We start from the raw sequence: 112,457 nt of genomic DNA, 5'->3' as shown, positions 1-112,457 counted from the left end.
CAAAAATTCTGAAAAAGATCACCTACAGAATGAGGAAGAGTTATACAGTCTTATTGCCACAGGTAGAAAGGATTTCCTGTGGCGTTCTCACCTTTTCTGCAGTATTTCTTCCCAACTGCCTTTTAGCTTTCCTAATACGCTTCCTAAAGGATAAGCTTGATATATTTCAAGTCACTTATTTCAGCACAGTCATGGTATATAATAATTTCCCACATAAAACTGCATTCTTAAATCTTAAGTGAAGCATTTTTTAATAATGTTTAAAATATCTTGCCCAATCTTGCAGCTTACAAGGGGCTGAAGGAGTATACGGGTCCAAACACGAAGAAAAAGGCTTAAAATTACCAAATACACCTATTTTTCAAGGCAAATATTAATCCACATCTTGGCATTGCAAAACAATGTTAAATGTAGCATATTAAAAAAAGTGAACTATTTATGAGATCCAACCATTTAAGTGGCCAGTCTGTACCACATCTCACCCCCCAGCTTGTATTGTATGTGCCATATTATACTATGAGGAGCTCCAACAGGATGAAGAGGGAAGAGAGCTGGAAGATATGCAACAGACAAGGGGAGACTGGTGGTGCACGGGTGGAGAATCTGAAGCAGTGGCCACTGAGGAAGGAAGAGGGATGTAGAGGATGAGGCTGCTTTGTTATTCAAGGCTGTGGTACGCGTTACTGCTGAAGACACATTTTCAGCTATGGCGTTCAGACTTTTTTTTTTTTTCTTTTCAAAAGTAAACTGGAAGAACCTCACAAAACCTGATGGACCAAATGGGCAGCTTTTATTTGAGTAAGTCGACTTAATCGCGTTATTTTTTGCAGTGTTAATGCTTACTTCTCACTGAATGTGCCAGAGATCAGAATGAGCGCATGGGTGTATTGCATGTTGTAGAATGCACCTCTTCTGTTAGCACTGCGGGGCGGGCCACACCAAGAACAACGCACAGCCATGCGCCAATGCACTAGCCCATTCACACTAATCTGGAATCGCCATTTCATATTAACTTTTACGGCTCTTGGGGGGAGTCTGGAAGGATGTGCCAATTCCACGTGGACAATAACCAGGCATACGATTCAACCTCATGACGCTCGATCTGCGAAGCAACAGCAGTAGTGATTGTTCAACCATGAGATCCTACATAAGACTTTATCTACATACAGTAGCATTTAGTTTGGTACTAGTCAACCTTTCCATAGTTAATGTTCTACAGCTCTACAGTTCAGTTACAGCTGCCGTGACTCGCCTTCATTATGTTCAGAACTGCTGTTGGGTGATCAGCTACATGTTTTCTTTTCCTGTTTGACTGCAAGTAGTCGTCCACTGAGCCTTCACATCCAGCCAAAGTGCTACAAGCTGTAACTTTAAAGTGTGGAGTTTACCACAAGGAAGTCAATGGAAACCGTGAACGCTTTGCTTTTTAACTTTTGTTTGCATCCTGGTTATGCACTTTTGTACCATTTTCTGCTTAAAGAAATTCTGTTGCGCTTCAGACACGTTTGGTTTTGTGCTGATCAACTTCCTTATCGTGTAAACTCCAGCCATGACTGTGAGTGGGCAAGAAAATATCAAATGTATTCTTGCCACAAAAAAAAAAGTGATAAAAATGATTTATTTTTATTCTCCTTTTGTTATCATAAGAATGTCTCAAACGTGGAAGGCATATTTCCTTGAATCATAAACTTTCCTGCTTCAATGTGAATCAATTTGGTAAGTTTTTGTTAAATCAGCTCTGAACCCTGCTACCCTTCCTCCCTATTGTAAACTACTAGCACAGACAAGGTGTTTGTCAAATTTATAAAAAGTACAACTCCATGCAGCAATTAATATGTACAATGATTGTGACGAAATAACTGACTTGAAAAATACTACACTTAGTCTCCGTGTTGTTTGCAAGTTTTCCACAACTGGCCTTTCTAATTCATCGCCTTGCTTCTATATCGCAATGTGGCTTGAGGATCACATCCATTAGCTTGTTCTCCAGCCACTTTCATGCATTTCTTGGATCACAATCAGGACAGATAACTTGCTCAGGTCACATGATGAATCACTGGTGGGGACAGAACTGACAGCCTTGGGTTCTTCAAGTCCAGTGCCAAGCAATGACACCACACTGCCTGTTCCAAGACGCTTGAAGCCTGCTCTCTCTGGTTTGCCTTGTGCTCCACTTGAAATGGTCCTTATTAAGTGTGTGTGCGCCCTCACCCTCCAGTATTGAACTTCTCCTTTAAGGATCACTCTCATATGTTCAATAAACATTTGTGCCATGCATTAATCCTTCTGCTCTCCTTAACCTTACCTGGACTGCTGTGTTGCACAGACAGCACTTCTAAGACCACCCTGTCATTCCCTCTCCTCAGGTTAGCACTTACCTCGTTACATTTGAATTGCAGAACTGGACGCTTGTGCTCATCTATGGCATTTGGGTTCTGATGCTCCAGCATATTCAGAATCCAGTAATTGTGGGGATCTCAAGTATTGGGTGCACAGTGCTCTTCATAATTTTAAGAAAGCAGTGTTTGGACACATTAAACAAATGAGTGGTTACCTAGCAGCTTCAGCCCCTTCTGCTGGAAATCTCAGCAAACAACTTTCTCAGCGTTTCTCCTTGGCAGCGGCCTCGTCGTACTTTCTTGCAGACGTATTGAAAAGCAAAAAACAAGACTATCATATACAATATATATTATATACAATGTGTATGTATGTATGTATGTATGTGTACATATATATATATATATATATATATATATATATATATACTGTATGTATATATATAAAATCATCTGAAAAGGAAAGCAACCAAAGTAACATTATGATAATAGAAATACAGACGGTATATTAAATATTTCATATGAAGGTGTTCTGAAGATGCAGACCACAGCAATGTATTGACTATTGAGTAAAGTTCACATTGGCTCACATGTGGAGTTGCTTTTGAGTTTTGGATCCTTGTCTTACAGCATGACCCAACCAAAAACTTGAGCTCACAGCTGGATGAATGGATATTCTCCTTACAGATGTTCTCATCCAGAGCAGAATTCTGGGTTGCCTCAATTAAGTTGTGCAGGTTGTATGGCAAAACGGCATCCCCACACCAACCCAACCCCACCCCACCCCACCATGTTTGGCCCTTGTGGTGCTGGTTTTGCTTTATGCTGGAAATAATGGGATCATGTTTTCCAAAAGTCCAACTTTAGTGTCATTTGTCCATAGAACATTCTCCCATAAGCAGTGGGGATGAGCCAGGTTTAGTACTAGCACAAGAAAGGTAAGCATCTACAGTGGATTCATAAAAATTAAGACTCCCTTACTTTCTGCACACTTTATTTTATTGTAAATAGATACATTTGCCATTTTCCCCATTACTCTACATTCACTATCCTGTAATGATAATATGAAAACATGTTTTCAGAATTATTCAAAAATCATATCCTGAACTCACTAATTCATACAAGTATTCGGGTCCCTTAATTCAGTACTTTGTAGAAGCCCCTTTGACAGCAACTACAGCTTTTGAGTCTTCCTGGCCAAGTCTCTACATTCAAGCTTGGATTTGGCCAGCTTACTCCATCCTTCCTGGCAGATCCTGTCACGCTCCATTAGACTGGGTGGGACGCACCTGTAAACTGCCAATTTCAGGTCTCTCTACAGATGTTCTACAAGGTTTTAATTCTGGGCTTTGGCTTGGCCACTCAAGGACAGTGACAGGCTTGTTTCAAAGCCACTTCAGTGTGGTTTTTGCTGTATGCATTGGGTCATTGTCCTATTGAAATGTGAACCATCACGCCAGTCTGAGGTGGCGCACACTCTCAAGCACATTTTCTTCAAGGGCCTCTCTGGATTTGGCTGCATTCGTCATTCCCTAAACTCTGACTAGTCTCCCCATCTCTGTTACAGAGAAGCACCCCCCATATCATGATGCTTGCCACCATTGTGCTTCACTACAGGGATGGTCTTGGCCAGACGTAATTGTAGTTCTGTGAAACAAGTTCAGTTTTTGTCTCCTCAAACCAGAGAATCATTTGGCAAACTCCATGTGAGAGTTAGTAACTCTACCATAAAAAGCGGATTGGTGGAGCCGCAATCTTTGCTGTCGTTCCAATGTTCTCCCATCTCAGCAGAAGACTTTTGCAGCTTTATTAAGAGTAACTTTTGGGTTCTTGGTCACCTCCTTGACTAAACCTCTTCTTGTCCAGTTACTCAGTTTGGTTAGACAGCCAACTCTAGGAAAAGTACTGGTGGTCCCAAATGTCTTCAATTTCACAATTATTGAGATCAATATGCTGCTAGGAACAGTCATTAGAAATTTGTTTTCTAAACAGATCTCTCTCTTCAGAGTTTTTCTTGAACTTCATGGCTTGGTTTTTGTTCTGACCAGCAATGTGAATTGTAGGATCTTAAATACACAGGTGTGCGCCTTTCTAAAGAACGTCCAGTCAATTCAATTTGTCAAGGTGGCCTACAATCAAGCTCTAAGCATATCAAGTATAATTAAACAAACAGGATGCACCAGACTACAATTTGGCCTGCCACAGCAAAGGGTTCTCTGAAGCCTTGTATGAATGAGAGATTTCGGGTTTTAACTTTTAATAAATTTGCAAACGTTTCTGAAAACATGTTTTCATGTTGTCACTATGGATTACTAAGTGTAGACTGAATGGCAAGAAAAACAAGTTTTTCCATTTAAAATCAAATCTACAATACGATAAAATGTGCAGAACGTGAAGGGGTCTGAATAGTTTCTGAATCCCCTGTGCGTTCTTCTCAGTTAGCAGTGGTTTTCACTGTGCAACTCTCCAATGAAGTCTATTTTTGCCCAGTGTCTTACCGACTTTGGAGGCATGAACACTGACCTTTGCCGAGGCAAGTGAATCCGGCAGTTATTTGGATGTTCTATGAGGATCGTAACCTCCTAGATCATTTTTTGTTGTGTCTTTGGGAGTAATTTAGGCTGCAGGCTCCTGGGAATACTCATTACTGTTTTGAAGTGTTTTATATTTGGAGATAATGGCGGTCACCGTGGTTCAGAGGAATCCCAAACTCTTAGAAGTGGCTTTGTAACTGTTTACACACAGATGTCAACAAAAACTCTGATCGCTTCCCACGTTTTTTTTCCTGCCATTAGCATCAGAATTCAGTTGGTTCTAAACTCTGATGGTAAGGGTCAAAGTAAACAACATTTATATTGAGTTTGTGTTGAATCAATACATGACAAAGGAAAACTAAAGTGCCATTTGTTCATTCAGGTGCCCTTTATCTAACATTAGATGAACACCACAAAACATTAAAAGTCAAAAACAAATTTTTCATGACATTCTACAATTGCTGGTGGGATTATATCTCCCAGCTGGCCTGGGAATGCCTCGGGGTCCTCCCAGAGGAGGTGGCCGGGGAGAGGGAGGTCTGGGCTTCCCTGCTTAGGCTGCTGCCACCACAACCGGACCTCGGATAAGCGGTGGATAATGGATGGATGGACTGTACATCTACCTTAATGTAAGGACATGTGTCTGTCAGTGTGTCCATCTGGTTGCTATGTCTCTGTCATTCCAACAGATGGCACATCATAAACAATAGTAGCAATAAAATTCACTGCATGTGTCATTTCAACAGATAGCACATTACAAACATTATCAGTGCTTGTATAAATCCATAATAAATGGCATATAACAGAGACATAGGCATTGCATGGTGCACTGATGCTGAGGACTGTGCATCAGACTATGTTAATTACTTACAGTGCATCCGGAAAGTATTCACAGCGCATCACTTTTTCAACATTTTGTTATGTTACAGCCATATTCCAAAATGGATTAAATTCATTTTTTTTTCCTCAGAATTCTACACACAACACCCCATAATTACAACATGAAAAAAGTTTACCTGAGGTTTTTGCAAATTTATTAAAAATAAACAAACTGAGAAATCACATGTACATAAGTATTCACAGCCTTTGCTCAATACTTTGTCGATGCACCTTTGGCAGCAATTACAGCCTCAAGTCTTTTTGAATATGATGCCACAAGCTTGGCACACCTATCCTTGGCCAGTTTCGCCCATTCCTCGTTGCAGCACCTCTCAAGCTCCATCAGGTTGGATGGGAAGCGTCGGTGCACAGCCATTTTAAGATCTCTCCAGAGATGTTCAATCTGATTCATGTCTGGGCTCTGGCTGGGCCACTCAAGGACATCCACAGAGTTGTCCTGAAGCCACTCCTTTGATATCTTGGCTGTGTGCTTAGGGTCGTTGTCCTGCTGAAAGATGAACCGTCGCCCCAGTCTGAGGTCAAGAGCGCTCTAGAGCAGGTTTTCATCCAGGATGTCTCTGTACATTGCTGCAGTCATCTTTCCCTTTATCCTGACTACTCTCCCAGTCCCTGCTGCTGAAAAACATCCCCACAGCATGATGCTGCCACCATCATGCTTCACTGTAGGGATGGTGCCTGGTTTCCTCCAAACGTGACGCCTGGCATTCACACCAAAGAGTTCAATGTTTGTCTCATCAGACCAGAGAATTTTCTTTCTCATGGTCTGAGAGTCCTTCAGGTGCCTTTTGGCAAACTCCAGGCGGGCTGCCATGTGCCTTTTACTAAGGAGTGGCTTCCGTCTGGCCACTCTACCATACATGCCTGATTGGTGGATTGCTGCAGAGATGGTTGTCCTTCTGGAAGGTTCTCCTCTCTCCACGGAGGACCTCTGATAGAGTGACCATCGGGTTCTTGGTCACCTCCCTGACTAAGGCCTTTCTCCCCCAGTCGCTCAGTTTAGATGGCCGGCCAGCTCTAGGAAGAGTCCTGGTGGTTCTGAAATTCTTCCACTTACGAATGATGGAGGCCACTGTGCTCATTGGGACCTTCAAAACAGCAGAAATTTTTCTTTAACCTTCCAAAGATTTCTGCTTCGAGACAATCCTGTCTCGGAGGTCTACAGACAATTCCTTTGACGTCATGCTTGGTTTGTGCTCTGACATGAACCGTCAACTGTGGGATCTTATATGGAGAGGTGTGTGCCTTTCCAAATCATGTCCAATCAACTGAATTTACCACAGGTGGACTCCAATGAAGCTACAGAAACATCTCAAGGATGATCAGGGGAAACAGGATGCACCTGAGCTCAATTTTGAGCTTCATGGCAAAGGCTGTGAATACTTATGTACATGTGCTTTCTCAATTTTTTTATTTTAATAAATTTGCAAAAACCTCAGGTAAACTTTTTTCATGTTGTAATTATGGGGTGTTGTGTGTAGAATTCTGAGGAAAAAAAAATGAATTTAATCCATTTTGGAATAAGGCTGTAACATAACAAAATGTGGAAAAAGTGATGTGCTGTGAATACTTTCCGGATGCACTGTAGATTTCACACTAGAAAACAGCAGAATACAGCAGTAGATTAAATCAACTCTCATTTAAAAATGGATATGTGGCTCCATAAGAAATTTTATTTCATTTCCTGACATTTCATTTCACTAATGCTTGGCTTCAATAAATACCTCAAACAAACCCACCTTTCTAATAATACGTTTACAGTATGGAGGGGTTTCCAGTTAAAGTGGCTCTCACTTCTGCTTCAAGGTTGCAGGCTGCCCCACAGAATTCCTAGTGAATCATAAAGAGAGGAAAACCAATCTGGTGCAAGGAAAGGGTTTATTATTTTGAACACCAATCACCGTTTATTCCTTCACAGAGACAGTAATACAAAAGAATATGCACAGCAAGGTTCAGCGGCATTTTATATGGGGACACAATACTGGAAGAAGAAGAAGTGACCTGTGGAACTGGTATGTTGTTACACTTGGGCAAGTTGCACAGATACGCGATGAACTGATGAAGATGCCCGACTTCAAACAAGCTCTGCCAGGGTTCGAGGCCACCTTACAGTGAGCAAAAATACTAGACACAATTGAAATTGCCATGCCATCTGCGGCCAGCTCCTGGCTTAGTGTTGACCTTCAGTAAATACTGACTGTACTGGGTAGTAGAAAGGGCCGTCAATGCCCAAAGGAAGGAATTCTTTGGTTTATCGTTGTGACATTGTCACTAAGAGTTTCCCAACACTTTTATAGGTTTTTTTTCCCTCACAACTGCAAATAATAGCCTTTTTGGACAGACAAAAAAAAAAAAACAAAAAATAACAGCAAAACAGAAAAAAAAAGCAAGCAGATGGATGCCAACACAGTGCTTCTTTGGTTGTGAACACTAAAAACCCTCCATAAGCTTCATTCGTTATGTGTTTTTGCCCCCACTCCCCTACGTACAAAAAAGCCAAATTGAAGACCACCTAATGGGCAGACAAAAGCATTCCAGTAAAAAAATGACAGACTATGATACTGCAAGCCCACATGCTCTGCCTCTAGTGGTACCAGTGGGTTAGCACACTTCAGCTTTACAGTTGAGCTACGTGTCACCCAAGTGACTTGAAAATACAAAATCAAGCACCTTCAAGAAAAAAAACGATTACTGACATCACACAGAATAAAAAAAAAGCAAACATATTTCAGAAGATAATATTATAATGAATACCGCTTGGAACAAATCTTTATGAAACAGCATCGCTTAACCGTGTGCATTGTGACTAAAAAAAAAAACCCTTAAGGCAGTATATATAGCAAAGGCAGGAAACATTTTCATCTTCCCTTTTTGTCTTCCTTTCTTTAAGCTACTGGGGTAATTTGTTTCCGAATACTGACACACAGCAAAGACAGAACAATTAGCATAACATTAGCAAGACACAAAAAAGGGCAGTAGAAACAAAGAAAAAGGATCAATGGGCCAAGAGTTGAAGTGTAAGGTTTATGTCAGCCGATTTCTTCAAGAACGGCTTCTGGGAGTCCTCGGCTTCCTACAGAAGAAAGAAAGAGAAAAGAAAAATGTCACCTTGTGAAGCACAATGATATCTGAAGTGCCAGGAGAGAAAAGGCTGATGAGGTTCACACAGACACACACCACACTCACTACTAGGCAGCACAAATCTGCACATGACAGACAGAATGGGATGATTCATTTTGCTTTCTCATTTCTCTTGTGACATACAGTACATGTAGGATGGTTAGTGCTTGAAATCACACAGAATGACCATTTGCTCTGTTATTTAGAGAGACAGGACTCCGGCCGCGAGGTTCAACTAGTACAGGGGCTGCTCACATACATTCTCTTTAGCCAGAGGCCATTCCTGTTTTTTTTTTTTTTTTGTTTTTTTTTTTTTTTAAAAGGATAAGTTTGGTATTTTCCAAGTCCAAGTTTTTTCTTGAAATAATGGCATACAATATTTACCACTTAAAAATGTGTTCTAAAAAGGGAGCACTTCTTACAAATTTAAAAAATACTTTTGTCTGTTCTTACAGCTTAAAATGGATCCGTAGAATCTCAATCCACACGTGACAAAGCCTTTTAAAACTTACCAATTAATAAATGTTATAAAAAAAAAAAACAAACAATTTTGAAGCCAAAAATGTTAGAAGAGTTATTGACTCCATATAATAGAAAATGTTTGATCCCTTTTAAATGAACTGCTACATCTATACAGCAAGGACAAGTACTGCAGAGAGACCGTCCTACACCTCTTATTTCATACCCTAGTTTAATGCTGGATGGATTTCAACTAGGACTGAGTGGAAAAACCAGACAGGGACTGGATATTTATGGAAAAGGGGCAATGGTGAAAAAAAGAGCACATTACAATTAAAGTTAAATGTGTGATCCAGATACTGAATTCATCCACATTACTTGCCAGGGAGAGAGATCGATCATCTGGCTGTCTAAGCAACAGATTATAACTCACTCTGTATCAATACCTGAATGATGAGTCGTTCTGAATGTGGGCGACTTCAACAGAACAAAGGTCTATCAGCATGTTGCAGTCGTGGGCACTACAAGCAGGACCTGCTCTATCCAAATATGAATGATTTGAAATATAAGCCTGTGGTACAATCTGAGCACGTCTGGACATCATCGTACTGCTATCTACAAGCTTGTTACTGTCAGCAGCAGCTCGTCATTTATCCAGGGTTAGATGTTGTAAGGTTGTGTTTGGGTGTATGGGGGGGTTGGGGTTGTTTTAATTATTTATATATCATTTTTTAAGCACTTTTTAAACATTTTTTTAAGGAGACTGGCCATGAGGCTGACGTCTTGCCAGCTTCCCTGTTTGTCTCTTTTCATGGCTACCCTTGCTCTCTTCTCTGCTCTGTGGACCAGCTAGACAATAATAATGCGGTGATGGATGAACCACACTTATGTTTGTGATTCTTTCACTATAAGGAAGATACTGTCTGCTCTGGCTGGACTGATAATGCACTCTTTGGTCACTGAACCATACATGAGCAAGTAATGAAGTGACAAGAACAGAGCAGACATGTGGACTTAGGTCAAGTGCTTGAACAGGAAATGTCAGCATGGTGTGTCAGTGTGTATTTCTCCATTTCAAGCCCTGCGTACACCCACACATCCATCTTCTTAACCTGCATATCCAGGGCAAGTTGTAGTCCACCTGAACTATCCCAGCAGGCATCGGACACAAGGCAGGAACAGTCCACAGCAGAGCTCTCTCACACACACACTAACACACACTATGGGGCCAATTTAGCAACACCAATTCAAAGAGTTTAATCACACTTAAGTTTAGTTGAGTACTGATATTTTAACTTATGTAGAATGGGCTCTCTTTCTTGCCTCACAGTGCCAGGGGCTTGCCTCTTAAAAAAAAAAAAAACTTTTGCTAAAAAATAAAATACATAACAATAAATCTAACCTGAACAGATTAAGTGTGTGCAAAGTACAATGAAAACTCCTGTGTGCTGCTTCTCTGCATTCCATTCGGTGTGCACCTCGCTTCATAACTACAAAACTAGAATGGAGGGGCGCTACGTGGCACTGCATTTTAATAACTCTACGGCCACAGCAGGCACACAAATGAGCAAGAAGCACATCCTTACTCAAGGAAATGGAATTAAGAATCTGTGAAAAAACAATCAATTCTAGTTTCCTTCATGTCTCACAACAATGCCTCATGAACACAAGAGCATGTTTTCTTACATCGAAATCTTTGGGCTTCAAAGTATGATGTAGTTGGTAAGTTTTAAGGGTTTTTTTTTTTTATCATGTGGGGTTCCACAGAGCCCTACTGTAAAATTTACAAAAAAAAAAACAAAAAAAAACTTCACTTTAGAATACAATTTTACAGCAAATTAATACAGATCATGACTATGAAGACAAAACTTTGACTTGGAAAAATACTAAACTCATTCTTTAACTGAAAGTCTCCATGTTGTCTGCATGTTTTCCACAACTGCCCTTTTTAATTCAATGCCTTGATTTTGTATAGCAGTACAGCAGTTTCCTTAAACTTGTTCTCCAGACACTTTCATGCATTTTGTTGGATCACAATCAGGACAAATAACTTGCTCAGATCACACTGTTAGTCAGTTTAAAAATAACCAAGGACCTAAAATGTTAAGGGAGGAAATGTAAATGCAGAATGGTGGCAAGATTTCTTTGTAATAGCCAGAAGTAAATGAACAAAAGCAGCTTATAAAGCAGTGGTATATCAGAGTAACAAACACCTTTAGCTCCATCAGCTAATTAAGCCTACATTCACACTTCTACATCTCTTCATCATTTCTCATTCTGTTAGTGTAGGCAAATCTGCAGCACACTAGTAAAATCAATTCTATTCTTTCGTCCTATTCACATCATCAACACACCCGCTTTTCATGGTAATATATTATTTCCACATGGAAAAGTCACACAACACCATGACTATGTTTAACTTGTTCCAACCCCCTGCCACACCCCGCCAAGTCATCTTTCCCTGTTTCCTGAAAATAAACCTGAGTATCGTCAATTCTCCAAGCTCCCATGAAGGAACAAACCCAACATTTTTCTGTCTTTAGGATTGCAGTCCACCAGTATTGTGACCATAACTGGCAAAGTGGGCATCATACTACCAGAACACCAAAGGGCACCTGCTCATCATAATGTTTGTAACATCACAAAAAATGGCTCCAGATTTGTATTCATCAACTTGGTAAAATGGGTAGGTAGACACATGCAGAACTAGCACATGAAAATGCAATGGACATGCATCAATGTACAAACAAAAATGGAAAATGCATGTGCAGTAATGCACACCTTTTCATAAGTGAATGTGACTCAGGCTTTCATTTGTTATGCAATCATCCACACGCCATCCCAGGTTGCAGATTTCACTGTGGTAACTTTCAGTGATCAGCCGTGAACCCACAATGTCTAGATTACAAAGGCCCTCAGGAGCAGTTTCTCTGAAGCAAGAGCAACAGAACCACCTCCATTCTGGGCCAAGCTGACTACCTTTAAGGAACTGCAAGTGAAGCACTTCCTGGGAGCACCTTAGCCGAGCTTTGGTCTCACATTTAGTCCCTATCTTTCAGCATAGTACTGCCACTACAGAACTAAAAGCCTAAAATTAGAAGTTCAATCCTCATTCACTTTATGTTGTCCTAAGCAAAAAATTTTAATTTCACAATTGTAGAAATGTAAAAACAACTATACAATACCTGAATAGCACCTTGAGCTATGTCAAACACTGACCATACTGCACTGCACAAGTTTACCTGGTTGGTCCCCACCATTGACTGAGCAAGTCATATACAGAAAACAAATTAGTCTTGTGATCTCTAAGTCACTTGGCATAAAAAGTGTCAACTGACTTAACAGCACACAAAAAAGGTGTCAGGTGGGTCAATCCCTGCATTTACCTCACTGTGTAGCAAGACAGCAATTTCAGAATCTCGGAATCGGAACTATAAAAGCTTACATTTCTGATAAGTTCACTTTAACATGTTTCACATCATTGCTCCAGACCAATATCCCCCTCTGCCTTCCTATTGTTCAACTTTTATTATTTACAGAATATAGACAACAATTATGGAAATAACAAAGGGGTCATTTTGCGCTTGGATGAGTTTTAGAAATTTAGGACAGTAATTTTCTTTGGAATATGTGGATATTCACATAATCCTATATTGATGCCTACAGGCACCAAAAAAACCAGGATACTCCCGTTCTCATCTGGCCTGTAGCTCCCAGAACCACCTATGGGCTGGGGACAAAGGTGGGTCTGGTCTGTCAAACTTTTCCTAATATGAAACAAATGTGTGGGGGATGTAGTACTGACTGTATCCCTGATTAGTTTGAGTCTCATTCATAATAAAAGTAACTTATCAAATTAAAAATCAAATAATACCAGAAGATGTGGCCAAGAGTGAGGTGAAACATTTCTACATGTCTTGTCCAAGGAAATCACACATTTTGGCGGGGCACTGTGTGACTTTTGGACTTGGATTTAAGAGCAGCAACAAGCAATTTTGCAGACAAAAGCAGGCATTTTGATCAGGGCATTAGGTGAAAATAAAAGTGCTGGTGTACAGATTCCAAGAGTGTTGGGAAAACCCTGTGGCTACTTCAACTGAAAACAAGGAATTGGCCTCGGATTTATAAATATCACCTCCTTGGCAGCAAGCCATCTTGTGGACTGGCTACTCTTTCCCAAGTCATCTAAAGAAGAGAGAAGTATTCAGCAGCCTTTAAAATTAAACACAAAAGTCACTCATCTTTTTGAGATTATTCTGCCATAAATGACCAAAGACAGTCCGGTCTCTTTAAACGTTTGTACAAAACATATGCATCAAAACTTACTTTAAGCATCCTACCGTGAGGTTTGCCATAAAGCAAAGAGAAAAAGGATTTTGAGCTCAGAAAATTTCACAGAAATATTGTTTTATGGTAGTAATCATTTGTTCTACTTACAGATCATCAAACAAGGATGAGAAGTTTTAGCAGTTCATCAATAAATCATAACAATGAGTAAAAGGCCCACTGATGTCAAAGTGGTGCCTCTTACTGTAAAAGCCCCTTGCACACCTGCCAGGATGTCAACGCTCACTATCTTCAGAAGTATATTTATTTGCCCATCAACCCCCATTTGATTTAGATTTTCCTTGTTTATGACTATCTGTGAACTCGCTCAACTTAAAAGTGTATCATTCATCCACTGAACTTCAGTCTAACCATTCGCTTGCAATGCCACTTTTGGTCATTTAAATATAAATATGACAAACCTGGCAAATGTATTTTGAACATCTTTACTTCCAGTACAGCTGGGTCCTGTTAGAAACATGGAGTGGCTTTGGGTTTAAACATTGTGACACAGGCATATGTTTTAAAAAGGACTGGAAGCACGCATTGGCTTTCATGACCTGTGGCCTCCCCACCCAGGTTTCCATAAATGTGAACACCATGAATGAGTTACTGCACTTTGAAACAGATTCTGCCCATAATTCAACACATGATACGGCACTTAAAATATTAATTACCATAGACCACATAAATACTAAAAGTCAACACCTGTGCTTTTCTTTTTCTCATCCATTATTCAAAAGTCTTTTCAAAATTACAAACATTTTACATAGTTTCTTAATGTTTCTTATTTCGGTTCATGAGATACTTTTGAAATCAATGGATTAATAATTATTTTCCAACTACAGTGCAACAAAAAATATACTCCCATAGAAATTGATGAATTAGAGGATGCAGTTCACACAAAAGAAAAACAACGCAAAGATTATACACAATTTTAGGAAGCAGACTATTCTATGGTACTCACCATTAATGCAAAAGAATACTGATTTAATTTGCTTCCAGATCTATCACACTTACTGCTGTAACAGGTAGGGCAGCTGCCAAATGCCATCAGAAACATCAGAGAAACTGATTAAGTCCCAAGACCCCATATATACGCATAGATCCAAAACCTCCTTCCACTTAACCTTTCACATTCTATTCAAGTGAAATGTGCTTAATAAACAGCACAGCAATTACTAAACCCAGCAGCCTGGTCATTTACTAATCTGCAGCGACTGGCCTGCTGTTCTGTTTTTGTACAGCAGTGGACTTGCTTAAGATTAAATTCCTGAGAAGGATATTAACACTGCTGCGGAACTAAGTCACTTTTAAATCATTAATACATCAAAATCATTATGAATCCTTCAACTGTCAACTCACACAGACCAGTTTTTTTAGTCTTTAAGATAAGATACTAGTTGTCTGAACATAAAACTTTCTCCCAATTCTGATTCATAGAATGGTTAGTTTTCCACGTAAACAGCCAAGTACCAACATGCTGTGACCAGTTCCAACGGTATCTGCTACAGTATATAAAGACGCAGCAATAGAATATCTTCAACCAGACATCAGGCATAAGCTTACCTAACAAAAAATGAGCTTATGCCTCATTACCCACCTTTCACTGAAGAATGACAGACTTTTGTCTTCCGTTTTTTCTTTGCAGAATCCAAATCCGCAAACGTCTGCAGATATGAAAGGTCCAGCACACCAATGCATTCAAAAGCAGAGTGGTACACTGCAGTTTCTCACAATGAGTATGGCAAAGTGTGTGTAAAAACGTTTATTCCAGATCACATCAGGAAGGAAGAGTATGACGCACTGTATGGGTATTGCAGACTTGGGGCCTCATTTATAAAGCATTGCATGAATTCTAGCAAGAAAATATGCACACACCGAAGTATAGAAAAATGTGAACGTTCAATAATAAATAATTTTAAAAAAAAAACGCAATTTACCTTTACAAATACAATCCTCTTGTAAACATGCTTATGTGAATGCACCTCAAACTGCACTAGGTAGCCACCTTGGAACAACCACAACATGGACTGTGCTAATGAACCTCATAATTATGTAATCATCATGCTGTAGGTGTTTTTGTTTACTTGCTTGTACAGCAGCCTCCTCACTGGACGCATCCAGCCATCACTGATTGCATTTCATGAACTCAACACTCTCCACACTGCATTGAAACACCTCTCCTCTGTGCAGAAGGGGTTTGAGAAAGGTGTAAGGTACCAGCTTCTGAGAAGAAAGCCACTATCACCTGACACATGTAATTAAAATATTGTTGTTACAAAAAATCCCATATGAAACACTGAGGGTTTAGCCAGTTACCTTACAAACAAGCCAGTTATCATTTACTGGACCTTCTGTAAGTCATTTGATTAATGCTACTTTCCTTCAAAATAAATGATTCATGGATTGACCCAGGCCACCGAATCATGACGTTTGTTCTCTTATCCTGGAATCACACATGACTTGTCCATCGATGGAATGCCACTGCTTATGGTTAATAAAACCAGCATCATTCTTGCTAGGTGCACTTGTTCCAGTATGAGTGTTGTCCATTGTCAAGATTACATTAGGAAAACTGAACAGTGCTACATACTGAATTTTCCTTTTTATGTTGACATGTACAAGCAAACCATGCGGAAACTGAATGTAGTGCTTCCCAAATCATTTATGACTTCTAGAATTATGCTTAGATGAGATATTCCTGACCTGTTGGCCCTCTGGTAGGTGTCTTTTGCCAAGAAAGTCAACCATCATTAAAGCCTGCATATGAACAGGTATAACCCAATTTCAGAGTCTTTCTAATGTTGGGGCCAACTTAACAGACAGCTCCAAAAGAATGGCTCTTGAAAGTTTAAATTAGCCTACAAGTCAGTCATCATCACGGCAAAAAAATCCAACCGGTCCCCAAAAGCTTTTTCTGTTTGTATATGACCGCTGCATTTCACACACATTTTGAGCCATTTTTTGTGTGTACTTAAGTTTTATAAATCTAGTTCCTGGTATGAATATTTCCAAAATTCTGAACAAACTACTTTTAACATTCTTCTAAAAATTGATAGCAGATTACAGTCACAGTGTAGTGCTCATTTCAAGTCAAAGTCACCTTGTGTTGCGTTTAACTCCCATTTTCTGAACACTATTCCAATTGTGATTGTGCAGTATTGTAAGGTGTACACATCAGCAAAGTCTGCAAGCTCAAAACAGTCTAACAATATGAATTCCACTAAGAATGCAAGTCTTGAGACCACAGGCTGGGGAAGATTTCACTTTTGAAAAAGGAAGCAATATTTCACAATATTAACACTCAACAATGCTTATGAAAAAACACTGAACTGGTTGCCTGCTTGTTTCTATCTGAAATGTCAAAAAAAGTTACATGACTAACTTATTAACTACTGTCTATGTCTATGTATAGGGAATTACAACACACTGAAATTTCCAAATCTCATGCTTGTCTCATCCAATCCACCAAGCTAGATCACTCTGGCCAGGACTACAGATGGATCTTTACTGCATCCTGTATGTACAACTCTGGGTACAATTTTGCAAATCTATGTCACAATGACCATTCCAAATTTAATATTTTACATAGCAAAGCAGTCTACAGATATAGTAAATGATTACAAAAAATGTAACATGTACTGTGTTATTAATTAGGAAACACTACTAACTGAATATGTACATTGCCTTAATTTCTATTTAATTCTTCACGCTTCATTTGTGGTTATTATAGTTTGAGAAAGATTATCCAAGTACACTAGAGATGGGCATTTCTACTTAATGTCTATTATATGCCCAAAATATTTTAAAAAAATATTGCATCTCAAAACAAACACAGAAACATTCGGAGTGCTTTTAAATGTACTGTTGAGATGCAGACACCCATTTCTTTGATCTACAGCAAAGGAAGAATGTTTTGTTTTTGCAAAGTGAATCAATCAAGTAAGGTTTTGTGAGAGCCCAATGTCAAAGTAATGTTACTGCATACAAATCTTTTCCACCAGCAGTAGAAAAGGTGAACTACACCATGTCGATGTTTGTGGAAGCATTCTCTTCCGTTGTTCTGCTTATCTAAATGTGCACGCTGTCTCGTATAAAAGAAAAAGTGGTGAAACGGCTAAAAAAAAAAAAAAAAAAAAGGTCATTGTTGGAGCTTATTTCATTGTGGTACAGCATTGGTTTCTCATCTGGAGAAGCCAGTTTAATTTGCACTCAACATTGTGCAGTCAGAGGCTATGACGACTTGAATCAGACTTTTTATCAGCAGCTCTCTAAATTCCATGGTGGCAGTAGAATGACTAAGACTTAGAACTTGGTAAATGAAAGTCTGATATTTTCATATTGTGTGGTTTTTAAAAAGTCTCAAACATTTCAGCAGAAAAAAAATCAGAAGTAAATTAATTTGTATACTTCAAAGATTTCATGTATTCATTCCTATGTGTGATCTATCGAACCACTTATATGTGGGAGTGAATTAAAAAAAAAAAAAAAAAAAAAAAAGAAAAGGAAAACCTACACCTAAAAAGTGAAGAAGGCCCATCTGTTTTATCCATAACCACCACCATACTGACTCAGGACAAGAACTCTAACCACTGAGCATTCTCTGCTTCCACTCCAACTTTATAATGGGCCCAGAATTTTAATCAGGAACCTTGCAAAGTGTAGGTTAAATATCTCAAAGAACAAGAGAACAAGAAAGAGTCAAAATGGAACATTAGTCTGAGGAGACGGGGTGCTACGTTAACAGGACTGCAATTTCATGAATTTCCCAACAACGGGTAACCAGCTGAAATCCCAGCTTTGTGCAGGTTCTCATTAATTATACCGTATCATATACATACACATATTTCTGAATACATACTTGCATACTCGAAAACAGTGGTCACCTTTGACGCTGTATGATTCACCTGGAGAGGCTAATTAGTACAGCTCTCCACCGGCCCCTGTGGTCCTTGCTAAAAATGGTGTTACAGTCCTCATCCTTAAGGAGGATAGAGGCTGCATGAAATGGTTATCAAATAAACAATTAGAAAAATTAAGAGATAACTGCAAAGTACCAGAAGAAATTTTCAGTTTCTGAATTTCCAGCTTTAAACATGCAGATGAAAAGCTTTTTCATGACTATAAAAAGCCTTGCTGTTGTGAGCAAAGGGCTCGGCAGGCTGTGGGAGACATAGTTCTGCTGTGCTGCAGGTTTTATATATGCCTTCCTGAACACTGACATTAACCATACATTCCTTACTCCTCCCTTGTATGTTTAAGAGTGCATGTATTATAACTGAAGCACTTTAGGCACCACAGAGAACTCAATTGTTGCAATATATGTATTTGCTGCTTATTTTGAACACACAGAAAAACATTAAAACAAATTCAATATTTTCTTTCAAAACAACCTCAAAAACTACCATTACTAGAAAGGATTTCACTGGGTAAAAGGACTACTCTGTATATAAAGTATCTATTACTCTAATATTAAGTATTATATCAACAAGGTTTGTTTGAAAAATTAATTTGTTTTATTTACTTGGTAGGACCCAGAAGCACTTGCTCATGAAAGCAAAAAGTGAACCACAGAACACAGAAAAGTTAACATGCTATACTTTATTCAGAAGGGAGATCAAGTATTATAGGCAGAAACATAGAAATCCAGTATGAACCCAACAACTAGGGTAAAAACAGCGAAGTTCTGAAATGTAGTCAATTTATATGTTAAAAGTAAGAATTCTGAACATGAAAAATGCAGAATGTGTTACACCCCTGAATGTATAACATGCAGATAATGCACAAAGCATATTTTAATAGACTTTTATATTTTATATATATATATTATTTCAGAATGTTTTTTTTCTCCCTCTATACAGATTAAATCAAAGGAAGAAAACTTTCCATTTAAATAGATGTGGAAATCTTAATTATAACAACAGCATTCATATCTGCATATTGAAGCCACAAAAGACGATTATCCCAAATAAGGTAATAAGAAATTCATATAAAGGAAAGGAGTCTAAAATTGGAATCTGATATGAAACACTAGTATTCATATGCATAAAAAATGCATTCTGCTGATGTATCAAAACTTAAAAGAGCCTACGCAGACATCAAATAACCTTTAACAGTACTGGTAGATTATTTCAAATACTACCACTGCTTTTAATTATTAACATATAATTAAGGAAGCAATGCATTAATGTTTTAATACAAATAAATTACAAATTACACTGTAGAAACAGAATAGTGCATTATACTACATATATATTGTATTTACACATACTTTATAATATAAAGGGCAACTAAAAACAAGTTAAAATAGAAAACACATACATGATATACCACAATTTAAAGCACTAAAAAAAAAAAAAAAAAAAAAAAGACTATCAACATGATAGCAAAAGACCAAAAAAAAAATACTGAAGATCAACAAGTGACAACATACGAAGTATGACTTGAAATGGATGTTTTTTTGCCAAGACAATGCTGTGCCAACGGGAAAGCAGCTGTGGAAAGTGCCGTGGAATTTCAGCATGCAGGATGAGCAGCAGAGCCATTTAGTACACAGGGACATTAAAATACTCATGGCGTGGCTACAGAAAAGAAATACACAAGTGCTTATTGACAATGTGAGCATAAAGCAAAACTTAAACCTATTAGACAGTTCTGAAAAGCAAACCATGATATATATGTGATATGAGAACGACATTTAATACAGCACAATCTAACGCAAACAGAGATTGATGAGGATTTATAATTTTGATAATGTATTTCATTTCTTCCACATTTCAGCCAGTAATCTTCACTGCAATACTACTTCCACATCAATTATTTCTGAATGCAAGTCAACTGTGGAGGAAGTGTGCTTTTAGCACCACTGCTTATAAAATTTCATAAAACAAGGGGTGGGGGGGGGGGGGGGGGGGGGGGGGGGGGGGGGGGGGGGGGGGGGGGGGGGGGGGGGGGGGGGGTACAGTTTTCCAGTACATTACAAATATATTAGCTTCTCATATGGCTACTGAAGTGTCTGAAAAAATCCCTAAAGAATACAATAAATCTGTACATTTAAAAACAGGTTATGCTAATGACAAAAACATTATCCTGCAAAACAACTACTTTGCATCTACAAAACCGTAATTCAAGTGGAAGCCCATTAGGTATTTTTTCTTTTGAGATTTAGGATTTTCTAATGCCTCCTAAGCCACCTGTTGCTTAGTGCTGTTCACCCTGTATTCCAATTGTGCCTCTGACGGTTGTCCATGTGGAGTTTGTGTATGTTTGAGAACATTTGAGAGTGGGCCCTTTTAAAGAGTAATGTCTTGTTTAGGGTCAATATAAAGAGATTCCATTTACCTCAGTCTTTAAATCAAGGGTGAAGACTCAATATTTCAATAGAATGTCCTATTGTTTGAGCTACTAGCATGGATGTTCAAACTACTTTTTAAAAATATTAGCCATTTTTTTTTATTTAATTGTTATTAGGCCTTTTAATTAAGTTGTATTTATTCTTAATAAGAACACTATAATGAGTTCAGCAAGGACACTTACGAATTACAAGTATAGATAAAAAAAAAATAAATACATATATACTGTAAATAGGCAGAATGTAACATAAAACAAGAAACATTTTGTAATACATACAAAATGTTTCTATTTATTGTGTGTGTGTATTTATTCTAAAAAAAAATCAAATGATGACAAACGAAAACTTTTGGGAAAACGAAGACTCATGCACTCTCCAAGGCAGATTAAGTGCAACCACAGACGATTTACTGAACATAGTAAGACACATCATTACAAAAGGAGTGCATCCTACTAAACCAAGGCCCTGAAAAGAATATTTTCATTAGTTTCCATTAAAATGCTCATTTTCTTTTTATATAAATGTATAATAATAACTATACTGAAGGTGAAAAAGTGTTTACATTTTAATATCCACTATACACAGACTAAATTTAGTCCAAGTATTGTGTACACATCTATATACACACTGTATTATGTTTTGGTTTAAAAATGAAGGCTTCCGTTGAAGTCATACTAGAAAACTGCATATCCAAATTAAAACATATGAAAGCTAATAAAAAAAAAACAAGACTACCACCTGTTAGAACAGTAGTTGACATTACTTTCTAACAAGGAAAAAAAAAAGATACACAAACATGCAGTTATAACTCAGGGGGGCACCCACATATTGTGAACTCAGAGATCTGTACTTCATTGCTGCAACAGAAGGGCAAAGTAATTCAATAATGGCCGAGGTAATAAGATTTTTGTTTAAAATGGAAATGTTGAGCAGGTTTTTTTTATTCACCTTTATACATTTGGCCAACTATTTTTTCCAACACAATTCCACTCAAAATGCACTGCTTACAAAATCATGATAAAAGGGTAAGTGTCTGTGTCTCTCTGTGTGTCCATCCAAGTGCTATGCCTCTGTCAATCCAAAGATGCCACAACAATAACACTTCTTTTACGAATCCCATACAAATGGCATAAAACTGAGATATACAGTGGTGTGAAAAACTATTGGCCCCCTTCCTGATTTCTTATTCTTTTGCATGTTTGTCACACAAAATGTTTCTGATCATCAAACACATTTAACCATTAGTCAAATATAACACAAGTAAACACAAAATGCAGTTTTTAAATGATGGTGTTTATTATTTAGGGAGAAAAAAAAATCCAAACCTACATGGCCCTGTGTGAAAAAGTAATTGCCCCCTTGGTTAAAAAATAACCTAACTGTGGTGTATCACACCTGAGTTTCAATTTCCGTAGCCACCCCCAGCCTGATTACTGCCACACCTGTTTCAATCAAGAAATCACTTAAATAGGAGCTGCCTGACACAGAGAAGTTGACCAAAAGCACCTCAAAAGCTAGACATCATGCCAAGATCCAAAGAAATTCAGGAACAAATGAGACCAGAAGTAATTGAGATCTATCAGTCTGGTAAAGGTTATAAAGCATTTCTAAAGCTTTGGGACTCCAGCGAACCACAGTGAGAAGCCATTATCCACAAATGGCAAAAACATGGAACAGTGGTGAACCTTCCCAGGAGTGGCCGGCCGACCAAAATTACCCCAAGAGCGCAGAGACGACTCATCCGAGAGGTCACAAAAGACCCCAGGACAACATCTAAAGAACTGCAGGCCTCACTTGCCTCAATTAAGGTCAGTGTTCACGACTCCACCATAAGAAAGAGACTGGGCAAAAACAGCCTGCATGGCAGATTTCCAAGACGCAAACCACTGTTAAGCAAAAAGAACATTAGGGCTCGTCTCAATTTTGCTAAGAAACATCTCAATGATTGCCAAGACTTTTGGGAAAATACCTTGTGGACTGATGAGTCAAAAGTTGAACTTTTTGGAAGGCAAATGTCCCGTTACATCTGGCGTAAAAGGAACACAGCATTTCAGAAAAGAACATCATACCAACAGTAAAATATGGTGGGTGGTAGTGTGATGGTCTGGGGTTGTTTTTGCTGCTTCAGGACCTGGAAGGCTTGCTGTGATAGATGGAACCATGAATTCTACTGTCTACCCAAAAAACCTGAAGGAGAATGTCCGGCCATCTGTTCGTCAACTCAAGCTGAAGCGATCTTGGGTGCTGCAACAGGACAATGACCCAAAACACACACCAGCAAATCCACCTCTGAATGGCTGAAGAAAAACAAAAATGAAGACTTTGGAGTGGCCTAGTCAAAGTCCTGACCTGAATCCAATTGAGATGCTATGGCATGACCTTAAAAAGGCGGTTCATGCTAGAAAAACCCTCAAATAAAGCTGAATTACAACAATTTTTCAAAGATGAGTGGGCCAAAATTCCTCCAGAGCGCTGTAAAAGACTCATTGCAAGTTATCGCAAACGCTTGATTGCAGTTATTGCTGCTAAGGGTGGCCCAACCAGTTATTAGGTTCAGGGGGCAATTACTTTTTCACACAGGGCCATGTAGGTTTGGATTTTTTTTTCTCCCTAAATAATAAAAACCACCATTTACAAACTGCATTTTGTGTTTACTTGTGTTATATTTGACTAATGGTTAAATGTGTTTGATGATCAGAAACATTTTGTGTGACAAACATGCAAAGAATAAGAAATCAGGAAGGGGGGCAAATAGTTTTTTCACACCACTGTATGTATTACATGGAGCACTGGAAACATCAATGCTGAGGTCTACTTTGATTACTTAGATTTAAATCAGTCTTGGATGGTTAACACAGCTAGTTCACTCATAAATTTATCTTTAACAAATATCTAGTGATAGGCCAGACTCATTTTGACTGTAACCATTCCACAAAAATACCGTAGTCTTATCCCTACTGTCCAACAAATCAAGTACTGCAGAGTAGAGGCTGTAACACAGAGAATGTGAAACAATTTATGAAGACGATTTATTCTTTTATTGCTCAAAAAGAACAATATTTTTAACTAAAACACATTTTTTTTTAAAGTAGGCTCATGAATATATATTTTCCAGACAATGCTGCTGAATTTAAAATCAAGTTTCCTCAATTTGAAAAGTCTATGTAGATATCAATTTTTATATAAGCTGTTTATACAGAGTGATGCATTTTAATAAGTTAATATGTTTAAAGTAAATGTTGTTCCTATCACTCCTGCACTGCCCGGGGTTTGTTTCCTGCCTTGCGCCCTGTGTTGGCTGGGATTGACTCCAGCAGACCCCTGTGACCCTGTAGTTAGGATATTGTGCGTTGGATAATGGATGGATGGATGTTCCTATCAGGAACCATTACATTTCAAATCCCATCTAACATTACATACAAACACTTCACGCTCTTTCCTGTGCATACTATAATCCTTTTGAATTGAATATCCACAATTTTTAATGAAAGAAAACTTTGTTCCTACAGTGCAATTTTGAGTTTTATACTTTTGGAAGATATTTTCTATTCACATCTTCCAAAAGAACCATAAAGGGTTTAAAGGGAAGTATTATGTTAACTTTACCTAAGTTAAATACTTTCGATTGTCAGTTTCAGATCATGTGTTATTTTAAATCTGGATGTCAAAGAGAGTGACATTCTCCTTTAATTGTACTGTATTAAAGGATAATGAAATAAGCATATTTCAACTTTAAGTGAAATTCACGTATTTCGTCAGATTGCCAAAATCATTTATTAGCTGTTATCTTTTATTCAAACATAACCTAATTTACAGAGGAACATTTATTCTCTAAATTTCATATATGGATTCCTAAACCAGGTATACCTTTAAAGATATTATAAGACAAGGTGAGCAGAAACTGTAGTTAGCACTGTTTTCTAACTACTCCATTAAATCAGAATTTGAAACCCAGTCCTGTTATTGTGAAACGTCCCCAGTTTTTGGGTTCTCAGGTTTTCAGTTTTATAGCCACAGCTTAATTTAACGTTACCATTAACATTCAAGACATTTACAATTATGTCATAAGGTGCTGCATCTTTCAACATTACAGAACCTTACATTTCCAGAAAAGTCTCAAATAGGACACCATAGTGGGACAGTGGTTAGTACTTCTGTCTCATAGTTATAGAGTCCCGAGTCCAGATCTGGCCTGGGATGTGTCAGTGCAGGTTCTGCGACTTCTTCCTAGGATTTTTAAATCTGGGTGCTCCAATTTTCCTTTTGCATCTCAAATACATATAGGTTAAGTCAATCTACAATCCTAAACTTGCCCAGCATAAGTAACAGTGGACAGGTGTGTAAACACACCTTGCGACAAAAAACATCCTTCTCAAAGTTGCTTCTTGCCTGGTAACCAATCTTGCCAGGATGGCCATTGCTAAACTTAAAAAAAAAAGTGGTTTCAGAAAAAGGGCAAATGGATGAATACTATGAGGATCACCTGACATAAATGCAATTCCCTGTATCACAGTAAAAACTGACATGTATAAAATGTTGGGAAATATGTTGTACACCTTACATTTATGGCAGGATTAATACTGATCAGCAGCATAAAAAAAAGAGATCCGAGTTGCAGTTGTGTTTTACTGTAATGGACTGGTGCCCTGGACAAAGGATGTTTCAACCTTGCTCCTGAAGATGCATAGATAGCCACCAATATCCTCATGAACCAGAAATGGATTAAATGATGTTAAAAAAAGTTAGGTTGCTTTTGAAACGTACAGTAGTGATTTTCAAACACTCTTGATTACGGCTTATTAAAACACTCTTATCTATGATATACTTTTCATGTAGCTGGAACAGTTAATTGTGAAGATAGAAAATTACAGGCAGATAGCTAACTGAATTGATAAAACAGTAATTAGTATACTGTAGTTAGGAAGAAGTGAATGAGGACCTAAAGCTTGGACCTTATGTAATATATTACAAACACTTACATATGCTGACAAACTTTAAAAGGAAAAATGAAATCAATCCTCTTTGATTCTTTTGGGGGTCAGTCACAAACTGGTATGGCTGAGTTTCTAGGGATGTCAAACTATTTGAATTAGAGGTAATGGGAGTGAACTAAGATTTTATAAATAACAAAGTCCATGTTCAGTTAGGTCCATAAATATTTGGACAGAGACAAACTTTTTTCTAATTTTGGTTCTGTACATTACTACAATGAATTTTAAATGAAACAACTCAGATGCAGTTGAAGTGCAGACTTTCAGCTTTAATTCAGTGGGGTGAACAAGACGATTGCATAAAAATGTGAGGCAACTAAAGCATTTTTTTTTTTTAAACACAATCCCTTCATTTCAGGGGCTCAAAAGTAATTGGACAATTGACCCAAAGGCTATTTCACGGGCAGGTGTGGGCAAGTCCGTCGTTATGTCATTATCAATTAAGCAGATAAAAGGCCTGGAGTTGATCTGAGGTGTGGTGCTTGCATGTGGAAGATTTTGCTGTGAACAGACAACATGCGGTCAAAGGAGCTTTCCATGCAGGTGAAAGAAGCCATCCTTAAGCTGCAAAACAGAAAAAACCCATCCGAGAAATTGCTACAATATTACGAGTGGCAAAAATCTACAGTTTGGTACATCCTGAGAAAGAAAGCAAGCACTGGTGGAACTCAGCAACGCAAAAAGACCTGGACGTCCACGGAAGACAACAGTGGGTGGATGATCGCAGAATCATTTCCATGGTGAAGAGAAACCCCTTCACAACAGCCAACCAAATGAACAACACTCTCCCAGGGGGTAGGCGTATTGATATCCATGTCTACCATAAAGAGAAGACTGCATGAAAGTAAATACAGAGGGTGCACTGCAAGGTGCAAGCTACTCATAAGCCTCAAGAATAGAAAGGCTACATTGGACTTTGCTACAGAACATCTAAAAAAGCCAGCACAGTTCTGGAAAAACATTCTTTGGACAGATGAAACCAAGATCACCTCTACCAGAATGATGGCAAGAAAAAAGTATGGAGAAGGAGTGGAATAGCTCATTATCCAGAGCATACCACATCATCTGTAAAACACAGTGGAGGCAGTGTGATGGCTTGGTCGTGCATGGCTGCCAGTGGCACTGGGACACTAGGGTTTATTGATGATGTGACACAGGACAGAACCAGCCGAATTAATTCTGAGGTGTTCAGAGACATACTGTCTGCTCAAATTCAGCTAAATGCAGTCAAATTGATTGGGCGGTGTTTCATGATACAGATGAACAATGACCCAAAACATACAGCCAAAGCAACCCAGGAGTTTATTAATGCAAAGAAGTGGAAAATTCTTGAATGGCCAAGTCAGTCACCTGATCTTAACCCAATTGAGCATGCATTTCACTTGTTGAAGACTAAACTTCAGACAGAAAGGCCCACAAACAAACAGCAACTGAAAGCTGCTGCAGTAAAGGCCTGTCAGAGCATTAAAAAGGAGGAAACCCAGCATCTGGTGATGTCCATGAGTCAAGACTTCAGGCTGTCATTGCCAGCAAAGGGTTTTCTACCAAGTATTAGAAATGAACATTTTATTTCCAGTTATTTAATTTGTCCAATTACTTTTGAGCCCCTGAAATGAAGGGATTGTGTTCAAAAAATGCTTTAGTTGCCTCACATTATTATGCAATCGTTTTGTTCACCCCACTGAATTAAAGCTGAAAGTCTGCACTTCCACTGCATCTGAGTTGTTTCATTTAAAATTCATTGTGGTAATGTACAGAACCAAAATTAGAAAAAAGTTTCTCTGTCCAAATATTTATGGACCTAAACTGTATATAAATAAAGTCCATGACTGAAAATTGTTGGAAATGCCATGCAGTGTAACAGGAATTTAAGGTCATACACACTGTCAAGAAGACTATACTTTTTGTGGTTGACTTTCTTCCCTAACTGCTAACTACTGGGCTACTAACGTTGCTACACAAACTCTAAAAAAGCTGAGGGCCAATGTCCAGAAAAAGTCAAGTTGATAAAGAGTGACATAAATCTGTACACTGATCAAACAGCCTTTCTGTAATATGTCACTACACAGATTGGAACAATACCGATATTTGTCATTGCTGATTTATTGCCAATGGTACTTATTAGACACAGGCCCAATCAGGTCCAGGAACTAAGAGAACAATATGATCCAGCTTATATGGAGTAATCAATCAGGTAAAAACTAAAAATGTGCACATTTGGAGACTGTTGCTTACAGCAACTAAGAAATCTCACTGCACCAGCTGAGGTTTTGTCACCAATGCAACAGAAAATACTGAGCAAATTTGAACACATTAGGTTTGGCAATTCAGTCATTCCATGACATAGACAAAAAGTTTCTCAAACAGAATTTAGGGGTCTTATGAATATAAAGCAGAACTGTAATCTAATAATAATGCAAATGATTTTATTTCCACCCAAAATTTCTCTTTGGTTAGAAGTGCAAGAAACAATGCATAACTTGACAATGAATTATATTTTGCTAACAACCTCAATTATTTCTACTGCAGCTATCATACCAATTATTTTCTTTTGCTAAAGACAATATTTATAAACACAGTAAAAAGATATTCCATCTGCCGTATAAAACTGAAACAACTGTTGATGTTGTCAGATTACAGTGTAAGTGAATAAAGCATGGCAAAGCCAAAGGCCAGACATAATCTGTTGCAAAACATCACAAGCACATTCTGAACAGTTAGTGAATATTTCTATGACCTACTACTATAATGATTAATTGTAGAAAACAGAGCAGTCTCTCACAAATACTCTGAACAAGTACAAATTGACCAAAAGCATTGGTCCAGCTCTTCTACCTTTGATACCAATGAAAGCTTTTTAGAAACAAAAAAGCACCTTCTTTTAGAGATTTCATCCTTTTAAATCCAAAATTGTACACTTATTGAGCAGGAACAGATGTTGAGAATGCCCTCTTAGTTGTGTTACAAAATATCTATGAACACTGACAGTAAACTCAAAATCTGCTTAATGTTTTACTCCTAGATTTTAGAAGCACATTCAATAACTATTCAGCTGCAACTTCTGATTGAGATATTTATAGAAATTAGGGTTAACATTCAATACTCGATAAAAGCAAGAACCATGGTGTTTGAAGTTGATCATACATCCGAGATATTATGGAATTTTTAGTTATTTATTACAGTATTTACTGTATATGCATGTGAGGTCTGCTACATCCCAGAAAAACCACTAGCTTGATTTTTCCACGGTTGGAATGAGATAAACGAGTAACGAACAACACTCTAGAAAGCAAGGATAGAGTAATGGGAAAGCCCAACACCCCTCTTATGAAACAGTGCTAAGATCAATAAGAGTCCGTAGATCACTCCTATTTATGAAGCAACATTCAGGTAAATGGGAGAATTGAGAGGAATCAAATAATACTGGTGGCACTAGCTAATTGGATGAAATAATAATGCTCTGCATATTAAGAGTTAGATGACGTGATGTATCAGATAAAGTAATGGCAGTAGAAAAACATAAAAGCAAATGAATTGTATTATTGATTGCTCACTTCATGGGCGAGACATTTTTGCATATCTTTGTGCAAATATAGAAAAGTTCTGCATTCTTAGCTGGACTCCATGACTGCCTTCTTTGAAAATACAGGAAAGTTTTTTCCACAACATAATTTGTCAAGCCAGCTAGGAGAAAGAAGAGGCTTGAGTCTCCAGAGAACAGGGCAAGACCCTGGGAAATGACACAAATGAAACAAACACCCTTTAAAGGTAAGCATTTTTGCTATTAAATTATTTGTCAGTTTCATAGGGATTTCACCCTGCCAAAGGAGATGCAGCAAGAAGCTTCTCTTTCAGAACTAAAAAGGGCAGAAAGAACAGTTAAGAGTACAGAACTGAGGGATTATTGTAAATAAGTCTAAAAAAAAGTAAAACTAGAGAAGGACTGAATTGAGGCAAAATTCCTGTTTAATACCGTTCCAGTGGGTTACTTGAGTTGTATGTTCATAGTTGTAAGGTAATATTGAGCTAATCACTGTGGGACAGATTTGCACCTGGCCGAGGTGGAAGGCTGGTTCGTGCAAATAACACCCACAAAGCTTTCAATTAGGAGGGCATAATGAACAGGTCACTCAAAGGAGAAGTGCAGATTTAGTTTAAAAAAAAAAAAAAAAGGCCAGATCTCTGTTACTGATGGACAATAAACACATTAGAGAGTGCAGGTTTACAGGAGATAAGATCGTACTGTATGCCCTCTTTGTGCTTCTACAGTTTTTCTAAGTAAAAAATAGGGCTTAGATTAAAAAGGTTAATATTTTTATCATTGGCATAGATTGTAAGATTTATGTTTTCTTTTAACCTTATGTTTTTCTTATGATTTGTGTTCTCTCTGTGGCAGACCAGGCACTGTGGTTCTGCACTTTGTTGGTACTTGAAGCAGCAATTGGAGGTTACATCATCAGAAGCAATTAGGGTTTTTGTTTTTACTAATCAACAAAGTGAGTGAGGGCGGTATATAAAGGTAATGGCAGCTAACTCGTTCTTCTCTAGAGTCTGTTTTTTCTTTCCATTTCTTTTTAAGTGGGTAGTGTTTGTATGCTCTTTTTAACATTTTACACAGATTGGGAAAATGAAGAGAACTTTAATTCTAACAGTACCTGGGAAATCGGTATGCTGCTTTAGTTGTTATATAAGAAAACATGTTGAGGAAAAATGTTGCAAGTGATTAAAATGTGTATATATAAAATCCAGTATCTGTCTGTCTGCTTTTCATGAGAGAACTACTTAACGGATTTAGATCAGGTTTTTTTTCTATAATTTGCTTAAACATTCCGGTTGATTTTGCGATTTCTCTCATCGTGTCAAGTATCATACAGTTTTGCTTGCGGCAGAGATTAATAAGCACAAATTGAAGACAGAGGCTGCGGGCCAAGGGGAGGTGGTACCTCAAGAGTAGGGAGCCGGGTGGGGCCATTCACACTCACGCACCAGCCTTCTTTCGAGTCGGTTGTGTACGTCTGTCCGCTTTTCACAACAGAACTACTTAACGGATTTAGATTGGGTTTTTTTCTATAATTTGCCTGATCATTCCGGTTGATTTTGCAACTTCTCTCATTGCACTAATTATCACAGTTCTGGTATGCGTTTATGCTGCTTTTTGGAAAGTGCAGAATATGTATTGAGCATAGACAATACTAGTGTGTGTGTGTGTGTCAGCTGACTTATTAAATAGGTTCTAAATGTTAAGGTTCATATATATGTTATGGATATTTTTTTAAATGCTTTACATGAGTCAGTAGGTAACTTAAGGGTTGTAAGGTGACACAGTGGTTAGCACTGCAGCCTGGCAACAGGAAATAATGGTGCAGACTTGTTTGTTCTCTGTGTGAAATGAAATAAATGTAAACATGAGAGGCAAGAGTGTGTGTAAGTTCTTTAAATATGTATAACCTAAATAATAATAATAAAACTTAAACTTTCTTTAACACTTAAACTTAACTGTTATTGAATATGTTTTGCAGCATATGAAAGATCTCTGTGACTGAAGTGCATTAATGTCAATGTCAATTTGTTTATATAGCACATTTAAAACAATATAGGAATGCTGTGGCCAAAGTGCTTTACAATAATAGAATAAAAGAAAAACAAACAAATAACAAATAGAAATAAAAATATATGAGCATGAATAAAAATAAAAAATAATAAATAGAAGTGATGTTATATAATCACAATGAGGAAACCATCAGTATTACTGAAGGTCACGGAATGCAAGTGAATAGAAATTAGTCATTAATCTAGCTTTAAACAGTTCAATTGTTGACGACTTCTTTATATGATGAGGTAAAGAGTTCCACAGGCGAGGAGCAGCAGCTGCAAAAGCCCTGTCCCCCTTGGTTTTACACTTGGTATGAGGGACAACAAGAGACAACTGACCAGAAGATCTAAGCACTCTGGATGGCTGGTGTAAAACACACAATTCGGATAAATAGGCAGGAGCAAGCCCACGTAAAGATTTTAAAACTAGCAACAAGATTTTAAAATCAATTCGAAAACTGACAGGCAGCCAGTGTAAAGAAGCTAAAATAGGAGAAACAGAGTCATACTTTCTTGCCCCAACCAGAAAGCGAGCGGCAGCATTCTGGACCAACTGTAACCTGTGTATCAGGGATTTGCTTGCTAATCCCAGAATACAGCGAGTTGCAGTAATCAAGGTGAGAAAAAATAAAAGCATGAGTAGCTTTCTCAAGATCTCTAGAATATAAAAAAAGGCTTGATCTTACCTAATAGACAAAGCTGGAAAAAGCAACTCTTGACTACAGAATTTACTTGTTTCTCAAAAGAGAGGTTACTGTCAAAGATTACACCAAGATTGCAGACTTGAGGTTTCCAAAAGACAGAGAAAGAGCCGAGAAGTCCAAGACCAATTTGGGCTTTAGCTGATGGACCCACTATAAGCACCTCCATTTTATTTTGATTCAGATCAAGAAAATTATTAGCCATCCAGGATCTTAGTTCAGAAAGACAGTTGTGCAGTTGATTTATTGCAGAGTTGTAGACAGGAATATAAACCTGTGTATCATCCGCATAGCAGCGAAAAGGAATGTTAAATTTCCTAAAAATAGCTCCAATAGGATGAAGGTATATAGAGAATAAAATAGGACCCAAAATGGATCCCTGAGGAACACCATATTTAAGAGGAGCAGTAGACGAAAAAGAGGAATTTAAAGTCACTGAAAAGTGTCTACCAGTTAAATATGACCTGAACCAGTTAAGAGCAGCCCCTTTAAGCCCAACAAGATGTTCAAACCGCATCAGCAATATCTCATGTCTTTGAGTACGTAATAATAGAGATGCCATTGAATACTTTCAGGAGGGCTGTTTCAACACCATGAAAACACCTAAAGCCAGATTGGTAGATCTCAAATTATTGGCGTTAAGGTGATCGACCAATTGATTATAAATAATTCTAGAATTTCAGCCAGAAATGGCAGTTGGGAAATTGGGTGAAAATTGGCTAGTAAAGATGGGCCCAAAACATCAAAGGCTTCCACTAAGAGGTGTGGTGGTACTATATCGAGAGGGATGGGAGCTGGTTTAAAGGTGTCAATAGTTCTTTTTAACTGTGAAAGTGAGACTAGAGCAAAGGATTCTAAGACAATGCCTTGTTTAACAGTAGGAAGTTCATAGCCAGTTTGAACAATGCCACAGCGGATAGTATCAATTTTGCTGACAAAGAATGATAGAAACTGCTCACATGAATGAACAGTTCTATTTAATCCCATCACAGAATGAGGGTGAATGGCCGCATTAATTGAATTAAATAAGATCCTAGGATTCTTAGAATGACGGGATACTAAATCAGCAAAGAAATCATGTTTTGAGTTCTTAACGGCTGCCTGGAAGTTGAATAGAGAAGTCCTAAAAATCTGTTTAGAAACAATCAGTCCATCTTTTTTCCAACACCGTTCAGCAGCTTGACAGGCGTGGCGCAGCAATCACGTAGTTTCATTTAGCCAGGGAGCAGGTCTTCCCTTATTACTGCATATCTTGGGCGGAGCAATTGAGTCTAAAACCATTTTACAAGAAGAATTAAATTTTAAGACAGAATCATCGATACCATTATTTTGGACATGCACATCAAGACTAGAGAATATGGTTTTAAAATCTGATATAATAGAAGAATTTAAAAAGCGCGAGCAGCGTGGGGGACAGCTAGTAGTCAGGACATCAACAGTAATATTCATATCCATCATTACAAAAAAGTGATCAGTGAAAGAAACATTGCATAAAACAATATATTTTTTTTAATTTTATTGCAATCATTCATACAAATCGATCAATTTTTACAAAAAATAGGATTGAAAAACAAGTTGACCCCCACCCCTGAGAGAGAGAGAGCATGGCCAACGTGGTAAAACTTATACTGATGAGTTTAATAGGCCAGTAGAGATGAATGGAGAGGAAAAAGAAATGCGGAGATAATTACTTCCTCTGTGCTTTAAGAGCTTATTCTAAAATTTTATTGATTATATCCTGCCAGGTTTTAAAAAAAATTCTGTACAGATCCTCTAACTGAATATTTGATTTTTTCCAATTTCAAATAGTATAAAACATCGGTTACCCACTGTCTTAAAAGAGGAGCGTTAGGATTCTTCCAGTTTAGCAAAATAAGTCTGCATGCCAAAAGAGTAGTAGAATGCAATCACCGTTTGTTTGTCCTTCTCCAATTTAAACCCATCTGGAAGAACACCAAACACAGCTGTTAATGTGTTAGGAGGGATTGTGACACCAAGGCTATCTGAGAGGCACTTAAAAATTTTGGTCCAAAATGATGTTAATTTGGTGCAGGCCCAAAACATGTGACCCAGTGAGGCTGGGATTTGATTGCAGCGTTCACAGGTTGGATCCTGCCCTGGAAACATTTTGGACAGTTTTAGGCGAGACAGATGTGCTCGATATATAATTTTGAGTTGAATAATTGCATGCTTTGCGCATATGGAGCTCGAGCTTTGGTTTACTAAAGATGTATTTCAATTATTACCTAACTTATTTATCTGGCAACAGATTTATACTAAGAATCAAGTAAAAGCATCAGACATACTGACTGCAAAAACTATTTTAAATATAAAATCAATATATTTAAACATTTTTACTTTTTGAAATATTTTACATGTGCATTCAAATTTCTTTGTAATTAGTGGTACATTGAGTGTCTTGATGCAGTATTTGTGATTGTTTCATCATTAGTATTTTTAAGACTATATAACAAACAATTCTGTTTGTTAGTTTTATTTATTTAACTAAAGTAGTTCACCATCATTATAAACTGACCCTTTCCAACTCTATACCACTTCACAATATTCTACAGTTTCTTACAAATAAAATAATAATAATTTTGTGTTTAAAACATATGTTTAGGTTTGTTATTTAAGGAGAACCTACCTATTTAAAATAAATCAAAGGCAGGAAAAATAGCTTTGCATTAGAAAGACTGATTGACGAAAAAACATTTACTCAGACTTTCAATTTAGAAAAATTTAAGTACGGAAGTTGCTTCTTTTTTCATGCTACAGTACCTATTCCACTAATTCATCATGTACCCCTAATTTCTATTAAAAAAAAAAACAAATTATAATCATTACCAATGCCTTTCATTACTGTAAACTAAAATAAAAAATAGCTTTATTATAATATTATGAATTGAAAACCTTAATACTTCAATGTAAAGCATATTGTTATTAGACTAGAACATCACACCTTTAAATCACACCAGACAGACAGAAAACAAAAAAACATGCATTGATTATTATATATAATTTGAATATGGTTATGAGACCAATATATCAAAAAATAATTTTTTACCCATGTAAAATGTAAATAAGTCAGAAATGAGCCACAAACAAATAGATGTTATTAGTGTTAAAACATGTATTAAAAAGAAAAATAAAGCCACCCAGGCAATTTCCAAATATCAACATGCAATGGGTTAAACCCAGACACTTCAATTAAAGCTTTTTTTGTTCAAGTCCAAACATCTGTCCAAGCAACATTTCAATCAGAGCTACGTGCAATTAGCATATCACCCCTTTCCTCATGCTATCTGACGAGATCAGTATTTACCCACAGTTGGGAGGGCATCTGAGAGGACAAAGTCTCAGACTCATTTTCAATTATAAGATATCATCAGAAGATAAACCTCCCCAGTCTTCATTTTGGCTCTACAAATACAAAACCAAGCAAATAAAGATTTTGGTTTTTTTTGTTGTTACATACTGTAGACCTGCAATGTATTCAGTCATGTAAAGCATATAATCAACACACAGGAACTGTTTAGTGGAAAACTACCTAATGTGAAATCATACCATCTAACATTGTACTCGTATGGTATTAAAATTGTTTTGAAACCTGCATTATTCATTGCATTCTGGTGCAATTTTATTGCCTTATTTTTGTAATTTTGTAATATTTAAATTCTTAAATAATTTTTATGTTTCATATTTGAATTCTGAACAGCAACCAACATGAACACTTATTGGTAGTTTTATAAATATTATTTCCCCTAGAACTACCACATATTTAATAACTTTTGTGTTATTGAGGAAAAAAAAAATATGAAGCCAGGTGACATTCAGTAACACAAACAAAGGGTGTATGTCATGGACAGCTGCTCCCCGGAATTCGTCTTATAAAAGTCACAAAACAATAAGCTGATGCAGTAGATTAAACGGAATGAAGAGAGTCTTCTGGAGTATTTATTTGCTACACTGTTTCAAACAGAGAAAGAGTTAACAGTACAATAAAATATTTTCTGCCATGGTGTACTTTCAAACAACTGAAGTCTCTCCAACATTTAGTTAAGCCAACTAGCCGGAAGTATTTGAGACTATGTCATTTTCCACTTCTAAGTATAGTGGAGCAAAGAAGAACATGATACAAATTACATTTAAGATTTGGAGTGAAAACTTAGCCAATAGTTACAGCTGTTGTTTCATAGCTTAATGAGGTAGGATTTAAATTTTTAGCCTGCAGTTTACAGATTCCCTCTGTGTAATTTCTTTTTCTGAGTACTCACATACAAGTGTATTAAGTGTATTAAGGTACTAGACACTCAGAATTAGTGTGGTACAAGTTACTGTGGTGTGTTCACTAGCATACAAAATTTTTATTTGCTCTTTCGTTATCTAAAATAATTTACATTCCCCTTTCCTTTACAAAGTTACCTCTGGATACCCATCACAGCAACAGTCTTTGTATTCAAATTTAAACGGTACACCTACAGGTCCGATAATGCCTTGAAATAAGTAAAAAAGGTAAATGCCAAACACCAGATACAGCACAAACATACTCATAAAATCTATTACTTTGCCAATTTACTGTGGTAAAACAAAAAATGATGATGGATGTTTTGGAACCTGACAAATATTTCAATTCATATATTTCCAACATTTATATTATTTCTATATTGATATTATAACTATAATTTTCAGTTAAGAAAGAGAATGAACAAATAACATATTCTTTGTATTTATTAGATAACATTTTGCAATATCTAGTGCTACAAAAATGTTAAAAGGTTATTTTATTGCGTCTTGGACTAGTCTCTCCAAATGCTTATGTCTACCAGAAACTGAAGAATTAAAAGCACAAAAATGTATTAGCACTGAAGAAGGGCACTACATCTAGGAAATCGTTCATTAAACAACTTTAGAATTTGAAAATTCTTAAAATGACAAAAACACAGTCACATTTTAATAAACAGATTTACCTGTGCAAATTTCTTTAGGAGACACTGTCAGATAAGATCACTCCACAAACTACTGGTGAGTGCAGAATTTAAAAATCAGCAATAATTTGTTATTTTTGTTTGTTTATTAAAGGTGAAAATGTCTGAGAATCTTGTGGTTTGATTCAATGTCAACTTTTGTAGTTAAGATTGAATTAAAAAATGAATTCATTTAAGTGCATTGATTGGGGCATGCTTTTAGTGCTAAAGTACATTGTGTTTCTAGTTCAGGACAATGTGAAACATTACTGCCACTTAGGTTAACTAGTTTTGATGAAGATCAGGGACCATCTAACTAAGCACTAGCAACAAAGTAGGCAATAGTATGTTTTCTGCATTAGTATTACATATTATTGCCAATTTCCTATAATAAGGGAATAATACAGCCCTTAGATGAATGGTAATATTTCTTAATGCAAAAAAAAAAAAAAAAAAAAAAAAAAAAAAAAAGAAAGAAAGAAAGAAAGAAAGAACGGGCACACAAATAAAAGAGGTAGCAGCTCTTGGTTACCATACCTCTATAATGTCCAAAATAAATTAATCAAACTTCTCTCCATAGAGAGAAATCAATAGAAGCTTTTCATAATTTTCACTTGGGGGGGGGTTGGGGGACATACCAATATCATACATTTAGATTGGAGGTATCAAACTTAATTTTTATTCAGAGCTAAAAATAATCCTTTAAATGGCCAACAAGCAACACATTTCATTTACAAGTAAGACACACATGTGCTTCTGTGTTCATCACAATCATATTGTAATGGTGCTGACAAGATGCATCAGCCTGAAAATGGCATCAGCAACTAATCACCAACAATAATGAGCTGGCACTGCACCATTTACATGAGCAGTTTCAGAGCCAGGTGCCTGGCAACAGTCACACAAATTCCAACCAGTGTGGCAACAGCAAGCAGTTCCTCTAAGGATAGCGACCAATCTAAATTTGGAATGAATTGATCAAAATCATACTGGGTAGGCACCGGAGAACATCTCACAGCACTAATATATTTTTCTTCCTCTTGAACCTGTCTTCTTTCTTTATCAACTTTTCAATTCTGGGACATTGCAGCAGAAAGCAACCAGCAGCCACAGGACCAAAATCAACTGCTGAGTGCACTAGCACATAATGTCAAGTAAAAGCAGGAGTCTGGACACATGTAAGAATCTGTGGCTATAGTAAAGTGCAACCAATTACATTTGAATTAACCTGCATCACGAAAAAAAAAAAAATCACTGGTATAAACATGCATCACAAAGGCCACATTCAAAGTTTGAAATGCAAATGCATTTTCTATCCACATACAACAACCAACTTGTGGCAGATGTCAAGTAAGCTGTGGAAAGGTTGCCAGCCCTGACTCCTGTGCATTGTTATAAAATGAGAAAAAAAGTGCAGAGGCAAATGTGAAGTCAAGGAACCATTTTCTTCATGAGATTGTCACATCTTTGACATCATGCTAAAAACATGAGTTCTCTATGGAAATTCAACATTTCACCTTTTTATATTTTTTGTTGTTGGGTAGTTATGAGCAGCCAGTTTCTATCATAAGTACAGGACATAGCTGCGATGTACTGTGCTGCACAGAAAAACTCGATTGGAACACTGGAGATGCATGTGCCTTTAGAGGAAGGGGCTGGATGAAATTAAATTTTATATGCCATCATAGTTAGCAGTGGCAGAGTTTACAGTTATTTTAGCCATGTCAATACAGTGCACTCAATCAAGTGTAAACAAGCTCGCAAGATACCATCTTTTCCAAAACTCTGTGCGCATGCACATGGCGGCTTAATCCTAACATAGTGGAAACTTCATGAAAAAACAAATGCTACAAAGTGAAAAGAAAAAAAACCCACTAAATTTTTAAAAAGTTTTAATCATAAAATGAGGTAACGTTTTGTTTGTTTGAGAAAATCGGTTTGTCTGGCAATTTCTTCTTGAAGCTTCTTGACTTTTGGTTTTTACCCAGTCTGGACAGAACTGTAAGCTTGGTATATCCTTCAGTTTTTGATTGCTGAATTCTAATGTATTGATACTAGCCTTGTCCGAATAACTCTTCCAAAAACAAATTCCTCCACCTAACACTTGTAACAATTAAGACCTATTAGGCTTGCTTTATTAATTTAAAGAATGATACATAAAACCCCTATTATCAACATTAAACACAACACTTATCATTGCTTAGTGATACTCCAATTGATATCTAAATCAGCCAATTTTTACTACAAAAGACTTAACACTAGAATCCATGAAGCCTACGAATAAACTCCCTGGCCACCATAAATTCCTTCGTACCTCTCCATTAGTGTTGTGGTGTAGCGGGTCCACAGCTCACGTCAAAAAGACCACTTTTTAAATAAATAATCGCCACACTCACGGCTTAGTGAGGGGGCATGGTGTGTGTGTGGCCGAGCGGTTCCCGGGGGAATTTGTGATGCAGGTGGTCCGTACTTAAGTGCACAGGTGAGGAGTCGTCCACATCCGTAATTGTTTCCGGGAGCTGCTAATTGCCACAGCTGATCCACGTCCCCGTGATAAATAGAAGCGCGAGGCTAGGGGAAAGAAAATGGAAGAAGAAGAAAGGAACGGAGGTTGCAGAAAAGGGAGGCAGGAAGAAGGAAGAGGAAAGCCGGTGCAATGCAAGGCAGCAAGCAAGCGCATGCTCGCAGGCATCTGGACAGTGATGCCTAGCGGAGTGTTTGGCCAACACCTAGGGCAGTCGATTGTGGTCGCTCCCGCTGAGCATTCAGTGAGGAGCGGGAGTGGCCGGAAGAAGGATGGCTCACCACAGAAGACAGTGGGACTCAGGAGGCTTGGGAAGTGGATTCTCCAGCACGAGTGTCCTGGCCGTTGTGGGAAGCCAAGCCTCGGTCTGGAGAGACCTGAACCAAAGCAAGGGATCGGGAAGCCTCCAGATCAGAAGGTAGAGAGAAGGTGAGAATGCAGGTAGGGTTGCTCCCCTGGTGCATAGCCTGGAAAGGAGAAGCAAGGGAGTCACTAGTAAAAGAAAGGCACCGAGCTTTGTTTTAAAGGACAGCTTCCAGCCATGTTTTAACCTCGTTTTTAAAGGATTTATTTATTGGTTTTTAACCTCCACCTTTCACTCGTTTTAATGGATTATTTATTTAAAGATTTGTGAAGCACTGCAATATTTGAACACCGTTTTGTTTGCGGTTTTTAATAAATGCACTTTACATTTTTGCACCATCCTTTTGCTTTGTTGTGCCTCAGTTGCCTAGCTCATCAGTGACATTACTAACGGTGTCGGGTTCAAGAGCTTAGAGAAGCTGTATGGGAGCGTGGAGCAAACCCGCATCGTCACAAGCTTCTTTTGTTTTGTAAAGGTGTTAATCAGCACAAGCAGCAAGCAGCCTGGAATCTCATCCCCCCACCGCCGCAGCTCAACAAAAAGTTCTCCCAGCTCAAGTCTTATTTATCTAGGTGTGAGGGGCCTGGAGTTGTATAAGGTACATAATATATTGTTACTTGGAACACATGCATTCCATGTGTGTTCCGTGTCTACAATGATCTGTGTAAGCGTAGGATGGCAGGAAATGCATGAATTGTTGAATGCATACCTAAAACAACTTTTTTCATGTTTTACTACTAACAACAAAATTTTGACATTAAGTGTAATATGTGAAGCCTGAAGTCCAAATATGAAATAAACACTTTCACAAAAGGTACACGTATAACAAAACAAATTCGCTTTTATTCAAGAATATATATAACTGAAGAACAAAGTTCACGTTGTTAATAAAACTAAACAGGTTAACACCTGCAGTCTACAGTTTAATTGTGAAAATAAAGTTAACACTTTTATATATTACATAAGGCTTCTACACATGTGGTTATGCAGGAGCTTAGTATAAAAAGTTTTTTAAAAGAGATAAAGAAAAAAAAAATCTAAAAATCAGTAGCAGAATCAACTAATTCAATTACATGAAATTAGTGATCAGTATTGGCCCTAAAACAAACCTGATCAGAGCATCCCTAATTAGAATCCTAAATGATATAGTCTCTTTATAGTCTCTGAAATTATTTCACTACATTAATGAAACCGTGTTGATTTCTCTTAAATATGACATGATGTTTGTTTACTGCCAAACATTACATTTGACAAACTTAAGGGGGCATACACATTTTTTAAATAAAGATGTTTGGTGGCACACCAGACATTTCTATATTATTCTGAAAACATTTAGAATAAATTATAAAGGGCACAGCCAATTGTAATTTTAGCATGAATATGACTAATTTCATACATACTGTAAAACAATGCATACATACTTTTCGATTGGAATGTTCTGGCTTAAATACACACACTGCTGCAAACTTTTCTGCTTTACAGGCCACTTGGAAACTAAGTGCTCATATTTATCTTTACCTAACCAGGCACCTTTCCTTAGATCTTTCCAATAGTAAACAACTGTAATAGTAAAACAACAGTTCATTGCATTACAGAACATGAGAAAATGATGGAATGCTTTCTGGGTGTATCCATGTGAGTATGCACTTTGAGGAAGTGGGCAGTGGAACACTGCAGCAGTTTTAGCATTGACTTCCCTCAAAAGATGAAAAAGCAGCTGAAAGTTTAGTAAAATGCAAACCAGGAAATAATGATTATTTAAACTTTTTAAAATAAAAGGTATTTACCCTTAACTGTACAAATCTATACTTCTATTCAGAGGTGGGTAGTAACAAGTTATATTTACTCCGTTACATTTACTTGAGTAACTTTTAAAAAATTGTACTTCTAAGAGTAGTTTTACTGCACCATACTTTTTACTTTTACTTGAGTACATTTGTGAAGGAGAAACGCTACTCTTACTCCGCTACATTGGGCAACACTCGAATCGTTACTTTTTTTCCATTATATACACTATATTTTTGCCAGAGAGAAGTCACCAGTGGATCTACTGCATGACTGTTTCACTAATCAGAAGTAGGAACAATAATCACATGATTCTGTTTCACGAATCAGACATAGCCATGTAGTCACATGACCACATACAAACTTCCTGCATCTGCAGCCTGTGAAAGACTTTTAGTCATGCGGGGCTCCTGTTCATTGCTAAACGGTCACAGCTTCACTATAAGAACCTTGACAGGCAAATCCTGCTGAAGCTTAACCATCACTTCACTGAGTGAAGAACAAGCAGGTTTTAACCAAACATGCACAGACACAGGCAGTCATGGTAAAGTGAGACTTCTTGTACGTACACAAGCTGCCATGTTCTAATGTTATTTTCTATCAGCTGTGCTATTTGGAGGGCAAGTGCGTGACGATACCTGTCCCCTACAGACACTTTTCTTTTCTCCTTTTCTTTGCTTCCCCCTTCTTTTTTTTTTGTGCCGACCTGTGTATATAAACTCCCATCTCCGTGGGCCTTAATCACACGCCGCAGAAAGCCAATGAAGCAACTGAGAACGTTCGCACCCGTAAGTGCAGGTGTGACTCGCTCCAACTACCTCATTAACTCCCTGTGGTCGTGCAATTGCGCCTACGGAGAGTGACACGGCTTTATGGATTTGAAACTGGCCTTTTTTTTTTTTTTTTTTTTTAAGTTGTGGACCCGGTACACCACAAAGTTAATATACAATATTATACTGTCAGTGTACAATATATCTTGTCACTATAAGTAGTTTTCACTGTTCAAACATACATGTTACCTGCTGTAGGTATTGGCTTCAAAAGCGTTGTTGTGAAAAACAGATTTGGAACTTTGTGTTATTTGTGCATCTTTATTTTGTAAAGATGTTATTTATTTGTACTCATTTTTCATTTTATTATTTGGAAATAGCAGAATTTGCACATTATTTTATATTTTTGTCTGTCTTATTACAACATTTCTAAAAAATAAATCATTTATTGTATTCAAACAGTTACTCAGTACTTGAGTAGTCTTTTCACCAAATACTTTTTTTACTCTTACTTGAGTAGTTTTGTGGATGACTACTTTTTACTTCTACTTGAGTAGTATTATTTTGGAGTAACGCTACTCTTACTTGAGTACAATTTTTGGCTACTCTACCCACCTTAGCTTCTTGTCCATGTTGGCCAATATTAAAATCAATTCTTTATTGTTAGACAATCTTAGAATCTTTTCCTCATTAATGATGACATAAACAAGAAAACAGGCTACAGTGACAGGAGACAAGAAGATGAAATGTTATATCTACAACTATTAATAATAATGCAATATGCACATAAAGCTCACTTTGATTGTGGACTGGGTGGGGTAGAAGGACAGGACAGAAAAATCAGCTACAAATACTAGGACATCAAATAAATTTGGAAATTAAAATTGTAATATATTACATCACAGTCATTTCAGTCATTGTTTTAAATAATTTACTACATTTTTTTTAAATGTCCATTTGACACCAGGTGACCCTTAAGGCACTAGAATATTGTCATTGTAATAAACTTTAACACAAGCAAAAACATTCTAATGATTTTAAGAATTAGCACAACTGTAAACAAAATGTATTTGGCAGAATTGAGAACAAAATGTTAGGTAGAAATATAGTTTTGAGCTCTTTATACAGTTCTACTGATTTTTCTATTCAGATATGCTGAAAAGCTAAAATGTTCTTAATCAACTGCTACAATAAATCAGAAAAAAAAAAAACTTTTTCGTAAGCGGATGAAAGGCTGTGAATCATCTTTCACATAGAAATATTAAGCAAGCAAAATATTTATTTAAAGAAACTATAACCTAGATTTCTCATGCAATTTATATTTCTGTATATATTCTATGTAGACTAAATCTGAAAAATTATTGTGGATGAGATAGCTTCAAGATTGACTGAAATTTTAAGTACATGTAATAAGTGCTACATTTTTAAATAATTTAAAAAATAAAAATAAGTTTACACTAATTATATAAATACATTCTTGCATTGTCCCATCAACTGTCAAACATTCCAGATATGGAAATGGTGTATGCTAAATAAATTATGAGAAAAAGAAGAAAAAATATGCATAAACATCTGACTCTTTATTGGGTATATTACCTTAATATTCAAGCATACCAAGCAAACTGGGATTTTTAAGAGCTTTTAAGTCAAGCTGTTGACTTCAAATAAAGGCACAACAATTTTAATTCTGCATAGTTACCAAAAAGTGAATGATTAGAGAAAAAAAAAAAAAAACCTAGCCTCTGTATGCCTCACAAGACTATCCTGTTTAAATCTCTGTGGTTCTTCCAATGTCAACAACCAAGACAAAGAATAATGGAAGCTGCCTATGTGGAGACCAACTAGCTTACAACACTGGCAAATTGTCGATCGGAGGGTTTTCTTCTTTCAGAAACAACAAGCCCTTTCCTCTCCAAGCTCTCCATGCTGCTGGGTTCTAACAACTCTGCTTTGCTTGTACTATTTACTATATTTGCGTACATTGGCCATGCATTGCTTGATTACTGCTTAAGTATATACAAGCACTTACACAGCATATGCATTCCTTTCAGTGTTCTTTTTCCTCCAGAGTTACTACATTTCAGACAGTAGGAAGCACACTAGGACTGAAAGTGGGAAAATGAAAGCTCACTCTGGTGACAAATTTGACCGTAATTAATGTAACATACTTAAATTCTAAAATGCATTATTATTATTGTGTGTGGATGACATCACTCTATTCAGTTAGGGTAATACCATAGTGTCTTCTCTAGTCATCTTTACTGAGTACATTTTTTGTTAAGAAGTAATTAAATGTTAATAAAAAGGACAAATTTGCCTGACATATTTTTAAACCATCTTGAAATGCCCCTACCTTAACAGTAGTTAATCATGCAAACATGTTATGAACATATGGGAAATTGTACTATTCCTTATTGGACATTTGTTCCTCCGTTAACAATCAAGAAATACATGGATGAACGTATACTCAAAAGAGGAAAAAAAACTGGGTAAAAAGCTATTTGTATACTGTAAGACCAATTTGTTGCTCTGGTGTTTACAAAGTAGTTTCCCCAATGTATAAAGATCCTACTCTGGATTGCTGCTTTAATTAAAAACCATTTTAGGTTTAAACATCAATCGATGAACACAACAATATTTTCATCTTCATGAAATGACGCTTATATGGGGCCGTCACTAGAAAGAGCTCATCCATACCATCTTTATAGTGTTTTATTTGTTTTGACTTGCCAGTAATAAAGTATAAATCTGTCAACGACATCTGAAATTTATTACAAAAATAAATCATCTGTTAAGCTGTCTATTGCATTGCTTGAGAACTAATTTATTTTCCTCTTAGGCAATTTGCAATTAAGTTTCCTGTGGGCACATGTACTTGCTGTACTAATTTCAAATACTTTAACAAAAAGGGGCTTTTTCTTGTTATTGTCATAATGACTCCTTGGTTACTGAAAAAAGCACCGTGTGCTCTTATGTAGATATCTCAGAAGACTGCCAGCAATACATCTGGCACTTCTCATTGGTAATCCCATCTGTTCACATTTATAAAATTTACACTAAATATCTGTCATTGATCACAATTTAATGTTTGTAAGTGCTCTTCCAGCTTTTTTGTAATGAAAATCAGCATAACTGAAGAAAGTTATGAGCAAGCAAAACCTGTAAGCTGAAGACTGTCATTTCATGTCAATACGGTTTTTTGGACATTATCCTTTTTCTATTATATATATATATATATGTATACACACACGATCGATAGATAGTCTGTGATACAGTTTGCATATTTGTAGCTAGAAATTCACCAAGCGAGAAGATAAGTCATGTATCTTAAAATAGTTTTTTTATTCCTAAGCTTTCAACCCCTACCTGGAGTCATCATCAGAAGAAAATGATTAGACATACAATAATCAAAGGCAATATACAACAAATGAGGAAGGGTGGGGGGGGGGGGGGGGGGGGGTAGGTGGATGTAAGTGGGGAGTGTGGAATAATAAGGTGGGGTTTGGAGGGTATATACAGTGCATCCAGAAAATTCACAGCGCATCACTTTTTCCACATTTTGTTATGTTACAGCCTTATTCCAAAATGGATTAAATAAATTTTTTTCCTCATAATTCTACACACAACACCCCATAATGACAATGTGAAAAAAGTTTACTTGAGGTTTTTGCAAATTTATTAAAAATAAAAAAACTGAGAAATCACATGTACATAAGTATTCACAGCCTTTGCTCAATACTTTGCCGATGCACCTTTGGCAGCAATTTCAGCCTCAAGTCCTTTTGAATATGATGCCACAAGCTTGGCACACCTATCCTTGGCCAGTTTAGCCCATTCCTGTTTGCAGCACCTCTCAAGCTCCATCAGGTTGGATGGGAAGCGTCGGTGCACAGCCATTTTAAGATCTCTCCAGAGATGTTCAATCGGATTCAAATCTGGGCTCTGTCCCAGGACACTCAAGGACATTCACAGAGTTGTCCTGAAGCCACTCCTTTGATATCTTGGCTGTGTGCTTAGGGTCGTTTTCCTGCTGAAAGATGAACCGTCGCCCCAGTCTGAGGTCAAGAGCGCTCTGAAGCAGGTTTTCATCCAGGATGTCTCTGTACATTGCTGCAGTCATCTTTCCCTTCATCCTGACTAGTCTCCCAGTCCCTGCCGCTGAAAAACATCCTGACAGCATGATGCTGCCACCACCATGCTTCACTGTACGGATGGTATTGGCCTGGTGATGAGCGGTGCCTGGTTTCCTCCAAACATGATACTTGGCATTCACACCAAAGAGTTCAATCTTTGTCTCATTGGACCAGAGAATTTTCTTTGTCATGGTCTGAGAGTCCTTCAGGTGCCTTTTGGCAAACTCCAGGCAGGATGCCATGTGCCTTTTACTAAGGAGTGGCTTCCGTCTGGCCATTCTACCATACAGGCCTGATTGGTGAATTGCTGCAGAGATGGTTGTCCTTCTGGAAGGTTCTCCTCTCTCCACAGAGGACATCTGGAGCTCTGACAGATTGACCATTAGGTTCTTGGTCACCTCCCTGACTAAGGCCCTTCTCCCCCGATCGCTCAGTTTAGATGGCCAGCCAGCTCTAGGAAGAGTCCTGGTGGTTTCGAACTTCTTCCACTTACGGATGATGGAGGCCACTGTGCTCATTGGGACCTTCAAAGCAGCAGAAATTTTTCTGTAACCTTCCCCAGATTTGTGCCTCGAGACAACCCTATCGGAGGTCTACAGACAATTCCTTTGACTTCATGCTTGGCTTGTGCTCTGACATGAACTGTCAACTGTGGGACCTTATATAGACAGGTGTGTGCCTTTCCAAATCATGTCCAATCAACTGAATTTACCACAGGTGGACTCCAATTAAGCTGCAGAAACATTAAGGATGATCAGGGGAAACAGGATGCACCTGAGCTCAATTTTGAGCTTCATGGCAAAGGCTGTGAATACTTATGTACATGTGCTTTCTCAATTTTTTTTTTAATGAATTTGCAAAAATCTCAAGTAAACTTTTTTCACGTTGTCATTATGGGGTGTTGTGTGAAGAATTCTGAGGAAAAAAATTAATTTAATCCATTTTGGAATAAGGCTGTAATACAACAAAATATGGAAAAAGTGATGTGCTGTGAATACTTCCCGGATGCACTGTACATCTTACATATACATACAAACACACACATACAGTTAGGTCCATAAATATTTGGACAGAGACAACATTTTTCTAATTTTGGTTCTGTACATTACCACAATGGATTTTAAAAGAAAAAACTCCGATGCAGTTGAAGTGCAGACTTTCAGCTTTAATTCAGTGGGGTGAACAAAACGATTGCATAGAAAGGTGAGGCAACTAAAGCATTTTTTTAACACAATCCCTTCATTTCAGGGGCTCAAAATTAATTGGACAATTGACTCAAAGGCTATTTCATGGGCAGGTGTGGGAAAGTCCGTCGTCGTGGAAGATTTTGCTGTGAACAGACAACATGCGGTCAAAGGAGCTCTCCATGCAGGTGAAAGAAGCCATCCTTAAGCGCGAAAACAGAAAAAACCCAATCCAAGAAATTGCTACAATATTACGAGTGGAAAACTCTACAGTTTGGTACATCCTGAGAAAGAAAGCAAGCACTGGTGAACTGAGCAATGCAAAAAGACCTGGACGTCCACGGAAGACAACAGTGGTGGATGATCGCAGAATCATTTCCATGGTGAAGAGAAACCCCTTCACAACAGCCAACCAAGTGAACAACACTCTCCAGGGGGTAGGCGTATCGATATCCAAGTCTACCATAAGGAGAAGACTGCATGAAAGTAAATACAGAGGGTGCACTGCAAGGTGCAAGCCACTCATAAGCCTCAAAAATAGAAAGGCTACATTGGACTTTGCTAAAGAACATCTAAAAAAGCCAGCACAGTTCTAGAAAAACATTCTTTGGACAGATGAAACCAAGATCAACCTCTACCAGAATGATGGCAAGAAAAAGAGAAGGCGTGGAAAAGCCCATTATCCAAAGCATACCACATCATCTGTAAAACACGGTGGAGGCAGTGTGATGGCTTGGGCGAGCATGGCTGCCAGTGGCACTGGGACACTAGTGTTTATTGATAATGTGATACAGGACAGAAGCAGCCGAATGATTTCTGAGGTGTTCAGAGACATACTGTCTGCTTAAATCCAGCTAAATGCAGTCAAATTGATTGGGTGGTGTTTCATGATACAGACGGACAATGACCCAAAACATACAGCCAAAGCAACCCAGGAGTTTATTAAAGCAAAGAAGTGGAAAATTCTTGAATGGCCAAGTTAGTCACCTGATCTTAACCCAATTGAGCATGCATTTCACTTGTTGAAGACTACATTTTGGACAGAAAGGCCCACAAACAAACAGCAACTGAAAGCCGCTGCAGTAAAGGCCTGGCAGAGCATTAAAAAGGAGGAAACCCAGCATCTGGTGATGATCATGAGTTTAAGACTTCAGGCTGTCATTGCCAGCAAACGGTTTTCAACCAAGTATTAGAAATGAACATTTTATTTCCAGTTATTTTATTTGTCCAATTACTTTTGAGCCCCTGAAATGAAGGGATTGTGTTAAAAAATGCTTTAGTTGCCTCACATTTTTATGCAATCGCTTTGTTCACCCCACTAAATTAAAGCTGAAAGTCTGCACTTCAATTGCATCTGAGTTGTTTAATTTAAAATTCATTGTGGTAATGTACAGAACCAAAATTAGAAAAAAGTAGTCTCTGTCCAAATATTTATGGACCTAACTGAAAATAATTTTTAGGAATTTGCACAAGTGCTAAAATTACCATATGGGCATTCTGTTCATGTTGCAATGGCTACAAAAAAGAAAAGTCAAATATGAAAGAACTCTGAAACAGAAAGAAACAGCATTGGAAGATTTCCCATGCTGGACTTTATTGCCACAGTTCAACATCATCAGTTAGCATTGGCACACAGGTTGTGCTGCCACTAAAAAAAATACCAAACAATTAAATCAATTCAGACCATCTTACTTGTTTCACAACAATTTGGTTAAGTTCATGTTTAAGTTCTAGTGTATAGCTGTTAAAAATCTTACATGAACATATTTTGATGCCTGATCTCGATAAGATACGTGCTGTACCTTCTGATACCCGGTGTTGATAATGAAGTGTGTGGCGATCAGGTTAGAGTCCTTTCCAGTTTAACTCTTTTAGGGCGGATGTCGACTTTTGTCGACAGGAGGGGTTGAGGGCGAATGTCGACAAAAGTCGACATCCAGGGATAGAGGGCGACAATCAGCTGTTAATGGCGACAAAACTCACTGTCACGTCGCAGGCATTCCCTCTGTGCTTGGAGGAATACTAGACTCGTTGACTCGGCAACTAATCCTTGCGTGTGCATGAGTTGCGAAATGTAAACAATGGCAAGATGGCATCGACATGTCACAAGGGAGCGAAGCGAGTGCAGAAAAGAAAACACTCGGCAGGCAATGTTTTGCGCATTATCGGACTCTGATTTTTCAGAATCGGATTTTATTGACAGTGATCAGTGAACAAGAGAGTGAGAAGCCGGCATCAGCTGATCGGACACCAGCCGATGCCGCGCCAGCTGATCCGCTGCCAGATGAGTGCATTCGCGCAGCCGATGCACCTATGGCAATGTTCGCGTGGAAGGAATACACAGACATTGATCCGTAGGAGCCGAACTGGCTACCGGACTTCACAAGACGGCATGGCTTGCTGTTGGACACGGCAGATCACCAGCTGCTGAACTACTTCAGGCTGCTCACTCCTGATGCTGCTTTTCAGCTACTGTCAGGCGAGACAAACAGGTAGGCAGAGAAATTTTTTGAATCGTGGGCTGCGCTTGCATCGTATTCTCGTTTTTCAAAGTGGAAACCCACAACAAAAGATGAGATGAAGCACGCTGTGGCATTACAAATAGAGATGGGACAGAACTGGTGATATAACTTCAGGGAGCATTGGTCCAAACGTGCTTTGTCCCCTGGTGGCTTTGGACATGTTATGCAGTGTGATGATAGGTATATGATGCTGCAAAGTTTTATTCACTTCTGTAATAAACAGAAGCAAATCCCATGGGGTGAGCCAGGCTATAACGCCATGCATAAAGTTCAGCCCCTGCTTGACATTGTGAAACCAACATAGAAACAATTTTATCAGCCTGGCTGTGATTTGACTGTGCATGAATCTATGATAAAATAAAAGGGACACCTTTTCTTCTGCAAATATATGCCAGACAAGCCCACAAAGTATGGCATAAAGGATTTTGTACTGGCAGAAGCAAACACTGGTTTCTGCCTGAAAGTAATCACATATACAGGAAAGTATTTCTTTCAAAGAGAGAACTGTCCCTTGACAAGTCAGGTTGTGCTGGAGCTGCTTCAGGGCTGTGAACATTTGGGTCATGTTGTGTACATTTGGACAATTTTTATACATGCCCAGAATTGTTCATGGAGCTACAAGAGCATAGAAATTGGAGCTTGTGGCACAGTGAGGGTGAACAGGATACACATGGCTTCACAGTTGAAGCCAGACAGGCTGAAGATGAAAAAAGGTGACAATACAGTTTTTCATGCGGGCAGAAAACGTGGTGGCAGTGGCATGGCACGATGGCAAACGGGTGACTTGTCTCTCTACAGTACATACAAACAATACATGTGAGAAAGTGCAGCAACAGACAATTGAAAAGTAGGCACCAAAGCAACACATATTGTAAGCAGTGCAATGTGACAATGACTGAAATTGGCTGCTTTGAGCGAGATCAGACTTTGCAGGACTTTGCTGAGTAAAATGTATGTGATATGTATGTGAAATCATAGAGTATGCAGGCTCATACAACATGCAAGACAGTAACATTTGTCAAAAGTAAATATTTTTTGTTGATTTCAATTGCTTTGTGTTCTTTTCTTTAAAAAAAGTTAGTTTTTGGAAAAATATTCAGCCCTGGGAGAAAAGAAACAAAAAAAAAATTAGCCCTAAAAGAGTTAAACATCAAAGTAGTGCACAAGCCTACACACACTCTGCACACAGTCCTTTTTAATGCTAAAAGCAGAAGATCGGCAGCAGAGACACAGAACACAGTTTACAGCATACCATATGGGATAAACATCAAAAACACTCACAATATGTATACAGGAACATCTCAATGTAGTCAGAAGGAAGGACTCAAGGTTTATAAATTATGCACATGCAACCTCAACCAGACTCGGTGCAAGTAAAATTCAAGGTTAATATTAAAAGTGCCACAGAACTGGCTGAATTAAGGCTAACCAATGAAATGACCATTAACATAACCTAGTATATGCAGGCTTGAAAAGAAGAAAATGCACATACTAAATAAGACTTTATGACCAACACCCCTCCGAAACCCACATTATTAATCCCCCAACAAATCCACCTACCCTTCCCTCCTTATTTGCTATATTTGCCTTAGATTCCTGTATGTCTAAACATTTCCTCTGATGACTCCTGATGATAGGAGTTAAAAGATTAGGAATAAAAAACTATTTTAAGATACAGTACGTGATTCATTTTCTCCCTTTGTGTATTTCCAGCTACAAATATGTAAACCGTATCACAGACCTTCGCTTCCATTTAAATATAATAAAGGACTGTTCAATTAAAAATGTTGTTACATTTAATTGTATGATTACATTTTTAATGAAAAGTCACTGCATATTCATCCCAATTTATCATATTTCCTTCAAGCATATTAATATTTTTCTAATAAGCAGAAACAACGATGAATAGTTTATAAGAAAAAAAATGTTAATAATCACTTGCCTGTGCATAATAGATTACAGTAAGTCTTGTACGTACAAATAAGTTCCGCTCTGAGAGAGCATTTGCAAGTCAAATTTGTTCACAAGTCCAGCAAAGTTATCCTAAGCACCTAACGAACACAATGCAACCAACCACCTTCAATTCCTATAGAAAACATGTACATGTACAGCTATTTGTACATATGAAAGTGCCTTTGAAAGTTAATATTTGTATTTTTGTTATAAATTTCTATTGCATTTTAACAGCAAACAACTGAAAGTAATTTTTTATTCCCATTGTTTCCATCAGCTGATCTTGGTACTGTACTGTAGACATACTTACCACTAGCAAACAAACCTACATATGCAGACCTAACATACCTCCCTCTCTTCAACTCTTAACAAAAACATGTTATTTGTACATAGAGTACAAATCAAATAGCTTTTAAAAGTTAATATTTTTACTGTGAGATTTCTGAGCCCCTGACAACCCCCCAATTGGGCAGTCCGCTGAAACTCTGTTAATGTGGGCAGGGCTTGCTTGTCCATCACTGGAGCAACTACAAATTCAGAGGCTCACCACTGACTTGGCTGTGTGTTCACTTGTTTTTCTCACTTGTGCATAAAGTCTGTCTACTCTTTTAATATGAGAAGGAAGCAACTGCAAGATAATGACAGCATCACTGCATGCATGCTGGTGTTTCTGGTGTTTTTGTGTCCTGAAGAGACAGCTCCCGTTTGGATAACTTTTGAGATGACTCACCTTCTGCATCCAGCAAGGAGCGCTCTCTCCCCCGTGGGATATGTCATTTCTTGATTCAGAACAGACTACAGACAATACCCATCCCTTTTGCAACCATGGCAGAAAAATAAATCAGACAAGAGAACCATGATGCAAAAAAAGATACTCATATATGTATTTAACTTTAAATCAGGGGTGTCCAACTCTTGTCCTGGTAGGCCACAGTGGCTGCAGGTTTTCATTCTAACCCTTTTCCTAATCAGTGACCAGTTTTTGCTGCCAATTACCTTGTTTTCCCTTCATTGTAATAGCCCTGATTTTAAGGAATTCAGTCCTCTCAATTGATTCGTTTCTTCATTAAATGGCAGCCAAACAGAAATGAGGTGTGAAATGAGCCAACAGATGATCAGCTAAATTGGAACATCAAACTCCAGCCAATTTCACTCTAACCAATTTCTTAATGAGAAGCTTTCTTGCTTGAATTCGTGCTGCTAATTAAAGCCGTTATTGAATATCATGACTTGTTACCACTCTCACTCTGCCACAGCAGACTGTTGATTTTCTGTTTTTTCCGTCAAGATGTTTTTTGGTGACCTGAGCAGCCCAACATGACAGAGACCTTCACCTTTCTTTATTTTCAGGTTAGCTGGCTTGTTTTGTGTCTCATTGTTTGGCTGCTCATTAAGGGAAAAAAAACAAGTAAGGGGTCTGAGTCATGTCAATTAAAACGAAGGCAAAACAAGTTAATCAGCAGCAAAAACTGCTCACTAATTATGAAGATGGTTAGAATGAAAACCTGCAGCCACTGTGGCCCACCAGGACTGCAGTTGAACAACCCTGCTTTAAATAATAACTTCCATTCCCATAATATAAATGTATAATCCGTTTATATAACCATACTCAGTCCAGAAAGGAGCCAAGGGACAATACAGTCTTCACAGCCAGTTCTTCAAGTAGGGAAATGCTGACAACCATATGCCCTATCCAGTGGAAAGTTAGACAGCGTAGGGACACTTCTGACATTGGGCTGGATCCTCATCATTATAATTACTCACATATTTATGTTTTCATAGAATTGTTGTCAGGTATGGTCAGCTACCAGACAGGCCTGTCTGTACCCAAATAACACCTTCACCTGTTATCACCATTTATGACAGACTGGTTTTAACCATATTGGTCAAGCAGACATCAGCACTTTTAAAATAGCCTCCTCGTGTGTCCTTGACATGTTTTGTGTCCATCTCTCTAGTAATCTCTCTCTCAGCTGAATTACAAGGTCTTGCTGCCCCATGAAATTCAAACATGCACCAAATAGGGCAACTATCCTGCCATGCCATCTACCAGTTGTTTGTGTCATAGATCACCCACACCCCATTAGCCAGCTGTCTCACACGTCTTTTATGTCAGCTGGCTTACCTACAGTGCATCCGGAAAGTATTCACAGTGCATCACTTTTTCCACATTTTCTTATGTTACAGCCTTATTCCAAAATGGATTAAATTCATTTTTTTCCTCAGAATTCTACACACAACACCCCATAATGACGAGAAAAAAGTTTACTTGAGATTTTTGCAAATTTATTAAAAAATAAAATTGAGAAAGCACATGTACATAAGTATTCACAGCCTTTGCCATGAAGCTCAAAATTGAGCTCAGGTGCATCCTGTTTCCCCTGATTATCCTTGAGATGTTTCTGCAGCTTAATTGGAGTCCACCTGCGGTAAATTCAGTTGATTGGACATGATTTGGAAAGGCACACACCTGTCTATATAAAGTCCCACAGTTGACAGTTCATGTCAGAGCACAAACCAAGCATGAAGTCAAAGTAATTGTCTGTAGACCTCCGAGATAGGAATGTCTCGAGGCACAAATCTGGGGAAGGTTACAGAAAAATTTCTGCTGCTTTGAAGGTCCCAATGAGCACAGTGGCCTCCATCATCCGTAACTGGAAGAAGTTCGAAACCACCAGGACTCTTCCTAGAGCTGGCCGGCCATCTAAACTGAGCGATCGGGGGGGAGAAGGGCCTTAGTCAGGGAGGTGACCAAGAACCCGATGGTCACTCTGTCAGAGCTCCAGAGGTCCTCCGTGGAGAGAGGGGAACCTTCCAGAAGGACAACCATCTCTGCAGCAATCCACCAATCAGGCCTGTATGGTAGAGTGGCCAGACGGAAGCCACTCCTTAGTAAAAGGCACATGGCAGCCCGCCTGGAGTTTACCAAAAGGCATCTGAAGGACTCTCAGACCATGAGAAAGAAAATTCTCTGGTCTGATGAGACAAAGATTTATCTCTTTGGTGTGAATGCCAGGCGTCACGTTTGGAGGAAACCAGGTACCGCTCATCACCAGGCCAATACCATCCGTACAGTGAAGCATGGTGGTGGCAGCACCATGCTGTGGGGATGTTTTTCAGCGGCAGGGACTGGGAGACTAGTCAGGATAAAGGGAAAGATGACTGCAGCAATGTACAGAGACATCCTGGATGAAAACCTGCTCCAGAGTGCTCTTGACCTCAGACTGAGGCGACGGTTCATCTTTCAGCAGGACAACGACCCTACGCACACAGCCAAGATATCAAAGGAGTGGCTTCAGGACAACTCTGTGAATGTCCTTGAGTGGCCCAGACTTGAATCCGATTGAACATCTCTGGAGAGATCTTAAAATGGCTGTGCACCGACGCTTCCCATCCAACCTGATGGAGCTTGAGAGGTGCTGCAAAGAGGAATGGGCGAAACTGGCCAAGGATAGGTGTGCCAAGTTTGTGCCATCATATTCAAAAAGACTTGAGGCTGTAATTGCTGCCAAAGGTGCATCGGCAAAGTATTGAGCAAAGGCTGTGAATACTTATGTACATGTGATTTCTCAGTTTTTTTATTTTTAATAAATTTGCAAAAACCTCAAGTAAACTTTTTTCACGTTGTCATTATGGAGTGTTGTGTTTAAATTCTGAGGAATAAAATGAATTTAATCCATTTTGGAATAAGGCTGTAACATAACAAAATGTGGAAAAAGTGATGCGCTGTGAATACTTTCCGGATGCACTGTAAATGTGTCTGGTTTCTGCTCATATGAGTTAATCAGATATAATGAAAAACTTTACAGATCATATTGACATACTCCAAACGTTGGCTACACCTTCTCATTGGGTGCAAGTTTGTGACCCACATATCATTTACGTACATTATTTTTGTATTGATTTAGAGTGCATTTTAACAAGAACCAACCAAGCTCTGCCCCCCATTTTTTCAGTCAGCTGATCTCTGTAGACTCACTCACGGCTAGCAAGCTGGCATATGTAGCAAAAATACGTTACATGATCTTGTCCTTGTTTAGAATTGTGCTGATGGTTGAATGGTTCATGTTATATGAACAAGCAACCATCTTTTCACCTCGCTGCAATTATTTTCACTTTCGTTTCCATTGTTATCACCTGGCACTTTTTAGCAGTGCATCACCGCTGCTTTTATGCTTAATTCTGGACATCTTCGGCTTGTGATAAAGCACGTTAACTCAGCGTAAACAGACATAGAGCCAAAAGCGCAACCACTTGTAGAGGATACACGTATATGACTGAGAATGTAAGCCATAATAGTTTGGGTTTTACACTTTGCCTACCAGCAGACAAGTTACCTAACTTGCGCACTGCCTCAAAATTTGAAGTTACGGTACAATTTTTAATTTTTCACTTATTGAAATAATTTTTAATTTATTGGACATACATGTTCACATCTTTGAAAATTCATAACTTGAAGGTTCACATGTAGGGGGTTTATTGCATTTCAGTTATTGCAGTTTTACAGTATGTATCAGAAACAATGTCCAACGACCACAGAACACCCATCCCCCAGGGATTGGTAAAATATTTGGGAAAAACTAATACAGTGGAACCTCGGTTCACGAATGTCTCTGAACACGTACAAATCAGGTTACGACCAAAAAGTTCGCCAAACTTTTGCATCTGTTCACGACCACACACTCAGTTGACGAACAAGCCAGTTTCCCTTCCGGTTTGTACGCGCCGATGATTTTGGCACGTGTTGCATTGTTCTCAGTCAGACGTGCATGCTTTCGCTGTGAACTCTTTGTGCGCTATTTCGTTTCCCTTCCGGTTTGTACACACCGATGATTTCCGCACATGTTCAGTCTCTCCCTGTAATACAGGCATGTGCAACCTACGGCCCGCGGGCCAAATCCGGCCCGCGTACTGATTTTATACGGCCCACGACGACTTTTCCAAATATCATTGAATCTGGCCCGTTAACCCTCTTGGTGATGCCTGTTTGTTCTTGTGGTATTGTTGGATTATTTTTGATAGTATGATGCGGCCAGTGCTTTCTGAAGTACAGTCGACCCTTGATATACGACCGGCTTGACATGCGAACAACTTGATTTACGACCAGAATTTTTATTTTGATTTACGACCAACATCTTGCGTTACGACCTGAATGCGGTCACGTGTATCCGCTTGCGCGATTGTAAACAAACAGAAACATTCCTATTAATGCGGCACTCATTCAATAAAATGTCAGGTTTGTAAACTCTCTTGGGACCTCCCCCAACTAGAAGACATGCCAGACTGTTTATCTGTTGCTGGGGCAACAGCCGGCTTAAAGCTGTGCTGAGTCTCTCAGCCAAAGCAAACAGAAAAGATATTGATGGGTGATATGCATGTGATATCCCTGCCCGGCAATGGACAAGCAAGCTTCCACAGTCGCGGCAATCGCGCTTCAGGACGCACTTCAGCATGTCGTTCCCATTGAGTGGGGAGGGGTCTCAGAAGAGTTCAGAAACAGTTCCTTGTATCATCGCAAGGAAATGCTGAGAAAAATTCTCGTCAGAATAACTTGTAGGCAGGAGGAGATTAAAATTAACGCAAAAGAAGCTATTCAAATGATTGCAAATGCCTGAGCACAAGTTAAAGAAAGCCTTTAAAAAGCCTTCAGTTTCATTATCATCCTCCTCCCTTCCTGCAGCCCAAAGATGTCAAATTAAATGGTGAGTACAGTATGAAATTGTTGTTTCTGGTAGGCTAGGCACTTTTTATTACTTTTTGGTTAGTACATTAGAAAAATTATTGGTGTTTTGGTAAATTATGCACATTATACAACCCTTTTTTTATTATGAAAAGGTTAAGTAAGTGTTGCAGTGGGAGGTTCGGACCGCATTATGGGTATTTCCATTATTTCTTATGGGAAAAATAGTCTTGACTTACAACCAACTGGAGTTACAACCAGCCCTCGCGAATGAATTGAGTTCGTAAGTCAAGGGTCCACTGTACTTTATATTGTTCTTCCCCCTCTTTTACGGCACGTCCGGAACTGTCGCACGTTTAAAGTGTGCAAGAGCTCGTAGTCACGTAGTCGTTGACTCTGCTGCATCTCTCTGCTCTGCTGTCGTGTGTAGCATAGCGCAGTCTTTTCATGGTTTTTGCTAGTGCTGTACCTATCTGCATGTTGTTTCGAGTTTCACGCTATATCGGCCTACATTTCAATACTTTCAAATACTTGTGAATTTTTGATCAAACCCTAATTAAGATGGCTTCAACAAAGAAGAGAAAAGTGGACGCTGAGAGTCGTACATTTCAAGAGAAATGGACTGACGATTATTTTTTTATAATGCAGAAAGAAAAACCTCTTTGTTTGATATGCTTGGAAAGTATTTCAGTTTTAAAGGAATACAATTTTAAAAGACACTACAATACAAAACACGCTAATTACAACAGTTACAAAGGTAAACTAAGAACAGATAAGATACAAAATTTGAAAAAATGTGTATCGGCACAACAGATGTTATTCCGCAAACATACTGATGTAGCTGACAATATTGTTCGTGCAAGTTTTATTGTTAGAGAAAAAATTGCGAAGCACTCAAAACCATATTCTGAAGGCGAGTTTGTCAAGGAATGCCTTACTGCAGTCACGAATGTTCTGTGTCCAGAGAAAAGCCATGAAATGGAAAAGATAAGTCTTTCTCATTGGACAATAACCCGACGAATCGACGAAATGGCCAGTGACATAAAATTAAGCATTAAAAATATTGCATCAAAATTTGAAGCATTTTCCATTGCTCTTGATGAGAGTACAGACTCCAACGATACCGCTCAATTGGCTATATTTATTCGCGGAGTTGATGCTAGCTTCAATTGTACGGAAGAATTGCTTGCTCTCCAACCAATGAAGAATATAACAAGGGGTGAAGACATTTTCCAGGAAGTAAAAACTGTTTTTACTGTATTTGATTTAAAGTGGGAAAAGTTATGCGGAATATCCACCGATGGAGCTCCATCGATGATTGGACCAAACATCGGAGTTGTTGCCCAAATAAAAACCGAATTATCAAGTAACAAAATCAGTACCGAAGATTTGTCGGTATTGCATTGCATTATACACCAGCAAAACTTATGTGCAAAATCAGTTAAATTTGCACATGTGATGGGCACAATAACTGCATGTATAAACTTCATTAAATCCAGGGCGCTAAATCACCGCCAATTTCAAGAATTTCTGGCTGATGTTCTTTCTGATCATGAAGATCTTACATTTTATTGTGAAGTGCGTTGGCTTAGCAAGGGAAAAATGTTGAAACGTTTTTATGATTTGAGAAATGAGGTATCTCTTTTCATGGACATGAAAGGAAAACCTATTCCTGAGCTAGAAAACAAACCCTGGCTGTGTGATCTTGCATTTCTTGTCGACCTAACAACACATCTAAATGAACTTAATGCTAAATTACAAACTCAGGGACAAATGATTCATGAGCTTTATGGACACATAAAATCATTTCAAAATAAGCTTCGACTCTGGGAAAGCCAATTAAAGGAAGGCAATACTTATCATTTTCCCACACTTGCGAACCACGAAGATTTTGATTGTGAATCGTTTGCGAATGAATTAAATTTATTGAGTGGAGAATTCAACACTAGGTTCCGTGATTTTAAAAATCAAGAAGCAAACTTGCAAATTTTCTCTTGTCCATTTGATGTTGATGTCGAACTAGCTCCACTTTCATTGCAAATGGAATTAATTGAACTACAAGAGAACCTTGTCCTGAAATCAAAATTCAATGATATTGAATTACTTGACTTTTATAAAAACTATTTCCCACGTGACAAGTTTCCAAAGCTCACAGCTTTTGCTCAGAAAAGAATGACTCTATTTGGCAGCACCTATAAATGCAAGCAACTTTTTTCAAGGATGAACTTCGTAAAATCCAAAACCAGGACGCGAATTACTGATGAGCACCTAGAAAACACATTGCGAGTTTCCACGTCCACAATATCGCCTAATATTGATAAGCTTGTGACCACCATGCAATCTCAATCGTCGCATTAATAAAGAGTTTTTATTAAATAATATATTAATAAATATTTGTTGTTTTTTTTTTGGCCTTCTTGCATTTTCGATTTTCAGAAATACATATATATCCTGAAGTACTCCGGCCCGCGTAATCTTTCTACTTTCTAATCCGGCCCATAGTCCTCTCAAGGTTGCACATGTCTGCTGTAATACATTGTTCTCGGTCAGACGTGCATCGCGCAGAGAGACTCTACCTCAAAACTGTAACCTCCTCTCCACCCAGCTTCCTGCTTATTTCCTTCATGCCAGAACTCGACTCATGCAAGGTTAGTTTTCTTGGTTGTTTATGGTTAGTTTTTGTATAAATTAAGGATTTTGTTAATTTTTTTCCCCTGTGCTTAAAACTCATTAAAAAAAAGTGTTTACAGCGAGCAGTTCGTAAGGCTATAGCGTGATCTCCTGCAATGTTACTTTTCTTGGTTGTTTATTAAAAAAAGTGTTTACAGCGAGCGGTTCCTAAGGCTATAGCGTGATCTCCTGCAATGTTACTTTTCTCTGTTCAAGGTTTTCTCAGTGTTATTCAATGTTTTTACATTTAGTTTACTATTACACTGTGCATTCTATGGTATAATTAACTATTATTGTGCTTAAAAATCTTTAAAAAAAAATATTTACATACAGTTCGTACGGTTCGGAATGGATTAATTGTATTTACATACAATCCTATGGGGGAAATTACTTATGGGTTACGACCAAATCGGGTTGCAACCAGAGTTTTGGAACGAATTACGGTTGTGATCCAAGGTTCCACTGTACATGGTTTGGACTTCTATTTTGTAAAACATACTGAAAGCACTTACAATTACCAAAACAATATTAAAAAATATAAACATAAAATCACAGTTCATCTTTTGTGCACTGCAATAGCTCCTGTTGTTGCTTAATTATGTCATATAAATGAGTCAACTCTGCAGTCCTTTCCTGGAAAGGAGAAGTCAAAAGACTTTAGATTCAAAGAAATGTATAGATTAGGCTTTTAAATAGCAAATAAAAGACTGAATACAATTTTGGAATATGTAACTGATAGGGTTATTTATTTACAGTCATATGAAAAAGTTTGGGAACCCCTCTCAGCCTGCATAATAATTTACTCTACTTTCAACAAAAAGATAACAGTGATATGTCTTTCATTTCTTAGGAACATCTGAGTACTGGGGTGTTTCCAAACAAAGATTTATAGTGAAGCAGTATTTAATTCTATGAAATTAAATCAAATGTCAAAAACTGGCTGTGCAAAAATTTGGGTACCCTTGTAATTTTGCTAATTTGAATGCATGTAACTGCTCAATACTGATTACTTACAACACCAAATTGGTTGGATTAGCTCATTAAGCCTTGAAATTCATAGACAGGTGTGTCCAATCACGCAAAAAGGTAATTAAGGAGGTCAATTGCAAGTTGTGCTTCCCTTTGACTCTCTTCTGAAGAGTGACAGCATGGGATCCTCAAAGCAACTCTCAAAAGATCTGAAAACAAAGATTGTTCAGTATCATGGATTAGGGGAAGGTTACAAAAAGCTATATCAGAGGTTTAAACTGTCAGTTTCAACTGTAAGGAATGTAATCAGGAAATGGAAGGTCACAGGCACAGTTGCTGTTAAACCCAGGTCTGGCAGGCCAAGAAAAATACACGAGCGGCATTTGCACAGGATTGTGAGAATGGTTACATACAACCTCCAAAGACCTGCAAGAACATCTTGTTGCAGATGGTATATCTGTGCATCGTTCTACAATTCAGCGCAATTATCACAAAGAACATCTATATGACAGGGTGATGAGAAAGAAGCCCTTCCTGCACTTACGTCACAAACAGAGTCGGCTTGTTGTATGCAAATGATCATTTAGACAAGCCAGATTCAAAGTGCTTTGGACTGATGAGACAAAAATTGAGTTATTTGGTCATAACAAAAAGCACTTTGCATGACGGAAGAACACCATATTCCAAGAAAAACACCTGCTACCTACTGTCAAGTTTGGTGGAGGTTCCATCATGCTGTGAGGTTGTGTGGCTAGTTCAGGGACTGGGGCCCTTGTTAAAGTCGAGGGTCGGATGAATTCAACCCAATAGCAACAAATTCTTCAGGATAATGTTCAAGCATCAGTCACAAAGCTAAAGTTACACAGGTGTTGGATATTCCAACAAGATAATGACCCAAAACATAGTTCGAAATCTACAAAAGGCATTCATGCAAAGGGAGAAGTACAACGTTCTGGAATGGCCGTCACAGTCCCCTGACTTGAATATCATTGAAAAATCTATAGAATGATTTGAGGCAGTCTGTCCATGCTTGGCAGCCATCAAATTGAACTGAACTGGAGAGATGTTGTATGGAAAAATGGTCAAAAATACCTCCATCCAGAATCGAGGCACTCATCAAAGGCTATAGGAGGCGTCTAGAGGCTGTGATATTTGCAAAAGGAGGCTCAACTAAGTATTGATGTAATATCTCTGTTAGGGTGCCCAAATATATGCACCTAATTTTTTTATGATGCATATTTTCTGTTAATCCAATAAACTTAATGTCACTGCTGAAATACTACTGTTTCAATAAGGCATGTCATATATTAAAAGGAAATTGCTACTTTGAAAGCTCAGCCAATGATAAACAAAAATCCAAAGAATTAAGAGGGGTTCCCAAACTTTTTCATATGAAAAAGATGTTTTAAATTGCACACTGTCGTATATGGTTTCATTTATGAATTATAAAATAAGTAATTATCTTAAGTTTCAGCTCAAATGAATAGAAATATTAGCATGATGAGTTTGCACTGACTACTGACTAGTTACATTAGTTATCCCTCAATGGGCAAAAGAAAGATCTCCACAGCAAATGTATTTGCTGCCAGAGCTGACCCACTGACATTTTGTCTCGCACTCAGGCCTATACCTTGACAGCCTCTTATGTTTCAAGGGTTCATTAGCAGACACCACTGTGTGTAGCGTCATGTTGTGGATGTTTCACTATATTGTGTGTTGCAACTTTTTTTAAATCATCAACATGTGAACACAACATAATAGCAAAGAGTGCTTGTCCGCCTGAAAAATCAGCACAACATCAAAATAAAAATACATTCCCTCTGCCTGGATAAGGGGTTTGATTTTAATTGTTCTCGGGCTATTCTCTTCACTTTGAAGAGCTAGTGTATATATGAAATGATGTGTAAAAAAATACATGTCAAATAGTGTCCCTTACTTATTCAATATGGTATTCTGTACTTTATGCTCCAATACAGGACAATCCCATATTACAAGGGACCAGTAGTGTGTCTACTGGTGATTGTGGATGAAACTCATTATCGAGCAAACAACACAGGAAACTATCAAGTGCTATTAATAGACTTGGATTCATTAGGTATTGTTTCATTAAGTATGAAGTACAGTCAAATTGACCGGATCAAATGAATGCATTTAGTATTTTCATTTAAAGATTTAACTGCAGAAATTTTTAACGCATTAAGCACACATTTTGTTTCCTCTCTCTCTGTCTGTATATAACCACAGATACACACACACATTAAATACAATTAATAAAGTGAATAATACAAGTAATACAGTGAGTATTTCTGCTCCTACTGTGCTGAACTTATGGGTGAAAAAATATTTAAATGAATAATTAAAATAATTTTTAATTAAGTATACAGTAATCTCTCCTCCATCGCGGGGGTTGCGTTCCAGAGCCACCCGTGAAATAAGAAAATCCGCGAAGTAGAAACCATATGTTTATATGGTTATTTTTATATTGTCATGCTTTGGTCACAGATTTGCGCAGAAACACAGGAGGTTGTAGAGAGACAGGAACGTTATTCAAACACTGCAAACAAACATTTGTCTCTTTTTCAAAAGTTTAAACTGTGCTCCATGACAAGACAGAGATGACAGTTCTGTCTCACAATTAAAATAATGCAAACATACCTTCCTTTTCAAAGGAGTGCGCGTCAGGAGCACTGAATGTCAGAAAGTGAGAGAAAACCAAACAAATCAATAGGGCTGTTTTGCTTTTAAGTATGCTAAGCACCGCCGGTACAAAGCTGTTGAAGGTGGCAGCTCACACCCCCTCCGTCAGGAGCAGGGAGAGAGAGAGAGAGACAGAGGAAAACAAACAGTCAAAAATCAATACGTGCCCGTTGAGCTTTTAAGTATGCGAAGCACCGTGCAGCATGTCGCTTCACGGAGCATCTGCACACAGAAGGTAGCAACTCTTTCAGCATTTTTAGACGAGCGTCTATCGTCTAGGTGTGCGAACAGCCCCCCTGCTCACACCCCCTACGTCAGGATCAGAGAAAGTCAGCGCAAGAGAGAGAGAGAGAAACAAAAGTAAGTTGGGTAGCTTCTCAGCCATCTGCCAATAGCGTCCCTTGTATGAAATCAACTGGGCAAACCAACTGAGGAAGCATGTACCAGAAATTAAAAGACTCATTGTCCTCAGAAATCCGCGAAGCAGCAAAAAATCTGCGATATATATTTAAATATGCTTACATATAAAATCCGCGATAGAGTGAAGCCGCGAAAGGCGAAGCGCGATATAGCGAGGGATCACTGTAATTCATTGCACAATCAGACATTTTTTGAATTACTAGAACATATATCTTCAAAGTCAGCTTTTATAAGGTTTTTTTTCCTAATGCACAGTAGTAAAATATTAACACAAATTTGATTTGACCATATTGTTTGCTGCTCCAGCAGACCCCCGTGACCCTGTGTTCGGATTCAGCGGGTTGGAAAATGGATGGATGGATGGATGGATGGATATTGTTTGCTGTCTAATTCTCACTTAATTACAAATATTTAACTTATGTAAAATGTTCTTCTGATGTTAATAGTAAGACCCCTGTTACAAGTCTGATGGTTTCTAATTGTGTTCTTGTGATTCAACAGACATCATGCAATTCTCTCTGATGAAAGGCAGTCAGAATAAGTCTGTTGTGAGGTATGATCAAATTGACTTTCATCCATTTTAGCTAGCAGTCACTTTGAGTTTCCTTATATAAACAAAATGTAAAGGTGTGGGGAAACTTTGTTACTACAAAGCATTTTTTTCTTGGTGAGGTGGCAAAGAAAAAACTCAAAAATTCAAATGAAATTCACATGAACTTCAAATTTATCAATTTCTCACACATCCACCACCAGTCAAAAGCTTTAGAACACCTCAGTCTTTCCAGTTTTTCTTCAAATTTAAATCAGCTGAAATGCAAAGAATGACCTAAAATGGTGAAAAGTAAACTGCCATAAATTTAAAGTTTAGGTTAGCAAAAAAAAAAATGAAAAAAAGGAAATTTCAGAATATTACAAATGGGCAGTCTTCAGGGAACAACTAATAGGTTACAGAGTATAGATGTCTCATTTGTTACAACTCTGCTTTAAGACAGACAGAAGGTTTTTAGGTAATCAACAAAAGTTGAGAAACCTGTGCAAATTGTTTAAACCTTACAAGTTGAAGCAATTTACTTTAGCTACAAAACATCTGTAGGATGTAAATACATAAGGGAAATATCTAAGCATTACATGGCACCATACCCGTTATCTGATGCAGGGAAATCAGGAAACCAATATCTCCCCAGCCAAGATGTGAAAGCAAAAGTCATTATCATGAAAACAATGAAGTCATTGCATAATCAAATGAGAAATATATATCTGCATTTTTAAAATGCACCATTTTCCTAATCCACACTATCACACTAGACCTGGGATATTCAAAAATATAACCTTTGAAGGCATTTTTGAAAATATTTGTTTTGGTGGTCGAAAATGCTGTTTCAGTGTGGACTGACAGCCAAAAACATATATATATATATATAAAAAAAAAAAGATGTGTTTTCAAATTTATCCATGTTACTGTTAATCAAGTCTTGGTACGTATTTTGATGGTCAGTTCTTGTTCTCAACAAATCTGTTAATGTTCTTCATTGCTGGTTTTGGATATGTAACTGTAAAATCAAGTACAAAGTGTGAAACTGGAATGTAGGAAAGCAAGCAAGCAATCTGTTACTTGCTGGTAACTAACAAGAAAATTCATAAAATAAGCATGGTATAAGAGTTTCTAAAAGTAACAGCTTCATAACAAAACATACCCCAGTAATGTTTGTCTCAATAACATGACAAGCAAAATTACACCAAAACCTTTTGATACAGGACACACTAGCCCCTATAAAAATTTATATTATGAAACACACTTCAATTTTTTAGCAGAAGTGTGGCACAGTGGTTTATGCTCCTAGGTTAATGCTCCAGGGATAAGGAATTGAACGGAGGCAAAGTCAGTGTCTGCAAGAGTCAATTCTAGGCACTCTAGTCCCTCCAATATACTGTATGCTAGACTGACCGGAAAATTTAAACTGATCTGGTATGAGTGAGTGTGGAGAGGAATGCCTGCCTGGACATACTATGGAATACACTGGGTACACACACTGGTTTCTGGGATATGTTCAAGCTCACTACAGTATATTGAAATAAGCAGTTAGATGGATAGATTTCACTTAGCAGGTTTGGTTAATTTCACATTCATTTGTTCTTTACATTTTATGCCACTTTAGACAAATACACACACATATTTGTACATCCTTTAAAAATCATTACACTAAACATGCATGTTCAAATCAGTGTTATTTCTTTTGCTCAGCGAGTCTCTTCCTTCCTTGCTCAGAATGGATTGCTCAATACCAACCGGTCTGGCTTCAAGAGGAACCACTTGACTGACATGGTTCTACTGAATGTGGTCGATCAGCTATAATTTGCTAGAGCTACCAACATATCAACAGACCTGGTCATTCTAGATCTCTCCTCTGCCTTCAACATAGTCAACTACAACATCCTTCTTGGCACCCTCTCTGACCATGGCATCATTTGGACTGCTCTTAGATGGTCTGTGTCCTATATCACGGGCAGGTCCTTAAGTGTGTCCTAGCAAAGGGGAGTTGTCAAAGACACATCAGAAATGCACAGGGAAGCCCCAATGATCGGTGTTGGGCACTCTACATTTCTCTCTGTACACCACCTTGCTCGGCTGCACCATCCAATCTCATAGGTTCTCTTATTAGTGCTATGCTGATTATACACAGCTGTACCTATTGTTCCCTCCTGAAAATAACAGTATCAGCTAGAGTCTCTGCATGTCTTACTGGTATCTCAACCTGGATGAAGGACCACCATCTACAGCTCATCCTGGCAAAAATCAAGCTTCTCGTGATCCCAGCTAGCCGGTCTGTTTAATTCTCCATCTCAGCGACAGTGAGCCATGCTATACAAATACCTGCCAAATTAGTGTGCAACCTTGAGGTGGTGACTGATGAGCAGCTATCTTTTTCTGACCACACTTCTGCCGTTTCTCATTCATGCAGGTTCACAATGTACAACACCTATAAGATCAGCCTTTATCTGACAGAATATGCAGCACAACTTCAGGTCCAGGCTTTGGTCTTGTTGCGTCTGGACTACTGCAACTCACTCCTGGCAGGAGTACCCACATGTGCTATCAAGCTAATGTAGATGGTTCAGAATGCAATGGCCCATCTTGTATGTAACCAACTGAAACGCGCACATGTCATTCCTCTTTTCAGGTCACTACATTGGCTCCCTGTAGCAGTATGCATCAAGTTCAAATCCCTGATGCCTCCCTACAGAGTAATCAATGGGTCAGAAAATGTGTATATGAAGAAACAGTTGAGGTGCTATGCTTCTTCTCACTCTGTGGTGGATTGCCGGTTTCCCATTCCGGCCCTCACCCCCAGGCCGCCAGGAGGAGCTCTCCCAACAGCGTAGACGTGCCCCAAGTTCCAGCAGGGCCTCATGGACTATGTAGTTTCTACACACAGCCCTGCTGGATACCTTGGGGGCCACCAGGCGTCGCTGTAGGGGGGCTCGTGGGCTCTTATGTGCCCTATAACTCGGGGGTACGTCGTCATCATCATGTGACAGGAAGAAACAACGTGCTCCCGGGTTGAGGAAAAGGACTGTTTACCCTGACCCGGAAGGAATAAGGAACTGTGGACTGTTGGACAGGAACACCTCCGGGTCAGGGTGTATAAAAGGATTGTGGAAAAAGCCCAGACACTGAGCTGAGCTGGGAGGTAGGAGGGCTAAGTGTCTATTAAATTTGTTAAATTAAATTTGTTAATCTATGTTTGGCACAAGTGAAAAGTTGTAATAACTAATACATTTACAATCAAATTGTTACCTGTCCTACTACACTTTGGGTAACATTAGGCTAGGGACTGTTTGCTAAGCAATTATGTTTACCTCTTTTGTAAGATGCTTTGGATAAAAGCGTCTGCCAAGGAAATAAATGAAAATGTACTTTACCTCAGCCTTATGAAAAGGTACTGAAGTTTTCCCTTTATAAATCTTGGCAAAGATTTAAGATTCAAACATTCATTAATTCTAAGAAATAGGAATACAAGTCTTTCCTTTCATGTATGCTGATTAGTGACAAAGAACACCTTCTAAACAGTGTTGTAACATTTAACATATCTGAATATATGAAAATGTGTTCTTCATGTCACATATTTCCCGACTTTTTGTGTAGATTTGTGCAAATCAATTTTGACAGTTGCCTCAAGCACCGTGACCTTGAGAGTGGAAGCTGACACCTTAAGATCCATTCACAATAACCTAAGAAATCTTGGGGATACAGTATCTTGAGCATTTCTCAATGACTATCTCCCATATTCAGCAAGACAATGCAATCTTGCTAAATAAATAATTGAAAGGTATAATCTGTTATTTCTTAAGGTAGATCATTTTGGTCTTTTTCTATCAGACAAACATGATCATATTTCCCTATATTAAACAGTTTAGCACTGATAAGGACCTTTGTTGGCACTTCTTATATTGTACGTAGGCTTCTTACCCTTGTTTAAGACAATTAGAATCAAATACATCCATCTCTTTTCATGTTTCATATGTAGAGTTCAACTTTTCTTCTCATTTGTGGAGCAAATAAGATGTCAAGCTACATTTTAACAATTTTCCTCAAGCTGTACCTCATGTTTAACGATCTTTTGAGAGCAAAAATAGCTGGGTAATTATAAATTAGAGACTAGTATATTCATGAAGTTGTATAGTGGTACTGACCAGTACAAATACTTACCTTACAAGGTGTTTAAAAGTATGAAATTAGAATACAACATTTTTCATGTAGACAAATGCACCTGAAGTTAGCTGCACAAATAAACTGATGATCAAGACTACTCGCATTTCATTTTAGGTCACTGTTGTGATGTGGTAAGAGGAAACTAACATGACAATGACTTCCTTACTTTGGGACCATTCACTCACTTTATAAACACCTTTTATTTTTTGTTCACATTTAGAACAATACATGATAAAAATATGCCACAAGTCATCCGATTCTTTAGAATATAAAAAAACAATTGTTAATGCCATGGTCTAAGTTATTGAGAGACAAGGGGCACGGCTGTCATAGCTAAATCTTTAAATAAACTTAAAGTTTAAATAAAGGGCAAAAACATCATCAGTGTAAAATGACTCCAAGTTACACAATACCCTAGGCACACACCGAACGTTCTACAAGCCTTTAGAAATATTAAAACTATAAAAGTTAAAAAAAAAAAAAAAAAAAAAGTGTGTGTTATATTTAATAAGCACACAAATGATAGAATCAAAAATAAGATAATCGTGAGAATTTGAATGATAACAGGATGATGGTAACCATGTTTAAAATTATTTAGAAAATGCTACATTTGAAGTTGTGTGTCCCAGTTAAGACACAGATCATTGTTTAAAAGACTGGACAGCGTCTAAGTTATTTTAAACATTGGTATAAAGATCTTCAGAAAGTATATGGTAAGTATTTCTCAGACAACACTGTCAGGGTGAAAGGTGTTTTGCAAGGATGTAATGAAAGTAGAGGTAAATGCTAAATTCAAGCTTAAGCATTTTTCCAGCGATTTAGCACTAGACCAGACCACTCTTAAACTGCACAAAAAGTTATTTCTCATTATTTTCAATTACACTATTCACACCTAAGGGTTTTCACAGCAAAAGGTTTGAAAAATTTCTGCATACAGCAGATGAGTGTTTTCAGCCCAACAATGTTTCCACTGACATCAATGGTAACACTCGTAAAACGGTTTATATACAAAAAAAAAAAGTTTACAGGAGTGAAGCAGCTATTTAAAATGAAACAAATGCATGCATGTGCTTCATTCATCTAGTGGCAGCTACTGAGGGAAAGGTCAAGCAATCACATACCTTACATTACAATCAAGTGACAAGAATTCAACAAATATTATAGGTATACATTTAATTTTAATCAGGTTAAAGTTTAGTACAGATGTTATAACATAGGCAGACCTGGCATTCCTGCCTTACAGCTCCAGTTATATGGTGTTCATGTTATTTTTGCCATTGCATTTCTGGATTAATTGGCATTTGTGAGTGTGTTTAACCAAGTGTTATTAACTATTTTAATACTGAAAATAATTTTCTTAATTGAAAATTATTAATAACATGTTTAGTCCTTCATGAAATAAACATCTCTCTTCCCCAGTCTGAGCCCTGGGTGAACACTGAGTGTTGCACCACCTAGATCACAATGTTTTAAAAATATTATTAGCAAATAACTTAAATGTACCCCTCAGAACATACAGAATTAAAAGTATATGAAAACAATGTATGTTCCGTTCTGTTGAGTTGATTATTGCCGTGCATGATAACCCCTACCTCACCAGCTGTTACTAGCTGATGACCGAATCACATGCTTGCATGTTGTTTCACCGAGAGCAGTAGGCGAAAAACAAAAAAAAAAAAAAAAAAAATTGTGTTTCCATATATCACTACTTATGTACTTATGACACCTGTGTGTAATCCTGGAATTTTTCACTGTACTGCCCGGCTTCAGGGAGTCCAGAATTATCCTCTTGACTTCCTTTGCTGCAGGAAAGAACGAGTCTATCTGTGCTTATGAAACCGACTACACCTGCTCTTCAGTACTGTGTTTGCCAGGATTAAAAGCACTAAAGTTCTAGAAGTCATTCTTGAAACACAACACTCACCTCACATCATGACAAGACCCTACAAAATAAAGTTAATCATATTTTCACTGTAAAACACTGATGTCTTGTGCTCACCCCAAACCTTCCAAAAGCTCCTGTGCAGGGCATAAAGTAGTCATGTCCGAGCCTAAGCCAAGGTGAGTGAGTGAAACACGGACATAATGTTAAATAAAAAAATAGACAGTTCTTTATTAAAAAAGTAAGTGATGTGAAAATATCAGGTTTTAGGGTCTTCTAAATTCATCAGTGAAACAAACTTCAAGCAGTGCAAAGTCCATATTTATACAGTTGATAAAATAAAAAATAAAAACTAACAAAAACATTGCTACTCCAGGCCTATTTCCCCTTCTCTCATTATCTACTGTAAGCTATTCAGAAAAGGTACTACACACCACTCCTTTGCCCCTTTACCCTCATTCCAGGTCTCTTCAAGGTAGTGATGGTTTACAACACACACACAAAAAAAAAAAATCAAATGAGGTCCAGTTCACAATATTTATTCCCCATTCTAAGCGCTCATCCCAGCTATTCCAGAGATTCATGTTGCACTCTCCCAATACAACAGCCACTTTTGAAGCTTGTGTTCTCTCTGGTTTAATGCCCCCAGTTCACAACATTTATTCCCCATTCTAAGCGCTCATCCCAGCTATTCCAGAGATTCACAATGCACTCTCCCAATACAACAGCCATTTTTGAAGCTTGCACTCTCTCTGGCTTACTGCCCCCCTCCATGATGACAGTCTTACCTTTTTTATACAACCTCTGGATTTAAGCTACCAATCCTGACAGACATCTTGCCCGACTTCCACCAATCACCATGCACACCCCCTTAATCTGTCCTACCTGCTGCAATCTGGAAGCAAGCTTACAAAGTTAACTGCCCTATCTCTGCACATGTATTCACAACCATCCAATACACTGCCATACCCAACCCAATCACACTGTGGTAAATAATCACGACTCATATCAATCTCTCTGGGTCCTCTATTTATTTCAACACGAAACGGCACAGTTTTGCTCTTCTACCCACAGATAGTTACCAGCGCGTCTGTTGCAGCCGGGTCAGCTTGTGTTGCACACCTCATACCTCCCGTCTTAATGCTGACTTACAACTCCAACCCTTAGCTGCTTACCACTACCGGAGCTTTGACACTCTGCTCGAGGTAAGTGCCACCATGTAACTGTTTAAATTGCTATACTCTGTTCTATAAAAAGCTATACCTACCTATTATTCTTACTCACACAAACACCCCGATGAACACAGTCACCAAAAGCATGACCTACCACAAACCCTTCTTTGAATACAATGGAAAAATGCTTGATAAATTCTTAAAAAACACATGAAAAAACAGCAAAAAAAATCTAAGAGCCTAAAAAATTATTTTTCACTGATGATAAAGCTTGTAAAGAGTGCTAAAGAAATGCTGGAAATTTACAATTCTCAGGTGTGAATGGCTCCAAAGAAGTAGCCAGTAAGTGCACTTGCTTTCATTATCATGTTTTTTGAAGAATGTTTAGAAAGAAAAAAAAAAAAAGTGTCAGTAAAGATTTTAATTAGTTTCATAAAAAATTTAAATCTCTCCCCATTGTTCACAACAAGTCATCTTGAATGGCTTCAGATCTTCCATGGACAGCATTCTGGCTGTACATTGTACAATCTTTCATCAATTCTGTTATTACTCACAAACCATACTCCAGTATTAAAGGAAGCTACTTAATATGTATGTCTTAGAAGTGTTGTCAATTGATGTTGAAAGCAAACCTGTTATTTTCTCTTTCTTGTGTATATATTAATAAACTTATGCAGATACATGTTGCATACACAGTTTATTTCTTATTACTGTACACTGTTATAATTATGAAATTTTATTATTTTTAAATTAATTCTCTCCCTAAAATGATGTGCAAAGATATTTATATACATGCATATGATTTTCAAGTACCCGATACCATCTCATGATTTGACAGCTTATATATTTCAGTCCCCATTATGAACTACTCAACACATGAGGCACTTAGACTGTGTCAAAGGAGGAATTAAACAGAAACAGAGGACAAAAGGCAAGAAAAGCAACAAAAACATTAGTAAGTTGTTCTACAGTTACAGGAGTAAATCAAATGGCTACCAGGGTAACAGTAAACTCACAAATGATGGGCTCTTTTCAACTCTGATTAAATACCTGAAGTGCAGAAGTGAAATAGCCCACTCTTACCTCCTGCAAAAGATCTGCCTGCTCGATTGCTTTAAGGACATTTTTCTTCGAAGTCTCCTGTGCTTCTCCTCCTAAAAGAAACTCATCGAGGATGAAATAGGCCTTCTCAAAGTTAAAGATTATATCCAGTTCACATACCTAAAAGGTAAATGATAGGCAATAGAAGAAAGCTTTCATAAAGAAAATGGCGCTTAAATATAATGAATATTTGTTTAGAAGTAAATATTGATGGAACAAATAATTAAAACCTTGCAAAATTCTAAAAAGTATGATGGTGTGTAAATTACATAAAATGCAAGACATCCAAAGTAAACACTTTATGCACTCTAAATTTAAAATAAAAAAAATTTGAAAAGCTTAACAGGAAGAGGCTGCACTCCTGCAGAGCTGTATGTAAAAGCTCTCATGTTTTACAGTAAAATCAGCTTTTGAGATTCGTAGGTTTACAATTCATGGATCCGCCTATTCACTGGTTTGTCATCAATAATTACATGATCAAATAATCAATTAAATGATAATTTTACAAAGTAAACTGGAAAGGAGTCATTCCCTCAATGCTGTGTGTTTGAATTAAATACTAAGTTCTCAACCTATGAATAAGGGGAAGAGCCAGATCTTCAAGTCAAAACGCAAGGCTTTGTGTGAATGACATGTTTCCTGTTTATTATGAAAAGCCCCTTTCAAGGAAGCAACTGTTTACTATATTTTAGCAATATAATGCACACATTTTGTATGTCTGACCTATGGTTAACAGAATTGTGGATTATGCAAAAATAGTTATGTGAAATTTTTTTTTCCCATGGACCTTTTTCACATTGTTTGCCAATATCCAGATACTGGACTCCAGAATTAGTCACCGCTGGGTACTGACTTTTAATATTCAAGATATACGTTCTCCATAAAAACATGAAACTAATTTTTTTCTCAGCCACCACTGAAAACTACATGGAGTAACTAGGAAATTACTAAATTTCACCCTGGGGACAAATAAAAGTTCTACCGAAGTATCATTTAAAAAAAAAAAAACAGTTTTTGGGTGGAGTATTGCTTTAATGAGTTGACAGTAAGGTATATGAAGGGGGAAAAAAATGCAGGAAATTTGTGAAGCTGATGCTGCAGCTAATAAGCAGGTGCGAAGACTTTCTATGTTATTGTTGCAGTACAGTACATGGTACAGTAATTACATTCACTTACCTTTTTGGTGTTATATTTTTTAACTGTACTGTCTAGAATTAGTTAAACAATCAACTGTATGTTATTGGTATGGCTTGTGGTAAACCATACAGCACTGAAAGTAAGTTAGGGGTACCAAAACACATTTATGAATTTTTGCATTTGCAGGGGTCCTGCAACCCTAACCCCATCGAATCACAAGAAATAACTACTTTTTTCATGCTCAACTTAATTACTCAACTATTAACAGAAGTGAATAAAATAAAGCATTAGCTCATTAAATGTCAAAAAGTTAAATGTTATACAGTACATAATAGTCTAACAAGTAAAGAAACATAACTTACGCTGCCAAAATATTTATCCAACAGTTCTACGTAGCGATGTATAATTTCAAGGGTTATTAGCTCATTGTCCTGATCTTCAATGGCACAGCAGAAATACAAACTTGCATACCTAAAAAGAGAGAAACAAATACTACAGAGCTACTCACATCTTAGCAAAAAGGCCTCAAGGAAAACCTTTTTAGCGACCTCTCATACATACATACATACATACATAAATAACAGTAGAGGTATAGCACATCTGAATTCTATTTCTGTTGTGCACAACATTGTTGTAAAACCAGGGGCCTCATGTGTAAACGATGCGTACGCACAGAAATGTTGCGTACGAATGTTTCCACACTCAAATCGCGATGTACTGTATAAAACCTAAACTTGGCGTAAAGCCACGCACATTTCCACGGTACCTCATACCTTGGCGTACGCAAATTCTCTGCTCGGTTTTGCAGACTGGCAGCACCCAGCGTCAAAGTAATGCTACTGTTCCTGTGTGGTCACCCTTTCTTTCCTAGATCCACATTCCTGACGGGGCTTTATAAATACACTGAAACTAACTGCATATTGTTTATTAGTTTAAGGCATCTGATTGTAATTAACCTGTAACACTATAATGGTCCAGGGAATAGCCATAGTATTCCAAATACCATAACTGCTTTAGCATTGTTACTCTCACTGCATTTTCTTCTTTTTACAGCTGCTTCCGTTAAGGGTTGCCACAGCAGATCACCTTTTTCCATATTACTCTCACTGCACCACTCAGAGTATTTATATCACTGTATCTAAGTGGGGAATCACAGCAGCAGCTGATTGGAAAGAGAATTATTGGTATACAGCATGAAGCAGACGCTGCCTGAGCCACATGCAAATGCTTCAAAGCCTTTCCTCTATGGACCTCGTGGTTCAGAAAAAGTTTCATCCCAAGAACTATAAATGCACTCAATCAGTCCATCAAGTGCTCCTTGTAGAACTGTCTGTACTTATAAGTACAATCACCTCACTGTAAACTTGCACTACAATTATAAAATTGAACAACCTGCGCCACTTTATAATGCGTGTATTTACATATGATGACGATATCACTTTTAAGATGAAATGCAGCAAAATATGTTGATTATACAGATAAAACTTTAACTTCATTTAAATAATCTGTATTGTTAATAATTAAACATGTGAGGACACGGTGCCGCAGCGCTAGCTAGTTCACGGATAGCTCCTGCCTTGCGCTGTATTATTGCTGGTGCCGATGCGACACTGGAAGGATAGACGGATAGAATAATTAAACATGTACTACGAAGATATTTCAATGTTCCTTAAAAGTTTTGAAGAATCGCCGTTGTAAGCTTACAGATGGCTTCACGTCTATTACAGAGCTGATTATGTGGCGATTGGGTATTTGGAGAAAGAAAAGTAAGGACAGGAATTGGAGGTTTGTACGTTTGAAAGAGACAGTACTTTTGTAATAAATTATTTCATCAAAGGTCGCGCATGGCACAGCAAGCCTCTTGCGTGAGACACGACCAATCACTGCGCCACCGTGTTCCCATGTTTAATAACATGCTTTCATTCCTATCATCATGAAAAAGATATCACGTATACATATCAGTATTTTAATTATTCAGAGAGCTGTAATATCATGAATGTAATGGATTATGTGTCCTGTCGAAGAAAGAGAAAGCCCGTTTAAGAAGCAGGTAGTGATTCACACACATAGAGCACATAGATGATCAAATACAGAACAAAGCATTTAACGTGCTACTTTAGTTACAATGGGATTTGAAAGAAAAGCCAAGGAAAATGACACCTTTTATTGGCTAACTAAAAAGATTACAATATGCAAGCTTTCGAGGAAACTCAGGCCCCTTCTTCAGGCAAGATGTAATCAGAACGTGGAAGTTTGTGTATGTACAGATTCCTGCATCTGGATTTTTCTGTGCGTACACACATTCCCGCTTTTGTACTTACGCCATGTTATAGTGTGAGTTCTACACACGGCTTTATAAATGAGGCCCCATGTCTCCAAATGGATTTCTCAAAGTCAAATCAATTAGGATTTATTTAAAGATTGTGCTGAAATGAAAATTGGCTGAGCTGGAACTATAAGTGTTGCTGCTGCTAGGCAAACATGCAAGCTGTCAAACTGATTGTATAATTTTGTGTAGGTCCCCTGACAGGGCCCCTGTATGTCAGCAGAAATCCTTTGTGCTCCACAAAAGCTAAGGCCTAGTCCAACGGCAGTGACTGTAAGACAGAAGGTACAAAAGACAAGTATTTCACAGCAAGCTTATTATGTTGAGAATTTGTAAATTCTGGGATGTTAAAACTAAAGGCAGTTGGTAATGCTGTCATCAGAGATTACATTCATAAGATGGTAAAAATAACCAAGACTATAATCATTAATGTTTAATTTTCTGCAATACAGTTATTCAAATTTCAGGTTTTTTTTTTTCTTCATAAGTTGAACACTGATGTCAAACAAGCAAAAAGTACATTTTGGTTCTCGGTTCCAACAGAAAAAGGACTCTATTAATTCTGCTGGGTAAAGTAAGATGGAGGGTGGGTGGACCAACCTATTAATATATTGTTTAATACAGACCAACATATTATTGAAATAACAGTCTTTTTTGTTTTCATGTATTTAAACTGTACTGATACTATCAGCAAAAACTGATGTAGCCTGGTCTGGTGTGCTAGAGAATTCACTGGAATAAGCACAAATACTGAGTCCAAAGATTCTGTGAAAACATCCTAATGAAGCTATTACTAATGGTAACGATGAGCGATGGTTTGAGATACAGAGCACCAGGTCATCAGCATAAAGAGTTATTTTCTATTCAAACTACTCAAATGTCTGTAGGCTTATTGTTCAGTGACCATAGAAATACTGTACTAAAATAAATAAAATTTCATATAAATACATGCTTTAATAAATTATGTACAAAAATATGAATCCATAATACATACTGTACAAGAAAATAAAATGCATGTTTTCATAGTTATAAGCGTTCACAATAATTTTTTGTGTATTGTACCCATTTGAAACAAAGCAAAAAAAAAAAAAAAAAAAAAAAAAAAAAGTTTTCACCATTTCTCTCACACACACACACATCAATTAATAGATACTGGCAATTAAACATTGATTAAATGTAAACATACATGCACTTATAGGTTTTTAATCGTTAATTGCACACTACAGCTAAAATATACATCTACTATATTTATACGGGTGTTTTTTCTTCAGTGTCATGATTCTTGAGGTGTACTGTAATCATAAATATGGATTACCTTTAATTACGTAGTACTTGTTTCTTACCAAAACCTAGACTTTATGACACACAGCAAAAAATAATAATCACAATGCAAATCTTTAAAAGTGTCACAAATGTATGAAATGTTCATAAGTTGTTTATCAAGAAGACACAAGACTAACATTCTTAATAGGTTTATAAGTAAAAGACATGTTTTGCAGTTAATAAGCCTGTTGTTTACTATGCAGCAATTTCAAATTCATCCCTGCACTTAAAACAAGCTCAGTATCCAAACTAAAATGCTGTCATTTTTAATTAAAGGACAAAATAAGTAAATAAGGACCTATCTAAAATAAAAAGGTCTCAATTAAAAAAAAGATGCCTGCTAGCTCAACTACCATAATAACTCAATTCAATGAGCAGCTTCTTCTTCTTCCTTCTTTTTTCAGCTGCTCCCATTAGATGAATTGCCATAGCGGATCATCTTTTTCCATATCTTCCTGTTCTCTGCATCTTGCTCTGTTACCCCCATCACCTGCATGTCCTCTCTCACCACATCCATAAACCTTCTCTTGGCCTTCCTCTTTTCCTCTTGCCTGCCAGCTCTATCCTCAGCATTCTTTTCCCAACATACCCAACATTTCTCCTCTGCACATGTCCAAACCAATACAATCTCACCTCTCTGACTTTGTCTCCAAACCATCCAACCAGAGCAGACCCTCTAATGTATTAATTTCTAATCTTGACCATCCTCATCACACCCAATGCAAATTTCAACATCTTTAACTCTGCTACATCCAGCTCTGTCTCCTGTTTTTGGATTAATGCCACCGTCTCCAAACCATATAACACAGCTGGTCTCACTACAGTCCTGCAGACCTTCCCTTTCACTCTTGCTGATACCCGTCTGTCACAAATTACTCCTGACACTCTTCTCCACCCATTCCACCCTGCTTGCACTCTTTTTCGCCACTCAATCCCCATTACTCTGTACTGTTGATCCCAAGTATTTAAACTCCTTCACCTTTGCCAAATCTACTTCACCAATTACATGTTTTCTGTCTTGTTCCTACCAACCTTCATTCTTCTCCTCCTCTCTGGAGCATATCTCCACCTCTCAAGGGTCTCATCAACCTGCTCCCTACTCTTGCTATAAATGACAAAGTCATCAGCAAACGTCATAGTCCACGAGGACTCCTGTCTAATCTCGTCTGTCAACCTGTCCGTCACCATTGCAAATAAGGGCTCAGAGCCGATCCCTGATATAATTCCACCTCCACGTTGAATGCGTCCGTCACTCCTAATGCAGACCTCACTATTGTCACACTTCCCTCGTGCATATATTGTACAACTCTTAAATACTTCTCTACCACTCCCGACGTCCTCATACAATACCACAACTCGCATAAAAGAGAACTGCAACTAAATTACCATAAAGCTTAGAAAAGCAGGGACCGAAAAGAAAACTTTTTGTGATCAGTCAATTTATTGATCACGGAGTCTTTTTTTTTTTTTTTTTTTTTTTTTTTTTTTTTAAGTGAAAACCAGTCGATTTAGATCAGTCACAGCATCCCAAATTTTTGCTTACTATTTTCACTATCCTGCCCTTTCTGGGGTTAAATTTTGCTGTATACTGGGAGGCTGACTACAGTCCCATGGACCTTAAACTTGTAGCTGTTGTCACAGAAACATCAAGCTGCTTGGAGATGGTCTGATAGACTTTGCCATTAACATGCTTGTCTAAAATATTCTTTGTGATCTCCTCAGACAACTCTCTCCTTACTTTCTCTGGTCCATGTTCAGCATGGGACACATGAAGTTACCTAACAGTCCAGTGAATACTTTTCTCCATTTAAAAAGACTGAATGACTGATGGCAAGATTGGAAAAAACGTGTGATACTAATTAAAGAAAACAGCTAGTTTTAAAAATCAGTCAAATACAATTATTTATAATCTTTTCTACGATTGCCAACAAATGTGGTCAGGCTATTTTAGAATATTTTTGTAGAATAAGCAATAAATTATATCTCTTCTCACACTTGCGTTTGTTATGTCAACAACTAAAGCAAAGCATGCATGTATACACAAGACAGTTGTTTTCATTTAAACATGTGTATCGGCACAACAGATGTTATTCCGCAAACATACTGATGTAGCTGACAATATTGTTCGTGCAAGTTTTATTGTTAGAGAAAAAATTGCGAAGCACTCAAAACCATATTCTGAAGGCGAGTTTGTCAAGGAATGCCTTACTGCAGTCACGAATGTTCTGTGTCCAGAGAAAAGCCATGAAATGGAAAAGATAAGTCTTTCTCATTGGACAATAACCCGACGAATCGACGAAATGGCCAGTGACATAAAATTAAGCATTAAAAATATTGCATCAAAATTTGAAGCATTTTCCATTGCTCTTGATGAGAGTACAGACTCCAACGATACCGCTCAATTGGCTATATTTATTCGCGGAGTTGATGCTAGCTTCAATTGTACGGAAGAATTGCTTGCTCTCCAACCAATGAAGAATACAACAAGGGGTGAAGACATTTTCCAGGAAGTAAAAACTGTTTTTACTGTATTTGATTTAAAGTGGGAAAAGTTATGCGGAATATCCACCGATGGAGCTCCATCGATGATTGGACCAAACATCGGAGTTGTTGCCCAAATAAAAACCGAATTATCAAGTAACAAAATCAGTACCGAAGATTTGTCGGTATTGCATTGCATTATACACCAGCAAAACTTATGTGCAAAATCAGTTAAATTTGCACATGTGATGGGCACAATAACTGCATGTATAAACTTCATTAAATCCAGGGCGCTAAATCACCGCCAATTTCAAGAATTTCTGGCTGATGTTCTTTCTGATCATGAAGATCTTACATTTTATTGTGAAGTGCGTTGGCTTAGCAAGGGAAAAATGTTGAAACGTTTTTATGATTTGAGAAATGAGGTATCTCTTTTCATGGACATGAAAGGAAAACCTATTCCTGAGCTAGAAAACAAACCCTGGCTGTGTGATCTTGCATTTCTTGTCGACCTAACAACACATCTAAATGAACTTAATGCTAAATTACAAACTCAGGGACAAATGATTCATGAGCTTTATGGACACATAAAATCATTTCAAAATAAGCTTCGACTCTGGGAAAGCCAATTAAAGGAAGGCAATACTTATCATTTTCCCACACTTGCGAACCACGAAGATTTTGATTGTGAATCGTTTGCGAATGAATTAAATTTATTGAGTGGAGAATTCAACACTAGGTTCCGTGATTTTAAAAATCAAGAAGCAAACTTGCAAATTTTCTCTTGTCCATTTGATGTTGATGTCGAACTAGCTCCACTTTCATTGCAAATGGAATTAATTGAACTACAAGAGAACCTTGTCCTGAAATCAAAATTCAATGATATTGAATTACTTGACTTTTATAAAAACTATTTCCCACGTGACAAGTTTCCAAAGCTCACAGCTTTTGCTCAGAAAAGAATGACTCTATTTGGCAGCACCTATAAATGCAAGCAACTTTTTTCAAGGATGAACTTCGTAAAATCCAAAACCAGGACGCGAATTACTGATGAGCACCTAGAAAACACATTGCGAGTTTCCACGTCCACAATATCGCCTAATATTGATAAGCTTGTGACCACCATGCAATCTCAATCGTCGCATTAATAAAGAGTTTTTATTAAATAATATATTAATAAATATTTGTTGTTTTTTTTTTGGCCTTCTTGCATTTTCGATTTTCAGAAATACATATATATCCTGAAGTACTCCGGCCCGCGTAATCTTTCTACTTTCTAATCCGGCCCATAGTCCTGTCAAGGTTGCACATGCCTGATATACAGCACAGTCAGAAGAAATACTAATGTACTGTATTGAAGCATCTGTTGTAAGTTTGTGCTTTGTGGCAAGTTAAGAAAACTTATCAATTTTTAATATTTAAACTTTTAAATATGTAAATGTAGACAACTTATATGAGTGAAATGACAAAGTCAATGAGATTGCTATTAAGTTATTTTATTTCGGAAAGTCAGGTAAGATATAGTCTGCTACTCTATATACATAATTTGAGTTTTATCAGTAGAACCCCCGCCCAACTATAAATAAAATAAGTACCACCGTATATACTCGAGTATATGCCGAGGTACCTAATTTTACCTACTAAAACTGGAAAAACTTATTGACTCGAGTATAAGCCTAGGGTAGGAAATGCAGCAGCTACTGGTAAGTTTCATTAATCAAAATAAATACCAATAAAATTACCGTACATTAATTGAGGCATCAATAGGTTAAATGTTTTTGAGTATTTATTTCAAAGAAAAACAGTAAACTAGCTCTGTAAGTGGAGAATAGGGTCAACAAAAGCTAGTGTTTTTGTCTCTCTCTCTCGCTGCACAGGGAATGCACAGGGAGAGACTGAACACGTGCGGGTTGGCGGGGGCAGCGGGACCTGACTCGAATATAAGCTTATATTCGAGAATATATATGGTATGTTTTAACACAACACGTGGTATAAAAGAAATGGTACATAAGAATAAATTAATAATCCACCTTGATCAAAATGCGACTCACAGGAACAAAATAATTCAAAAATGCTATTTTTTTCTGTTGCTAGCAAATCTGTTTGTTCTGTTCTAGCAAATCTGCTAGAAAGATCACGAGCAAGTCATCGTATTACGTGGCTAAAATCTATAGTTCTATACATTTTGGACTTCTACTACAAACCTGATTCAAATATGCTACAAAACTGAAAATGTATCACTGGTAAAACACATCAAATTGAATGATCTTTATAATACTTTATAATAATAATAAAAAAAAAATCAGACACTGAAGTAGTGACTAGTACAAAGGACTGAAAATAAACAAGATGCTATCAATCTGCTGTAAATGATGGAAATTGCTTAGGTGTTTTGACATTCTAAAAAAAATATGCCTCATGAAAATACTTTACAAAATCTGATCGTATTTTTATTTACCAAAATTTATCTGATCATAAGCTTTTCTTTCTTAGAAGTAAGTATATCCTGTGTACATCAAATATATTTTTTGCCTGCATTTAGACATAAAACTATTTCTGTTCACAGAAGATAATAAATTCAGAAGATTTTTACAGATTTCTTCTCATTGGCAATAGATTCAAAGTTATTCTGGCACATGCGATTGCATTATGAACAAAGAGAAAAAGCTAGACCTTTTAGCTCAACAAGTACACAAGAAAGAAGAATATCCTGGGTTTACCAAATAATAATACTCTGTGGATCAAACTTGGAACACCTTCAATTCATTCCTGTGAGTATCTAACTCACAGGAGTTCATCAACTAACTTTCCTAAGCCATTTCAGCAGCTTTATTTTTAAAGTCTTCTAAAATTACTGAGGTCCACTTTAAAGATAATTCATATGCAAGTACGGTTTCTTTAACCCTTTAACCGCCAACTCCCTAAATATTCCCCATGCCAGGCGAAATCTGAACAATTTTCGTTTTTTTACTTTACATTTATTCAAGCAGTATTTACCTGCTGAAATACCTGCTAAAATGTTTCAAATAAATGGTCAATCAAAGGACGTAGCTTGAACAAGCGGTCACGGTTTGGATCTTTCTTATCTGGCTCAGATAACGGGCAGCAGTCCAGTTGAGATGCTGGGGATACACCCACTCATTGCCATCATCCGATGCGTCGTCATTCACAGTATCATGCAGCGCACGTTGCTGATCATAATTGTCGCTAAAATCTTCTTCAGAACTGCTACAATCATAACCTATAGTTCATGATTTACAGTTTTTTTTTTTTAACAAGATAGCATAATATACAGTATATACTTTATTATTATTGACTGATATAGACCTAAAAATGGTATATATTTTTTTGGCAAAAAGCATTTGGATGTCTCCAATGTGAAGGCTGGAGACTGACATTGCATGAAAATTTTCATAGCTCTCTATCTTTTAATAAGTATGTCAAAAGAAATATGTAAAATATAATAATTCGTGCATAAAACAAAAAGTGTAAAGTGTTATTAACTAAACTAAAGAAGCCTCACAACAACACTAAGCATTCTTATTAATTTTCATATTTAACTAAATTCAAATCTGCACTATTGATGAAGTCTTCAATTAGGATATAAATACTTCCAAGAGCTGAAACCACTGGCCTGCTTAGATGGCAAATACCTACCTTTTGTAAACAATTTTCAGGTCACGCCACTCCAAGAAGCTACACATTTTGGGCTTTCGAGCCAGTACTGTCTGGACAAGTTCCCGGGTGATCTTTTTCTTTTCTTTATCTGATAATGGGACATACCACTTTTGAAGCCTCAACTTTCCTTGGCGACTGAAAAGCAACATGAACTGCATCTGTAAAATAAATTACATAAAGCAGAACTTATTTATTTCAAATTTATGGCCCTTCACTCTCAGTATTCAAATTTCAACTGGAAACACCTTCTCCAATTCTTAAAAATAATGTTTTTATTTAATGCAACAAAAAAAGGTTGTCATCCCAAACAAAATTAAATATTTTGATCAAAAGAAAACTATAAATAATAAGATGCATGTTTATTACAAACAAAGTAAACAGATAGCAAGATTTTAGCTCAGCAAAATACAGGAAGTATTATTAAATAATGCAGGAATAAATAATGCAGTTAGAACTAGTATTAAAGACCACAAAGAAATATACAAGATTTTTAAGGAACAGTATAAGAATTTATAAACATTAGAGATAATGAGCATGTGGCTCATGCCAAGGCTTTTTTGGAAAAGACAAAAATGTCTCACCACCACTCACTATGTTGGAGAAGAGAGTAAGGATTGCAAAAATCCAAGATGGACTGACACAAACTTAGCTTTGTGTCAGTTAATTTTTTTTGTCTATAACGTCACCAAATTCCAATCACTCATTTTAGAGATTTTGGGTTATTTAGTTTTCCTATTGTGGGCATGTTTACACATTAAATACTGATGTATTGAAATGTCCTTTCTTAGCAGATACCTGGTACCCTAGATGTACCATCTTGCCAAATTTCAGCTTTTTAACTAAAAGGGAAATTGTGTTTTTGTTGATGAGTGAGTCAGTCAACTTTACATTAAAAAAAAAAATTATATATATATTGCAAATGTAACAGCCCATAGACACCTCCTATAGCCTTTGATGAGTGTCTGGATTCTGGATGGAGGTATTTTTGACCATTCTTCCATACAAAATCTCTCCAGTTCAGTTAAATTTGATGGCTGCCGAGCATGGACAGTCTGCCTCAAATCATCCCATAGATTTTCGATGACATTCAAGTCAGGGAACTGTGACGGTCATTCCAGAACATTGTACTTCTCCCTCTGCATGAATGCCTTTGTAGATTTCGAACTGTGTTTTGGGTCATTGTCTTGTTGGACTATTCAACCCCTGCATAACTTCAATTTTGTGACTGATGTTTGAACATTATCCTGAAGAATTTGTTGCTATTGGGTTGAATTCAACAAGGGCCCCAGTCCCTGAACTAGCCACACAGCATGATGGAACCTTCACCAAATTTGACAGTAGGTAGCAGGTGTTCTTCTTGGAATGCGGTGTTCTTCTTCCGCCATGCAAAGCGCTTTCTGTTATGACCAAATAACTCAATTTTTGTCTCATCAGTCCAAAGCACTTTGTTCCAAAATGAATCTGGCTTGTCTAAATGATCATTTGCATACAACAAGCAACTCTGTGGCGTGAGTGCAGAAAGGGCTTCTTTCTCATCACCCTGCCATATAGATGTTCTTTGTGAAAATTGCACTGAATTGTAGAACGATATACAGATAAACCATCTGCAGCAATATGTTCTTGCAGGTCTTTGGAGGTGATCTGTGGGTTGTCTGTAACCATTCTCACAATCCTGCGCATATGCTGCTCCTGTATTTTTCTTGGCCTGCGAGACCTTGGCTTAACTGTGCCTGTGGCCTTCCATTTCCTGATTACATTCCTTAATAATAATAATAATAATTCATTACATTTATATAGCGCTTTTCTCAGTACTCAAAGCGCTATCCACACAGGGAGGAACCGGGAAGTGAACCCACAATCTTCCACAGTCTCCTTACTGCAAAGCAGCAGCACTACCACTGCGCCACCTGTGAGGCAGTTGAAAACGGACAGTTTAAACCTCAGATAGCATTTTGTAGCCTTCCTCTAAACCATAGTACTGAACAATCTTTGTTTTCAGATCTTTTGTGAGTTGCTTTGAGGATCCCATGCTGTCACTCTTCAGAGGAGAGTCAAAGGGAAGCACAACTTGCAATTGCCAACCTTAAATACCTTTTCTCGTGATCGGACACACCTGTCTATGAAGTTCAAGACTTAACGATCTAATCTAACCAATCAGTATTGAGCAGTTACATGCATTCAAATCAGCAAAATTTCAAGGGGACCCAAATTTTTGCACAGCCAGTTTTTCACATTTGATTTAATTTCATACAACTAAATACTGCTTCACTAAAAATCTTTGTTTGGAAAACACCCCAGTACTCAGATGTTCCTAGGAAATGAAAGACATACCACTGTTATCTTTTTTGTTGAAAGTAGAGTAAATTATTATGCAGGCTGAGAGGGGTTCCCAAACTTTTTCATATGACTGTATATATAGTAAATTACTGTATATACTGTATATTAAATTATAAAAGATATATATTAGAATTATTACTGATATTTGCTTATGTCCATAATCTCATCCATCCATTTAACTCCACATCAGCACTGCTGCCTCGCATGAGTTCACGTCCCAGGTCCTCCCTGTGTGTTAATGCTTTAAAGTAGTGAGAAAATAGCTATATAAATGTAAAGAATTATTATTATTATCTGCAACATCTCAAATCATTCACTCAAGCTATATGCAATTAACATTTTAGCTATGTTGCTTCTCTATATAAATAGTGCCTTACTAGTACATGTGTACTGGACATATTACAATACATGTACAGTACTTATGCCCTGTGGGAAAATGTATGCACGAGTTTACTACTATACTAATACTGTACAGGTGAAATTCCATTACAACGAACTGCCAGGGACCTAAAACATATTTCGTTGTAATGAAAATTTCATTGTAATGAGATTCTGTATCTGTTGCTATAGTGCTTTCTTTAACTTGTGTCCAGGCATTTGCAATCATTTCAATAGCTTCTTTCACGTTAATTTTAATCTTCTCCTGTCTACAAGTTATGCTGACGAGAATTTTTCTTAGCATTTCCTTGCGATAATACACTTTCAGGGTGCGAATGATTCCCAAACACAATGGCTGAAGCACTGCTGTGCAATTAGGTGGGAGAAATTAAACACGAACACTATCTAAATGCAGAAGCATGTTGTGGGCAGCACAGTTATCAATCACAAGCAGAATCATCCTTTTCTTCTTCATATTGTGACGTTTCTGAACTCTTTTGAGATCCCCCCCCACCCAATGGGAACGTCACGTTGAAGTGCGTCCCGAAGCGCAATTGCCGCGTCTGTGGAAGATTGTCCGTTACCGGGGCAAGGCAACAGCAAGCTCACAGCGCTGCAGTGAAACGCAACAGAAGCGCATCCTAAAAGATCATGGGCGCACTATAAGTCCCTGTCTTACACCCCAAAACACGAGGCCGAGTCTCAGTACTTTAGCAAAACCAGCTTTTATTTAGCTTGAAACAGGAACAGCATGGTTATTTATTGCAGTGTGATCTGCCACTATCTAATAAATAAACACAGCAGTCAGACAGGGTTGTGACCAGGTTAGTGGCTAAGTAATACTGTTCCCTGCATCACCCATCAAGATCTTTTCTGTTTGCTTCAGTGCCGAGCCACATCAGAGCTGTGAGCCTGCTGTTGCCCCCAGCAACAGATGAACAGTCTTCCACAGACACGATGATCTTACTTCGGGACGCTCTTTGGCGTGTTGTCCAGTTGGGACAGGTCCCAAGAGAGTTTATAAACCTCACATTTTCTTGGAATGAGTGGCACGTTAACAGGAATGTTTCTTGAACGAGCATCACTGAATCACATGAAAACTGCTTTTTTGGCATCTTCAAATGCAGCATTTCGCATACATTTTTTTGCTCGGTCTTTCAAGAAAGTTGACAGTGTCTATGGCGAAATTCCGAATTCACTGGCAAAGTCTTTTTTCTTTTTACTGCAATTGAGAGCTGCAAAATTTTTTTTTCTAATATGAACGGTTATCGTTTTTTCATGTCTGCAGTTTCTATAGGAGGGTGACAATGAGTTAAATTCCAATGGATGTTTTTCAAATGTTGACGAGCAATAAGCAAAAGGTATCACTGAAAACCACCGAAAACAAAAACAGCAAAAAAAAAACAGTACGAGGAAAGTCAGAAGAAAGAATTTTTTTTTACAATATTTCTGGGGATCGTTGTGCACAACTGAGCTGCAACCACAGAACTAACTGCTCTGTGGTTGATTCATTCAGGCATTTCTTGGTCACTTCGTTGTAATGAAGGTATCTGCTGAATGTACTTCATAGTAACGAGATTTCTATAGACTCGTGTCATATGGGGAAACTGTCGGTAAGATAAAAATACTTTGTTGTAATGAAAATTTCGTTGTAAAGATATTCGTTGTAACAGAATTTTACCTGTACTTTATAGACTTTTTACTAGATGACCTGCAGTATCCTATGGGGATCTATTTTCTACATTGGTATTTGAGTGTGGTTCTGCACTGTGTTCCTAAACTGGGCAGATTTAATTAACTCCAATAAATGTACAGTATTTTGATAAGTCTGTCATTTTCTAACTCGCTTAGTCCTGAACACGGTTATGGGGCACCATATTTTGATATGCAAGTGTTCCAATTGACACATTCTCTATATCCCATCGTAAATCAGGTAATTTTCCGCAAAATCCCAATCAGGCCTCAAACACATGGGGAAAATGTGCAAACTCCATACAGACCCTGATCATGCTACCAATCAAACCTTAGCTAATGGCACTTTTAAAACAGCTGTACTAAATAACCCAATTAAATTTAACGAAAACCAGGCACATCAGGTACCACTTTGGGGCAAATGTCGACCTGCTCTGCGTTTTCATTAGTACTTAAATAGAAGTATTCGAAAAAGAATAAATAAATGAAATACTTCAACAAACACTATGTTTACTTGTTTAAAACAAGAGTCACACATGCTTCAGTCGCTCAATACTTAATTTTGGTATTTTATTATCCTTTATAAAGTAATTTTACTCACTGAAGGTGGTCATATTTGACCCAGGCACATCACAAAGTACATATCATCATAAATAGTGCACAATATTAGCAATAACATTTGTTTACATTTTGAAATAAAAATAAATATTTTCATCATATATGATCCACAAATATCACAAAGTGGATTTAACAGAATAAAAAAAAGAACTAAAATATCAACTGTCAGTGATAACCCTAACTAACACACATGAGTACAAGGTCTACTGTATACTGAGGGAATATAGGTTTATTTTAAATCACCACCTGTGTTATTAGCAGTGCCTTTTTTGTAAGTAAAAAGGTGGCAGTACACATACGTTGTGTTTGGATCAAGTCTGAGGTACTGTGAAACTATACAGAGGTAGAGAGTCCTAGAGCTACATGTTTTGCTTATTTGGTAAAAAAACATAACATGTAAAATTTTAAATTGACAAATCGTCACTTATAATAGTAATTCTTTACATTTATATATTTACTCACTACTTCAAGCGCATTACAAACTCCACGCAGGGAGGACCCAGGATGCAAACTTATGATTTCCGTATTGCGAGGCAGTGGCACTACCATTACACCACCTGCATAAGTATACTGTCTTCTTCTCATTCTTTTGGCTGCTCCTGTTAGGGATCACCACAGTGGATCATCTTTTTACATATCTTCCTGTCCTCTGCATCTACCTCTATTACACACACCTCCTTCATGTTCTCTCTCACCACATCCATAAACCATTTCTTAGGCTTTCCTCTTACCTGGTAGCTCCACCCTTAACATCCTTATTCTCCCAATATACCCAGCATCTCTCCTCTGCACAAGTCCAAACCAAAGTAATCTCGCCTCTCTTTGTTTTCCAACCATCCAACCTGAGATGATCCTCTAAATTACTCATTTCTAATCCTGTCCATTCTTGTCACACCCAATGCAAATCTTAACATCTTTAACTCTGCCACCTCCAATTCTGTCTCCTGTTTTTTGGTCATTGCCACAGTCTCCAACCCATATGATATAGCTAGTCTCACTACCGTCTTGTAGATCTTCCCTTCTCCATCCACTCCACCCTGCCTGCACTCTCTTCTTCACCTCTCTTCCACACTCCCTGTTACTCTGTACTGTTTATCCCAAGTATTTAAACTCCTCCACCTTTGCCAGCTCTACTCCTTGCAACCTCACCATTCCTCTGACCTCACTCTCATTCATACATACACACACACACGTATTCCATCTTGTTCCTACTAACCTTCATTCCTCTCTTCTCCTTAGTATATTCCTCTCTTCTCTTTAGTATATCTCCACCTCTCCAGGGTCTCCTCAACCTGCTCCCTACTCTCACTACAGATGACAATATCATTCACAAACATCATAGTACATGGGGACTCCTGTCTAATCTTATCTGTCAACCTGTCCATCATCTTTGCAAATAAGAAAGGGCTCAGACCTGATGCCTGATGTAATCCCACTTCTTCCTTGAATGTATCCGTCACTCCTACTTCAGACCTCACCACTGTCGCACTTCCCTCATTCATATCATATAATATAATGTACAACACTTACATACTTCTCTACCACTCCCTTACAGAGTACCATAACTTTCCTCTAGGTACCCTGTCGCATGTTTTCTCCAAGTCCACAAATACACAATGTAACTCCTTCTAGCCTTCTCTATACTTATCCATCAACACACTCAAAGCAAACATCACATCTGTAGTGTTCTTTCCTGGCATGATACCATACTGCTGCTCACTAATCATCACCTACCTTCTTAACCTATCCTCCACTACTCTTTCCCATACCTTCATGCTGTGGCTCATCAATTTTATCCCTCTGTACTGAACTACAGTTCTGTACATCTGCCATATTCTTAAAAATCGGTATCAGTACACTTCACTCCTCAGGCATCCTCTCACTTTCCAAGATTGCATTAAACAATATGGTTAAAAACTCCACTACCATCTCATAAAGATATCCAGGGTTCCACAAGTATGTCATCTGGACCAACAGCTTTCCTATTTTTCAACCTCTTCATAGCTGTCCTTACTTCCTCTTTGCCTCTAATCCGTTGCACTTCCTGATTCACTATCATCCAACTTTTTCTCTCTCTCTTTTTCTTCATTCGTCAGTCTCTGAAAGTATTTTTTCCATATGCTCAACACACTCTCCTCGCTTGGGAGTACATTTCCATCTTTATTACTTTAACCTACTGCACATCTTTCCCAGCTCATTCCTTCAGTCTAGCCAATCGGTACAAGTCCTTTTTTCCCTCCTTAGTGTCAAACCTCTCATACAACTCATCATATGCCTTTTCTTTAGTCTTTGCCACCTCTCCAATTTACGCCTTATCTCCTTGTTTTCCTGTCTACTTTCTGCATCCCTCCAACTATCCTTTCCTTGTTCAGTGCATGTTATCTTAGTAGTTTCATACATAAACACTAATTTTACAAATTTTTGTACAAGTTACTTTGAAAAATGCCATCTGCTAAATAAAGAATTATAACACACAGAAAATACTTAAAGACCACAACATAGCAACATTTAATACATTTGTTTCATTTATAAAAATACAAAAGGAACAGTCTTTCAGTTTATTTACTGTAAAAAAGAGACATGGATATAACATCCTCTCTTTTCTAGGAAGGATAGGGGAAAAAAAAGACTGCATTTACATTGTTTGAGTAAGCAATGATATTTTGTTTGTTTTTCTTATGAGCACTGTAGTTAGAAGGTGCCAGTGCATGCCTTATTTAGGGCCATGATTTCCGTGATGCGGAAAACACAGACAGAATTACAGAATTAACGCATAAAAACAGATTTTAGATTTAAAAATGGAAATGTGCTGAATTTAGAGACTGAAGGAGTGATTGTTACAAAACTTCCCAATAAATTAAATGATTGAATAATCTGTAGTTCTATCATTCAGATACTATTTTCTAATTTGCTGTTTTTCAAGCGAACGCAATTCTTCGTAGAAATTCAGTTGTGCCTTTATCTGTTTGTGCATGTGTTTATTGTATGTTTTCTCGTTAAAGGCACATGAATAAGCTAGCTGCACGAGACAAATTTTGAAGTGAGCAGTATCAGATACCCGAACTACGTCAAAAAAAACTAAGAAATCAAATCTAAAACGCATCTCAAGAGCAATGAGAAATTAAGATCAAAAAGTGCTCCTTTTCAGGTAACAGAGGAAACAAAAAATCATCAGATGCAAGACGCTAGTTTGTGGAGGACTTTGTGGTCATGCGAGTCAGACGAAAAAATGACGAAGATGAGCCCTTTCTTTATTAAGCACTGTAAACAAGAAAGCGCACTGCCAGAAAATGAGAACAGTCAAACTCATTTGTCCCATGGTTTTGAATCTATTCTTCGAAAGATTTGTGGCAGTAAAATATATGTTCTAGTTGATGAAACAGCAGATAGCAGAGACCACATAGTTCTCAACATAGTGATAGGTGAGTAAACATTTGGCTGTATGGTAATTCTTTTATGTAGACAGTTCTAATTGTACATGAAATTATATTTAACTGGTATTAACAGTCTCTCCTGTAGAAAAAATGTTATTAGTGAACGTCACTGGTTGTTAATGGGTACCTTTAAAAATTAACAACACTGTTTCTGGATTTAATAAATGTTTTGCCTCACTGTGATGAGGCACGCAGAGTCCACATTTGACTTTTCTATTATAAACTCGGCACCTACAAACCTGGGCAGAAGAGCAGGCTTCTCCTCAGATGTGCAACAAGCCCTTAAAAGTGGGTCTCTCTTTCTTTGTTTCTGTTTAATTCCTAGATTTAGCATCTTGCATATTAGTTTGCTTTTGCTTTCTAATTAATTTAAGATATGAAGCTACAGATGTAATGATGCAGGTTTTCAATCTGTAAACATTTAAGGTTTAAGAATCATTATAAATAATTGACATAATTAAAATTACACATACTGAAGACCAGTACTTTTTGGCAGATGTTATCTTTATGGAGAGCTGCAACTTTCTACCAGTAACAACCAGCTGAATCTTAATGACATTTTAGCAGTGGTTACAGACAATGTATCATACTGTCTGAAAGCATACCAGGAAGTTTTAAAAAGGGGTTATGCCTAACAGTGTACATTCAACCTGCTTGTGTCATGTCTTCAGTTTGGTGGGAGAGACCTGGCAGCACTATAAATACTAGTGATATGGGTAAAGTCTGCCTTCTTCAAGAAGCCTGCCAGAAACCCCCGAGACAGGAAACACCAGGTGGAATAGCTTAGTTCGAATCAGCAGGGTACCTTGCTGAACATATTCACCTCTACAAAAAGTTCTTTCTGGCCGAGAACACACCAGCTCAGGTTGCAACAAATATCCTAGACCCTAAAAGTTAACCTTCATCTCAGAAGGATGCATCAAACTAGTAACAGCTCTTACAATTCTGGAGGGCACTCACTGTCCTACTGCAGTCTCAGCATACAGTACCATGGAATACCTGGGCTCCTACCTGATGAATGAACTTGCAAAATAAGGTTCAGTTGTGCTAGTGTGATGTTTTGTTAAAAGGAATGTAAATTGCCATTTCATTATTGTTTTGTTTTGTTGCAGCTATTGCTACTTACAGTAAAAAAAAAAAAAAATCATAAAAACCCAATAATCCGAATCAAAGAAAAATAAAACGGTGAAACTGAAAACAAATAAATAAAAAGGAATTTGTGAAAAAATAAAAAGGATTCCATAGGGCCCTACTTATTTCTTTTTGTGTTGCTTTTTGTGAGTCAATCACATTCATTAAAGCCACTGTTTTTATCAGAGTCTCTTAAGCACGTCATGATTTACAGCGAAAAAGTAAAAATACTTAAAAAAACAGCAAATACAGTACAGACATTTGAGCACCAAGTGCATTTACCCTATGTTCAAATATCATATACTTATTTTTAATATAAAGATTGTAATCTTAATCTGACAGCCCAGTTAAGAGCCAAAATGTGGTCTCTCTTTTAGATAGGAAAGATGGCACTAAATATAATGCTGTTTAAGTATGCATGTTATTCATCAGGTGCAGGGATTTCTGTCAGAAGCACCAATCCCAAGGAATTTAAATCCACTGAAATACTGCAATATGGAGTCAGTTTCCTACCATTGCCAAAGATGCACACAAGTTCCTGTCAGTCCCATGTACTAGCATGGACGGCAAGAGATTAATCAGCTTGGCTTCTAATGTAATCAACAAAAAGAGAAACAGAATCTCCCACGACAAGGCAGAGATGCTCTTGTTCATTAAGAAACACCTTCCCATCATGCTAAAAAAATAGAATAGAATGACAAATCTCCAGAAAAAGTTTATTGTTATTTATTTATGTACCATTGTATGCTTTTCCATTTCCTTTTAAATTTCATTCTTTCAGTTGCGGTTAGATTTATTCCATCAAAAAGAAAAACAATTCTGTAGTATTTAATACTGCAGCCTGTAAAACCAAGTATCAGATAGCCAGCTAAATATGGTTAAGCAGAAGCCACTTATTTTCATGATTGTAAATAACTAGGGGGCTTTGCCCCCTGCTCGCTTCGCTCGCCAACCCCTGTCTTTGGTTAATTGGATATACAATTTTATTTTTTTTTTGGAATTGTTTCAATTTCATTATTTGCACTTTTACTTTAAAGCTTCATTAAAAACAATATTTTTTGGAGACACATTGTGACAACGCAACGTATAACTGCCTATGAGTGAATATTGTTTCTGTAATAAATAATCCGAGTTTTTCTGTTTGTCACAGCAAAAGCTATTCTCACAAGCCAGGTTTCCATCCAAGGAGTTTTTGCGAAAAAATATTTAGCGCTTCAAATTTTTTACCGATATAGCTGATGGAAATGCTAATTATCGATGAAATGTTGTACATGTCGACATAATATTTTTCCGTTTAACTTTAGCGCATAAATTCCATGTCGATACTTCAGATGTCGCAAAAACTACATTGGAAACCGTTTTTGTCGGAAAAAAGGGCTTTAACGCAAATAAATGTGTCACATTTTCATCACGTGCAATCAAAACGAGAATGGCGGAGCGGCTCGCATGGTCTGATAAAGAGAGTTTTTTTTTTTGATTAAACGTCGTTATTTTGTATTAATTCAAATTTCAGTTTTAATTAAAAACCTTAAGGGAAGCAGGTTAATTCAGTTGTTATCGCACTGTGAAGGGATGTTGAAAGGTAGGCTCACCTGTACAGATCCGATGCTGCAAACACAGCTGCATCATGGGCACTTCCAGGAGTGCCAACGCAAATGTCTCGTATCATGCACCTGTCATCAACAAGGGCCTGGGGAACAATAGATGGCCACCCTTTGCGATTAATGTAATCGCGGTAGCCTTCCGTCGGGGGAAGAATAGGCACATGCGTGCCATCCAGCGCACCGTAAATCTGTGGCACAAGATGCACCAAGGAATTGCGGTATGCAATTTCATTGGCCTCCGCTACAGTCGGAAGTCTGATATAACGCCGCATTAATTTTTCTTTAATAGCGGTGCACACAGCATATACACATCGATGGACGGTAGTTTTACTAACCACGAAAGTTTCTCCAACTACTCTATACTCGGCGCAGGTTGCCAGCTTGTAAAGGGCGATGGCAATCCGCTTTTGGGTTGGAACCGGTGGTCGGTGGCAACCTGTGATGGGCGCAACATCAGGACTGATGAATCCACACAACATGTCAAACGTCGGCCGTGTCATTATAAAATGTTGCAGCCAGAGATTTTCTGTTAAGTGTCTCTCCACCACCTCCTCCCAGAAGGTCTTATTCCGTCGTCTCTCCCATACCCGTGGGTTTCGTCGCACTGGGGTACTTTCTTCGAGCTCTAGGGCTATTCAGACAAGCAACTGCTTCATTCTGCTGTCGTCTTCGGATATTATGTACAATTCCAATTATTTGTGAAACTGAAATAACAGTAAGCTGGCAAATTTCAAAAAACTGTCTGAATAATCTCTCCATTTCTTTGTTTAGTGGAGGGGGGTGTAACGTGGAAAACAAAAGGTAGATAATTTGCGACATACACAAAATTATGTATGGAAACGGCTCAAGGGCAGATTTTTTTCGCGATACAACAAAAGTTATGCGACAGTTCGTTTTGGGGGGGGATGACGTCATCACGCACACCATTTTATCGATAAAAAGCCAGTTTGATGGAAACAGGCTGGAGACAGCAAATTTCGCACATTTTTTTTACGTATATTCTGTTTGTCGATAACAAAACGTCGCAAAAAACTGGATGGAAACTTAGCTACTGTAAACTGTAAACATTTTAATACGAATGGCATATCACAATCTCCTTTGGTGTGTAATGTTATTCACAGAATATATACATCACCTTTCTTTTTGCCTGTTAAAATTTGCATCGCTTCTCCGAGATCATCAATATACACCCGACCGAATTGTGTATTCTTTGAAATTTAACTTGTCGTTCCTTTAACTGTTGTGGGACCACAGATTCTCATAGCATATGGTCCATTATTGTGTAAATCCACGTTTTGTCCATTGAATGATGCGAATGCGAAAAGACTTTGTTGTCTACTCTTTTTTTCAGACCTCGATTTGTCCTGCTATTTTTTCAATTACACCTGGTTCTGATGATTAATCACCTTTTGTTTGCGATAATGCGATCTTTTCTATCTTTTCTTTGATACTGTAGCGACTGACATGATAAAGTGTCACAAAAGTTTTACTTGAACAAATGCCGACTTCCTAACCCCAAACACAACTTTCTAGCACCCTCTCTAATGCCCAGCCCCCCCTTACCGCATCAAATCAATACCCGCTATCAGTCTTCCGTGCTGTACTCCGCCTTCCCTCAATCGGACCTAACAGTCACTTAAAACCAAAAAGCCCTCAACCTGGCTGGGATGCTACAATACTTTTACTTACTTTTTTACAATAATTTTACTGCTTTCATATTCCGTACCTTTGTCTGCTTGTGTATCGCGCCATCGTTTGTTTGAGCCTTTCGAATTCCACTGCTTTCATAATCTCTTATCTGCCTTTTTTTCTCTCCAACACCTTTGGGTCTCTATTCTCCGTATTGTCCTTATACGCTTTATATGTGCTGAGAGCACATGATCTGTGTGTACTACGTGCTTTTACACAATTGAGTTTTTTTTATGGGTGTGCTCTTATATAATATGTTTTGTAAGTAGGGCGTGTCTTGCAAGAATCTCATGTTCCACATCCCCGCGAGACAGCCCTGGGACAATCTTTTGGCACCAAGTCTCATGTTTACGGTCCCCACAAGACGCACCGTGTCTCGCAGGTCTTTTAAATGTCTTCCGAGAACTTCCGAGAAGATCACGTATTGTAGACTTGCTTTTGCTTTCCAGGATTTTTTTTTTATAATAGAGAGATATGCAAAAGTTGTGATTCTTAAGTGGTATTGCTTATTCTATTGTCATTGTATAATTTTACCCTTTTTTCAATTTTCATTTTTTCTAATTAATTTTGAATTTGTTCCATCAAAAAGAAAGAAAACTGTTATTTAAAGCAACAGCCTGTAAAAATATTTCCTATATTACCAACAGGTAGCTAGCCAAATGTGGCAGATGTCATTTGTTTTTAATGACAAAACGTGGTATTAGTGCTGGGAGGTATACCGGTTCAAACCGAAAACCATTTCTTATTTTTGTTATGATATGGATTTTTCTTATACCGCAACACCGGTTTAAATAGCCTAAACAATGTTCGGAACGTAGCACAGTGGTAAACAGTTTAAGGGGGGACCTTTTTCACTCCTACAACGCTAAACACACATGCAACACAGTACATGCATTAGTGGAGATATTGCACAGTGAAAATGGACAGAGAACATTCCGAAACTGAAGCTGTAGCAGATAAAGATGAACATGATGACATAGAACAACTTTTGCCGAAAAAGGGAGTCATGTCTGTTGTCTGGAGATACTTTGGTTTCAAAAGGTCAAATGTGGACCATTATTATTTTAAAATGTGTGACTGCTGTTTCTATAGTACTGGATAATACTGCAAACCAAGTAGCACTTCCCAAACCCCCCCCCCCCCCCCAATACTTGAATACTGTGTAATGTACTTGGGAAGTGTGTAATAGTGTGACGATGCCGGTCACTTACAGAGTCCCTCTTCCCACATGGGAGTCTGTTGAACCACCACCGTCAATAGTTATGACCGAGCTGAGCTGACAAATCTCATTGAAGCCAGGGGATGGTATAAAGCGCTCAAGTGCTTTTATTAAAAACAGTCAAAAGTAAAACCAAGTGCCCATTGTGCAGTGTTAAAAAATATACAGTGATACCTTGGTTCACGAACGTCTCTGAACACGTACAAATCGGGTTATGACCAAAAAGTTCGCCTAACTTTTGCATCTGTTCACAACCACACACTCGGTTGACGAACAAGCCAGTTTCCCTTACGGTTTGTACGCGCCGATGATTTCGGCACGTGTTGCATTGTTCTCGGTCAGACGTGCGTGCTTGCACGTGCATGCATGAATTCGCTGTGAACTCTTTGTGCTCTATTTCGTTTCCCTTCCGGTTCGTACACACCAATAAGTTCCTCACGTGTTCAGTCTCTCCCTGTGCATTGTTCTCGGTCAGACATGCGTGCTTTCGCTGTGAACTCTTTGTGCTCTACAGTATTTTATGTGCTTTTGCATTAATTTTGCAGTTAACCATGGCTTCTAAGCAAGTGAAGTGAGTGGTGAAAAGTTCCAAGAAAATTGAAATCGAATTAAAAGGAAGATTCATGGCGATTTGCTGCAAAACTATCCTACGAGTGGCTAGTTCTTCCTCCTCACTTTCTTCATGCCAGAACTCGACTCATGCAAGGTTAGTTTTCTTGGTTGTTTATGGTTAGTTTTTGTATAAATTAAGGATTTTTCAAATGTTCATGTTTTTCCCTGTGCTTAAAACTCATTAAAAAAAGTGTTTACAGCGAGCGGTTCGTAAGGCTATAGCGCGAACTCAATGTTAGTTTTCTCAGTTGTTCAAGGTTTTCTCAATGTTATTCAATGTTTTTACATTTAGTTTACTATTATGCTGTGCATTCTATGGTATAATGCATTCTATGGTATAATTAACTATATTTTTGCTTAAAAATCTTTAAAAAAAATATATATATTTACATACAGTTCGTACTGTCTGGAACAGATTAATTGTATTTACATACAATCCTATGGGGGAAATTACTTCGGGTCACGACCAAATCGGGTTATGACCAGAGTTTTGGAACAAATTACAGTCGTGACCCGAGGTTCCACTGTAGTACCCAAATAAATAGCAAATCCATAAAACCAGTGAAACGTAGGGATAAAATCCATAATACATAAATCTGTTAAAACAGACGTTAAAATGCAGTCTATCTCCTCATACACCACCTTTTGTCTCCCTGGCTCACCCATCACTGGTGTTGCCGGCAGAGCCCCTGCAGCACGAACTCCTTTCTGCTGACCCCCGGCTTGGCTGCCGCCACACTGCGCAGCCAGACCATCTGAGGTCAGCACAGCTCCCTTCTTCCTTCGCGCTCACTCAGTCGCTCCTCGGATCCATTGGGAGGCCTTTGCAGTCACTGCTCCATGGCTCTGGAATGCCCTACCAGAGAACTTGAGAACACAGCAGATTGTGGGCTGTTTTAAAAAACAGCTAAAGACTTTTTTTATTTTTTTTATTTAGGAAAGAACATTAACAAGAAAGCCACTATTTATTGCTGTTTTATCTCTTGTTTTGTCTTTGTTAAATATTTTTATGTAGCACTTTGAGATTTACTACTAATGTAAAGTGCCTTATAAGTAAAATGAATTATTATTGCCTTACATCTCACTCACCCCACTCTACATGCTTAGTCAGTGGAGCAAACCAGCCCCTAGAGCACCTCAGCCTGCGCTCCCACATGGAGCCCCAGCTCATGCTGCCTTCTCCTTCCTGGTGGCTGGTTCGTCTCCCATGACTGCCTTTTCCCTTCTTTAACCTCCTTCTGTTCTGTTGTTTTTCCCCTTCCCCTTTTCCTGCCGGCCCATAAACATATGTCTCCATGGACGCAGCGCCTTAATCACAAGCCTTAGGAAGCAATTGAGAACGATCGCACCCACACGTACAGGTGCGACTCACCCCAATTAAATCTTCAACTCCACGCGGTTGTGCAATCACGCCCACAGAGACGGACACAGCTGAATGGATTTAAAAACTGGCCATATTTTTTGTGAAGCCGCGGCCCTGCTATACCACAAATAGCATTATAAATGCAAGTTGCAGTTTTATTATTTATGTATACAGTATAGCTTAGCTTGAAGCAAGGTCCATATTAATGCAATTTGCAATATGATGGATCAGTTGGTAAAGATGTCATCACCAAGTTGCACTTGTTTTATTTTTATTTGGTGAATACTGTGTAATGTACCTGGGCTTGAAGTTTTGAAGTAATAGTATTATTGCTGGACGCTGCACTATTATTTATTTTATTGTTATTATTTATTAGTTTAAATATTATGCAGTTTAATAATGGTAAAGTCACTTTAACGTGTCAGTGGACAGAGATTGTTAACATTAACAGAAAGTGTAGTTGGTTTACAAAAATTATTGACTATTTATTCCTTTTCTAAGACATGTTCAGTACAATACAACTTTTGACAAGCACCTCTGGATATTTTACGAAGTCTAAATGCCTCTTTGGATGGTTGAAAATATGTTGTCAAAATTATAGTTTAAGTTGTTTGCAAAATTTGTTCAATAAAAAGGTTCTATATTTTGACTGCAACTGTCATGCAATGTGATTCCTTCTCTTCATTAGTGTCACCCCCTTGAAAACTACCACTTTATGGGGCCATGCAAACCTGCATTAATACTTGTGTGTACATTAAAATGTTTTTTTTGTACAATGTACAATTCTCATGATAGTGGAATAGGTTATTCGTAGCCAGTCTACTGCAGTAATTGCAGTGGAAAAATGTGGTTAACATCCACTCATGCATGGGAAAAAATACAGTTGAATACCGTGAAACCGGGATAATTTTGAAAAATACAGTGATATAGAATTTTGTTCATACCGCCCAGCACTACGTGGTATGCAAAATTGTTATACAAATAAATGTTACATTTCTTTGTAATTCTCATCCAAACAGATCAAGTCTCATTTTTCTTTGTATCTTATAAATGTGCATATTGGCATCAGAATCGGTAGATAAATACATAGACATTATCAGAATCGACCCAGAATTCCCATATCGGTGCATCCCTATTTAACATAAAGGCCAATATTCCAGTATATGCTGCAGGAAGTTAGCCGCAAAAAAAAACAAAACACATGCACACAAAACACAACAATAACAACTACTGTATTACCTAAGGGAGCACTGCAACTAAATAACCATAAAACAGGGGATGAAAAGATCGGCTTTTGTGATTAGCCAATTTACTGATCACCGATTGAATCTTTTTCAGAGAAAACTGGTCAATTTAGATCGGCGACAAATCGATGTGCTATAGAATTTTGCAGACCTATTTTTGCACACAATTTCCATGATCAGCTGTAATTTTAAGTGGTTAGCTAAATATTTAATTTGGTAAAACCTATTGGTAAAACTTACACCTCCAGTCATTCACAATATAGTTTGTAACAGTTCTTCATATTCAGAGCAGATTTATAAACATTTCTCTAGTACACTAAACATATCGTTCTGCATTTGATTCTATTCACTCTTGAAACCTAAGATCCTTCACTGTTTTATGTATAGATGTTATCATTTAGCCAAGAAGTCCTTGTTAATCCATAAATAGAAAACTATCATAATTCTGATTTTACTTGAATTATTATAACACTTTAAATTCCCACTTTAAAAATCCTTTTAAGTGTCAAAAATGCACATTTATCTATGTTAGCCATCATTCAATGTCACACAATTGGTCTCCATCTTACGTGGCTACTGGCTTGATCCATAATGCCTAAAACAATGAGGTGTACACTTTTGCTGCATCTGTAAAGCAATTTAAAAAGACACCATTTACTTTGACCATTTACTTTACTTTCAAGGCATTATGCCCATCACAGGCTCAGACAACTCTCAGGATAGCATTCTGCTGCTTGTAGTGGATAATATAACATTATGCTTCAAAAAATGAAGAATATTCATATATGCTTTGCCACACTAAGATAATAACTCATTTATATTCATGAGTGAAGTGGAGACTTTGACCAAAAAAACAACTCAGTGTAAACGAGAAGCTGTAGAACCAGTTTTAGAACAAACTGAAATGACAAAAAAAAAAAATGTTATTCCCCTAACCACTGTTCACAACACAGAAACTGTTTTTTGTGTCAGAGGAAATACAGAAGTCACTAAGCCTTGCACTGTGGTACAAGGAGCATGTCAATCATGCATATTAGGTACTTTCATTCTACCCTTCCATGCTTAAGCAACATAAAAAAAATATTATGAGAAAAGCGTGCAAAGAAACACTCTTCCGTTGTCCCAATTGCAACAACGGCTGTGAGTTGGTGAGTATCTCAAAGCATGTCACATGAAGGCCGTGAACTAAATCTGCATCAGTACAGCAGAGTACACTAGACATACCTGACCTACTGTATTTCATGTTGACATTTTGGTATTTACATGTTTCAAGTTTCTTTTACCATAGTAACGTTTTCTGTTGAAAAAATTTAATATTTGACTTAATTTTCCAGGAGAAAATGAGGCCTTGTCAGTAGCACAATCTGCATCATTCTTAAATGAAATGGCACAATCTGAAAACATTTTGTATGTATTTAGCACAATATACATTCAGGAGTCACAACAAATGCCATATTATACTGTTGCATCAGGGAATACATTTGACAAGTGCTTTCACTTTAGTACTTTATATTTTCAAGCATGTACTTTCTTACTTTTACTTAAGTAGAAAAGTCAACAGTACATTTTTGCTTGTTTATTTGTACTTTTATTTAAGTAAATTGAAGTCTGCAATGTACACTTAAATCACATTTAAATTGTTTGTTATTTTAAACTGTGGAGCAGAGGAGTAAATCAAGGAAAAAAAACGCATCTTCGCCCCCAAAACATTATGAAAGGCATTGTATGTATAAATGACTATGCAAGATACTTTGTGAATCTTTCGCAATAAAAACTTTCCTGCTTAGTCAACAAATAACTTAGTTAAATCTTTTGACTCACTGCATCCTTGCTTTGATGCAAAGTATTGCCAAATTGGCAAACTCACCCACCAATTTTTCCATCTCTACTTTCTATATTAAGCAAGGTACATTCTTACAGTGTGTGGTTATTAACAATGAGGATACCCTGTGGCCAAACTTAAATTACAGGGACTGCTGAACAGCAGTGTTAGGGCCAGGTTATACGTCACACTCATAACGCTTAAACGCATGTGTCATGGCTGCCACACAACATGTGAAAGTATTCATGTTGCTTTTCTTCAGCCATTTCTCGCATAGGCAATACAAACGTTGCAAATTCCTCATCATAATGACACGATACATTTAAAGGTCTCACATACCATCTTTTTTTTTGCACCTTTTCAACTGCACCAGAATGCCAAGAATTTTTATCTTTAACATCTTTCTTCCCTCAATTCACAACACTGCGTTCATTTGTCACTGTGATGATTTCTCACACTGCCACCTGGTGGAATCCTTCAGATACGTGAAGTATGCGTGTTAGTATAGTCCATGCACTGCTTGCACAGCAGCAGCATCCACAACTGTGTCACATAGTGCTTAGTATATCCGCGTGATGTTATATATATATATATATATATATATATATTAACTCTCCTCTTTTAAATAAGTGGGTAATTGATGTTATACAGTATACTATTTGAAATGGGAAAAAAAAAATCAAATTCTCACTTAGAGGATCTGTGCAGAACATTTTCAAAACCTGGCAGGATCTAATCAATAACATTTCAGAACAAGCATTTAAAGCACTGAGGAAGCAGATTCTCTTCCCATTTCTTTTTCTTCTCCATTTATTTTTATTTACTTATTAAATTCATCTATTTACTTATTTTTACTAGCTTTATGTTTTACTTTGCTGGCCATGCTCTCTTTCTCAGGGGTGGGGGTTGATTTGTTTTCAATCCTATTTTTGTAAAAATTTATCTATTTGTATGGAATGTTGTGTGATTACAATAAAATCAATAAAAAAAAGTTTTAGCAAATAATGCATGTATTTTTGAGCATTCAATTAGATAACTGACGAGTGACAGATTGATTATGCAACAAGCAACGTGAATATCCCAGATGTTTTTCACATCTTCTATCATTGTAGCACTGCTGGGATCTATTATTTTTTTCTCACCCTAATACAAACTACAAAAATATAATTTCTGAGTGGAGTATTCCTTTAAAAGCATCTTGAAAGATCTCAGTATTTAACAGTACTTGTGGAACATATTGTCTGGGTTTTTATTTTTTTAGTACTAATTGTTGCAGTATTTAATTTTTCAATTATAAAATGGAAAACGTTTATGAATAAATTGTATATGCACACATTTATTAAAATTGTTCTTTCACCATATGAAGCAGGTGTATGAGAAAAGATTTTTTTATTATTACCAGAATCTGGGAATGGTGGAGCTCTGTTTATGAAACGTGTTCCTTTGCTGTATAAAAACCAGAAAAAACACCCAAAACGTTTAAAGTTACAAGAAATGTGTAACAAGGTTTAGGCAGATTAAAGAACTTTTCTTTCAGATTTCAGATAGACATTTATAAAACAGACCTCACCAGCTGTTCAAAAAGTTCAATGAAGCATGACTATATGACTAAAAATGCATAATGTGATTTTCAAAATGCAAAAAGGAAGTAAAAATATTAGAAACATAGACAAGTTGACTGAGTGGTCACTACACCCATTAAGCTTATTTCTATATTAACAATTTTACAGTATTGATCAACATCTTGTCTAGTCTTTTCCTCGAGGCATAACCTTGCTATATACTGTATTTGAAACTAACATCTTTACAACCAATTTTATGTTGTCTTAGGTTGTATGATGATCTTATCTTCTCTAAACGTATGTATTTTAACCTCCACGCCTTTCTTTGTAAAATGTAGGAGTTCGCACCGTTTACAATTTATTGATTGCTAAACAGTAAAACCCATATACATATTTATCTTTAAAGACAAAAAAGCATTGCTTTACTAGATGTAACTGGGCTACATAAGAAACCTGTTTAATAAAAAAGAGGCAGGTATATTTTGGATATGTTAAATATCCATTTCAACGTTTCAAAATTATCAGACATAGAGGTGCCAAGGTGAACCCCAAAATATGCAACTAAGAAAACAGAGAGTCTCTATTCTAAATAATGTCAACTAACTTTGGTGATTCACGATTACTTAATTTGTGCCAAGCAAGACATTAGTAAATTATATAATAAAAGAACGGCAGGAAGCTATCACCCACCTGTCTATACATCTAAAACAAGAACAACAAAAAAACTTCACTTCAAATATCGTATTGTAATCTTCATAAAATCATTGGTTAAAACATTTTTTCTTCTTTCAAAACAAATTTAAAAAGAGCGTGTGTGATTGATTGTCTTCTGTAACCGCAGGGCTGTCTAAATTCAACTCGAAAACATTTTATTATTCTCTACACTGCTCCAAAATGAAGGGAGGGGAGTTGGTGGGTTTGGCGGCGGCGATAATACTGCAGTATGCCAGTCTGGCGTTTCAATTGATTCAGCACGTTTCGTTGCCTCGCACGACCTTCTCTTCAACGAAGAATGGAACCTCAAACATTTTTACACTCAACTCCACTCTAATCATGTACAGCATACCTACGTGACTCGCGTATAGCAAAGGCACGAAACTCGCAGACTCTTTAACACAAGCTCGCATCCCATGACTACTTCTCTCCAGCGTTTTTTCAAAGGGATTCCCCGATAGTCGCACTAAAATAACCACAAGGCCATAAAGTTTACAGTTAACCCAAAAAATAAAAGCCAAACCCTTCAGTTAAGAGAATAACAAACATTACAGAAATGCCGACGAGTTCCTTATCAAATAAAAGTCTCGTTTGCTACATTCCTACTGCTTCAGGTCAAAATCAAACAGAAGATTCAAGAGTGCGACAGATTTTTAATTAAATTTGGCATATACTCTAATTCAACTACTTACCATTCCCTTCTTTAAAAATACAGTTCTACAATTAATCTACATGAAGCAAAAATACCAATTCCTTCGACTTTCCTCTTCTTTTAAAACGGTACTCCTTGTAGCCCCTTCGTTTCAATGTGTGTAAGGAAAGGAATAGAGAGATCACGCAAGAACGATCTAAAGGTTGATTGGCTGGGCGCTGTAGTAGGCACTGTCGATTGGATCTGTGATACCGTTATGCCCGCCTCTTCCGAAAACGGGCATCTTTGAAAAGCTCTCATAGGCTAATTTTCTGTCAGTCGCATTGGAAGTCTGCAGGTGCTCCCGCCTCCAGCTCTATAAACTGAATATTAATGGGGAATACCCATGTTTTCGGCTATCCTTCATCTGTGTTTATTTACAGTTTTACTAGCCAGATTCGCTTTCGCAAAAACTGATGGCTGAAATGGATTTACAGAGACATGGATGACAATAGTCTATCCAAACTAATATGAATATAAAAATTAATAAATCTTTTAATCGTCAAAATAATCCAGTGTTTTTTAAATTCCACTATTTTCATTGCCGGGGTCCTAAACCCGTCCCAACATCAGCGGTCGAGAAGTGGAAATCTACTTTGGTCCAGCTAGTACTCCACTTCAGGACAAATTGATAAATTAACGTTACTTTAGATTGGGGTAGAAAATCGATTACTGTATAACTAAAAAAAAAACGTATGCAGGGAATTAGGGTACTGTATATGAAAACTCGTTGAACAAATTACTTCAGGCAGGAAATCAACGAAATCAACCCAGATACGATTCCGATCTAGTGTCAAAGCATTTTATAGAAAAAAGGGCAAATAACGAAGAATTTCAAATAAGAAAAGTTTTGTAATCCAGTGGAAATTTTTGGCAAGGTACAAACATCAAATAACCAGGCTCGAGACTGCTATCCAAATGATGATTCACAAATAGGTAAAAAAAAATGTGTTTAAATTGTACTTTTTATAAATTAAAGATCTAGATATAGCCGACAAAAGACAAATACTTCAGTGGCCATGCTAGCCTTATATATTTAAAGTGGGGTGTGAAGAGTAATGCAAATAATAATTATGATGATTATAACTACTACAACGATAATTTTCTAGAAACCAAAACGGCATTAGAACAGAAAAGTGCTGCCTCGCAGTTAGGAGACCAGGGTTTGCTTCCCGGGTCCGCCCTGCGTAGAGTTTACATGTTCTCCCCGTGTCTGCGTGGGTTTCCTCTGGGTACACCAGTTTCCTCCCACAGTCCAAAGACATGCAGATTAGGTGCATTGGCGATTCTAAATTGTCCCTTGTGTGTGCTTGGTGTGTGTGTGTGGGTGTGTGTGTGTGTGTGCCCTGCGGTGGGCGCTGCCCAGGGTTTGTTTCCTGCCTTGCGCCCTGTGTTGGCTGGGATTGGCTCCAGCAGACCCCCGTGACCCTGTAGTTCGGATGTAGCGGGTTGGATAATGGATGGATGGATGGATGGATAATCATTTTCCACTCTTCTTGCAGTACTATGTTGAGTCAATAAGCTTTGACTAAAAGCGTGGGCAACTAGCTTTCTATCCCAAAGTGTATGCCACCAACCTCTCCCTGTCCATATTTCTAGGCAACCGGTCCTTTCCAGGTCTACTGACATAACTCTCCATGACCAAGTGAAGAGTGAAATCAATCAAAAAATGAATTAATCAATTTACCTATCAATCAATCTTAACCCTTTTCAAACTGTTATTTTTATTTGGCTATGCATCACCATACAGTGAAGTTCCCATCGCTGAAGGTATGTCTTAGGAATGCCACTGCTCAGCTGGGTTTCACTTGAAACATCAATCACCCCATTATCCATCCATCCATCAATTACACTTGTGTATTTGGTTAAGTGACACCTTTAAATTGGTTGAGTATAAGTAAGCTAGATGGATGTGCCCTACTCTATATGTGGTTTCCAGCTTTGAACCCAGTGCTGCTGGGCGAGACACTGATGCCCCCCTCCATCTTGATCTGGATATTTGGTTTAGGTAATGGATGGAGACTATCCAGGTGTCGTTCTTGAACACCCATCTTGGCTATCCTTGTAAAAGACTTTGTGTAAAAAAGAATACATTAAGGAAAATTGGAGATTATGTTATGCTGTTCTTTTAGGAGGATCTGATATCACAGGATTACATAATTGATTCCTTGGTTTGTATTTGTACCTATGCTTTCCAGGAAATGCTTCAACTAAGTTATTATGACAGCACAGTCTTTGCTCTATTTCATTCTCCATCATCTCTCAGAAAGTATCACTGTGAACATCGTAACCAGTTGCTTTAGCTGTTTGGATTTGTTTCATTTTATACAATACTTGTTTTTTGTCAGTATGGAATAACAAGATTACTGGACCATGGATGTAGGGCGTGTAACTTAATGTGTGCATTGAAAGTGATGTGGAAACTCTGATCTGTAAACAAGAGCTGTGTAGAGGCAAAAATCAAAAAAGATGTCATTGTGCCCATTTTCAGAATGCTGCACTGTCAAATTAGACGAAGTGAATTACTTTATATTATTACCATGTAGTGTGACATAGGTAAATAAAACCTCAAGGGCGCCAAATAAGGTCTTTCCTACCACATCACTTTTGCATGCCACCTCAAAGCAATAGTGCCATCTCTCCCTTCTTCCTCTTTTTTCTTTGAACAATCAATAATGTTATATTGGTGTCACAGAACAGGAAAGAGCAACTGATTTTGAGCATCTTCAGTTACAGTTAAGAACATAATAGATGCTAAGCTTATCAATTGAAGGAAATGTCAATTATAAAAACAGAGAAACTAAAAAAGTGGGCATTCTTATTCCTCACAATAATGTTTATTTCATTTAATCATTAACTGTGCATGTTGAGGCATGCATTTCAATATTCATTTTCATTATTGTATGTCTTCAGGATACAGAGTATGAGTTTCACTATACAGTAAGTCTCATACATTTCAGTATACAGCTTAAGTATTCAATATGTGTTGAATGTATTTTGGTATACAGTGTATTCATTTCACAATCCGATTTATGCATTATCAGTGTGGATTGTATATGCTTCAATCAATTATAAAATCCACCACATAATTATTAACTACATCAGTATATCATAAAATACAGTATGTCTTTGATAAGCTCTTGTACAAACTTAACAAAACACAAACTCTAAGTTTATTGATGTTAAACGTGTAGTCCACTTGAGTGTCACAACAAGTAATGTGAAAAATCGGCATAGCAAATGTGTAGACAACTCATCACTTCATGGAAAAACTAGCCAAATATTTGAACTCTTTAAGCATTTATTCTTATTTATGTACAAATCCGTTTAGTGTTCACTATACACTTCCTCAGTTGTTTGACTTATTTGTGTGTAAGAAAAACTACTCTCTAAAAACTCTTTTGAAGTAAAGTTTTTTGAAAAGTTGAGCAAATCAAGTTAAATTTTACTTGTTACATACAAATTATACTTATAGTACAACATGTAGTGAAATGCTTAAATGCTCATTCTCAATGACTGTGCCTTTAAGAAGAAGAATAAAAGGACAATATAATAACTATAACAATAATACATGTCTTTATACAGTACATATCAAAAATCATTAATAGAATTTAAAATATGTGATAGTAATATATAATAATTAAATAATTAATTAATAACTTAAATAACTTAATATGAGAGAGTTAACAGTAGGGCATCATGTATTTCGAGACACTTTTCTTGACAGTTTTCTTTGCCTTGATCCGATATTGCTTGGTGTAGATGTCCTCGAAATTAGGGAGTGTACACCCAGTGATGGATTCAGTTCACCGCACCACTCTCTTCAGAGCCCTGCGATCTTGTTCCCAAACCAGGCAGCAATACTTCCTGTTAGAATACTTTCAATGGTGGATGTGTACAAGTTCTTTAGTAACTGGTAGCTTGAAATCCCTGAGGCATCTGAGGTGGTAAAAATGTTGTTGTGCCATCTTCAATAAGGCATCCATCTAGGTACTGTAAAGTCTGTGGGGATGGTAGTGCCTCTGCTGTTTTTTCCTAAAGTCCTCGCCCAGCTCCTTTGTCTTGCTAACATTCAGGAGTAGGCTATAGTCCTGACACCAGTGTGACAAACTTTCCACCTCATCCAGCTATACCTGTTCATTATTGTTAGATTTCAGGCCTACCACAGCTGTATCATCAGCAGACTTGAGTGTATCAGGTCAGGTCATTTTCTCAAAGTGATTATGAATAATCCATTATCTGATTTAATTTTATGTAGCATTTTTGACAGTTGTTTGACAGTGTCTGTCAATCTAAATTTAACAAAAACTATGTTCACTCCAAATTTGTATGTTATGTAAATATTACATGGTGTTTTGTCTTTAAGATTATGTTTTCACATGTTGCTGCATGCTAACTTAATTTTATTTCAACTGTGCATTGCAGTCCAAACCAAGTCACTGCCTGCATGGAATCTTCATGATTGCCTGTTGTCTGCATGGGTTTTCTGCATGTATGTTTCTTTCCTCCCATGATGCACAGATGTGCATATTATATTGACTGATAACTTTAACTTGGTTCTATACTAGAGAGTTGGGATGTATGTGTATGTATGCTCAGCAATGGATCGACACCCCATTTAGGGATAGTTTCTGATTTTAGTTCTGTGCTGTTGGGATAGGCTCTGACACCTTTACGGCCTCAAATGGGGTGAGCAGAATGCACCATGTTAATGCATCCAGTGCTCTGGGTTAGCAAATGGAAGTGCTAATCAAATTGAATTGGATATTTTTCACATTTTATGCTGTTCTTCGCCAATATACTGTAACCATGGGGTCCTGGTGGTCACTTTGTGCTGGGTAATTCTTCCAAGTACTTTTCACAGAATATGCTGTGGTTAATATATGTGTGTGTAAAACCCTTGGGTTTCATGGTGTCACAGGACAGACTGTGTAATCATGTGATTCTTCCTGTGAAGACTGGTGAATCAGCATAATGTTTCAGGCAATACTAAAGGATTTCAAAAAGATCACAGATAAATTAACTACATTGATTTGTATCACTTACACTTTTGAAATACTCCAAATTTATAGTATTTATGCTCTTATAATATATAAAAGGAAAATATTCACCACTTTTTAGTGCATTTATGAAATCTCCATAGGATTATTTAACTGTTCAGCTCAGTAATTTCACATACACCATGATTGCCTAATAAATTACAGATTTTTTTTCAAGTGTCTAAACAGATGCTCTTTGAGCCTTTCTGCTTATGGAAAGCGAAAGCCTTTAGTCGGTGTAATGAAGCATTCACAGTAGTGTTTACTTCTGTGTACAAACGAGTATGAGTCACATGACTTAATTATAGACAGTTGAAAAGAGAAGCAATATCGCTAAAACTGCTTTTGCAGAAGATACCCTGGAAATGTATTAGTAATATTGAGTATATTGTTATTTAATATAATATAAAAAATTTGAGTGTTGAATAAATTATAATATTCTTTGTAAGTCTAAATTTGCAAAATCACTTCTTTCCATCTCTCAGGAAGACAGTGCTTTTCCTGGAAGATACCAAACCTACACTGAGTGTACTCCATCTTGGGATATAC

General features: G+C 37.5%; 1 protein-coding gene across 3 annotated transcripts; it reads right to left on the bottom strand.

Annotated features, from left to right (window-relative positions):
* Nucleotides 1-19,257: 19,257 nt before the first annotated feature.
* Nucleotides 19,258-107,034, bottom strand: LOC114650288 (AP-1 complex subunit sigma-2). 3 transcript variants are annotated; one of them, XR_003715981.2, is made up of 6 exons: nucleotides 106,871-107,034; nucleotides 84,739-84,917; nucleotides 75,314-75,422; nucleotides 73,797-73,934; nucleotides 35,636-35,733; nucleotides 19,258-20,256 (listed from the first exon to the last, which is right to left on the bottom strand). XR_003715981.2 is itself a non-coding variant. In XM_028799830.2 (6 exons), the coding sequence occupies exons 1-5, from the start codon at nucleotides 106,871-106,873 to the stop codon at nucleotides 35,686-35,688; spliced, it is 477 nt and encodes a 158-aa protein (XP_028655663.1). In that variant the 5' UTR covers nucleotides 106,874-107,034; the 3' UTR covers nucleotides 19,258-20,256; nucleotides 35,640-35,685. The 3 variants fall into 3 exon arrangements, 2 of the variants coding, with proteins under 2 accessions (XP_028655663.1, XP_028655664.1); XM_028799830.2 differs by having other exon boundaries at nucleotides 35,640-35,733; XM_028799831.2 differs by lacking the exon at nucleotides 35,636-35,733.
* Between the last annotated feature and the right edge of the window lie 5,423 nt (nucleotides 107,035-112,457).

This window comes from Erpetoichthys calabaricus, chromosome 4 (genome assembly GCF_900747795.2).
Source record: "Erpetoichthys calabaricus chromosome 4, fErpCal1.3, whole genome shotgun sequence".
Taxonomy (NCBI): domain Eukaryota; kingdom Metazoa; phylum Chordata; class Cladistia; order Polypteriformes; family Polypteridae; genus Erpetoichthys; species Erpetoichthys calabaricus.
Note: the sequence above shows the minus strand (reverse complement) of the source record. Positions and strands in the feature narration are given on the sequence as shown.

What these genes read in the sequence shown, in the direction of transcription:
- LOC114650288 (XM_028799830.2), bottom strand. An exon ending in CTGAAAATTGTTTACAAAAG is followed by an intron (nt 75,423 to 84,738) that starts GTAGGTATTTGC and finishes CTCTCTTTTTAG; the next exon opens with GTATGCAAGTTTGTATTTCT. An exon ending in AGGCAGATCTTTTGCAGGAG is followed by an intron (nt 35,734 to 73,796) that starts GTAAGAGTGGGC and finishes TTGTATTTGTAG; the next exon opens with AGCCAAAATGAAGACTGGGG.